Source organism: Cavia porcellus, unplaced genomic scaffold (assembly GCF_034190915.1).
Source record: "Cavia porcellus strain 051 isolate PalLab524CR breed Dunkin Hartley unplaced genomic scaffold, mCavPor4.1 scaffold_22, whole genome shotgun sequence".
NCBI classification, from domain to species: domain Eukaryota; kingdom Metazoa; phylum Chordata; class Mammalia; order Rodentia; family Caviidae; genus Cavia; species Cavia porcellus.
In genome coordinates this window covers 35275-179453 of record NW_026947505.1, presented here as the reverse complement: position 1 = coordinate 179453, position 144179 = coordinate 35275, and positions in this window count along the sequence as shown.

The window sequence follows — 144179 nt, the reverse complement described above, 5'->3', positions numbered from 1 at the left end:
GTCTGAATTAGGATAGGCAGTGAGTGGCAATGTAGGATGGAGAAAAGCACCGCGGGGTGGTCAGCATGGTGAGGTCAGGGAACATGCTGTGGCAATGTAGGATAGGTTTCTGAAAAACATCGCGGGGTGGTGCGCATTGTATGGGTGTGTGTTACATTACATTCACTAGTAGAAGTGAGAAAAACATCACGGGGTGGTGCGCATTGTATGGGTGTGTGTTACATTACATTCACTAGTAGGAGTGAGAAAAACATCACGGGGTGGTGCGCATTGTATGGGTGCGTGTTACATTACATTCACTAGTAGGAGTGAGAAAAACATCACGTGGTGGTGGGAATCGGAGGGTCTGATTTAGGATAGGCAGTGAGTGGCATTGTAGGATGGAGAAAAGCACCGCGAGGTGGGCAGCATTGGGAGGTCAGGGAACATGCAGTGGCAATGTAGCATAGGTTTCTGAAAAACATCGCGGGGTGGTGCCCATTGTATGGGTGTGTGTTACATTACATTCACTAGTAGCAGTGAGAAAAACATCACGGGGTGGTGCGCATTGTATGGGTGTGTGTTACATTACATTCACTAGTAGGAGTGAGAAAAACATCACGGGGTGGTGCCCATTGTATGGGTGTGTGTTACATTACATACACTAGTAGGAGTGAGAAAAACATCACGGGGTGGTGCGCACTGTATGGGTGTGTGTTACATTACATTCACTAGTAGGAGTCAGAAAAACATCACGGGGTGGTGCGCATTGTATGGGTGTGTGTTACATTACATTCAGTAGTAGGAGTGAGAAAAACATCACGGGGTGGTGCGCATTGTATGGGTGTGTGTTACATTACATTCACTAGTAGGAGTGAGAAAAACATCACGGGGTGGTGCGCATTGTATGGGTGCGTGTTACATTACATTCACTAGTAGGAGTGAGAAAAACATCACGGGGTGGTGGGAATCGGAGGGTCTGATTTAGGATAGGCAGTGAGTGGCATTGTAGGATGGAGAAAAGCACCGCGGGGTGGGCAGCATTGGGAGGTCAGGGAACATGCAGTGGCAATGTAGCATAGGTTTCTGAAAAACATCGCGGGGTGGTGACCATTGTATGGGTGTGTGTTACATTACATTCACTAGTAGCAGTGAGAAAAACATCACGGGGTGGTGCGCATTGTATGGGTGTGTGTTACATTACATTCACTAGTAGGAGTGAGAAAAACATCACGGGGTGGTGCGCATTGTATGGGTGTGTGTTACATTACATTCAGTAGTAGGAGTGAGAAAAACATCACGGGGTGGTGCACATTGTATGGGTGTGTGTTACATTACATTCACTAGTAGGAGTGAGAAAAACATCACGGGGTGGTGTGAATCGGAGGGTCTGAATTAGGATACGCAGTGAGTGGCTATGTAGGATGGAGAAAAGCACCGCGGGGTGGTAAGCATGTTGAGGTCAGCGAACATGTAGTGACAATGTAGGATAGGTTTCTGAAAAACATCACGGGGTGGAGCGCATTGTATGGGTGTGTGTTACATTACATTCACTAGTAGGAGTGAGAAAAATATCACGGGGTGGTGCGCATTGTATGGGTGTGTGTTACATTACATTCACTAGTAGGAGTGAGAAAAACATCACGGGGTGGTGCACATTGTATGGGTGTGTGTTACATTACATTCACTAGTAGGAGTGAGAAAAACATCACGGGGTGGTGCGCATTGTATGGGTGTGTGTTACATTACATTCACTAGTAGGAATGAGAAAAACATCACGGGGTGGTGCGCATTGTATGGGTGTGTGTTACATTACATTCACTAGTAGGAGTGAGAAAAACATCACGGTGTGGTGCGCATTGTATGGGTGTGTGTTACATTACATTCACTAGTAGGAGTGAGAAAAACATCACGGGGTGGTGCGCATTGTATGGGTGTGTGTTACATTACATTCACTAGTAGGAGTGAGAAAAACATCACGGGGTCGTGCGCAGTGTATTGGTGTGTGTTACATTACATTCACTAGTAGGAGTGAGAAAAAAATCACGGGGTGGTGCGCATTGTATGGGTGTGTGTTACATTACATTCACTAGTAGGAGTGAGAAAAACATCACGGGGTGGTGTGCATTGTATGAGTGTGTGTTACGTTACATTCACTAGTAGGAGGGAGAAAAACATCAGGGGGTGGTGCGCATTGTATGGGTGTGTGTTACATTACATTCACTAGTAGGAGTGAGAAAAACATCACGGGGTGGTGTGAATCGGAGGGTCTGAATTAGGATAGGCAGTGAGTGGCAATGTAGGATGGAGAAAAGCACCGCGGGGTGGTCAGCATGGTGAGGTCAGGGAACATGCTGTGGCAATGTAGGATAGGTTTCTGAAAAACATCGCGGGGTGGTGCGCATTGTATGGGTGTGTGTTACATTACATTCACTAGTAGGAGTGAGAAAAACATCACGGGGTGGTGCGCATTGTATGGGTGTGTGTTACATTACATTCACTAGTAGGAGTGAGAAAAACATCACGGGGTGGTGCGCATTGTATGGGTGTGTGTTACATTACATTCACTAGTAGGAGTGAGAAAAACATCACGGGGTGGTGCGCATTGTATGGGTGTGTGTTACATTACATTCACTAGTAGGAGTGAGAAAAACATCACGGGGTGGTGCGCATTGTATGGGTGCGTGTTACATTACATTCACTAGTAGGAGTGAGAAAAACATCACGGGGTGGTGCGCATTGTATGGGTGTGTGTTACATTACATTCACTAGTAGGAGTGAGAAAAACATCACGGGTTGGTGGGAATCGGAGGGTCTGAATTAGGATAGGCAGTGAGTGGCAATGTAGGATGGAGAAAAGCACCGCGGGGTGGTCAGCATGGGGAGGTCAGGGAACATGCAGTGGCAATGTAGGATAGTTTTCTGAAAAACATCGCGGGGTGGTGCGCATTGTATGGCTGTGTGTTACATTACAATCTCTAGTAGGTGTCAGAAAAACATCACGGTGTGGTGCGCATTGTATGGGTGTGTGTTACATTACATTCACTAGTAGGATTGAGAAAAACATCACGGGGTGGTGCGCATAGTATGGGTGTGTGTTACATTACATTCACTAGTAGGAGTGAGAAAAACATCACGGGGTGGTGCGCATTGTATGGGTGTGTGTTACATTTCATTCACTAGTAGGAGTGAGAAAAACATCACGGGGTGGTGCGCATTGTATGGGTGTGTGTTACATTTCATTCACTAGTAGGAGTGAGAAAAACATCACAGGGAGGTGCGCATTTTATGGGTGTGTGTTACATGACATTCACTAGTAGGAGTGAGAAAAACATCACGGGGTGGTGTGCATTGTATGGGTGTGTGTTACATTACATTCACTAGTAGGAGTGAGAGAAACATCACGGGGTGGTACGCATTGTATGGGTGTGTGTTACATTACATTCACTAGTAGGAGTGAGAAAAACATCACGGGGTGGAGTGAATCGGAGGGTCTGAATTAGGATAGGCAGTGAGTGGCAATGTAGGATGGAGAAAAGCACCGCGGGGTGGTCAGCATGCGGAGGTCAGGGAACATGCAGTGGCAATGTAGGATAGGTTTCTGAAAAACATCGCGGGGTGGTGCGCATTGTATGGGTGTGTGTTACATTACATTCACTAGTAGTTGTCCGAAAAACATCACGGGGTGGTGCGCATTGTATGGGTGTGTGTTACATTACATTCACTAGTAGGAGTGAGAAAAACATCACGGGGTGGTGCGCATTGTATGGGTGTGTGTTACATTACATTCACTAGTAGGAGTGAGAAAAACATCACGGGGTGGTGTGAATCGGAGGGTCTGAATTAGGATAGGCAGTGAGTGGCAATGTAGGATGGAGAAAAGCACCGCGGGGTGGTCAGCATGGTGAGGTCAGGGAACATGCTGTGGCAATGTAGGATAGGTTTCTGAAAAACATCGCGGGGTGGTGCGCATTGTATGGGTGTGTGTTACATTACATTCACTAGTAGGAGTGAGAAAAACATCACGGGTTGGTGCGCATTGTATGGATGTGTGTTACATTACATTCACTAGTAGGAGTGAGAAAAACATCACGGGGTGGTGCGCATTGTATGGGTGTGTGTTACATTACATTCAATAGTAGGAGGGAGAAAAACATCACGGGGTGGTGCGCATTGTATGGGTGTGTGTTACATTACATTCACTAGTAGGTGTGAGAAAAACATCACGGGGTGGTGCGCATTGTATGGGTGTGTGTTACATTACATTCACTAGTAGGAGTGAGAAAAACATCACGTGGTGGTGGGAATCGGAGGGTCTGATTTAGGATAGGCAGTGAGTGGCAATGTAGGATGGAGAAAAGCACCGCGGGGTGGGCAGCATTGGGAGGTCAGGGAACATGCAGTGGCAATGTAGCATAGGTTTCTGAAAAACATCGCGAGGTGGTGCGCCTTGTATGGGTGTGTGTTACATTACATTCACTAGTAGGAGTGAGAAAAACATCACGGGGTGGTGTGAATCGGAGGGTCTGAATTAGGATAGGCAGTGAGTTGCTATGTAGGATGGAGAAAAGCACTGCGGGGTGGTCAGCATGTTGAGGTCAGCAAACATGTAGTGGCAATGTAGGATAGGTTTCTGAAAAACATCGCGGGATGGTGCGCATTGTATGGGTGTGTGTTACATTACATTCACTAGTAGGAGTGAGAAAAACATCACGGGGTGGTGCGCATTGTATGGGTGTGTGTTACATTACATTCACTAGTAGGAGTGAGAAAAACATCACGGGATGGTGCGCATTGTATGGGTGTGTGTTACATTACATTCACTAGTAGGAGTAAGAAAAACATCACGGGGTGGTGCGCATTGTATGGGTGTGTGTTACATTACATTCACTAGTAGGAGTGAGAAAAACATCACGGAGTGGTGCGCATTGTATGGGTATGTGTTACATTACATTCACTAGTAGGAGTGAGAAAAACATCACGGGGTGGTGCGCATTGTATGGGTGTGTGTTACATTACATTCACTAGTAGGAGTGAGAAAAACATCACGGGGTGGTGCGCATTGTATGGGTGTGTGTTACATTACATTCACTAGTAGGAGTGACAAAAACATCACGGGGTGGTGGGAATCGGAGAGTCTGAATTAGGCTAGGCAGTGAGTGGCAATGTAGGATGGAGAAAAGCACCACGGGGTGGTCAGCATTGGGAGGTCAGGGAACATGCAGTGGCAATGTAGGATAGGTTTCTGAAAAATATCGCGGGGTGGTGCGCCTTGTATGGGTGTGTGTTACATTACATTCACTACTAGGAGTGAGAAAGACATCACGGGGTGGTGCGCATTGTATGGGTGTGTGTTACATTACATTCACTAGTAGGAGTGAGAAAAACATCACGGGTTGGTGGGAATCGGAGGGTCTGCATTAGGATAGGCAGTGAGTGGCAATGTAGGATGGAGAAAAGCACTGCGGGGTGGTCAGCATGGGGAGGTCAGGGAACATGCAGTGGCAATGTAGGATAGGTTTCTGAAAAACATCGCGGGGTGGTGCGCATTGTATGGGTGTGTGTTACATTACATTCACTAGTAGTTGTCCGAAAAACATCACGGGGTGGTGCGCATTGTATGGGTGTGTGTTACATTACATTCACTAGTAGGAGTGAGAAAAACATCACGGGGTGATGCGCATTGTATGGGTGTGTGTTACATTTCATTCACTAGTAGGAGTGAAAAAAACATCACGGGGTGGTGCGCATTGTATGGGTGTGTGTTACATTTCATTCACTAGTAGGAGTGAGAAAAGCATCACGGGGTGGTGTGAATCGGAGGGTCTGAATTAGGATAGGCAGTGAGTGGCAATGTAGGATGGAGAAAAGCACCGCGGGCTGGTCAGCATTGGGAGGTCAGGGAACATGCAGTGGCAATGTAGGATAGGTTTCTGAAAAACATCGCGGGTTTGGTGTGCATTGTATGTGTGTGTGTTATATTACATTCACTAGTAGGAGTGAGAAATACATCACGGGGTGGTGTGAATCGCAGGGTCTGAATTAGGATAGGCAGTGAGTGGCAATGTAGGATGGAGAAAAGCACCGCGGGGTGGTCAGAATGGGGAGGTCAGGGAACATGCAGTGGCAATGCAGGATAGGTTTCTGAAAAACATCGCGGGGTGGTGCGCATTGTATGGGTGTGTGTTACATTACATTCACTAGTAGGAGTGAGAAAAACATCACCGGGAGGTGTGAATTGGAGGGTCTGAATTAGGATAGACAGTGAGTGGCAATGTACGATGGAGAAAAGCACCGCGGGCTGGTCAGCATGGTGAGGTCAGCGAACATGCAGTGGCAAAGTCGGATAGGTTTCTGTAAAACATCACGGGGTGGTGCGCATTGTATGGGTGTGTGTTATATTACATTCACTAGTAGGAGTGAGAAAAACATCACGGGGTGGTGCGCATTGTATGGGTGTGTGTTACATTACATTCACTAGTAGGAGTGAGAAAAACATCACGGGGTGGTGCGCATTGTATGGGTGTGTGTTACATTTCATTCCCTAGTAGGAGTGAGAAGAACATCACGGGGTGGTGCGCATTGTATGGGTGTGTGTAACATTACATTCACTAGTAGGAGTGAGAAAAACATCACGGGGTGGTGCGCATTGTATGGGTGTGTGTTACATTACATTCACTAGTAGGAGTGAGAAAAACATCACGGGGTGGTGGGAATCGGAGGGTCTGAATTAGCATAGGCAGTGAGTGGCAATGTAGGATGGAGAAAAGCACCGCGGGGTGGTCAGCATGCGGAGGTCAGGGAACATGCAGTGGCAATGTAGGATAGGTTTCTGAAAAACATCGCGGGGTGGTGCGCATTGTATGGGTGTGTGTTACATTTCATTCACTAGTAGGAGTGAGAAAAACATCACGGGGTGGTGCGCATTGTATTGGTGTGTGTTACATTTCATTCACTAGTAGGAGTGAGAAAAACATCACGGGGAGGTGCGCATTGTATGGGTGTGTGTTACATGACATTCACTAGTAGGAGTGAAAAAAACATCACGGGGTGGTGCGCATTGTATGGGTGTGTGTTACATTACATTCACTAGTAGGAGTGAGAAAAACATCACGGGGTGGTACGCATTGTATGGGTGTGTGTTACATTACATTCACTAGTAGGAGTGAGAAAAACATCACGGGGTGGTGTGAATCGGAGGGTCTGAATTAGGATAGGCAGTGAGTGGCAATGTAGTATGGAGAAAAGCACTGCGGGGTGGTCAGCATGGGGAGGTCAGGGAACATGCAGTGGCAATGTAGGATAGGTTTCTGAAAAACATCGCGGGGTGGTGCGCATTGTATGGGTGTGTGTTACATTACATTCACTAGGAGGAGTGAGAAAAACATCACGGGGTGGTGCGCATTGTATGGGTGTGTGTTACATTACATTCACTAGTAGGAGTGAGAAAAACATCACGGGGTGGTACGCATTGTATGGGTGTGTGTTACATTACATTCACTAGTAGGAGTGAGAAATACATCACGGGGTGGTGTGAATCGGAGGGTCTGAATTAGGATAGGCAGTGAATGGCAATGTAGGATGGAGGAAAGCACCGCGGGGTGGTCAGCATGGGGTGGTCAGGGAACATGCAGTGGCAATGTAGGATAGGTTTCTTAAAAACATCGCGGGGTGGTGCGCATTGTATGGGTGTGTGTTACATTTCATTCACTAGTAGGAGTGAGAAAAACATCACGGGGTGGTGCGCATTGTATTGGTGTGTGTTACATTTCATTCACTAGTAGGAGTGAGAAAAACATCACGGGGAGGTGCGCATTGTATGGGTCTGTGTTACATGACATTCACTAGTAGGAGTGAGAAAAACATCACGGGGTGGTGCGCATTGTATGGGTGTGTGTTACATTACATTCACTAGTAGGAGTGAGAAAAACATCACGGGGTGGTGCGCATTGTATGGGTGTGTGTTACATTACATTCACTAGTAGGATTGAGAAAAACATCACGGGGTGGTGCGCATTGTATGGGTGTGTGTTACATTACATTCACTAGTAGGAGTGAGAAAAACATCACGGGGTGGTGCGCATTGTATGGGTGTGTGTTACATTTCATTCACTAGTAGAAGTGAGAAAAACATCACGGGGTGGTGCGCATTGTATGGGTGTGTGTTACATTTCATTCACTAGTAGGAGTGAGAAAAACATCACGGGGAGGTGCGCATTGTATGGGTGTGTGTTACATGACATTCACTAGTAGGAGTGAAAAAAACATCACGGGGTGGTGCGCATTGTATGGGTGTGTGTTACCTTACATTCACTAGTAGGAGTGAGAAAAACATCACGGGGTGGTACGCATTGTATGGGTGTGTGTTACATTACATTCACTAGTAGGAGTGAGAAAAACATCACGGGGTGGTGTGAATCGGAGGGTCTGAATTAGGATAGGCAGTGAGTGGCAATGTAGTATGGAGAAAAGCACTGCGGGGTGGTCAGCATGGGGAGGTCAGGGAACATGCAGTGGCAATGTAGGATAGGTTTCTGAAAAACATCGCGGGGTGGTGCGCATTGTATGGGTGTGTGTTACATTACATTCACTAGGAGGAGTGAGAAAAACATCACGGGGTGGTGCGCATTGTATGGGTGTGTGTTACATTACATTCACTAGTAGGATTGAGAAAAACATCACGGGGTGGTGCGCATTGTATGGGTGTGTGTTACATTACATTCACTAGTAGGAGTGAGAAAAACATCACGGGTTGCTGCTCATTGTATGGGTGTGTGTTACATTTCATTCACTAGTAGGAGTGAGAAAAACATCACGGGGTGGTGCGCATTGTATTGGTGTGTGTTACATTTCATTCACTAGTAGGAGTGAGAAAAACATCACGGCGAGGTGCGCATTGTATGGGTGTGTGTTACATGACATTAACTAGTAGGAGTGAGAAAAACATCACGGGGTGGTGCGCATTGTATGGGTGTGTGTTACATTACATTCACTAGTAGGAGTGAGAAAAACATCACGGGGTGGTACGCATTGTATGGGTGTGTGTTACATTACATTCACTAGTAGGAGTGAGAAAAACATCACGGGGTGGTGTGAATCGGAGGGTCTGAATAAGGATAGGCAGTGAATGGCAATGTATGATGGAGAAAAGCACCGCGGGGTGGTCAGCATGGGGAGGTCAGGGAACATGCAGTGGCAATGTAGGATAGGTTTCTGAAAAACATCGCGGGGTGGTGCGCATTGTATGGGTGTGTGTTATATAACATTCACTATTAGGAGTGAGAAATACATCACGGGGTGGTGTGAATCGCAGGGTCTGAATTAGGACAGGCAGTGAGTGGCAATGTAGGATGGAGAAAAGCACCGCGGGGTGGTCAGCATGGGGAGGTCACGGAACATGCAGTGGCAATGTAGGACAGGTTTCTGAAAAACATTGCGGGGTGGTGCGCATTGTATGGATGTGTGTTACATTACATTCACTAGTAGGAGTGAGAAAAACGTCACGGGGTGGTGTGAATCGGAGGGTCTGAATTAGGATAGGCAGTGAGTGGCAATGTACGATGGAGAAAAGCACCGCGGGGTGGTCAGCATGGTGAGGTCAGCGAACATGCAGTGGCAAAGTAGGATAGATTTCTGTAAAACATCACGGGGTGGTGCGCATTGTATGGGTGTGTGTTATATTACATTCACTAGTAGGAGTGAGAAAAACATCACGGGGTGGTGCGCAATGTATGGGTGTGTGTTACATTTCATTCACTAGTAGGAGTGAGAAAAACATCACGGGGAGGTGCGCATTGTATGGGTGTGTGTTACATGACATTCACTAGTAGGAGTGAGAAAAACATCACGGAGTGGTGCGCATTGTATGGGTGTGTGTTACATTACATTCACTAGTAGGAGTGAGAAAAACATCACGGGGTGGTGTGCATTGTATGGGTGTGTGTTACATTACATTCACTAGGAGGAGTGAGAAAAACATCACGGGGTGGTGGGAATTGGAGGGTCTGAATTAGGATAGGCAGTGAGTGGCAATGTAGGATGGAGAAAAGCACCGCGGGGTGGTCAGCATTGGGAGGTCAGGGAACATGCAGGGGCAATGTACGATAGGTTTCTGAAAAACATCGCGGGGTGGTGCGCATTGTATGGTTGTGTGTTACATTACATTCACTAGTAGGTGTCAGAAAAACATCACGGTGTGGTGCGCATTGTATGGGTGTGTGTTGCATTACATTCACTAGTAGGATTGAGAAAAACATCACGGGGTGGTGCGCATTGTACGGGTGTGTGTTACATTACATTCACTAGTAGGAGTGAGAAAAACATCACGGGGTGGTGCGCATTGTATGGGTGTGTGTTACATTTCATTCACTCGTAGGAGTGAGAAAAACATCACGGGGTGGTGCGCATTGTATGGGTGTGTGTTACATTTCATTCACTAGTAGGAGTGAGAAAAGCATCACGGGGTGGTGTGAATCGGAGGGTCTGAATTAGGATAGGCAGTGAGTGGCAATGTAGGATGGAGAAAAGCACCGCGGGGTGGTCAGCATTGGGAGGTCAGGGAACATGCAGTGGCAATGTAGGATAGGTTTCTGAAAAACATCGCGGGGTGGTGCGCATTGTATGGGTGTGTGTTATATTACATTCACTAGTAGGAGTGAGAAATACATCACGGGGTGGTGTGAATCGCAGGGTCTGAATTAGGACAGGCAGTGAGTGGCAATGTAGGATGGAGAAAAGCATCGCGGGGTGGTCAGCATGGGGAGGTCAGGGAACATGCAGTGGCAATGTAGGATAGGTTTCTGAAAAACATCGCGGGGTGGTGCGCATTGTATGGATGTGTGTTACATTACATTCACTAGTAGGAGTGAGAAAAACGTCATGGGGTGGTGTGAATCGGAGGGTCTGAATTAGGATAGGCAGTGAGTGGCAATGTACGATGGAGAAAAGCACCGCGGGGTGGTCAGCATGGTGAGGTCAGCGAACATGCAGTGGCAAAGTAGGATAGATTTCTGTAAAACATCACGGGGTGGTGCGCATTGTATGGGTGTGTGTTATATTACATTCACTAGTAGGAGTGAGAAAAACATCACGGGGTGGTGCGCAATGTATGGGTGTGTGTTACATTTCATTCACTAGTAGGAGTGAGAAAAACATCACGGGGAGGTGCGCATTGTATGGGTGTGTGTTACATGACATTCACTAGTAGGAGTGAGAAAAACATCACGGAGTGGTGCGCATTGTATGGGTGTGTGTTACATTACATTCACTAGTAGGAGTGAGAAAAACATCACGGGGTGGTACGCATTGTATGGGTGTGTGTTACATTACATTCACTAGGAGGAGTGAGAAAAACATCACGGGGTGGTACGCATTGTATGGGTGTGTGTTACATTACATTCACTAGGAGGAGTGAGAAAAACATCACGGGGTGGTGGGAATCGGAGGGTCTGAATTAGGATAGGCAGTGAGTGGCAATGTAGGATGGAGAAAAGCACCGCGGGGTGGTCAGCATTGGGAGGTCAGGGAACATGCAGTGGCAATGTAGGATAGGTTTCTGAAAAACATCTCGGGGTGGTGCGCATTGTATGGGTGTGTTTTACATTACATTCACTAGTAGGAGTGAGAAAAACATCACGGGGTAGTGCGCATTGTATGGGTGTGTGTTACATTACATTCACTAGTAGGAGTGAGAAAAACATCACGGGGTGGTGCGCATTGTATGGGTGTGTGTTACATTTCATTCACTAGTAGGAATGAGAAAAGCATCACGGGGTGGTGTGTTCGGAGGGTCTGAATTAGGATAGGCAGTGAGTGGCAATGTAGGATGGAGAAAACCACCGCGTGGTGGTCAGCATTGGGAGGTCAGGGAACATGCAGTGGCAATGTAGGATAGGTATCTGAAAAACATCGCGGGGTGGTGCGCATTGTATGGGTGTGTGTTACATTACATTCACTAGTACGAGTGAGAAAAACATCACGGGGTGGTGCGCATTGTATGGGTGTGTGTTACATTACATTCACTAGTAGGAGTGAGAAAAACATCACGGGGTGGTGGGAATCGGAGGGTCTGGATTAGGATAGGCAGTGAGTGGCAATGTAGGATGGAGAAAAGCACCGCGGGGTGGTCAGCATGGTGAGGTCAGCGAACATGCAGTGGCAAAGGAGGATAGGTTTCTGTAAAACATCACGGGGTGGTGCGCATTGTATGGGTGTGTGTTACATTACATTCACTAGTAGGAGTGAGAAAAACATCACGGGGTGGTACGCATTGTATGGGTGTGTGTTACATTACATTCACTAGTAGGAGTGAGAAAAACATCACGGGGTGGTGCGCAATGTATGGGTGTGTGTTACATTTCATTCACTAGTAGGAGTGAGAAAAACATCACGGGGAGGTGCGCATTGTATGGGTGTGTGTTACATGACATTCACTAGTAGGAGTGAGAAAAACATCACGGAGTGGTGCGCATTGTATGGGTGTGTGTTACATTACATTCACTAGTAGGAGTGAGAAAAACATCACGGGGTGGTGTGCATTGTATGGGTGTGTGTTACATTACATTCACTAGGAGGAGTGAGAAAAACATCACGGGGTGGTGGGAATTGGAGGGTCTGAATTAGGATAGGCAGTGAGTGGCAATGTAGGATGGAGAAAAGCACCGCGGGGTGGTCAGCATTGGGAGGTCAGGGAACATGCAGGGGCAATGTACGATAGGTTTCTGAAAAACATCGCGGGGTGGTGCGCATTGTATGGTTGTGTGTTACATTACATTCACTAGTAGGTGTCAGAAAAACATCACGGTGTGGTGCGCATTGTATGGGTGTGTGTTGCATTACATTCACTAGTAGGATTGAGAAAAACATCACCGGGTGGTGCGCATTGTACGGGTGTGTGTTACATTACATTCACTAGTAGGAGTGAGAAAAACATCACGGGGTGGTGCGCATTGTATGGGTGTGTGTTACATTTCATTCACTCGTAGGAGTGAGAAAAACATCACGGGGTGGTGCGCATTGTATGGGTGTGTGTTACATTTCATTCACTAGTAGGAGTGAGAAAAGCATCACGGGGTGGTGTGAATCGGAGGGTCTGAATTAGGATAGGCAGTGAGTGGCAATGTAGGATGGAGAAAAGCACCGCGGGGTGGTCAGCATTGGGAGGTCAGGGAACATGCAGTGGCAATGTAGGATAGGTTTCTGAAAAACATCGCGGGGTGGTGCGCATTGTATGGGTGTGTGTTATATTACATTCACTAGTAGGAGTGAGAAATACATCACGGGGTGGTGTGAATCGCAGGGTCTGAATTAGGACAGGCAGTGAGTGGCAATGTAGGATGGAGAAAAGCACCGCGGGGTGGTCAGCATGGGGAGGTCAGGGAACATGCAGTGGCAATGTAGGATAGGTTTCTGAAAAACATCGCGGGGTGGTGCGCATTGTATGGATGTGTGTTACATTACATTCACTAGTAGGAGTGAGAAAAACGTCACGGGGTGGTGTGAATCGGAGGGTCTGAATTAGGATAGGCAGTGAGTGGCAATGTACGATGGAGAAAAGCACCGCGGGGTGGTCAGCATGGTGAGGTCAGCGAACATGCAGTGGCAAAGTAGGATAGATTTCTGTAAAACATCACGGGGTGGTGCGCATTGTATGGGTGTGTGTTATATTACATTCACTAGTAGGAGTGAGAAAAACATCACGGGGTGGTGCGCAATGTATGGGTGTGTGTTACATTTCATTCACTAGTAGGAGTGAGAAAAACATCACGGGGATGTGCGCATTGTATGGGTGTGTGTTACATGACATTCACTAGTAGGAGTGAGAAAAACATCACGGAGTGGTGCGCATTGTATGGGTGTGTGTTACATTACATTCACTAGTAGGAGTGAGAAAAACATCACGGGGTGGTACGCATTGTATGGGTGTGTGTTACATTACATTCACTAGGAGGAGTGAGAAAAACATCACGGGGTGGTACGCATTGTATGGGTGTGTGTTACATTACATTCACTAGGAGGAGTGAGAAAAACATCACGGGGTGGTGGGAATCGGAGGGTCTGAATTAGGATAGGCAGTGAGTGGCAATGTAGGATGGAGAAAAGCACCGCGGGGTGGTCAGCATTGGGAGGTCAGGGAACATGCAGTGGCAATGTAGGATAGGTTTCTGAAAAACATCTCGGGGTGGTGCGCATTGTATGGGTGTGTTTTACATTACATTCACTAGTAGGAGTGAGAAAAACATCACGGGGTAGTGCGCATTGTATGGGTGTGTGTTACATTACATTCACTAGTAGGAGTGAGAAAAACATCACGGGGTGGTGCGCATTGTATGGGTGTGTGTTACATTTCATTCACTAGTAGGAATGAGAAAAGCATCACGGGGTGGTGTGTTCGGAGGGTCTGAATTAGGATAGGCAGTGAGTGGCAATGTAGGATGGAGAAAACCACCGCGTGGTGGTCAGCATTGGGAGGTCAGGGAACATGCAGTGGCAATGTAGGATAGGTATCTGAAAAACATCGCGGGGTGGTGCGCATTGTATGGGTGTGTGTTACATTACATTCACTAGTACGAGTGAGAAAAACATCACGGGGTGGTGCGCATTGTATGGGTGTGTGTTACATTACATTCACTAGTAGGAGTGAGAAAAACATCACGGGGTGGTGGGAATCGGAGGGTCTGGATTAGGATAGGCAGTGAGTGGCAATGTAGGATGGAGAAAAGCACCGCGGGGTGATCAGCATGGTGAGGTCAGCGAACATGCAGTGGCAAAGGAGGATAGGTTTCTGTAAAACATCACGGGGTGGTGCGCATTGTATGGGTGTGTGTTACATTACATTCACTAGTAGGAGTGAGAAAAACATCACGGGGTGGTACGCATTGTATGGGTGTGTGTTACATTACATTCACTAGTAGGAGTGAGAAAAACATCACGGGGTGGTGTGAATCGGAGGGTCTGAATTAGGATAGGCAGTGAATGGCAATGTAGGATGGAGAAAAGCACCGCGGGGTGGTCAGCATGGGGAGGTCAGGGAACATGCAGTGGCAATGTAGGATAGGTTTCTTAAAAACATCGCGGGGTGGTGCGCATTGTATGGGTGTGTGTTACATTTCATTCACTAGTAGGAGTGAGAAAAACATCACGGGGTGGTGCGCATTGTATTGGTGTGTGTTACATTTCATTCACTAGTAGGAGTGAGAAAAACATCACGGGGAGGTGCGCATTGTATGGGTCTGTGTTACATGACATTCACTAGTAAGAGTGAGAAAAACATCACGGGGTGGTGCGCATTGTATGGGTGTGTGTTACATTACATTCACTAGTAGGAGTGAGAAAAACATCACGGGGTGGTGTGAATCGGAGGGTCTGAATTAGGATAGGCAGTGAGTGGCAATGTAGGATGGAGAAAAGCACCGCGGGGTGGTCAGCATGGGGAGGTCAGGGAACATGCAGTGGCAATGTAGGATAGGTTCCTGAAAAACATCGCGGGGTGGTGCGCATTGTATGGGTGTGTGTTACATTACATTCACTAGGAGGAGTGAGAAAAACATCACGGGGTGGTGCGCATTGTATGGGTGTGTGTTACATTACATTCACTAGGAGGAGTGAGAAAAACATCACGGGGTGGTGGGAATCGGAGGGTCTGAATTAGGATAGGCAGTGAGTGGCAATGTAGGATGGAGAAAAGCACCGCGGGGTGGTCAGCATTGGGAGGTCACGGAACATGCAGTGGCAATGTAGGATAGGTTTCTGAAAAACATCTTGGGGTGGTGCGCATTGTATGGGTGTGTGTTATATTACATTCACTAGTAGGAGTGAGAAAAACATCGCGGGGTGGTGCGCATTGTATTGGGTGTGTGTTACATTACATTCACCAATACGAGTGAGAAAAACATCTCGGGGTGGTGCGCATTGTATGGGTGCGTGTTACATTACATTCACTAGTAGGAGTGAGAAAAACATCACGGGGTGGTGTGAATAGGAGGGTCTGAATTAGGATAGGCAGTGAGTGGCTATGTAGGATGGAGAAAAGCACCGCGGGGTGGTCAGCATGTTGAGGTCAGCGAACATGTAGTGGCAATGTAGGATAGGTTTCTTAAAAGCATCGCGGCGTGGTGCGCATTGTATGGGTGTGTGTTACATTACATTCACTAGTAGGAGTGATAAAAACATCACAGGGTGGTGCGCATTATATGGGTGTGTGTTCCATTACATTCACTAGTAGGAGTGAGAAAAACATCACGGGGTGGTGCGCATAGTATGGGTGTGTGTTACATTACATTCACTAGGAGGAGTGAGAAAAACATCACGGGGTGGTGGGAATCGGAGGGTCTGTATTAGGATAGGCAGTGAGTTGCAATGTAGGATGGAGAAAAGCACCGCGGGGTGGTCAGCATGGGGAGGTCAGGGAACATGCAGTGGCAATGTAGGATAGGTTTCTGAAAAACATCGTGGGGTGGTGCGCATTGTATGGTTGTGTGTTATATTACATTCACTAGTAGGTGTCAGAAAAACATCACGGTGTGGCGCGCATTGTATGGGTGTGTGTTACATTACATTCAATAGTAGGAGTGAGAAAAACATCACGGGGTGGTGCGCATTGTATGGGTGTGTGTTACATTTCATTCACTAGTAGGAGTGAGAAAAACATCAAGGGGTGGTGCGCATTGTATGGGTGTGTGTTACATTTCATTCACTAGTAGGAGTGAGAAAAACATCACGGGGTGGTGTGGATCGGAGGGTCTGAATTAGGATAGGCAGTGAGTGGCAATGTACGATGGAGAAAAGCACCGCGGGGTGGTCAGCATGGTGAGGTCAGCGAACATGCAGTGGCAAAGGAGGATAGGTTTCTGTAAAACATCACGGGGTGGTGCGCATTGTATGGGTGTGTGTTATATTACATTCACTAGTAGGAGTGAGAAAAACATCACGGGGTGGTGCGCAATGTATGGGTGTGTGTTACATTACATTCACTAGTAGGAGTGAGAAAAACATCACGGAGTGGTGCGCATTGTATGGGTGTGTGTTACATTTCATTCACTAGTAGGAGTGAGAAAAACATCACGGGGAGGTGCGCATTGTATGGGTGTGTGTTACATGACATTCACTAGTAGGAGTGAGAAAAACATCACGTGGTGGTGCGCATTGTATGGGTGTGTGTTACATTACATTCACTAGTAGGAGTGAGAAAAACATCACGGGGTGGTTTGAATCGGACGGTCTGAATTATGATAGGCAGTGAGTGGCAATGTAGCATGGAGAAAAGCACCGCCGGGTGGTCAGTATGGGGAGGTCAGGGAACATGCAGTGGCAATGTAGGATAGGTTTCTGAAAAACATCGTGGGGTGGTGCGCATTGTATGGGTGTGTGTTACATTACATTCACTAGGAGGAGTGAGAAAAACGTCACGGGGTGGTGTGAATCGGAGGGTCTGAATTAGGATAGGCAGTGAGTGGCAATGTACGATGGAGAAAAGCACCGCGGGGTGGTCAGCATGGTGAGGTCAGCGAACATGCAGTGGCAAAGTAGGATAGGTTTCTGTAAAACATCACGGGGTGGTGCGCATTGTATGGGTGTGTGTTACATTACATTCACTAGTAGGAGTGAGAAAAACATCACGGGGTGGTGCGCATTGTATGGGTGTGTGTTACATTTCACTCACTAGTAGGAGTGAGAAAAACATCACGGGGAGGTGCGCATTGTATGGGTGTGTGTTACATGACATTCACTAGTAGGAGTGAGAAAAACATCACGGGGTGGTGTGCATTGTATGGGTGTGTGTTACATTACATTCACTAGTAGGAGTGAAAAAAACATCACGGGGTGGTACGCATTTTATGGGTGTGTGTTACATTACATTCACTTGTAGGAGTGAGAAAAACATCACGGGGTGGTGCGCATTATATGGGTGTGTGTTACATTACATTCACTAGTAGGAGTGAGAAAAACATCACGGGGTGGTGCGCATTGTATGGGTGTGTGTTACATTACATTCATTAGGAGGAGTGAGAAAAACATCACGGGGTGGTCGGAATCGAAGGGTCTGAATTAGGATAGGCAGTGAGTGGCAATGTAGGATGGAGAAAAGCCCCGCGGGGTGGTCAGCATGGGGAGGTCAGGGAACATGCAGTGGCAATGTAGGATAAGTTTCTGAAAAACATCGCGGGGTGGTGCGCATTGTATGAGTGTGTGTTACATTACATTCACTAGTAGGAGTGAGAAAAACATCACGGGGTGGTGCGCTTTATATGGGTGTGTGTTACATTACATTCACTAGTAGGAGTGAGAAAAACATCACGGGGTGGTGCGCATAGTATGGGTGTGTGTTACATTTCATTCACTAGGAGGAGTGAGAAAAACATCACGGGGTGGTGGGAATCGGAGTGTCTGAATTAGGATAGGCAGTGAGTGGCAATGTAGGATGGAGAAAAGCACCGCGGGGTGGTCAGCATTGGGAGGTCACGGAACATGCAGTGGCAATGTAGGATAGGTTTTTGAAAAACATCTCGGCGTGGTGCGCATTGTATGGGTGTGTTTTACATTACATTCACTAGTAGGAGTGAGAAAAACATCACGGGGTGGTGCGCATTGTATTGGTGTGTGTTACATTTCATTCACTAGTAGGAATGAGAAAAGCATCACGGGGTGGTGTGTTCGGAGGGTCTGAATTAGGATAGGCAGTGAGTGGCAATGTAGGATGGAGAAAACCACCGCGGTGTGGTCAGCATTGGGAGGTCAGGGAACATGCAGTGGCAATGTTGGATAGGTATCTGAAAAACATCGCGGGGTGGTGCGCATTGTATGGGTGTGTGTTACATTACATTCACTAGTAGGAGTGAGAAAAACATCACGGGGTGGTGCGCATTGTATGGGTGTTTGTTACATTACATTCACTAGTAGGAGTGAGAAAAACATCACGGGGTGGTGGGAATCGGAGGGTCTGAATTAGGATAGGCAGTGAGTGGCAATGTAGGATGGAGAAAAGCACCGTGGGGTGGTCAGCATGGGGAGGTCAGGGAACATGCAGTGGCAATGTAGGATAGGTTTCTGAAAAACATCTCGGGGTGGTGCGCATTGTATGGTTGTGTGTTACATTACATTCACTAGTAGGTGTCAGAAAAACATCACGGTGTGGTGCGCATTGTATGGGTGTGTGTTGCATTACATTCACTAGTAGGATTGAGAAAAACATCACGGGCTGGTGCGCATTGTATGGGTGTGTGTTACATTACATTCACTAGTAGGAATGAGAAAAACATCACGGGGTGGTGCGCATTGTATGGGTGTGTGTTACATTTCATTCACTAGTAGGAGTGAGAAACACATCACGGGGTGGTGCGCATTGTATGGGTGTGTGTTACATTTCATTCACTAGTAGGAGTGAGAAAAGCATCACGGGGTGGTGTGAATCGGAGGGTCCGAATTAGGATAGGCAGTGAGTGGCAATGTAGGATGGAGAAAAGCACCGCGGGGTGGTCAGCATTGGGAGGTTAGGGAACATGCAGTGGCAATGTAGGATAGGTTTCTGAAAAACATCGCGGGGTGGTGCGCATTGTATGGGTGTGTGTTATATAACATTCACTAGTAGGAGTGAGAAATACATCACGGGGTGGTGTGAATCGCAGGGTCTGAATTAGGACAGGCAGTGAGTGGCAATGTAGGATGGAGAAAAGCACCGCGGGGTGGTCAGCATGGGGAGGTCACGGAACATGCAGTGGCAATGTAGGACAGGTTTCTGAAAAACATTGCGGGGTGGTGCGCATTGTATGGATGTGTGTTACATTACATTCACTAGTAGGAGTGAGAAAAACGTCACGGGGTGGTGTGAATCGGAGGGTCTGAATTAGGATAGCCAGTGAGTGGCAATGTACGATGGAGAAAAGCACCGCGGGGTGGTCAGCATGGTGAGGTCAGCGAACATGCAGTGGCAAAGTAGGATAGATTTCTGTAAAACATCACGGGGTGGTGCGCATTGTATGGGTGTGTGTTATATTACATTCACTAGTAGGAGTGAGAAAAACATCACGGGGTGGTGCGCAATGTATGGGTGTGTGTTACATTTCATTCACCAGTAGGAGTGAGAAAAACATCACGGGGAGGTGCGCATTGTATGGGTGTGTGTTACATGACATTCACTAGTAGGAGTGAGAAAAACATCACGGAGTGGTGCGCATTGTATGGGTGTGTGTTACATTACATTCACTAGTAGGAGTGAGAAAAACATCACGGGGTGGTGTGCATTGTATGGGTGTGTGTTACATTACATTCACTAGGAGGAGTGAGAAAAACATCACGGGGTGGTGGGAATTGGAGGGTCTGAATTAGGATAGGCAGTGAGTGGCAATGTAGGATGGAGAAAAGCACCGCGGGGTGGTCAGCATTGGGAGGTCAGGGAACATGCAGTGGCAATGTACGATAGGTTTCTGAAAAACATCGCGGGGTGTTGCGCATTGTATGGTTGTGTGTTACATTACATTCACTAGTAGGTGTCAGAAAAACATCACGGTGTGGTGCGCATTGTATGGGTGTGTGTTGCATTACATTCACTAGTAGGATTGAGAAAAACATCACGGGGTGGTGCGCATTGTACGGGTGTGTGTTACATTACATTCACTAGTAGGAGTGAGAAAAACATCACGGGGTGGTGCGCATTGTATGGGTGTGTGTTACATTTCATTCACTCGTAGGAGTGAGAAAAACATCACGGGGTGGTGCGCATTGTATGGGTGTGTGTTACATTTCATTCACTAGTAGGAGTGAGAAAAGCATCACGGGGTGGTGTGAATCGGAGGTTCTGAATTAGGATAGGCAGTGAGTGGCAATGTAGGATGGAGAAAAGCACCGCGGGGTGGTCAGCATTGGGAGGTCAGGGAACATGCAGTGGCAATGTAGGATAGGTTTCTGAAAAACATCGCGGGGTGGTGCGCATTGTATGGGTGTGTGTTATATTACATTCACTAGTAGGAGTGAGAAATACATCACGGGGTGGTGTGAATCGCAGGGTCTGAATTAGGACAGGCAGTGAGTGGCAATGTAGGATGGAGAAAAGCACCGCGGGGTGGTCAGCATGGGGAGGTCAGGGAACATGCAGTGGCAATGTAGGATAGGTTTCTGAAAAACATCGCGGGGTGGTGCGCATTGTATGGATGTGTGTTACATTACATTCACTAGTAGGAGTGAGAAAAACGTCACGGGGTGGTGTGAATCGGAGGGTCTGAATTAGGATATGCAGTGAGTGGCAATGTACGATGGAGAAAAGCACCGCGGGGTGGTCAGCATGGTGAGGTCAGCGAACATGCAGTGGCAAAGTAGGATAGATTTCTGTAAAACATCACGGGGTGGTGCGCATTGTATGGGTGTGTGTTATATTACATTCACTAGTAGGAGTGAGAAAAACATCACGGGGTGGTGCGCAATGTATGGGTGTGTGTTACATTTCATTCACTAGTAGGAGTGAGAAAAACATCACGGGGAGGTGCGCATTGTATGGGTGTGTGTTACATGACATTCACTAGTAGGAGTGAGAAAAACATCACGGAGTGGTGCGCATTGTATGGGTGTGTGTTACATTACATTCACTAGTAGGAGTGAGAAAAACATCACGGGGTGGTGTGCATTGTATGGGTGTGTGTTACATTACATTCACTAGTAGGAGTGAGAAAAACATCACGGGGTGGTGCGCATTGTATTGGTGTGTGTTACATTTCATTCACTAGTAGGAATGAGAAAAGCATCACGGGGTGGTGTGTTCGGAGGGTCTGAATTAGGATAGGCAGTGAGTGGCAATGTAGGATGGAGAAAACCACCGCGGTGTGGTCAGCATTGGGAGGTCAGGGAACATGCAGTGGCAATGTTGGATAGGTATCTGAAAAACATCGCGGGGTGGTGCGCATTGTATGGGTGTGTGTTACATTACATTCACTAGTAGGAGTGAGAAAAACATCACGGGGTGGTGCGCATTGTATGGGTGTTTGTTACATTACATTCACTAGTAGGAGTGAGAAAAACATCACGGGGTGGTGGGAATCGGAGGGTCTGAATTAGGATAGGCAGTGAGTGGCAATGTAGGATGGAGAAAAGCACCGTGGGGTGGTCAGCATGGGGAGGTCAGGGAACATGCAGTGGCAATGTAGGATAGGTTTCTGAAAAACATCTCGGGGTGGTGCGCATTGTATGGTTGTGTGTTACATTACATTCACTAGTAGGTGTCAGAAAAACATCACGGTGTGGTGCGCATTGTATGGGTGTGTGTTGCATTACATTCACTAGTAGGATTGAGAAAAACATCACGGGCTGGTGCGCATTGTATGGGTGTGTGTTACATTACATTCACTAGTAGGAATGAGAAAAACATCACGGGGTGGTGCGCATTGTATGGGTGTGTGTTACATTTCATTCACTAGTAGGAGTGAGAAACACATCACGGGGTGGTGCGCATTGTATGGGTGTGTGTTACATTTCATTCACTAGTAGGAGTGAGAAAAGCATCACGGGGTGGTGTGAATCGGAGGGTCCGAATTAGGATAGGCAGTGAGTGGCAATGTAGGATGGAGAAAAGCACCGCGGGGTGGTCAGCATTGGGAGGTTAGGGAACATGCAGTGGCAATGTAGGATAGGTTTCTGAAAAACATCGCGGGGTGGTGCGCATTGTATGGGTGTGTGTTATATAACATTCACTAGTAGGAGTGAGAAATACATCACGGGGTGGTGTGAATCGCAGGGTCTGAATTAGGACAGGCAGTGAGTGGCAATGTAGGATGGAGAAAAGCACCGCGGGGTGGTCAGCATGGGGAGGTCACGGAACATGCAGTGGCAATGTAGGACAGGTTTCTGAAAAACATTGCGGGGTGGTGCGCATTGTATGGATGTGTGTTACATTACATTCACTAGTAGGAGTGAGAAAAACGTCACGGGGTGGTGTGAATCGGAGGGTCTGAATTAGGATAGCCAGTGAGTGGCAATGTACGATGGAGAAAAGCACCGCGGGGTGGTCAGCATGGTGAGGTCAGCGAACATGCAGTGGCAAAGTAGGATAGATTTCTGTAAAACATCACGGGGTGGTGCGCATTGTATGGGTGTGTGTTATATTACATTCACTAGTAGGAGTGAGAAAAACATCACGGGGTGGTGCGCAATGTATGGGTGTGTGTTACATTTCATTCACCAGTAGGAGTGAGAAAAACATCACGGGGAGGTGCGCATTGTATGGGTGTGTGTTACATGACATTCACTAGTAGGAGTGAGAAAAACATCACGGAGTGGTGCGCATTGTATGGGTGTGTGTTACATTACATTCACTAGTAGGAGTGAGAAAAACATCACGGGGTGGTGTGCATTGTATGGGTGTGTGTTACATTACATTCACTAGGAGGAGTGAGAAAAACATCACGGGGTGGTGGGAATTGGAGGGTCTGAATTAGGATAGGCAGTGAGTGGCAATGTAGGATGGAGAAAAGCACCGCGGGGTGGTCAGCATTGGGAGGTCAGGGAACATGCAGTGGCAATGTACGATAGGTTTCTGAAAAACATCGCGGGGTGTTGCGCATTGTATGGTTGTGTGTTACATTACATTCACTAGTAGGTGTCAGAAAAACATCACGGTGTGGTGCGCATTGTATGGGTGTGTGTTGCATTACATTCACTAGTAGGATTGAGAAAAACATCACGGGGTGGTGCGCATTGTACGGGTGTGTGTTACATTACATTCACTAGTAGGAGTGAGAAAAACATCACGGGGTGGTGCGCATTGTATGGGTGTGTGTTACATTTCATTCACTCGTAGGAGTGAGAAAAACATCACGGGGTGGTGCGCATTGTATGGGTGTGTGTTACATTTCATTCACTAGTAGGAGTGAGAAAAGCATCACGGGGTGGTGTGAATCGGAGGTTCTGAATTAGGATAGGCAGTGAGTGGCAATGTAGGATGGAGAAAAGCACCGCGGGGTGGTCAGCATTGGGAGGTCAGGGAACATGCAGTGGCAATGTAGGATAGGTTTCTGAAAAACATCGCGGGGTGGTGCGCATTGTATGGGTGTGTGTTATATTACATTCACTAGTAGGAGTGAGAAATACATCACGGGGTGGTGTGAATCGCAGGGTCTGAATTAGGACAGGCAGTGAGTGGCAATGTAGGATGGAGAAAAGCACCGCGGGGTGGTCAGCATGGGGAGGTCAGGGAACATGCAGTGGCAATGTAGGATAGGTTTCTGAAAAACATCGCGGGGTGGTGCGCATTGTATGGATGTGTGTTACATTACATTCACTAGTAGGAGTGAGAAAAACGTCACGGGGTGGTGTGAATCGGAGGGTCTGAATTAGGATATGCAGTGAGTGGCAATGTACGATGGAGAAAAGCACCGCGGGGTGGTCAGCATGGTGAGGTCAGCGAACATGCAGTGGCAAAGTAGGATAGATTTCTGTAAAACATCACGGGGTGGTGCGCATTGTATGGGTGTGTGTTATATTACATTCACTAGTAGGAGTGAGAAAAACATCACGGGGTGGTGCGCAATGTATGGGTGTGTGTTACATTTCATTCACTAGTAGGAGTGAGAAAAACATCACGGGGAGGTGCGCATTGTATGGGTGTGTGTTACATGACATTCACTAGTAGGAGTGAGAAAAACATCACGGAGTGGTGCGCATTGTATGGGTGTGTGTTACATTACATTCACTAGTAGGAGTGAGAAAAACATCACGGGGTGGTGTGCATTGTATGGGTGTGTGTTACATTACATTCACTAGGAGGAGTGAGAAAAACATCACGGGGTGGTGGGAATCGGAGGGTCTGAATTAGGATAGGCAGTGAGTGGCAATGCAGGATGGAGAAAAGCACCGCGGGGTGGTCAGCATTGGGAGGTCAGGGAACATGCAGTGGCAATGTAGGATAGGTTTCTGAAAAACATCTCGGGGTGGTTCGCATTGTATGGGTGTGTTTTACATTACATTCACTAGTAGGAGTGAGAAAAACATCACGGGGTAGTGCGCATTGTATGGGTGTGTGTTACATTACATTCACTAGTAGGAGTGAGAAAAACATCACGGGGTGGTGCGCATTGTATGGGTGTGTGTTACATTTCATTCACTAGTAGGAATGAGAAAAGCATCACGGGGTGGTGTGTTCGGAGGGTCTGAATTAGGATAGGCAGTGAGTGGCAATGTAGGATGGAGAAAACCACCGCGGGGTGGTCAGCATTGGGAGGTCAGGGAACATGCAGTGGCAATGTAGGATAGGTATCTGAAAAACATCGCGGGGTGGTGCGCATTGTATGGGTGTGTGTTACATTACATTCACTAGTACGAGTGAGAAAAACATCACGGGGTGGTGCGCATTGTATGGGTGTGTGTTACATTACATTCACTAGTAGGAGTGAGAAAAACATCACGGGGTGGTGGGAATCGGAGGGTCTGGATTAGGATAGGCAGTGAGTGGCAATGTAGGATGGAGAAAAGCACCGCGGGGTGGTCAGCATGGGGAGGTCAGGGAACATGCAGTGGCAATGTAGGATAGGTTTCTGAAAAACATCGCGGGGTGGTGCGCATTGTATGGGTGTGTGTTACATTACATTCACTAGTAGGAGTGAGAAAAACATCACGGGGTGGTGCGCATTGTATGGGTGTGTGTTACATTTCATTCACTAGTAGGAGTGAGAAAAACATCACGGGGTGGTGCGCATTGTATGGGTGTGTGTTGCATTACATTCACTAGTAGGATTGAGAAAAACATCACGGGGTGGTGCGCATTGTATGGGTGTGTGTTTCATTACATTCACTAGTAGGAGTGAGAAAAACATCACGGAGTGGTGCGCATTGTATGGGTGTGTGTTACATGACATTAACTAGTAGGAGTGAGAAAAACATCACGGTGTGGTGCGCATTGTATGGGTGTGTGTTACATTACATTCACTAGGAGGAGTGAGAAAAACATCACGGGGTGGTGTGCATTGTATGGGTGTGTGTTACATTACATTCACTAGGAGGAGTGAGAAAAACATCACGGGGTGGTGGGAATCGGAGGGTCTGAATTAGGATAGGCAGTGAGTGGCAATGTACGATGGAGAAAAGCACCGCGGGGTGGTCAGCATGGTGAGGTCAGCGAACATGCAGTGGCAAAGTAGGATAGATTTCTGTAAAACATCACGGGGTGGTGCGCATTGTATGGGTGTGTGTTATATTACATTCACTAGTAGGAGTGAGAAAAACATCACGGGGTGGTGCGCAATGTATGGGTGTGTGTTACATTTCATTCACTAGTAGGAGTGAGAAAAACATCACAGGGAGGTGCGCACTGTATGGGTGTGTGTTACATGACATTCACTAGTAGGAGTGAGAAAAACATCACGGAGTGGTGCGCATTGTATGGGTGTGTGTTACATTACATTCACTAGTAGGAGTGAGAAAAACATCACGGGGTGGTGTGCATTGTATGGGTGTGTGTTACATTACATTCACTAGGAGGAGTGAGAAAAACATCACGGGGTGGTGGGAATCGGAGGGTCTGAATTAGGATAGGCAGTGAGTGGCAATGTAGGATGGAGAAAAGCACCGCGGGGTGGTCAGCATTGGGAGGTCAGGGAACATGCAGTGGCAATGTAGGATAGGTTTCTGAAAAACATCGCGGGGTGGTGCGCATTGTATGGGTGTGTGTTATATTACATTCACTAGTAGGAGTGAGAAATACATCACGGGGTGGTGTGAATCGCAGGTTCTGAATTAGGACAGGCAGTGAGTGGCAATGTAGGATGGAGAAAAGCACCGCGGGGTCGTCAGCATGGGGAGGTCAGGGAACATGCAGTGGCAATGTAGGATAGGTTTCTGAAAAACATCTCGGGGTGGTGCGCATTGTATGGTTGTGTGTTACATTACATTCACTAGTAGGTGTCAGAAAAACATCACGGTGTGGTGCGCATTGTATGGGTGTGTGTTGCATTACATTCACTAGTAGGATTGAGAAAAACATCACGGGCTGGTGCGCATTGTATGGGTGTGTGTTACATTACATTCACTAGTAGGAATGAGAAAAACATCACGGGGTGGTGCGCATTGTATGGGTGTGTGTTACATTTCATTCACTAGTAGGAGTGAGAAACACATCACGGGGTGGTGCGCATTGTATGGGTGTGTGTTACATTTCATTCACTAGTAGGAGTGAGAAAAGCATCACGGGGTGGTGTGAATCAGAGGGTCCGAATTAGGATAGGCAGTGAGTGGCAATGTAGGATGGAGAAAAGCACCGCGGGGTGGTCAGCATTGGGAGGTTAGGGAACATGCAGTGGCAATGTAGGATAGGTTTCTGAAAAACATCGCGGGGTGGTGCGCATTGTATGGGTGTGTGTTATATAACATTCACTAGTAGGAGTGAGAAATACATCACGGGGTGGTGTGAATCGCAGGGTCTGAATTAGGACAGGCAGTGAGTGGCAATGTAGGATGGAGAAAAGCACCGCGGGGTGGTCAGCATGGGGAGGTCACGGAACATGCAGTGGCAATGTAGGACAGGTTTCTGAAAAACATTGCGGGGTGGTGCGCATTGTATGGATGTGTGTTACATTACATTCACTAGTAGGAGTGAGAAAAACGTCACGGGGTGGTGTGAATCGGAGGGTCTGAATTAGGATAGCCAGTGAGTGGCAATGTACGATGGAGAAAAGCACCGCGGGGTGGTCAGCATGGTGAGGTCAGCGAACATGCAGTGGCAAAGTAGGATAGATTTCTGTAAAACATCACGGGGTGGTGCGCATTGTATGGGTGTGTGTTATATTACATTCACTAGTAGGAGTGAGAAAAACATCACGGGGTGGTGCGCAATGTATGGGTGTGTGTTACATTTCATTCACCAGTAGGAGTGAGAAAAACATCACGGGGAGGTGCGCATTGTATGGGTGTGTGTTACATGACATTCACTAGTAGGAGTGAGAAAAACATCACGGAGTGGTGCGCATTGTATGGGTGTGTGTTACATTACATTCACTAGTAGGAGTGAGAAAAACATCACGGGGTGGTGTGCATTGTATGGGTGTGTGTTACATTACATTCACTAGGAGGAGTGAGAAAAACATCACGGGGTGGTGGGAATTGGAGGGTCTGAATTAGGATAGGCAGTGAGTGGCAATGTAGGATGGAGAAAAGCACCGCGGGGTGGTCAGCATTGGGAGGTCAGGGAACATGCAGTGGCAATGTACGATAGGTTTCTGAAAAACATCGCGGGGTGTTGCGCATTGTATGGTTGTGTGTTACATTACATTCACTAGTAGGTGTCAGAAAAACATCACGGTGTGGTGCGCATTGTATGGGTGTGTGTTGCATTACATTCACTAGTAGGATTGAGAAAAACATCACGGGGTGGTGCGCATTGTACGGGTGTGTGTTACATTACATTCACTAGTAGGAGTGAGAAAAACATCACGGGGTGGTGCGCATTGTATGGGTGTGTGTTACATTTCATTCACTCGTAGGAGTGAGAAAAACATCACGGGGTGGTGCGCATTGTATGGGTGTGTGTTACATTTCATTCACTAGTAGGAGTGAGAAAAGCATCACGGGGTGGTGTGAATCGGAGGTTCTGAATTAGGATAGGCAGTGAGTGGCAATGTAGGATGGAGAAAAGCACCGCGGGGTGGTCAGCATTGGGAGGTCAGGGAACATGCAGTGGCAATGTAGGATAGGTTTCTGAAAAACATCGCGGGGTGGTGCGCATTGTATGGGTGTGTGTTATATTACATTCACTAGTAGGAGTGAGAAATACATCACGGGGTGGTGTGAATCGCAGGGTCTGAATTAGGACAGGCAGTGAGTGGCAATGTAGGATGGAGAAAAGCACCGCGGGGTGGTCAGCATGGGGAGGTCAGGGAACATGCAGTGGCAATGTAGGATAGGTTTCTGAAAAACATCGCGGGGTGGTGCGCATTGTATGGATGTGTGTTACATTACATTCACTAGTAGGAGTGAGAAAAACGTCACGGGGTGGTGTGAATCGGAGGGTCTGAATTAGGATATGCAGTGAGTGGCAATGTACGATGGAGAAAAGCACCGCGGGGTGGTCAGCATGGTGAGGTCAGCGAACATGCAGTGGCAAAGTAGGATAGATTTCTGTAAAACATCACGGGGTGGTGCGCATTGTATGGGTGTGTGTTATATTACATTCACTAGTAGGAGTGAGAAAAACATCACGGGGTGGTGCGCAATGTATGGGTGTGTGTTACATTTCATTCACTAGTAGGAGTGAGAAAAACATCACGGGGAGGTGCGCATTGTATGGGTGTGTGTTACATGACATTCACTAGTAGGAGTGAGAAAAACATCACGGAGTGGTGCGCATTGTATGGGTGTGTGTTACATTACATTCACTAGTAGGAGTGAGAAAAACATCACGGGGTGGTGTGCATTGTATGGGTGTGTGTTACATTACATTCACTAGGAGGAGTGAGAAAAACATCACGGGGTGGTGGGAATCGGAGGGTCTGAATTAGGATAGGCAGTGAGTGGCAATGCAGGATGGAGAAAAGCACCGCGGGGTGGTCAGCATTGGGAGGTCAGGGAACATGCAGTGGCAATGTAGGATAGGTTTCTGAAAAACATCTCGGGGTGGTTCGCATTGTATGGGTGTGTTTTACATTACATTCACTAGTAGGAGTGAGAAAAACATCACGGGGTAGTGCGCATTGTATGGGTGTGTGTTACATTACATTCACTAGTAGGAGTGAGAAAAACATCACGGGGTGGTGCGCATTGTATGGGTGTGTGTTACATTTCATTCACTAGTAGGAATGAGAAAAGCATCACGGGGTGGTGTGTTCGGAGGGTCTGAATTAGGATAGGCAGTGAGTGGCAATGTAGGATGGAGAAAACCACCGCGGGGTGGTCAGCATTGGGAGGTCAGGGAACATGCAGTGGCAATGTAGGATAGGTATCTGAAAAACATCGCGGGGTGGTGCGCATTGTATGGGTGTGTGTTACATTACATTCACTAGTACGAGTGAGAAAAACATCACGGGGTGGTGCGCATTGTATGGGTGTGTGTTACATTACATTCACTAGTAGGAGTGAGAAAAACATCACGGGGTGGTGGGAATCGGAGGGTCTGGATTAGGATAGGCAGTGAGTGGCAATGTAGGATGGAGAAAAGCACCGCGGGGTGGTCAGCATGGGGAGGTCAGGGAACATGCAGTGGCAATGTAGGATAGGTTTCTGAAAAACATCGCGGGGTGGTGCGCATTGTATGGGTGTGTGTTACATTACATTCACTAGTAGGAGTGAGAAAAACATCACGGGGTGGTGCGCATTGTATGGGTGTGTGTTACATTTCATTCACTAGTAGGAGTGAGAAAAACATCACGGGGTGGTGCGCATTGTATGGGTGTGTGTTGCATTACATTCACTAGTAGGATTGAGAAAAACATCACGGGGTGGTGCGCATTGTATGGGTGTGTGTTTCATTACATTCACTAGTAGGAGTGAGAAAAACATCACGGAGTGGTGCGCATTGTATGGGTGTGTGTTACATGACATTAACTAGTAGGAGTGAGAAAAACATCACGGAGTGGTGCGCATTGTATGGGTGTGTGTTACATTACATTCACTAGGAGGAGTGAGAAAAACATCACGGGGTGGTGTGCATTGTATGGGTGTGTGTTACATTACATTCACTAGGAGGAGTGAGAAAAACATCACGGGGTGGTGGGAATCGGAGGGTCTGAATTAGGATAGGCAGTGAGTGGCAATGTACGATGGAGAAAAGCACCGCGGGGTGGTCAGCATGGTGAGGTCAGCGAACATGCAGTGGCAAAGTAGGATAGATTTCTGTAAAACATCACGGGGTGGTGCGCATTGTATGGGTGTGTGTTATATTACATTCACTAGTAGGAGTGAGAAAAACATCACGGGGTGGTGCGCAATGTATGGGTGTGTGTTACATTTCATTCACTAGTAGGAGTGAGAAAAACATCACAGGGAGGTGCGCACTGTATGGGTGTGTGTTACATGACATTCACTAGTAGGAGTGAGAAAAACATCACGGAGTGGTGCGCATTGTATGGGTGTGTGTTACATTACATTCACTAGTAGGAGTGAGAAAAACATCACGGGGTGGTGTGCATTGTATGGGTGTGTGTTACATTACATTCACTAGGAGGAGTGAGAAAAACATCACGGGGTGGTGGGAATCGGAGGGTCTGAATTAGGATAGGCAGTGAGTGGCAATGTAGGATGGAGAAAAGCACCGCGGGGTGGTCAGCATTGGGAGGTCAGGGAACATGCAGTGGCAATGTAGGATAGGTTTCTGAAAAACATCGCGGGGTGGTGCGCATTGTATGGGTGTGTGTTATATTACATTCACTAGTAGGAGTGAGAAATACATCACGGGGTGGTGTGAATCGCAGGTTCTGAATTAGGACAGGCAGTGAGTGGCAATGTAGGATGGAGAAAAGCACCGCGGGGTCGTCAGCATGGGGAGGTCAGGGAACATGCATGGCAATGTAGGATAGGTTTCTGAAAAACATCGCGGGGTGGTGCACATTGTATGGATGTGTGTTACATTACATTCACTAGTAGGAGTGAGAAAAACGTCACGGGGTGGTGTGAATCGGAGGGTCTGAATTAGGATAGGCAGTGAGTGGCAATGTACGATGGAGAAAAGCACCGCGGGGTGGTCAGCATGGTGAGGTCAGCGAACATGCAGTGGCAAAGTAGGATAGATTTCTGTAAAACATCACGGGGTGGTGCGCATTGTATGGGTGTGTGTTATATTACATTCACTAGTAGGAGTGAGAAAAACATCACGGGGTGGTGCGCATTGTATGGGTGTGTGTTACATTTCATTCACTAGTAGGAGTGAGAAAAACATCACGGGGAGGTGCGCATTGTATGGGTGTGTGTTACATGACATTCACTAGTAGGAGTGAGAAAAACATCACGGAGTGGTGCCCATTGTATGGGTGTGTGTTACATTACATTCACTAGTAGGAGTGAGAAAAACATCACGGGGTGGTGTGCATTGTATGGGTGTGTGTTACATTACATTCACTAGGAGGAGTGAGAAAAACATCACGGGGTGGTGGGAATCGGAGGGTCTGAATTAGGATAGGCAGTGAGTGGCAATGTAGGATGGAGAAAAGCACCGCGGGGTGGTCAGCATTGGGAGGTCAGGGAACATGCAGTGGCAATGTAGGATAGGTTTCTGAAAAACATCTCGGGGTGGTGCGCATTGTATGGGTGTGTTTTACATTACATTCACTAGTAGGAGTGAGAAAAACATCACGGGGTAGTGCGCATTGTATGGGTGTGTGTTACATTACATTCACTAGTAGGAGTGAGAAAAACATCACGGGGTGGTGCGCATTGTATCGGTGTGTGTTACATTTCATTCACTAGTAGGAATGAGAAAAGCATCACGGGGTGTTGTGTTCCGAGGGTCTGAATTAGGATAGGCAGTGAGTGGCAATGTAGGATGGAGAAAAGCACCGCGGGGTGGTCAGCATTGGGAGGTCAGGGAACATGCAGTGGCAATGTAGGATAGGTTTCTGAAAAACATCGCGGGGTGGTGTGCATTGTATGGGTGTGTGTTACATTACATTCACTAGTAGGAGTGAGAAAAACATCACGGGGTGGTGCGCATTGTATCGGTGTGTGTTACATTTCATTCACTAGTAGGAATGAGAAAAGCATCACGGGGTGTTGTGTTCCGAGGGTCTGAATTAGGATAGGCAGTGAGTGGCAATGTAGGATGGAGAAAAGCACCGCGGGGTGGTCAGCATTGGGAGGTCAGGGAACATGCAGTGGCAATGTAGGATAGGTTTCTGAAAAACATCGCGGGGTGGTGTGCATTGTATGGGTGTGTGTTACATTACATTCACTAGTAGGATTGAGAAAAACATCACAGGGTGGTGTGCATTGTATGGGTGTGTGTTACATTACATTCACTAGTAGAAGTGAGAAAAACATCACGGGGTGGTGGGAATCGCAGGGTCTGAATTAGGACAGGCAGTGAGTGGCAATGTAGGATGGAGAAAAGCAGCGCGGGGTGGTCAGCAAGGGGAGGTCAGGGAACATGCAGTGGCAATGTAGGATACGTTTCTGAAAAACATCGCGGGGTGGTGCGCATTGTATGGATGTGTGTTACATTACATTCACTAGTAGGAGTGAGAAAAACGTCACGGGGTGGTGTGAATCGGAGGGTCTGAATTGGGATAGGCAGTGAGTGGCAATGTACGATGGAGAAAAGCACCGCGGGGTGGTCAGCATGGTGAGGTCTGCGAACATGCAGTGGCAAAGTAGGATAGATTTCTGTAAAACATCAAGGGGTGGTGCGCATTGTATGGGTGTGTGTTATATTACATTCACTAGTAGGAGTGAGAAAAACATCACGGGGTGGTGCGCAATGTATGGGTGTGTGTTACATTTCATTCACTAGTAGGAGTGAGAAAAACATCACGGGGAGGTGCGCATTTTATGGGTGTGTGTTACATTACATTCACTAGTAGGAGTGAGAAAAACATCACGGGGTGGTGCGCATTGTATGGGTGTGTGTTACATTTCATTCACTAGTAGGAGTGAGAAAAACGTCACGGGGTGGTGTGAATCGGAGGGTCTGAATTAGGATAGCCAGTGAGTGGCAATGTACGATGGAGAAAAGCACCGCGGGGTGGTCAGCATGGTGAGGTCTGCGAACATGCAGTGGCAAAGTAGGATAGATTTCTGTAAAACATCACGGGGTGGTGCGCATTGTATGGGTGTGTGTTATATTACATTCACTAGTAGGAGTGAGAAAAACATCACGGGGTGGTGCGCATTGTATGGGTGTGTGTTACATTTCATTCACTAGTAGGAGTGAGAAAAACATCACGGGGAGGTGCGCATTGTATGGGTGTGTGTTACATGACATTCACTAGTAGGAGTGAGAAAAACATCACGGGGTGGTGCGCATTGTATGGGTGTGTGTTACATTACATTCACTAGTAGGAGTGATAAAAACATCACGGGGTGGTGCGCATTATATGGGTGTGTGTTCCATTACATTCACTAGTAAGAGTGAGAAAAACATCACGGGGTGGTGCGCATAGTATGGGTGTGTGTTACATTACATTCACTAGGAGGAGTGAGAAAAACATCACGGGGTGGTGGGAATCGGAGGGTCTGAATTAGGATAGGCAGTGAGTGGCAATGTAGGATGGAGAAAAGCACCGCGGGGTGGTCAGCATTGGGAGGTCAGAAACATGCAGTGGCAATGTAGGATAGGTTTCTGAAAAACATCGCGGGGTGGTGCGCATTGTATGGGTGTGTTTTACATTACATTCACTAGTAGGAGTGAGAAAAACATCACGGGGTAGTGCGCATTGTATGGGTGTGTGTTACATTACATTCACTAGTAGGAGTGAGAAAAACATCACGGGGTGGTGCGCATTGTATCTGTGTGTGTTACATTTCATTCACTAGTCGGAATGAGAAAAGCATCATGGGGTGGTGTGTTCGGAGGGTCTGAATTAGGATAGGCAGTGAGTGGCAATGTAGGATGGAGAAAAACACCGCGGTGTGGTCAGCATTGGGAGGTCAGGGAACATGCAGTGGCAATGTATGATAGGTTTCTGAAAAACATCGCGGGGTGGTGCGCATTGTATGGGTGTGTGTTACATTACATTCACTAGTAGGAGTGAGAAAAACATCACGGTGTGGTGCGCATAGTATGCGTGTGTGTTACATTACATTCACTAGGAGGAGTGAGAAAAGCATCACGGGGTGGTTTGAATCGGAGGGTCTGAATTAGGATAGGCAGTGAGTGGCAATGTAGGATGGAGAAAAGCACCGCCGGGTGGTCAGCATTGGGAGGTCAGGGAACATGCAGTGGCAATGTAGGATAGGTTTCTGAAAAACATCGCGGGGTGGTGCGCATTGTATGGGTGTGTGTTATATTACATTCACTAGTAGGAGTGAGAAATACATCACGGGGTGGTGTGAATCGCAGGGTCTGAATTAGGATAGGCAGTGAGTGGCAATGTACGATGGAGAAAAGCACCGCGGGGTGGTCAGCATGGTGAGGTCAGCGAACATGCAGTGGCAAAGTAGGATAGGTTTCTGTAAAACATCACGGGGTGGTGCGCATTGTATGGGTATGTGTTATATTACATTCACTAGTAGGAGTGAGAAAAACATCACGGGGTGGTGCGCAATGTATGGGTGTGTGTTACATTACATTCACTAGTAGGAGTGAGAAAAAAATCACGGGGTGATGCGCATTGTATGGGTGTGTGTTACATTTCACTCACTAGTAGGAGTGAGAAAAACATCACGGGGAGGTGCGCATTGTATGGGTGTGTGTTACGTGACATTCACTAGTAGGAGTGAGAAAAACATCACGGGGTGGTGCGCATTGTATGGGTGTGTGTTACATTACATTCACTAGTAGGAGTGAAAAAAACATCACGGGGTGGTACGCATTGTATGGGTGTGTGTTACATTACATTCACTTGTAGGAGTGAGAAAAACATCACGGGGTGGTGCGCATTGTATGGGTGTGTGTTACATTACATTCACTAGTAGGAGTGAGAAAAACATCACGGGGTGGTGGGAATCGGAGGGTCTGAATTAGGATAGGCAGTGAGTGGCAATGTAGGATGGAGAAAAGCACCGCGGGGTGGTCAGCATGGGGAGGTCAGGGAACATGCAGTGGCAATGTAGGATAAGTTTCTGAAAAACATCGCGGGGTGGTGCGCATTGTATGAGTGTGTGTTACATTACATTCACTAGTAGGAGTGAGAAAAACATCACGGGGTGGTGCGCATTATATGGGTGTGTGTTACATTACATTCACTAGTAGGAGTGAGAAAAACATCACGGGGTGGTGGGAATCGGAGAGTCTGAATTAGGATAGGCAGTGAGTGGCAATGTAGGATGGAGAAAAGCACCGCGGGGTGGTCAGCATTGGGAGGTCAGGGAACATGCAGTGGCAATGTAGGATAGGTTTTTGAAAAACATCTCGGGGTGGTGCGCATTGTATGGGTGTGTTTTACATTACATTCACTAGTAGGAGTGAGAAAAACATCATGGGGTGGTGCGCATTGTATGGGTGTGTGTTATATTTCATTCACTAGTAGGAATGAGAAAAGCATCAGGGGTGGTGTGTTCGGAGGGTCTGAATTAGGATAGGCAGTGAGTGGCAATGTAGGATGGAGAAAAGCACCGCGGGGTGGTCAGCATTGGGAGGTCAGGGAACATGCAGTGGCAATGTAGGATAGGTATCTGAAAAACATCGCGGGGTGGTGCGCATTGTATGGGTGTGTGTTACATTACATTAACTAGTACGAGTGAGAAAAACATCACGGGGTGGTGCGCATTGTATGGGTGTGTGTTACATTACATTCACTAGTAGGAGTGAGAAAAACATCACGGGGTGGTGGGAATCGGAGGGTCTGAATTAGGATAGGCAGTGAGTGGCAATGTAGGATGGAGAAAAGCACCGCGTGGTGGTCAGCATGGGGAGGTCAGGGAACATGCAGTGGCACTGTAGGATAGGTTTCTGAAAAACATCGCGGGGTGGTGCGCATTGTATGGTTCTGTGTTACATTACATTCACTAGTAGGTGTCAGAAAAACATCACGGTGTGGTGCGCATTGTATGGGTGTGTGTTGCATTACATTCACTAGTAGGATTGAGAAAAACATCACGGGGTGGTCCGCATTGTATGGGTGTGTGTTACATTACATTCACTAGTAGGAGTGAGAAAAACATCACGGTGTGGTGCGCATTGTATGGGTGTGTGTTACATTTCATTCACTAGTAGGAGTGAGAAAAGCATCACGGGGTGATGTGAATCGGAGGGTCTGAATTAGGATAGGCAGTGAGTGGCAATGTAGGATGGAGAAAAGCACCGCGGGGTGGTCAGCATTGGGAGGTCAGGGAACATGCAGTGGCAATGTAGGATAGGTTTCTGAAAAACTTCGCGGGGTGGTGCGGATTGTATGGGTGTGTGTGTTATATTACATTCACTAGTAGGAGTGAGAAATACATCACGGAGTGGTGTGAATCGCAGGGTCTGAATTAGGATAGGCAGTGAGTGGCAATGTAGGATGGAGAAAAGCACCGCGGGGTGGTCAGCATGGGGAGGTCAGGGAACATGCAGTGGCAATGTAGGATAGGTTTCTGAAAACATCGCGGGGTGGTGCGCATTGTATGGGTGTGTGTTACATTACATTCACTAGTAGGAGTGAGAAAAACGTCACGGGGTGGTGTGAATCGGAGGGTCTGAATTAGGATAGGCAGTGAGTGGCAATGTACGATGGAGAAAAGCACCGCGGGGTGGTCAGCATGGTGAGGTCAGCGAACATGCAGTGGCAAAGTAGGATAGATTTCTGTAAAACATCACGGGGTGGTGCGCATTGTATGGGGGTGTGTTATATTACATTCACTAGTAGGAGTGAGAAAAACATCACGGGGTGGTGCGCAATGTATGGGTGTGTGTTACATTACATTCACTAATAGGAGTGAGAAAAACATCACGGGGTGGTGCGCATTGTATGGGTGTGTGTTACATTTCATTCACTAGTAGGAATGAGAAAAGCATCACGGGGTGGTGTGTTCGGAGGGTCTGAATTAGGATAGGCAGTGAGTGGCAATGTAGGATGGAGAAAAGCACCGCGGGGTGGTCAGCATTGGGAGGTCAGGGAACATGCAGTGGCAATGTAGGATAGGTATCTGAAAAACATCGCGGGGTGGTGCGCATTGTATGGGTGTGTGTTACATTACATTCACTAGTACGAGTGAGAAAAACATCACTGGGTTGTGCGCATTGTATGGGTGTGTGTTACATTACATTCACTAGTAGGAGTGAGAAAAACATCACGGGGTGGTGGGAATGGGAGGGTCTGAATTAGGATAGGCAGTGAGTGGCAATGTAGGATGGAGAAAAGCACCGCGGGGTGGTCAGCATGGGGAGGTCAGGGAACATGCAGTGGCAATGTAGAATAGGTTTCTGAAAAACATCGCGGGGTGGTGCGCATTGTATGGTTCTGTGTTACATTACATTCACTTGTAGGTGTCAGAAAACTTCACGGTGTGGTGCGCATTGTATGGGTGTGTGTTGCATTACATTCACTAGTAGGATTGAGAAAAACATCACGGGGTGGTGCGCATTGTATGGGTGTGTGTTACATTACATTCACTAGTAGGAGTGAGAAAAACATCACGGGGTGGTGCGCATTGTATGGGTGTGTGTTACATTTCATTCACTAGTAGGAGTGAGAAAAGCATCACGGGGTGGTGTGAATCGGAGGGTCTGAATTAGGATAGGCAGTGAGTGGCAATGTAGGATGGAGAAAAGCACCGCGGGGTGGTCAGCATTGGGAGGTCAGGGAACATGCAGTGGCAATGTAGGATAGGTTTCTGAAAAACTTCGCAGGGTGGTGCGCATTGTATGGGTGTGTGTTATATTACATTCACTAGTTGGAGTGAGAAATACATCACGGGGTGGTGTGAATCGCAGGGTCTGAATTAGGATAGGCAGTGAGTGGCAATGTAGGATGGAGAAAAGCACCGCGGGGTGGTCAGCATGGTGAGGTCAGGGAACATGCAGTGGCAATGTAGGATAGGTTTCTGAAAAACATCGCGGGGTGGTGCGCATTGTATGGGTGTGTGTTACATTACATTCACTAGTAGGAGTGAGAAAAACATCACGGGGTGGTGTGCATTGTATGGGTGTGTGTTACATTACATTCACTAGGAGGAGTGAGAAAAACATCACGGGGTGGTGGGAATCGGAGGGTCTGAATTAGGATAGGCAGTGAGTGGCAATGTAGGATGGAGAAAAGCACCGCGGGGTGGTCAGCATTGGGAGGTCAGGGAACATGCAGTGGCAATGTAGGATAGGTTTCTGAAAAACTTCGCAGGGTGGTGCGCATTGTATGGGTGTGTGTTATATTACATTCACTAGTAGGAGTGAGAAATACATCACGGGGTGGTGTGAATCGCAGGGTCTGAATTAGGATAGGCAGTGAGTGGCAATGTAGGATGGAGAAAAGCACCGCGGGGTGGTCAGCATGGTGAGGTCAGGGAACATGCAGTGGCAATGTAGGATAGGTTTCTGAAAAACATCGCGGGGTGGTGCGCATTGTATGGGTGTGTGTTACATTACATTCACTAGTAGGAGTGAGAAAAACATCACGGGGTGGTGTGCATTGTATGGGTGTGTGTTACATTACATTCACTAGGAGGAGTGAGAAAAACATCACGGGGTGGTGGGAATCGGAGGGTCTGAATTAGGATAGCAGTGAGTGGCAATGTAGGATGGAGAAAAGCACCGCGGGGTGGTCAGCATTGGGAGGTCAGGGAACATGCAGTGGCAATGTAGGATAGGTTTCTGAAAAACATCGCGGGGTGGTGCGCATTGTATGGGTGTGTGTTACATTACATTCACTAGTACGAGTGAGAAAAACATCACAGGGTGGTGTGCATTGTATGGGTGTGTGTTACATTACATTCACTATTAGGAGTGAGAAAAACATCACGGGGTGGTGGGAATCGGAGTGTCTGAATTAGGATAGGCAGTGAGTGGCAATGTAGGATGGAGAAAAGCACCGCGGGGTGGTCAGCATTGGGAGGTCAGGGAACATGCAGTGGCAATGTAGGATAGGTTTCTGAAAAACATCGCGGGGTGGTGCGCATTGTATGGGTGTGTGTTACATTACATTCACTAGTAGGAGTGAGAAAAACATCACGGGGTGGTGCGCATTGTATGGGTGTGTGTTACATTACATTCACTAGTAGGAGTGAGAAAAACATCACGGGGTGGTGCGCATTGTATGGGTGTGTGTTACATTACATTCACTAGTAGGAGTGAGAAAAACATCACGGGGTGGTGTGCATTGTATGGGTGTGTGTTACATTACATTCACTAGTAGGAGTGAGAAAAACATCACGGGGTGGTGCGCATTGTATGGGTGTGTGTTACATTACATTCACTAGTAGGAGTGAGAAAAACATCACGGTGTGGTGCGCATTGTATGGGTGTGTGTTACATTACATTCACTGCTAGGTGTGAGAAAAACATCACGGAGTGGTGCGCATTGTATGGGTGTGTGTTACATTACATTCACTAGTATGAGTGAGAAAAACATCACGGGGTGGTGGGAATCGGAGGGTCTGATTTAGGATAGGCAGTGAGTGGCATTGTAGGATGGAGAAAAGCACCGCGGAGTGGGCAGCATTGGGAGGTCAGGTAACATGCAGTGGCAATGTAGCATAGGTTTCTGAAAAACATTGCGGGGTGGTGCCCGTTGTATGGGTGTGTGTTACATTACATTCACTAGTAGCAGTGAGAAAAACATCACGGGGTGGTGCGCATTGTATGGGTGTGTGTTACATTACATTCACTAGTAGGAGTGAGAAAAACATCACGGGGTGGTGCGCATTGTATGGGTGTGTGTTACATTACATACACTAGTAGGAGTGAGAAAAACATCACGGGGTGGTGCGCACTGTATGGGTGTGTGTTACATTACATTCACTAGTAGGAGTCAGAAAAACATCACGGGGTGGTGCGCATTGTATGGGTGTGTGTTACATTACATTCAGTAGTAGGAGTGAGAAAAACATCAAGGGGTGGTGCGCATTGTATGTGTGTGTGTTACATTACATTCACTAGTAGGAGTGAGAAAAACATCACGGGGTGGTGCACATTGTATGGGTGTGTGTTACATTACATTCACTAGTAGGAGTGAGAAAAACATCACGGGGTGGTGTGAATCGGAGGGTCTGAATTAGGATACGCAGTGAGTGGCTATGTAGGATGGAGAAAAGCACCGCGGGGTGGTAAGCATGTTGAGGTCAGCGAACATGTAGTGGCAATATAGGATAGGTTTCTGAAAAACATCGCGGGGTGGTGCGCATTGTATGGGTGTGTGTTACATTACATTCACTAGTAGGAGTGAGAAAAATATCACGGGGTGGTGGGCATTGTATGGGTGTGTGTTACATTACATTCACTAGTAGGAGTGAGAAAAACATCACGGGGTGGTGCACATTGTATGGGTGTGTGTTACATTACATTCACTAGTAGGAGTGAGAAAAACATCACGGGGTGGTGCGCATTGTATGGGTGTGTGTTACATTACATTCACTAGTAGGAGTGAGAAAAACATCACGGGGTGGTGCGCATTGTATGGGTGTGTGTTACATTACATTCACTAGTAGGAGTGAGAAAAACATCACGGGGTGGTGCGCATTGTATGGGTGTGTGTTACATTACATTCACTAGTAGGAGTGAGAAAAACATCACGGGGTCGTGCGCATTGTGTTGGTGTGTGTTACATTACATTCACAAGTAGGAGTGAGAAAAACATCACGGAGTGGTGCGCATTGTATGGGTGTGTGTTACATTACATTCACTAGTAGGAGTGAGAAAAACATCACGGGGTGGTGTGCATTGTATGAGTGTGTGTTACGTTACATTCACTAGTAGGAGTGAGAAAAACATCAGGGGGTGGTGCGCATTGTATGGGTGTGTGTTACATTACATTCACTAGTAGGAGTGAGAAAAACATCACGGGGTGGTGTGAATCGGAGGGTCTGAATTAGGATAGGCAGTGAGTGGCAATGTAGGATGGAGAAAAGCACCGCGGGGTGGTCAGCATGGTGAGGTCAGGGAACATGCAGTGGCAATGTAGGATAGGTTTCTGAAAAACATCGCGGGGTGGTGCGCATTGTATGGGTGTGTGTTACATTACATTCACTAGTAGGAGTGAGAAAAACGTCACGGGGTGGTGTGAATCGGAGGGTCTGAATTCGGATAGGCAGTGAGTGGCAATGTACGATGGAGAAAAGCACCGCGGGGTGGTCAGCATGGTGAGGTCAGCAAACATGCAGTGGCAAAGTAGGATAGATTTCTGTAAAACATCACGGGGTGGTGCGCATTGTATGGGTGTGTGTTATATTACATTCACTAGTAGGAGTGAGAAAAACATCACGGGGTGGTGCGCAATGTATGGGTGTGTGTTACATTACATTCACTAGTAGGAGTGAGAAAAACATCACGGGGTGGTGCGCATTGTATGGGTGTGTGTTACATTTCATTCACTAGTAGGAGTGAGAAAAACATCACGGGGAGGTGCGCATTGTATGGGTGTGTGTTACATGACATTCACTAGTAGGAGTGAGAAAAACATCACGGAGTGGTGCGCATTATATGGGTGTGTGTTACATTACATTCACTAGTAGGAGTGAGAAAAACATCACGGGGTGGTGTGCATTGTATGGGTGTGTGTTACATTACATTCACTAGGAGGAGTGAGAAAAACATCACGGGGTGGTGGGAATCGGAGGGTCTGAATTAGGATAGGCAGTGAGTGGCAATGTAGGATGGAGAAAAGCACCGCGGGGTGGTCAGCATTGGGAGGTCAGGGAACATGCAGTGGCAATGTAGGATAGGTTTCTGAAAAACATCGCGGGGTGGTGCGCATTGTATGGGTGTGTGTTACATTACTTTCACTAGTACGAGTGAGAAAAACATCACAGGGTGGTGTGCATTGTATAGGTGTGTGTTACATTACATTCACTAGTAGGAGTGAGAAAAACATCACGGGGTTGTGGGAATCGGAGGGTCTGAATTAGGATAGGCAGTGAGTGGCATTGTAGGATGGAGAAAAGCACCGCGGGGTGGTCAGCATTGGGAGGTCAGGGAACATGCAGTGGCAATGTAGGATAGGTTTCTGAAAAACATCGCGGGGTGGTGCGCATTGTATGGGTGTGTGTTACATTACATTCACTAGTAGGAGTGAGAAAAACATCACGGGGTTGTGCGCATTGTATGGGTGTGTGTTACATTACATTCACTAGTAGGAGTGAGAAAAACATCACGGGGTGGTGCGCATTGTATGGGTGTGTGTTACATTACATTCACTAGTAGGAGTGAGAAAAACATCACGGGGTGGTGTGCATTGTATGGGTGTGTGTTACATTACATTCACTAGTAGGAGTGAGAAAAACATCACGGGGTGGTGCGCATTGTATGGGTGTGTGTTACATTACATTCACTAGTAGGAGTGAGAAAAACATCACGGTGTGGTGCGCATTGTATGGGTGTGTGTTACATTACATTCACTACTAGGTGTGAGAAAAACATCACGGAGTGGTGCGCATTGTATGGGTGTGTGTTACATTACATTCACTACTAGGAGTGAGAAAAACATCACGGGGTGGTGTGCATTGTATGGGTGTGTGTTACATTACATTCACTAGGAGGAGTGAGAAAAACATCACGGGGTGGTGGGAATCGGAGGGTCTGAATTAGGATAGGCAGTGAGTGGCAATGCAGGATGGAGAAAAGCAGCGCGGGGTGGTCAGCATGGGGAGGTCAGGGAACATGCAGTGGCAATGTAGGATACGTTTCTGAAAAACATCGCGGGGTGGTGCGCATTGTATGGATGTGTGTTACATTACATTCACTAGTAGGAGTGAGAAAAACATCACGGGGTAGTGCGCATTGTATGGGTGTGTGTTACATTACATTCACTAGTAGGAGTGAGAAAAACATCACGGGGTGGTGCGCATTGTATGGGTGTGTGTTACATTTCATTCACTAGTAGGAATGAGAAAAGCATCACGGGGTGGTGTGTTCGGAGGGTCTGAATTAGGATAGGCAGTGAGTGGCAATGTAGGATGGAGAAAACCACCGCGGGGTGGTCAGCATTGGGAGGTCAGGGAACATGCAGTGGCAATGTAGGATAGGTATCTGAAAAACATCGCGGGGTGGTGCGCATTGTATGGGTGTGTGTTACATTACATTCACTAGTACGAGTGAGAAAAACATCACGGGGTGGTGCGCATTGTATGGGTGTGTGTTACATTACATTCACTAGTAGGAGTGAGAAAAACATCACGGGGTGGTGGGAATCGGAGGGTCTGGATTAGGATAGGCAGTGAGTGGCAATGTAGGATGGAGAAAAGCACCGCGGGGTGGTCAGCATGGGGAGGTCAGGGAACATGCAGTGGCAATGTAGGATAGGTTTCTGAAAAACATCGCGGGGTGGTGCGCATTGTATGGGTGTGTGTTACATTACATTCACTAGTAGGAGTGAGAAAAACATCACGGGGTGGTGCGCATTGTATGGGTGTGTGTTACATTTCATTCACTAGTAGGAGTGAGAAAAACATCACGGGGTGGTGCGCATTGTATGGGTGTGTGTTGCATTACATTCACTAGTAGGATTGAGAAAAACATCACGGGGTGGTGCGCATTGTATGGGTGTGTGTTTCATTACATTCACTAGTAGGAGTGAGAAAAACATCACGGAGTGGTGCGCATTGTATGGGTGTGTGTTACATGACATTAACTAGTAGGAGTGAGAAAAACATCACGGAGTGGTGCGCATTGTATGGGTGTGTGTTACATTACATTCACTAGGAGGAGTGAGAAAAACATCACGGGGTGGTGTGCATTGTATGGGTGTGTGTTACATTACATTCACTAGGAGGAGTGAGAAAAACATCACGGGGTGGTGGGAATCGGAGGGTCTGAATTAGGATAGGCAGTGAGTGGCAATGTACGATGGAGAAAAGCACCGCGGGGTGGTCAGCATGGTGAGGTCAGCGAACATGCAGTGGCAAAGTAGGATAGATTTCTGTAAAACATCACGGGGTGGTGCGCATTGTATGGGTGTGTGTTATATTACATTCACTAGTAGGAGTGAGAAAAACATCACGGGGTGGTGCGCAATGTATGGGTGTGTGTTACATTTCATTCACTAGTAGGAGTGAGAAAAACATCACAGGGAGGTGCGCACTGTATGGGTGTGTGTTACATGACATTCACTAGTAGGAGTGAGAAAAACATCACGGAGTGGTGCGCATTGTATGGGTGTGTGTTACATTACATTCACTAGTAGGAGTGAGAAAAACATCACGGGGTGGTGTGCATTGTATGGGTGTGTGTTACATTACATTCACTAGGAGGAGTGAGAAAAACATCACGGGGTGGTGGGAATCGGAGGGTCTGAATTAGGATAGGCAGTGAGTGGCAATGTAGGATGGAGAAAAGCACCGCGGGGTGGTCAGCATTGGGAGGTCAGGGAACATGCAGTGGCAATGTAGGATAGGTTTCTGAAAAACATCGCGGGGTGGTGCGCATTGTATGGGTGTGTGTTATATTACATTCACTAGTAGGAGTGAGAAATACATCACGGGGTGGTGTGAATCGCAGGTTCTGAATTAGGACAGGCAGTGAGTGGCAATGTAGGATGGAGAAAAGCACCGCGGGGTCGTCAGCATGGGGAGGTCAGGGAACATGCAGTGGCAATGTAGGATAGGTTTCTGAAAAACATCTCGGGGTGGTGCGCATTGTATGGTTGTGTGTTACATTACATTCACTAGTAGGTGTCAGAAAAACATCACGGTGTGGTGCGCATTGTATGGGTGTGTGTTGCATTACATTCACTAGTAGGATTGAGAAAAACATCACGGGCTGGTGCGCATTGTATGGGTGTGTGTTACATTACATTCACTAGTAGGAATGAGAAAAACATCACGGGGTGGTGCGCATTGTATGGGTGTGTGTTACATTTCATTCACTAGTAGGAGTGAGAAACACATCACGGGGTGGTGCGCATTGTATGGGTGTGTGTTACATTTCATTCACTAGTAGGAGTGAGAAAAGCATCACGGGGTGGTGTGAATCGGAGGGTCCGAATTAGGATAGGCAGTGAGTGGCAATGTAGGATGGAGAAAAGCACCGCGGGGTGGTCAGCATTGGGAGGTTAGGGAACATGCAGTGGCAATGTAGGATAGGTTTCTGAAAAACATCGCGGGGTGGTGCGCATTGTATGGGTGTGTGTTATATAACATTCACTAGTAGGAGTGAGAAATACATCACGGGGTGGTGTGAATCGCAGGGTCTGAATTAGGACAGGCAGTGAGTGGCAATGTAGGATGGAGAAAAGCACCGCGGGGTGGTCAGCATGGGGAGGTCTCGGAACATGCAGTGGCAATGTAGGACAGGTTTCTGAAAAACATTGCGGGGTGGTGCGCATTGTATGGATGTGTGTTACATTACATTCACTAGTAGGAGTGAGAAAAACGTCACGGGGTGGTGTGAATCGGAGGGTCTGAATTAGGATAGCCAGTGAGTGGCAATGTACGATGGAGAAAAGCACCGCGGGGTGGTCAGCATGGTGAGGTCAGCGAACATGCAGTGGCAAAGTAGGATAGATTTCTGTAAAACATCACGGGGTGGTGCGCATTGTATGGGTGTGTGTTATATTACATTCACTAGTAGGAGTGAGAAAAACATCACGGGGTGGTGCGCAATGTATGGGTGTGTGTTACATTTCATTCACCAGTAGGAGTGAGAAAAACATCACGGGGAGGTGCGCATTGTATGGGTGTGTGTTACATGACATTCACTAGTAGGAGTGAGAAAAACATCACGGAGTGGTGCGCATTGTATGGGTGTGTGTTACATTACATTCACTAGTAGGAGTGAGAAAAACATCACGGGGTGGTGTGCATTGTATGGGTGTGTGTTACATTACATTCACTAGGAGGAGTGAGAAAAACATCACGGGGTGGTGGGAATTGGAGGGTCTGAATTAGGATAGGCAGTGAGTGGCAATGTAGGATGGAGAAAAGCACCGCGGGGTGGTCAGCATTGGGAGGTCAGGGAACATGCAGTGGCAATGTACGATAGGTTTCTGAAAAACATCGCGGGGTGTTGCGCATTGTATGGTTGTGTGTTACATTACATTCACTAGTAGGTGTCAGAAAAACATCACGGTGTGGTGCGCATTGTATGGGTGTGTGTTGCATTACATTCACTAGTAGGATTGAGAAAAACATCACGGGGTGGTGCGCATTGTACGGGTGTGTGTTACATTACATTCACTAGTAGGAGTGAGAAAAACATCACGGGGTGGTGCGCATTGTATGGGTGTGTGTTACATTTCATTCACTCGTAGGAGTGAGAAAAACATCACGGGGTGGTGCGCATTGTATGGGTGTGTGTTACATTTCATTCACTAGTAGGAGTGAGAAAAGCATCACGGGGTGGTGTGAATCGGAGGTTCTGAATTAGGATAGGCAGTGAGTGGCAATGTAGGATGGAGAAAAGCACCGCGGGGTGGTCAGCATTGGGAGGTCAGGGAACATGCAGTGGCAATGTAGGATAGGTTTCTGAAAAACATCGCGGGGTGGTGCGCATTGTATGGGTGTGTGTTATATTACATTCACTAGTAGGAGTGAGAAATACATCACGGGGTGGTGTGAATCGCAGGGTCTGAATTAGGACAGGCAGTGAGTGGCAATGTAGGATGGAGAAAAGCACCGCGGGGTGGTCAGCATGGGGAGGTCAGGGAACATGCAGTGGCAATGTAGGATAGGTTTCTGAAAAACATCGCGGGGTGGTGCGCATTGTATGGATGTGTGTTACATTACATTCACTAGTAGGAGTGAGAAAAACGTCACGGGGTGGTGTGAATCGGAGGGTCTGAATTAGGATATGCAGTGAGTGGCAATGTACGATGGAGAAAAGCACCGCGGGGTGGTCAGCATGGTGAGGTCAGCGAACATGCAGTGGCAAAGTAGGATAGATTTCTGTAAAACATCACGGGGTGGTGCGCATTGTATGGGTGTGTGTTATATTACATTCACTAGTAGGAGTGAGAAAAACATCACGGGGTGGTGCGCAATGTATGGGTGTGTGTTACATTTCATTCACTAGTAGGAGTGAGAAAAACATCACGGGGAGGTGCGCATTGTATGGGTGTGTGTTACATGACATTCACTAGTAGGAGTGAGAAAAACATCACGGAGTGGTGCGCATTGTATGGGTGTGTGTTACATTACATTCACTAGTAGGAGTGAGAAAAACATCACGGGGTGGTGTGCATTGTATGGGTGTGTGTTACATTACATTCACTAGGAGGAGTGAGAAAAACATCACGGGGTGGTGGGAATCGGAGGGTCTGAATTAGGATAGGCAGTGAGTGGCAATGCAGGATGGAGAAAAGCACCGCGGGGTGGTCAGCATTGGGAGGTCAGGGAACATGCAGTGGCAATGTAGGATAGGTTTCTGAAAAACATCTCGGGGTGGTTCGCATTGTATGGGTGTGTTTTACATTACATTCACTAGTAGGAGTGAGAAAAACATCACGGGGTAGTGCGCATTGTATGGGTGTGTGTTACATTACATTCACTAGTAGGAGTGAGAAAAACATCACGGGGTGGTGCGCATTGTATGGGTGTGTGTTACATTTCATTCACTAGTAGGAATGAGAAAAGCATCACGGGGTGGTGTGTTCGGAGGGTCTGAATTAGGATAGGCAGTGAGTGGCAATGTAGGATGGAGAAAACCACCGCGGGGTGGTCAGCATTGGGAGGTCAGGGAACATGCAGTGGCAATGTAGGATAGGTATCTGAAAAACATCGCGGGGTGGTGCGCATTGTATGGGTGTGTGTTACATTACATTCACTAGTACGAGTGAGAAAAACATCACGGGGTGGTGCGCATTGTATGGGTGTGTGTTACATTACATTCACTAGTAGGAGTGAGAAAAACATCACGGGGTGGTGGGAATCGGAGGGTCTGGATTAGGATAGGCAGTGAGTGGCAATGTAGGATGGAGAAAAGCACCGCGGGGTGGTCAGCATGGGGAGGTCAGGGAACATGCAGTGGCAATGTAGGATAGGTTTCTGAAAAACATCGCGGGGTGGTGCGCATTGTATGGGTGTGTGTTACATTACATTCACTAGTAGGAGTGAGAAAAACATCACGGGGTGGTGCGCATTGTATGGGTGTGTGTTACATTTCATTCACTAGTAGGAGTGAGAAAAACATCACGGGGTGGTGCGCATTGTATGGGTGTGTGTTGCATTACATTCACTAGTAGGATTGAGAAAAACATCACGGGGTGGTGCGCATTGTATGGGTGTGTGTTTCATTACATTCACTAGTAGGAGTGAGAAAAACATCACGGAGTGGTGCGCATTGTATGGGTGTGTGTTACATGACATTAACTAGTAGGAGTGAGAAAAACATCACGGAGTGGTGCGCATTGTATGGGTGTGTGTTACATTACATTCACTAGGAGGAGTGAGAAAAACATCACGGGGTGGTGTGCATTGTATGGGTGTGTGTTACATTATATTCACTAGGAGGAGTGAGAAAAACATCACGGGGTGGTGGGAATCGGAGGGTCTGAATTAGGATAGGCAGTGAGTGGCAATGTACGATGGAGAAAAGCACCGCGGGGTGGTCAGCATGGTGAGGTCAGCGAACATGCAGTGGCAAAGTAGGATAGATTTCTGTAAAACATCACGGGGTGGTGCGCATTGTATGGGTGTGTGTTATATTACATTCACTAGTAGGAGTGAGAAAAACATCACGGGGTGGTGCGCAATGTATGGGTGTGTGTTACATTTCATTCACTAGTAGGAGTGAGAAAAACATCACAGGGAGGTGCGCACTGTATGGGTGTGTGTTACATGACATTCACTAGTAGGAGTGAGAAAAACATCACGGAGTGGTGCGCATTGTATGGGTGTGTGTTACATTACATTCACTAGTAGGAGTGAGAAAAACATCACGGGGTGGTGTGCATTGTATGGGTGTGTGTTACATTACATTCACTAGGAGGAGTGAGAAAAACATCACGGGGTGGTGGGAATCGGAGGGTCTGAATTAGGATAGGCAGTGAGTGGCAATGTAGGATGGAGAAAAGCACCGCGGGGTGGTCAGCATTGGGAGGTCAGGGAACATGCAGTGGCAATGTAGGATAGGTTTCTGAAAAACATCGCGGGGTGGTGCGCATTGTATGGGTGTGTGTTATATTACATTCACTAGTAGGAGTGAGAAATACATCACGGGGTGGTGTGAATCGCAGGTTCTGAATTAGGACAGGCAGTGAGTGGCAATGTAGGATGGAGAAAAGCACCGCGGGGTCGTCAGCATGGGGAGGTCAGGGAACATGCAGTGGCAATGTAGGATAGGTTTCTGAAAAACATCGCGGGGTGGTGCACATTGTATGGATGTGTGTTACATTACATTCACTAGTAGGAGTGAGAAAAACGTCACGGGGTGGTGTGAATCGGAGGGTCTGAATTAGGATAGGCAGTGAGTGGCAATGTACGATGGAGAAAAGCACCGCGGGGTGGTCAGCATGGTGAGGTCAGCGAACATGCAGTGGCAAAGTAGGATAGATTTCTGTAAAACATCACGGGGTGGTGCGCATTGTATGGGTGTGTGTTATATTACATTCACTAGTAGGAGTGAGAAAAACATCACGGGGTGGTGCGCATTGTATGGGTGTGTGTTACATTTCATTCACTAGTAGGAGTGAGAAAAACATCACGGGGAGGTGCGCATTGTATGGGTGTGTGTTACATGACATTCACTAGTAGGAGTGAGAAAAACATCACGGAGTGGTGCCCATTGTATGGGTGTGTGTTACATTACATTCACTAGTAGGAGTGAGAAAAACATCACGGGGTGGTGTGCATTGTATGGGTGTGTGTTACATTACATTCACTAGGAGGAGTGAGAAAAACATCACGGGGTGGTGGGAATCGGAGGGTCTGAATTAGGATAGGCAGTGAGTGGCAATGTAGGATGGAGAAAAGCACCGCGGGGTGGTCAGCATTGGGAGGTCAGGGAACATGCAGTGGCAATGTAGGATAGGTTTCTGAAAAACATCTCGGGGTGGTGCGCATTGTATGGGTGTGTTTTACATTACATTCACTAGTAGGAGTGAGAAAAACATCACGGGGTAGTGCGCATTGTATGGGTGTGTGTTACATTACATTCACTAGTAGGAGTGAGAAAAACATCACGGGGTGGTGCGCATTGTATCGGTGTGTGTTACATTTCATTCACTAGTAGGAATGAGAAAAGCATCACGGGGTGTTGTGTTCCGAGGGTCTGAATTAGGATAGGCAGTGAGTGGCAATGTAGGATGGAGAAAAGCACCGCGGGGTGGTCAGCATTGGGAGGTCAGGGAACATGCAGTGGCAATGTAGGATAGGTTTCTGAAAAACATCGCGGGGTGGTGTGCATTGTATGGGTGTGTGTTACATTACATTCACTAGTAGGAGTGAGAAAAACATCACGGGGTGGTGCGCATTGTATCGGTGTGTGTTACATTTCATTCACTAGTAGGAATGAGAAAAGCATCACGGGGTGTTGTGTTCCGAGGGTCTGAATTAGGATAGGCAGTGAGTGGCAATGTAGGATGGAGAAAAGCACCGCGGGGTGGTCAGCATTGGGAGGTCAGGGAACATGCAGTGGCAATGTAGGATAGGTTTCTGAAAAACATCGCGGGGTGGTGTGCATTGTATGGGTGTGTGTTACATTACATTCACTAGTAGGATTGAGAAAAACATCACAGGGTGGTGTGCATTGTATGGGTGTGTGTTACATTACATTCACTAGTAGAAGTGAGAAAAACATCACGGGGTGGTGGGAATCGCAGGGTCTGAATTAGGACAGGCAGTGAGTGGCAATGTAGGATGGAGAAAAGCAGCGCGTGGTGGTCAGCATGGGGAGGTCAGGGAACATGCAGTGGCAATGTAGGATACGTTTCTGAAAAACATCTCGGGGTGGTGCGCATTGTATGGATGTGTGTTACATTACATTCACTAGTAGGAGTGAGAAAAACGTCACGGGGTGGTGTGAATCGGAGGGTCTGAATTGGGATAGGCAGTGAGTGGCAATGTACGATGGAGAAAAGCACCGCGGGGTGGTCAGCATGGTGAGGTCTGCGAACATGCAGTGGCAAAGTAGGATAGATTTCTGTAAAACATCAAGGGGTGGTGCGCATTGTATGGGTGTGTGTTATATTACATTCACTAGTAGGAGTGAGAAAAACATCACGGGGTGGTGCGCAATGTATGGGTGTGTGTTACATTTCATTCACTAGTAGGAGTGAGAAAAACATCACGGGGAGGTGCGCATTTTATGGGTGTGTGTTACATTACATTCACTAGTAGGAGTGAGAAAAACATCACGGGGTGGTGCGCATTGTATGGGTGTGTGTTACATTTCATTCACTAGTAGGAGTGAGAAAAACGTCACGGGGTGGTGTGAATCGGAGGGTCTGAATTAGGATAGCCAGTGAGTGGCAATGTACGATGGAGAAAAGCACCGCGGGGTGGTCAGCATGGTGAGGTCTGCGAACATGCAGTGGCAAAGTAGGATAGATTTCTGTAAAACATCACGGGGTGGTGCGCATTGTATGGGTGTGTGTTATATTACATTCACTAGTAGGAGTGAGAAAAACATCACGGGGTGGTGCGCATTGTATGGGTGTGTGTTACATTTCATTCACTAGTAGGAGTGAGAAAAACATCACGGGGAGGTGCGCATTGTATGGGTGTGTGTTACATGACATTCACTAGTAGGAGTGAGAAAAACATCACGGGGTGGTGCGCATTGTATGGGTGTGTGTTACATTACATTCACTAGTAGGAGTGAGAAAAACATCACGGGGTGGTACGCATTGTATGGGTGTGTGTTACATTACATTCACTAGTAGGAGTGAGAAAAACATCACGGGGTGTTGTGAATCGGAGGGTCTGAATTAGGATAGGCAGTGAGTGGCAATGTAGGATGGAGAAAAGCACCGCGGGGTGGTCAGCATGGGGAGTTCAGGGAACATGCAGTGGCAATGTAGGATAGGTTTCTGAAAAACATCGCGGGGTGGTGCGCATTGTATGGGTGTGTGTTACATTACATTCACTCGGAGGAGTGAGAAAAACATCACGGGGTGGTGCGCATTGTATGGGTGTGTGTTACATTACATTCACTAGGAGGAGTGAGAAAAACATCACGGGGTGGTGGGAATCGGAGGGTCTGAATTAGGATAGGCAGTGAGTGGCAATGTAGGATGGAGAAAAGCACCGCGGGGTGGTCAGCATTGGGAGGTCAGGGAACATGCAGTGGCAATGTAGGATAGGTTTCTGAAAAACATCTCGGGGTGGTGCGCATTGTATGGGTGTGTGTTATATTACATTCACTAGTAGGAGTGAGAAAAACATCACGGGGTGGTGCGCATTGTATGGGTGTGTGTTACATTACATTCACTAGTAGGAGTGATAAAAACATCACGGGGTGGTGCGCATTATATGGGTGTGTGTTCCATTACATTCACTAGTAAGAGTGAGAAAAACATCACGGGGTGGTGCGCATAGTATGGGTGTGTGTTACATTACATTCACTAGGAGGAGTGAGAAAAACATCACGGGGTGGTGGGAATCGGAGGGTCTGAATTAGGATAGGCAGTGAGTGGCAATGTAGGATGGAGAAAAGCACCGCGGGGTGGTCAGCATTGGGAGGTCAGAAACATGCAGTGGCAATGTAGGATAGGTTTCTGAAAAACATCGCGGGGTGGTGCGCATTGTATGGGTGTGTTTTACATTACATTCACTAGTAGGAGTGAGAAAAACATCACGGGGTAGTGCGCATTGTATGGGTGTGTGTTACATTACATTCACTAGTAGGAGTGAGAAAAACATCACGGGGTGGTGCGCATTGTATCTGTGTGTGTTACATTTCATTCACTAGTCGGAATGAGAAAAGCATCATGGGGTGGTGTGTTCGGAGGGTCTGAATTAGGATAGGCAGTGAGTGGCAATGTAGGATGGAGAAAAACACCGCGGTGTGGTCAGCATTGGGAGGTCAGGGAACATGCAGTGGCAATGTATGATAGGTTTCTGAAAAACATCGCGGGGTGGTGCGCATTGTATGGGTGTGTGTTACGTTACATTCACTAGTAGGAGTGAGAAAAACATCACGGTGTGGTGCGCATAGTATGCGTGTGTGTTACATTACATTCACTAGGAGGAGTGAGAAAAGCATCACGGGGTGGTTTGAATCGGAGGGTCTGAATTAGGATAGGCAGTGAGTGGCAATGTAGGATGGAGAAAAGCACCGCCGGGTGGTCAGCATTGGGAGGTCAGGGAACATGCAGTGGCAATGTAGGATAGGTTTCTGAAAAACATCGCGGGGTGGTGCGCATTGTATGGGTGTGTGTTATATTACATTCACTAGTAGGAGTGAGAAATACATCACGGGGTGGTGTGAATCGCAGGGTCTGAATTAGGATAGGCAGTGAGTGGCAATGTACGATGGAGAAAAGCACCGCGGGGTGGTCAGCATGGTGAGGTCAGCGAACATGCAGTGGCAAAGTAGGATAGGTTTCTGTAAAACATCACGGGGTGGTGCGCATTGTATGGGTATGTGTTATATTACATTCACTAGTAGGAGTGAGAAAAACATCACGGGGTGGTGCGCAATGTATGGGTGTGTGTTACATTACATTCACTAGTAGGAGTGAGAAAAAAATCACGGGGTGATGCGCATTGTATGGGTGTGTGTTACATTTCACTCACTAGTAGGAGTGAGAAAAACATCACGGGGAGGTGCGCATTGTATGGGTGTGTGTTACGTGACATTCACTAGTAGGAGTGAGAAAAACATCACGGGGTGGTGCGCATTGTATGGGTGTGTGTTACATTACATTCACTAGTAGGAGTGAAAAAAACATCACGGGGTGGTGCGCATTGTATGGGTGTGTGTTACATTACATTCACTTGTAGGAGTGAGAAAAACATCACGGGGTGGTGCGCATTGTATGGGTGTGTGTTACATTACATTCACTAGTAGGAGTGAGAAAAACATCACGGGGTGGTGGGAATCGGAGGGTCTGAATTAGGATAGGCAGTGAGTGGCAATGTAGGATGGAGAAAAGCACCGCGGGGTGGTCAGCATGGGGAGGTCAGGGAACATGCAGTGGCAATGTAGGATAAGTTTCTGAAAAACATCGCGGGGTGGTGCGCATTGTATGAGTGTGTGTTACATTACATTCACTAGTAGGAGTGAGAAAAACATCACGGGGTGGTGCGCATTATATGGGTGTGTGTTACATTACATTCACTAGTAGGAGTGAGAAAAACATCACGGGGTGGTGGGAATCGGAGAGTCTGAATTAGGATAGGCAGTGAGTGGCAATGTAGGATGGAGAAAAGCACCGCGGGGTGGTCAGCATTGGGAGGTCAGGGAACATGCAGTGGCAATGTAGGATAGGTTTTTGAAAAACATCTCGGGGTGGTGCGCATTGTATGGGTGTGTTTTACATTACATTCACTAGTAGGAGTGAGAAAAACATCATGGGGTGGTGCGCATTGTATGGGTGTGTGTTATATTTCATTCACTAGTAGAAATGAGAAAAGCATCAGGGGTGGTGTGTTCGGAGGGTCTGAATTAGGATAGGCAGTGAGTGGCAATGTAGGATGGAGAAAAGCACCGCGGGGTGGTCAGCATTGGGAGGTCAGGGAACATGCAGTGGCAATGTAGGATAGGTATCTGAAAAACATCGCGGGGTGGTGCGCATTGTATGGGTGTGTGTTACATTACATTAACTAGTACGAGTGAGAAAAACATCACGGGGTGGTGCGCATTGTATGGGTGTGTGTTACATTACATTCACTAGTAGGAGTGAGAAAAACATCACGGGGTGGTGGGAATCGGAGGGTCTGAATTAGGATAGGCAGTGAGTGGCAATGTAGGATGGAGAAAAGCACCGCGTGGTGGTCAGCATGGGGAGGTCAGGGAACATGCAGTGGCACTGTAGGATAGGTTTCTGAAAAACATCGCGGGGTGGTGCGCATTGTATGGTTCTGTGTTACATTACATTCACTAGTAGGTGTCAGAAAAACATCACGGTGTGGTGCGCATTGTATGGGTGTGTGTTGCATTACATTCACTAGTAGGATTGAGAAAAACATCACGGGGTGGTCCGCATTGTATGGGTGTGTGTTACATTACATTCACTAGTAGGAGTGAGAAAAACATCACGGTGTGGTGCGCATTGTATGGGTGTGTGTTACATTTCATTCACTAGTAGGAGTGAGAAAAGCATCACGGGCTGATGTGAATCGGAGGGTCTGAATTAGGATAGGCAGTGAGTGGCAATGTAGGATGGAGAAAAGCACCGCGGGGTGGTCAGCATTGGGAGGTCAGGGAACATGCAGTGGCAATGTAGGATAGGTTTCTGAAAAACTTCGCGGGGTGGTGCGGATTGTATGGGTGTGTGTGTTATATTACATTCACTAGTAGGAGTGAGAAATACATCACGGAGTGGTGTGAATCGCAGGGTCTGAATTAGGATAGGCAGTGAGTGGCAATGTAGGATGGAGAAAAGCACCGCGGGGTGGTCAGCATGGGGAGGTCAGGGAACATGCAGTGGCAATGTAGGATAGGTTTCTGAAAAACATCGCGGGGTGGTGCGCATTGTATGGGTGTGTGTTACATTACATTCACTAGTAGGAGTGAGAAAAACGTCACGGGGTGGTGTGAATCGGAGGGTCTGAATTAGGATAGGCAGTGAGTGGCAATGTACGATGGAGAAAAGCACCGCGGGGTGGTCAGCATGGTGAGGTCAGCGAACATGCAGTGGCAAAGTAGGATAGATTTCTGTAAAACATCACGGGGTGGTGCGCATTGTATGAGGGTGTGTTATATTACATTCACTAGTAGGAGTGAGAAAAACATCACGGGGTGGTGCGCAATGTATGGGTGTGTGTTACATTACATTCACTAATAGGAGTGAGAAAAACATCACGGGGTGGTGCGCATTGTATGGGTGTGTGTTACATTTCATTCACTAGTAGGAATGAGAAAAGCATCACGGGGTGGTGTGTTCGGAGGGTCTGAATTAGGATAGGCAGTGAGTGGCAATGTAGAATGGAGAAAAGCACCGCGGGGTGGTCAGCATTGGGAGGTCAGGGAACATGCAGTGGCAATGTAGGATAGGTATCTGAAAAACATCGCGGGGTGGTGCGCATTGTATGGGTGTGTGTTACATTACATTCACTAGTACGAGTGAGAAAAACATCACTGGGTTGTGCGCATTGTATGGGTGTGTGTTACATTACATTCACTAGTAGGAGTGAGAAAAACATCACGGGGTGGTGGGAATGGGAGGGTCTGAATTAGGATAGGCAGTGAGTGGCAATGTAGGATGGAGAAAAGCACCGCGGGGTGGTCAGCATGGGGAGGTCAGGGAACATGCAGTGGCAATGTAGAATAGGTTTCTGAAAAACATCGCGGGGTGGTGCGCATTGTATGGTTCTGTGTTACATTACATTCACTTGTAGGTGTCAGAAAACTTCACGGTGTGGTGCGCATTGTATGGGTGTGTGTTGCATTACATTCACTAGTAGGATTGAGAAAAACATCACGGGGTGGTGCGCATTGTATGGGTGTGTGTTACATTACATTCACTAGTAGGAGTGAGAAAAACATCACGGGGTGGTGCGCATTGTATGGGTGTGTGTTACATTTCATTCACTAGTAGGAGTGAGAAAAGCATCACGGGGTGGTGTGAATCGGAGGGTCTGAATTAGGATAGGCAGTGAGTGGCAATGTAGGATGGAGAAAAGCACCGCGGGGTGGTCAGCATTGGGAGGTCAGGGAACATGCAGTGGCAATGTAGGATAGGTTTCTGAAAAACTTCGCAGGGTGGTGCGCATTGTATGGGTGTGTGTTATATTACATTCACTAGTAGGAGTGAGAAATACATCACGGGGTGGTGTGAATCGCAGGGTCTGAATTAGGATAGGCAGTGAGTGGCAATGTAGGATGGAGAAAAGCACCGCGGGGTGGTCAGCATGGTGAGGTCAGGGAACATGCAGTGGCAATGTAGGATAGGTTTCTGAAAAACATCGCGGGGTGGTGCGCATTGTATGGGTGTGTGTTACATTACATTCACTAGTAGGAGTGAGAAAAACATCACGGGGTGGTGTGCATTGTATGGGTGTGTGTTACATTACATTCACTAGGAGGAGTGAGAAAAACATCACGGGGTGGTGGGAATCGGAGGGTCTGAATTAGGATAGGCAGTGAGTGGCAATGTAGGATGGAGAAAAGCACCGCGGGGTGGTCAGCATTGGGAGGTCAGGGAACATGCAGTGGCAATGTAGGATAGGTTTCTGAAAAACTTCGCAGGGTGGTGCGCATTGTATGGGTGTGTGTTATATTACATTCACTAGTAGGAGTGAGAAATACATCACGGGGTGGTGTGAATCGCAGGGTCTGAATTAGGATAGGCAGTGAGTGGCAATGTAGGATGGAGAAAAGCACCGCGGGGTGGTCAGCATGGTGAGGTCAGGGAACATGCAGTGGCAATGTAGGATAGGTTTCTGAAAAACATCGCGGGGTGGTGCGCATTGTATGGGTGTGTGTTACATTACATTCACTAGTAGGAGTGAGAAAAACATCACGGGGTGGTGTGCATTGTATGGGTGTGTGTTACATTACATTCACTAGGAGGAGTGAGAAAAACATCACGGGGTGGTGGGAATCGGAGGGTCTGAATTAGGATAGGCAGTGAGTGGCAATGTAGGATGGAGAAAAGCACCGCGGGGTGGTCAGCATTGGGAGGTCAGGGAACATGCAGTGGCAATGTAGGATAGGTTTCTGAAAAACATCGCGGGGTGGTGCGCATTGTATGGGTGTGTGTTACATTACATTCACTAGTACGAGTGAGAAAAACATCACAGGGTGGTGTGCATTGTATGGGTGTGTGTTACATTACATTCACTATTAGGAGTGAGAAAAACATCACGGGGTGGTGGGAATCGGAGTGTCTGAATTAGGATAGGCAGTGAGTGGCAATGTAGGATGGAGAAAAGCACCGCGGGGTGGTCAGCATTGGGAGGTCAGGGAACTTGCAGTGGCAATGTAGGATAGGTTTCTGAAAAACATCGCGGGGTGGTGCGCATTGTATGGGTGTGTGTTACATTACATTCACTAGTAGGAGTGAGAAAAACATCACGGGGTGGTGCGCATTGTATGGGTGTGTGTTACATTACATTCACTAGTAGGAGTGAGAAAAACATCACGGGGTGGTGCGCATTGTATGGGTGTGTGTTACATTACATTCACTAGTAGGAGTGAGAAAAACATCACGGGGTGGTGTGCATTGTATGGGTGTGTGTTACATTACATTCACTAGTAGGAGTGAGAAAAACATCACGGGGTGGTGCGCATTGTATGGGTGTGTGTTACATTACATTCACTAGTAGGAGTGAGAAAAACATCACGGTGTGGTGCGCATTGTATGGGTGTGTGTTACATTACATTCACTGCTAGGTGTGAGAAAAACATCACGGAGTGGTGCGCATTGTATGGGTGTGTGTTACATTACATTCACTAGTATGAGTGAGAAAAACATCACGGGGTGGTGGGAATCGGAGGGTCTGATTTAGGATAGGCAGTGAGTGGCATTGTAGGATGGAGAAAAGCACCGCGGAGTGGGCAGCATTGGGAGGTCAGGTAACATGCAGTGGCAATGTAGCATAGGTTTCTGAAAAACATTGCGGGGTGGTGCCCGTTGTATGGGTGTGTGTTACATTACATTCACTAGTAGCAGTGAGAAAAACATCACGGGGTGGTGCGCATTGTATGGGTGTGTGTTACATTACATTCACTAGTAGGAGTGAGAAAAACATCACGGGGTGGTGCGCATTGTATGGGTGTGTGTTACATTACATACACTAGTAGGAGTGAGAAAAACATCACGGGGTGGTGCGCACTGTATGGGTGTGTGTTACATTACATTCACTAGTAGGAGTCAGAAAAACATCACGGGGTGGTGCGCATTGTATGGGTGTGTGTTACATTACATTCAGTAGTAGGAGTGAGAAAAACATCAAGGGGTGGTGCGCATTGTATGTGTGTGTGTTACATTACATTCACTAGTAGGAGTGAGAAAAACATCACGGGGTGGTGCACATTGTATGGGTGTGTGTTACATTACATTCACTAGTAGGAGTGAGAAAAACATCACGGGGTGGTGTGAATCGGAGGGTCTGAATTAGGATACGCAGTGAGTGGCTATGTAGGATGGAGAAAAGCACCGCGGGGTGGTAAGCATGTTGAGGTCAGCGAACATGTAGTGGCAATATAGGATAGGTTTCTGAAAAACATCGCGGGGTGGTGCGCATTGTATGGGTGTGTGTTACATTACATTCACTAGTAGGAGTGAGAAAAATATCACGGGGTGGTGGGCATTGTATGGGTGTGTGTTACATTACATTCACTAGTAGGAGTGAGAAAAACATCACGGGGTGGTGCACATTGTATGGGTGTGTGTTACATTACATTCACTAGTAGGAGTGAGAAAAACATCACGGGGTGGTGCGCATTGTATGGGTGTGTGTTACATTACATTCACTAGTAGGAGTGAGAAAAACATCACGGGGTGGTGCGCATTGTATGGGTGTGTGTTACATTACATTCACTAGTAGGAGTGAGAAAAACATCACGGGGTGGTGCGCATTGTATGGGTGTGTGTTACATTACATTCACTAGTAGGAGTGAGAAAAACATCACGGGGTCGTGCGCATTGTGTTGGTGTGTGTTACATTACATTCACAAGTAGGAGTGAGAAAAACATCACGGAGTGGTGCGCATTGTATGGGTGTGTGTTACATTACATTCACTAGTAGGAGTGAGAAAAACATCACGGGGTGGTGGGCATTGTATGAGTGTGTGTTACGTTACATTCACTAGTAGGAGTGAGAAAAACATCAGGGGGTGGTGCGCATTGTATGGGTGTGTGTTACATTACATTCACTAGTAGGAGTGAGAAAAACATCACGGGGTGGTGTGAATCGGAGGGTCTGAATTAGGATAGGCAGTGAGTGGCAATGTAGGATGGAGAAAAGCACCGCGGGGTGGTCAGCATGGTGAGGTCAGGGAACATGCAGTGGCAATGTAGGATAGGTTTCTGAAAAACATCGCGGGGTGGTGCGCATTGTATGGGTGTGTGTTACATTACATTCACTAGTAGGAGTGAGAAAAACGTCACGGGGTGGTGTGAATCGGAGGGTCTGAATTCGGATAGGCAGTGAGTGGCAATGTACGATGGAGAAAAGCACCGCGGGGTGGTCAGCATGGTGAGGTCAGCAAACATGCAGTGGCAAAGTAGGATAGATTTCTGTAAAACATCACGGGGTGGTGCGCATTGTATGGGTGTGTGTTATATTACATTCACTAGTAGGAGTGAGAAAAACATCACGGGGTGGTGCGCAATGTATGGGTGTGTGTTACATTACATTCACTAGTAGGAGTGAGAAAAACATCACGGGGTGGTGCGCATTGTATGGGTGTGTGTTACATTTCATTCACTAGTAGGAGTGAGAAAAACATCACGGGGAGGTGCGCATTGTATGGGTGTGTGTTACATGACATTCACTAGTAGGAGTGAGAAAAACATCACGGAGTGGTGCGCATTATATGGGTGTGTGTTACATTACATTCACTAGTAGGAGTGAGAAAAACATCACGGGGTGGTGTGCATTGTATGGGTGTGTGTTACATTACATTCACTAGGAGGAGTGAGAAAAACATCACGGGGTGGTGGGAATCGGAGGGTCTGAATTAGGATAGGCAGTGAGTGGCAATGTAGGATGGAGAAAAGCACCGCGGGGTGGTCAGCATTGGGAGGTCAGGGAACATGCAGTGGCAATGTAGGATAGGTTTCTGAAAAACATCGCGGGGTGGTGCGCATTGTATGGGTGTGTGTTACATTACTTTCACTAGTACGAGTGAGAAAAACATCACAGGGTGGTGTGCATTGTATAGGTGTGTGTTACATTACATTCACTAGTAGGAGTGAGAAAAACATCACGGGGTTGTGGGAATCGGAGGGTCTGAATTAGGATAGGCAGTGAGTGGCATTGTAGGATGGAGAAAAGCACCGCGGGGTGGTCAGCATTGGGAGGTCAGGGAACATGCAGTGGCAATGTAGGATAGGTTTCTGAAAAACATCGCGGGGTGGTGCGCATTGTATGGGTGTGTGTTACATTACATTCACTAGTAGGAGTGAGAAAAACATCACGGGGTTGTGCGCATTGTATGGGTGTGTGTTACATTACATTCACTAGTAGGAGTGAGAAAAACATCACGGGGTGGTGCGCATTGTATGGGTGTGTGTTACATTACATTCACTAGTAGGAGTGAGAAAAACATCACGGGGTGGTGTGCATTGTATGGGTGTGTGTTACATTACATTCACTAGTAGGAGTGAGAAAAACATCACGGGGTGGTGCGCATTGTATGGGTGTGTGTTACATTACATTCACTAGTAGGAGTGAGAAAAACATCACGGTGTGGTGCGCATTGTATGGGTGTGTGTTACATTACATTCACTACTAGGTGTGAGAAAAACATCACGGAGTGGTGCGCATTGTATGGGTGTGTGTTACATTACATTCACTAGTATGAGTGAGAAAAACATCACGGGGTGGTGGGAATCGGAGGGTCTGATTTAGGATAGGCAGTGAGTGGCATTGTAGGATGGAGAAAAGCACCGCGGAGTGGGCAGCATTGGGAGGTCAGGGAACATGCAGTGGCAATGTAGCATAGGTTGCTGAAAAACATCGCGGGGTGGTGCCCATTGTATGGGTGTGTGTTACATTACATTCACTAGTAGCAGTGAGAAAAACATCACGGGGTGGTGCGCATTGTATGGGTGTGTGTTACATTACATTCACTAGTAGGAGTGAGAAAAACATCACGGGGTGGTGCGCATTGTATGGGTGTGTGTTACATTACATACACTAGTAGGAGTGAGAAAAACATCACGGGGTGGTGCGCACTGTATGGGTGTGTGTTACATTACATTCACTAGTAGGAGTCACAAAAACATCACGGGGTGGTGCGCATTGTATGGGTGTTTGTTACATTACATTCAGTAGTAGGAGTGAGAAAAACATCACGGGGTGGTGCGCATTGTATGTGTGTGTGTTACATTACATTCACTAGTAGGAGTGAGAAAAACATCACGGGGTGGTGCACATTGTATGGGTGTGTGTTACATTACATTCACTAGTAGGAGTGAGAAAAACATCACGGGGTGGTGTGAATCGGAGGGTCTGAATTAGGATACGCAGTGAGTGGCTATGTAGGATGGAGAAAAGCACCGCGGGGTGGTAAGCATGTTGAGGTCAGCGAACATGTAGTGGCAATGTAGGATAGGTTTCTGAAAAACATCGCGGGGTGGTGCGCATTGTATGGGTGTGTGTTACATTACATTCACTAGTAGGAGTGAGAAAAATATCACGGGGTGGTGGGCATTGTATGGGTGTGTGTTACATTACATTCACTAGTAGGAGTGAGAAAAACATCACGGGGTGGTGCACATTGTATGGGTGTGTGTTACATTACATTCACTAGTAGGAGTGAGAAAAACATCACGGGGTGGTGCGCATTGTATGGGTTTGTGTTACATTACATTCACTAGTAGGAGTGAGAAAAACATCACGGGGTGGTGCGCATTGTATGGGTGTGTGTTACATTACATTCACTAGTAGGAGTGAGAAAAACATCACGGTGTGGTGCGCATTGTATGGGTGTGTGTTACATTACATTCACTGGTAGGAGTGAGAAAAACATCACGGGGTCGTGCGCATTGTGTTGGTGTGTGTTACATTACATTCACTAGTAGGAGTGAGAAAAACATCACGGAGTGGTGCGCATTGTATGGGTGTGTGTTACATTACATTCACTAGTAGGAGTGAGAAAAACATCACGGGGTGGTGTGCATTGTATGAGTGTGTGTTACGTTACATTCACTAGTAGGAGTGAGAAAAACATCAGGGGGTGGTGCGCATTGTATGGGTGTGTGTTACATTACATTCACTAGTAGGAGTGAGAAAAACATCACGGGGTGGTGTGAATCGGAGGGTCTGAATTAGGATAGGCAGTGAGTGGCAATGTAGGATGGAGAAAAGCACCGCGGGGTGGTCAGCATGGTGAGGTCAGGGAACATGCAGTGGCAATGTAGGATAGGTTTCTGAAAAACATCGCGGGGTGGTGCGCATGGTATGGGTGTGTGTTGCATTACATTCACTAGTAGGATTGAGAAAAACATCACGGGGTGGTGCGCATTGTATGGGTGTGTGTTACATTACATTCACTAGTAGGAGTGAGAAAAACGTCACGGGGTGGTGTGAATCGGAGGGTCTGAATTCGGATAGGCAGTGAGTGGCAATGTACGATGGAGAAAAGCACCGCGGGGTGGTCAGCATGGTGAGGTCAGCAAACATGCAGTGGCAAAGTAGGATAGATTTCTGTAAAACATCACGGGGTGGTGCGCATTGTATGGGTGTGTGTTATATTACATTCACTAGTAGGAGTGAGAAAAACATCACGGGGTGGTGCGCAATGTATGGGTGTGTGTTACATTACATTCACTAGTAGGAGTGAGAAAAACATCACGGGGTGGTGCGCATTGTATGGGTGTGTGTTACATTTCATTCACTAGTAGGAGTGAGAAAAACATCACGGGGAGGTGCGCATTGTATGGGTGTGTGTTACATGACATTCACTAGTAGGAGTGAGAAAAACATCACGGAGTGGTGCGCATTATATGGGTGTGTGTTACATTACATTCACTAGTAGGAGTGAGAAAAACATCACGGGGTGGTGTGCATTGTATGGGTGTGTGTTACATTACATTCACTAGGAGGAGTGAGAAAAACATCACGGGGTGGTGGGAATCGGAGGGTCTGAATTAGGATAGGCAGTGAGTGGCAATGTAGGATGGAGAAAAGCACCGCGGGGTGGTCAGCATTGGGAGGTCAGGGAACATGCAGTGGCAATGTAGGATAGGTTTCTGAAAAACATCGCGGGGTGGTGCGCATTGTATGGGTGTGTGTTACATTACATTCACTAGTACGAGTGAGAAAAACATCACAGGGTGGTGTGCATTGTATGGGTGTGTGTTACAATACATTCACTAGTAGGAGTGAGAAAAACATCACGGGGTGGTGGGAATCGGAGGGTCTGAATTAGGATAGGCAGTGAGTGGCAATGTAGGATGGAGAAAAGCACCGCGGGGTGGTCAGCATTGGGAGGTCAGGGAACATGCAGTGGCAATGTAGGATAGGTTTCTGAAAAACATTGCGGGGTGGTGCGCATTGTATGGGTGTGTGTTACATTACATTCACTAGTAGGAGTGAGAAAAACATCACGGGGTGGTGCGCATTGTATGGGTGTGTGTTACATTACATTCACTAGTTGGAGTGAGAAAAACATCACGGGGTGGTGCGCATTGTATGGGTGTGTGTTACATTACATTCACTAGTAGGAGTGAGAAAAACATCACGGGGTGGTGCGCATTGTATGGGTGTGTGTTACATTACATTCACTAGTAGGAGTGAGAAAAACATCACGGGGTGGTGCGCATTGTATGGGTGTGTGTTACATTACATTCACTAGTAGGAGTGAGAAAAACATCACGGTGTGGTGCGCATTGTATGGGTGTGTGTTACATTACATTCACTAGTAGGAGTGAGAAAAACATCACGGAGTGGTGCGCATTGTATGGGTGTGTGTTACATTACATTCACTAGTATGAGTGAGAAAAACATCACGGGGTGGTGGGAATCGGAGGGTCTGATTTAGGATAGGCAGTGAGTGGCATTGTAGGATGGAGAAAAGCACCGCGGAGTGGGCAGCATTGGGAGGTCAGGGAACATGCAGTGGCAATGTAGCATAGGTTTCTGAAAAACATCGCGGGGTGCTGCCCATTGTATGGGTGTGTGTTACATTACATTCACTAGTAGCAGTGAGAAAAACATCACGGGGTGGTGCGCATTGTATGGGTGTGTGTTACATTACATTCACTAGTAGGAGTGAGAAAAACATCACGGGGTGGTGCGCATTGTATGGGTGTGTGTTACATTACATACACTAGTAGGAGTGAGAAAAACATCACGGGGTGGTGCGCACTGTATGGGTGTGTGTTACATTACATTCACTAGTAGGAGTCAGAAAAACATCACGGGGTGGTGCGCAATGTATGGGTGTGTGTTACATTACATTCAGTAGTAGGAGTGAGAAAAACATCACGGGGTGGTGCGCATTGTATGTGTGTGTGTTACATTACATTCACTAGTAGGAGTGAGAAAAACATCACGGGGTGGTGCACATTGTATGGGTGTGTGTTACATTACATTCACTAGTAGGAGTGAGAAAAACATCACGGGGTGGTGTGAATCGGAGGGTCTGAATTAGGATACGCAGTGAGTGGCTATGTAGGATGGAGAAAAGCACCGCAGGGTGGTAAGCATGTTGAGGTCAGCGAACATGTAGTGGCAATGTAGGATAGGTTTCTGAAAAACATCGCGGGGTGGTGCGCATTGTATCGGTGTGTGTTACATTACATTCACTAGTAGGAGTGAGAAAAATATCACGGGGTGGTGGGCATTGTATGGGTGTGTGTTACATTACATTCACTAGTAGGAGTGAGAAAAACATCACGGGGTGGTGCACATTGTATGGGTGTGTGTTACATTACATTCACTAGTAGGAGTGAGAAAAACATCACGGGGTGGTGCGCATTGTATGGGTGTGTGTTACATTACATTCACTAGTAGGAGTGAGAAAAACATCACGGGGTGGTGCGCATTGTATGGGTGTGTGTTACATTACATTCACTAGTAGGAGTGAGAAAAACATCACGGTGTGGTGCGCATTGTATGGGTGTGTGTTACATTACATTCACTAGTAGGAGTGAGAAAAACATCACGGGGTCGTGCGCATTGTGTTGATGTGTGTTACATTACATTCACTAGTAGGAGTGAGAAAAACATCACGGAGTGGTGTGCATTGTATGAGTGTGTGTTACGTTACATTCACTAGTAGGAGTGAGAAAAACATCAGGGGGTGGTGCGCATTGTATGGGTGTGTGTTACATTACATTCACTAGTAGGAGTGAGAAAAACATCACGGGGTGGTGTGCATTGTATGAGTGTGTGTTACGTTACATTCACTAGTAGGAGTGAGAAAAACATCAGGGGGTGGTGCGCATTGTATGGGTGTGTGTTACATTACATTCACTAGTAGGAGTGAGAAAAACATCACGGGGTGGTGTGAATCGGAGGGTCTGAATTAGGATAGGCAGTGAGTGGCAATGTAGGATGGAGAAAAGCACCGCGGGGTGGTCAGCATGGTGAGGTCAGGGAACATGCTGTGGCAATGTAGGATAGGTTTCTGAAAAACATCGCGGGGTGGTGCGCATTGTATGGGTGTGTGTTACATTACATTCACTAGTAGGAGTGAGAAAAACATCACGGGTTGGTGCGCATTGTATGGGTGTGTGTTACATTACATTCACTAGTAGGAGTGAGAAAAACATCACGGGGTGGTGCGCATTGTATGGGTGTGTGTTACATTACATTCACTAGTAGGAGTGAGAAAAACATCACGGGGTGGTGCGCATTGTATGGGTGTGTGTTACATTACATTCACTAGTAGGTGTGAGAACAACATCACGGGGTGGTGCGCATTGTATGGGTGTGTGTTACATTACATTCACTAGTAGGAGTGAGAAAAACATCACGGGGTGGTGGGAATCGGAGGCTCTGATTTAGGATAGGCAGTGAGTGGCAATGTAGGATGGAGACAAGCACCGCGGAGTGGGCAGCATTGGGAGGTCAGGGAACATGCAGTGACAATGTAGCATAGGTTTCTGAAAAACATCGCGAGGTGGTGCGCCTTGTATGGGTGTGTGTTACATTACATTCACTATAAGGTGTGAGAAAAACATCACGGGGTGGTGCGCAATGTATGGGTGTGTGTTACATTAAATTCCCTAGTAGGAGTGAGAAAAACATCACGGGGTGGTGCGCATTGTATGGGTGTGTGTTACATTACATTCACTAGTAGGAGTGAGAAAAACATCACGGGGTGGTGCGCATTGTATGGGTGTGTGTTACATTACATTCACTAGTAGGAGTGAGAAAAACATCACGTGGTGGTGCACATTGTATGGGTGTGTGTTACATAACATTCACTAGTGGGAGTGAGAAAAACATCACGGGGTGGTGTGAATCGGAGGGTCTGAATTAGGATAGGCAGTGAGTGGCTATGTAGGATGGAGAAAAGCACCGCGGGGTGGTCAGCATGTTGAGGTCAGCGAACATGTAGTGGCAATGTAGGATAGGTTTCTTAAAAACATCGCGGGGTGGTGCGCATTGCATGGGTGTGTGTTACATTACATTCACTAGTAGGAGTGAGAAAAACATCACGGGGTGGTGCGCATTGTATGGGTGTGTGTTACATTACATTCACTAGTAGGAGTGAGAAAAACATCACGGGATGGTTCGCATTGTATGGGTGTGTGTTACATTACATTCACTAGTAGGATTGAGAAAAACATCACGGGGTGGTGCGCATTGTATGGGTGTGTGTTACATTACATTCACTAGTAGGAGTGAGAAAAACATGACGGGGTGGTGCGCATTGTATGGGTATGTGTTACATTACATTCACAAGTAGGGGTGAGAAAAACATCACGGGGTGGTGTGCATTGTATGGGTGTGTGTTACATTACATTCACTAGTAGGAGTGAGAAAAACATCACGGGGTGGTGCGCATTGTATGGGTGTGTGTTACATTACATTCACTAGTAGGAGTGACAAAAACATCACGGGGTGGTGGGAATCGGAGGGTCTGAATTAGGATAGGCAGTGAGTGGCAATGTAGGATGGAGAAAAGCACCGCGGGGTGGTCAGCATGGGGAGGTCAGGGAACATGCAGTGGCAATGTAGGATAGGTTTCTGAAAAACATCGCGGGATGGTGCGCATTGTATGAGTGTGTGTTACATTACATTCACTAGTAGGAGTGAGAAAAACATCACGGGGTGGTGCGCATTATATGGGTGTGTGTTACATTACATTCACTAGTAGGAGTGAGAAAAACATCACGGGGAGTGCGCATAGTATGGGTGTGTTACATTTCATTCACTAGGAGGAGTGAGAAAAACATCACGGGGTGGTGGGAATTGGAGAGTCTGAATTAGGATAGGCAGTGAGTGGCAATGTAGGATGGAGAAAAGCACCGCGGGGTGGTCAGCATTGGGAGGTCAGGGAACATGCAGTGGCAATGTAGGATAGGTTTTTGAAAAACATCTCGGGGTGGTGCGCATTGTATGGGTGTGTGTTACATTACATTCACTAGTAGGAGTGAGAAAAACATCATGGGGTGGTGCGCATTGTATGGGTGTGTGTTACATTTCATTCACTAGTAGGAATGAGAAAAGCATCAGGGGTGGTGTGTTCGGAGGGTCTGAATTAGGATAGGCAGTGAGTGGCAATGTAGGATGGAGAAAAGCACTGCGGGTGGTCAGCATTGGGAAGTCAGGGAACATGCAGTGGCAATGTAGGATAGGTATCTGAAAAACATCGCGGGGTGGTGCGCATTGTATGGGCGTGTGTTACATTACATTAACTAGTACGAGTGAGAAAAACATCACGGGGTGGTGGGAATCGGAGGGTCTGAATTAGGATAGGCAGTGAGTGGCAATGTAGGATGGAGAAAAGCACCGCGGGGTGGTCAGCATGGGGAGGTCAGGGAACATGCAGTGGCAATGTAGGATAGGTTTCTGAAAAACATCGCGGGGTGGTGCGCATTGTATGGTTCTGTGTTACATTACATTCACTAGTAGGTGTCAGAAAAACATCACGGTGTGGTGCGCATTGTATGGGTGTGTGTTGCATTACATTCACTAGTAGGATTGAGAAAAACATCACGGGGTGGTGCGCATTGTATGGGTGTGTGTTACATTACATTCACTAGTAGGAGTGAGAAAAACATCACGGGGTGGTGCGCATTGTATGGGTGTGTGTTACATTTCATTCACTAGTAGGAGTGAGGAAAGCATCACGGGGTGGTGTGAATCGGAGGGTCTGAATTAGGATAGGCAGTGAGTGGCAATGTAGGATGGAGAAAAGCACCGCGGGGTGGTCAGCATGGGGAGGTCTGGGAACATGCAGTGGCAATGTAGGATAGGTTTCTGAAAAACATCGCGGGGTGGTGCGCATTGTATGGGTGTGTGTTACATTACATTCACTAGTAGGAGTGAGAAAAACGTCACGGGGTGGTGTGAATCGGAGGGTCTGAATTAGGATAGGCAGTGAGTGGCCATTTATGATGGAGAAAAGCACCGCGGGGTGGTCAGCATGGTGAGGTCAGCGAACATGCAGTGGCAAAGTAGGATAGATTTCTGTAAAACATCACGGGGTGGTGCGCATTTTATGGGGGTGTGTTATATTACATTCACTAGTAGGAGTGAGAAAAACATCACGGGGTGGTGCGCAATGTATGGGTGTGTGTTACATTACATTCACTAGTAGGAGTGAGAAAAACATCACGGGGTGGTGGACATTGTATGGGTGTGTGTTACATTTCATTCACTAGTAGGAATGAGAAAAGCATCACGGGGTGGTGTGTTCGGAGGGTCTGAATTAGGATAGGCAGTGAGTGGCAATGTAGGATGGAGAAAAGCACCGCGGGGTGGTCAGCATTGGGAGGTCAGGGAACATGCAGTGGCAATGTAGGATAGGTATCTGAAAAACATCGCGGGGTCGTGCGCATTGTATGGGTGTGTGTTACATTACATTCACTAGTACGAGTGAGAAAAACATCACGGGGTGGTGCGCATTGTATGGGTGTGTGTTACATTACATTCACTAGTAGGAGTGAGAAAAACATCACGGGGTGGTGGGAATGGGAGGGTCTGAATTAGGATAGGCAGTGAGTGGCAATGTAGGATGGAGAAAAGCACCGCGGGGTGGTCAGCATGGGGAGGTCAGGGAACATGCAGTGGCAATGTAGGATAGGTTTCTGAAAAACATCGCGGGGTGGTGCGCATTGTATGGTTCTGTGTTACATTACATTCACTTGTAGGTGTCAGAAAAACATCACGGTGTGGTGCGCATTGTATGGGTGTGTGTTGCATTACATTCACTAGTAGGATTGAGAAAAACATCACGGGGTGGTGCGCATTGTATGGGTGTGTGTTACATTACATTCACTAGTAGGAGTGAGAAAAACATCACGGGGTGGTGCGCATTGTATGGGTGTGTGTTACATTTCATTCACTAGTAGGAGTGAGAAAAGCATCACGGGGTGGTGTGAATCGGAGGGTCTGAATTAGGATAGGCAGTGAGTGGCAATGTAGGATGGAGAAAAGCACCGCGGGGTGGTCAACATTGGGAGGTCAGGGAACATGCAGTGGCAATGTAGGATAGGTTTCTGAAAAACTTCGCGGGGTGGTGAGCATTGTATGGGTGTGTGTTATATTACATTCACTAGTAGGAGTGAGAAATACATCACGGGGTGGTGTGAATCGCAGGGTCTGAATTAGGATAGGCAGTGAGTGGCAATGTAGGATGGAGAAAAGCACCGCGGGGTGGTCAGCATGGTGAGGTAAGGGAACATGCAGTGGCAATGTAGGATAGGTTTCTGAAAAACAGCGCGGGGTGGTGCGCATTGTATGGGTGTGTGTTACATTACATTCACTAGTAGGAGTGAGAAAAACGTCACGGGGTGGTGTGAATCGGAGGGTCTGAATTCGGATAGGCAGTGAGTGGCAATGTACGATGGAGAAAAGCACCGCGGGGTGGTCAGCATGGTGAGGTCAGCAAACATGCAGTGGCAAAGTAGGATAGATTTCTGTAAAACATCACGGGGTGGTGCGCATTGTATGGGTGTGTGTTACATTACATTCACTAGTAGGAGTGAGAAAAACATCACGGGGTGGTGGGAATCGGAGGGTCTGAATTAGGATAGGCAGTGAGTGGCAATGTAGGATGGAGAAAAGCACCGCGGGGTGGCCAGCATTGGGAGGTCAGGGAACATGCAGTGGCAATGTAGGATAGGTTTCTGAAAAACATCGCGGGGTGGTGCGCATTGTATGGGTGTGTGTTACATTACATTCACTAGTAGGAGTGAGAAAAACATCACGGGGTGGTGCGCATTGTATGGGTGTGTGTTACATTACATTCACTAGTAGGAGTGAGAAAAACATCACGGGGTGGTGCGCAATGTATGGGTGTGTCTTACATTACATTCACTAGTAGGAGTGAGAAAAACATCACGGGGTGGTGCGCATTGTATGGGTGTGTGTTACATTACATTCACTAGTAGGAGTGAGAAAAACATCACGGGGTGGTGCGCATTGTATGGGTGTGTGTTACATTACATTCACTAGTAGGAGTGAGAAAAACATCACGGGGTGGTGCGCATTGTATGGGTGTGTGTTACATTACATTCACTAGTAGGAGTGAGAAAAACATCACGGGGTGGTGCGCATTGTATGGGTGTGTGTTACATTACATTCACTAGTAGGAGTGAGATAAACATCACGGGGTGTTGTGAATCGGAGGGTCTGAATTAGGATAGGCAGTGAGTGGCAATGTGGGATGGAGAAAAGCACCGCGTGGTGGTCAGCATGGGGAGGTCAGGGAACATGTAGTGGGAATGTAGGATAGGTTTCTGAAAAACATCGCGGGGTGGTGCGCATTGTATGGGTGTGTGTTACATTAGATACACTAGTAGGAGTGAGAAAAACATCACGGGGTGGTGCGCATTGTATGGGTGTGTGTTACATTACATTCACTAGTAGGAGTGAGAAAAACATCACGGGGTGGTGCGCATTGTATGGGTGTGTGTTACATTACATTCACTACTAGGAGTGAGAAAAACATCACGGGCTGGTGCGCATTGTATGGGTGTGTGTTACATTACATTCACTAGTAGGAGTGAGAAAAACATCACGGGGTGATGCGCATTGTATGGGTGTGTGTTACATTACATTCACTAGAAGGAGTGAGAAAAACATCACGGGGTGTTGTGAATCGGAGGGTCTGAATTAGGATAGGCAGTGAGTGGCAATGTAGGATGGAGAAAAGCACCGCGCGGTGGTCAGCATGGGGAGGTCAGGGAACATGTAGTGGGAATGTAGGATAGGTTTCTGAAAAACATCGCGGGGTGGTGCGCATTGTATGGGTGTGTGTTACATTAGATACACTAGTAGGAGTGAGAAAAACATCACGGGGTGGTGCGCATTGTATGGGTGTGTGTTACATTACATTCACTAATAGGAGTGAGAAAAACATCACGGGGTGGTGCGCATTGTATGGGTGTGTGTTACATTACATCCACTAATAGGAGTGAGAAAAACATCACGTGGTGGTGCGCATTGTATGGGTGTGTGTTACATTACATTCACTAGTAGGAGTGAGAAAAACATCACGGGGTGGTGCGCATTGTATGGGTGTGTGTTACATTACATTCACTAGTAGGAGTGAGAAAAACATCACGGGGTGGTGCGCATTGTATGGGTGTGTGTTACATTACATTCACTAGTAGGAGTGAGAAAAACATCACGGGGTGGTGCGCATTGTATGGGTGTGTGTTACATTACATTCACTAGTAGGAGTGAGATAAACATCACGGGGTGTTGTGAATCGGAGGGTCTGAATTAGGATAGGCAATGAGTGGCAATGTGGGATGGAGAAAAGCACCGCGCGGTGGTCAGCATGGGGAGGTCAGGGAACATGTAGTGGGAATGTAGGATAGGTTTCTGAAAAACATCGGGGGTGGTGCGTATTGTATGGGTGTGTGTTACATTAGATACACTAGTAGGATTGAGAAAAACATCACGGGGTGGTGCGCATTGTATGGGTGTGTGTTACATTACATTCACTAACAGGAGTGAGAAAAACATCACGGGGTGGTGCGCATTGTATGGGTGTGTGTTACATTATATTCACTAGTAGGAGTGAGAAAAACATCACGGGGTGGAGCGCATTGTATGGGTGTGTGTTACATTACATTCACTAGTAGGAGTGAGAAAAACATCACGGGGTGGTGCGCATTGTATGGGTGTGTGTTACATTACATTCACTTGTAGGAGTGAGAAAAACATCACGGGGTGGTGCGCATTGAATGGGTGTGTGTTACATTACATTCACTAGTAGGAGTGAGAAAAACATCACGGGGTGGTGCGCATTGTATGGGTGTGTGTTACATTACATTCACTAGTAGGAGTGAGAAAAACATCACGGGGTGGTGAGCATTGTATGGGTGTGTGTTACATTACATTCACTAGTAGGAGTGAGAAAAACATCACGGGGTGGTGCGCATTTTATGGGTGTGTAATACATTACATTCACTAGTAGGAGTGAGAAAAACATCACGGGGTGGTGCGCATTGTATGGGTGTGTGTTACATTACATTCACTAATAGGAGTGAGAAAAACATCACGGGGTGGTGCGCATTGTATGGGTATGTGTTACATTACATTCACTAGTAGGAATGAGAAAACCATCACGGGGTGGTGCGCAATGTATGGGTTTGTGTTACATCACATTCACTAGTAGGAGTGAGAAAAACGTCACGGGGCGGTGCGCATTGTATGGGTGTGTGTTACATTACATTCACTAATAGGAGTGAGAAAAACATCACGGGGTGGTGTGAATCGGAGGGTCTGAATTAGGATAGGCAGTGAGTGGCAATGTAGGATGGAGAAAAGCACCGCGCGGTGGTCAGCGTGGGGAGGTCAGGGAACATGCAGTGGCAATGTAGGATAGGTTTCTGAAAAACATCGCGGGGTGGTGCGCATTGTATGGGTGTGTGTTACATTACATTCACTAGTAGGAGTGAGAAAAACATCACGGGGTGGTGTGCATTGTAAGGGTGTGTGTTACATTACATTCACTAGTCAGAATGAGAAAAACATCACGGGGTGGTGCGCATTGTATGGGTGTGTGTTACATTACATTCACTAGTAGGAGTGAGAAAAACATCACGGGGTGGTGCGCATTGTATGGGTGTGTGTTACATTACATTCACTAGTAGGAGTGAGAAAAACATCACGGAGTGGTGCGCATTGTATGGGTGTGTGTTACATTACATTCACTAGTAGGAGTGAGAAAAATATCACGGGGTGGTGCGCATTGTATGGGTGTGTGTTACATTACATTCACTAGTAGGAGTGAGATAAACATCACGGGGTGTTGTGAATCGGAGGGTCTGAATTAGGATAGGCAGTGAGTGGCAATGTGGGATGGAGAAAAGCACCGCGCGGTGGTCAGCATGGGGAGGTCAGGGAACATGTAGTGGGAATGTAGGATAGGTTTCTGAAAAACATCGCGGGGTGGTGCGCATTGTATGGGTGTGTGTTACATTAGATACACTAGTAGGAGTGAGAAAAACATCACGGGGTGGTGCGCATTGTATGGGTGTGTGTTACATTACATTCACTAATAGGAGTGAGAAAAACATCACGGGGTGGTGCGCATTGTACGGGTGTGTGTTACATTACATTCACTAGTAGGAGTGAGAAAAACATCACGGGGTGGAGCGCATTGTATGGGTGTGTGTTACATTACATTCACTAGTAGGAGTGAGAAAAACATCACGGGGTGGTGCGCATTGTATGGGTGTGTGTTACATTACATTCACTTGTAGGAGTGAGAAAAACATCACGGGGTGGTGCGCATTGAATGGGTGTGTGTTACATTACATTCACTAGTAGGAGTGAGAAAAACATCACGGGGTGGTGCGCATTGTATGGGTGTGTGTTACATTACATTCACTAGTAGGAGTGAGAAAAACATCACGGGGTGGTGAGCATTGTATGGGTGTGTGTTACATTACATTCACTAGTAGGAGTGAGAAAAACATCACGGGGTGGTGCGCATTGTATGGGTGTGTGTTACATTACATTCACTAGTAGGAGTGAGAAAAACATCACAGGGTGGTGCGCATTGTATGGGTGTGTGTTACATTACATTCACTAGTAGGAGTGAGAAAAACATCACGGGGTGGTGTGAATCGGAGGGTCTGAATTAGGATAGGCAGTGAGTGGCAATGTAGGATGGAGAAAAGCACCGCGGGGTGGTCAGCATGGGGAGGTCAGGGAACATGCAGTGGGAATGTAGGATAGGTTTCTGAAAAACATCCCGGGGTGGTGCGCATTGTATGGGTGTGTGTTACATTAGATTCACTAGTAGGAGTGAGAAAAACATCACGGGGTGGTGCGCATTGTATGGGTGTGTGTTACATTACATTCACTAATAGGAGTAAGAAAAACATCACGGGGTGGTGCGCATTGTATGGGTGTGTGTTACATTACATTCACTAGTAGGAGTGAGAAAAACATCACGGGGTGGTGCGCATTGTATGGTTGTGTGTTACATTACATTCACTAATAGGAGTGAGAAAAACATCACGGGGTGGTGCGCATTGTATGGGTGTGTGTTACATTAGATTCACTAGTAGGAGTGAGAAAAACATCATGGGGTGGTGCGCATTGTATGGGTGTGTGTTACATTACATTCACTACTAGGAGTGAGAAAAACATCACAGGGTGGTGTGAATCGGAGGGTCTGAATTAGGATAGGCAGTGAGTGGCAATGTAGAATGGAGAAAAGCACCGCGGGGTGGTCAGCATGGGGAGGTCAGGGAACATGCAGTGGCAATGTAGGATAGGTTTCTGAAAAACATCGCGGGGTGGTGCGCATTGTATGGGTGTGTGTTACATTACATTCACTAGTAGGAGTGAGAAAAACATCACGGGGTGGTGTGCATTGTATGGGTGTGTGTTACACTACATTCACTAGTAGGAATGAGAAAAACATCACGGGATGGTTCGCATTGTATGGGTGTGTGTTACATTACATTCACTAGTAGGAGTGAGAAAAACATCACGGGGTGGTGCGCATTGTATGGGTGTGTGTTACATTACATTCACCAGTAGGAGTGAGAAAAACATCACGGGGTGGTGCGCATTGTATGGGTGTGTGTTACATTACATTCACTAGTAAGAGTGAGAAAAACATCACGGGGTGGTGCGCATTGTATGGGTGTGTGATACATTACATTCACTAGTAGGAGTGAGAAAAACATCAAGGTGTGGTGCGCATTGTATGGGTGTGTGTTCCATTACATTCACTAGTAGGAGTGAGAAAAACATCACGGGGTGGTGATCATTGAATGGGTGTGTGTTACATTACATTCACTAGTAGGAGTGAGAAAAACATCACGGGGTGGTGTGAATCGGAGGGTCTGAATTAGGATAGGCAGTGAGTGGCAATGTAGGATGGAGAAAAGCACCGCGGGGTGGTCAGCATGGGGAGGTCAGGGAACATGCAGTGGCAATGTAGGATAGGTTTCTGAAAAACATCGCGGGGTAGTGCGCATTGTATGGGTGTGTGTTACATTAGATTCACTAGTAGCAGTGAGAAAAACATCACGGGGTGTTGCGCCTTTTATGGGTGTGTATTACATTACATTCACTAGTAGGAGTGAGAAAAACATCACGGGGTGGTGCGCATTGTATGGGTGTGTGTTACATTACATTCACTAGTAGGAGTGAGAAAAACATCACGGGGTGTTGCGCCTTTTATGGGTGTGTATTACATTACATTCACTAGTAGGAGTGAGAAAAACATCGCGGGGTGGTGCGCATTGTATGGGTGTGTGTTACATTACATTCACTAGTAGGAGTGAGAAAAACGTCACGGGGTGGTGTGAATCGGAGGGTCTGAATTCGGATAGGCAGTGAGTGGCAATGTACGATGGAGAAAAGCACCGCGGGGTGGCCAGCATTGGGAGGTCAGGGAACATGCAGTGGCAATGTAGGATAGGTTTCTGAAAAACATCGCGGGGTGGTGCGCATTGTATGGGTGTGTGTTACATTACATTCACTAGTAGGAGTGAGAAAAACATCACGGGGTGGTGCGCATTGTATGGGTGTGTGTTACATTACATTCACTAGTAGGAGTGAGAAAAACATCACGGGGTGGTGCGCATTGTATGGGTGTGTCTTACATTACATTCACTAGTAGGAGTGAGAAAAACATCACGGGGTGGTGCGCATTGTATGGGTGTGTGTTACATTACATTCACTAGTAGGAGTGAGAAAAACATCACGGGGTGGTGCGCATTGTATGGGTGTGTGTTACATTACATTCACTAGTAGGAGTGAGAAAAACATCACGGGGTGGTGCGCATTGTATGGGTGTGTGTTACATTACATTCACTAGTAGGAGTGAGAAAAACATCACGGGGTGGTGCGCATTGTATGGGTGTGTGTTACATTACATTCACTAGTAGGAGTGAGATAAACATCACGGGGTGTTGTGAATCGGAGGGTCTGAATTAGGATAGGCAGTGAGTGGCAATGTGGGATGGAGAAAAGCACCGCGTGGTGGTCAGCATGGGGAGGTCAGGGAACATGTAGTGGGAATGTAGGATAATTTTCTGAAAAACATCGCGGGGTGGTGCGCATTGTATGGGTGTGTGTTACATTAGATACACTAGTAGCAGTGAGAAAAACATCACGGGGTGGTGCGCATTGTATGGGTGTGTGTTACATTACATTCACTAGTAGGAGTGAGAAAATCATCACGGCGTGGTGCGCATTGTATGGGTGTGTGTTACATTACATTCACTAGTAGGAGTGAGAAAAACATCACGGGGTGGTGCGCATTGTATGGGTGTGTGTTACATTACATTCACTACTAGGAGTGAGAAAAACATCACGGGCTGGTGCGCATTGTATGGGTGTGTGTTACATTACATTCACTAGTAGGAGTGAGAAAAACATCACGGGGTGATGCGCATTGTATGGGTGTGTGTTACATTACATTCACTAGAAGGAGTGAGAAAAACATCACGGGGTGTTGTGAATCGGAGGGTCTGAATTAGGATAGGCAGTGAGTGGCAATGTAGGATGGAGAAAAGCACCGCGCGGTGGTCAGCATGGGGAGGTCAGGGAACATGTAGTGGGAATGTAGGATAGGTTTCTGAAAAACATCGCGGGGTGGTGCGCATTGTATGGGTGTGTGTTACATTAGATACACTAGTAGGAGTGAGAAAAACATCACGGGGTGGTGCGCATTGTATGGGTGTGTGTTACATTACATTCACTAATAGGAGTGAGAAAAACATCACGGGGTGGTGCGCATTGTATGGGTGTGTGTTACATTACATTCACTAATAGGAGTGAGAAAAACATCACGGGGTGGTGCGCATTGTATGGGTGTGTGTTACATTACATTCACTAGTAGGAGTGAGAAAAACATCACGGGGTGGTGCGCATTGTATGGGTGTGTGTTACATTACATTCACTAGTAGGAGTGAGAAAAACATCACGGGGTGGTGCGCATTGTATGGGTGTGTGTTACATTACATTCACTAGTAGGAGTGAGAAAAACATCACGGGGTGGTGCGCATTGTATGGGTGTGTGTTACATTACATTCACTAGTAGGAGTGAGATAAACATCACGGGGTGTTGTGAATCGGAGGGTCTGAATTAGGATAGGCAATGAGTGGCAATGTGGGATGGAGAAAAGCACCGCGCGGTGGTCAGCATGGGGAGGTCAGGGAACATGTAGTGGGAATGTAGGATAGGTTTCTGAAAAACATCGCGGGGTGGTGCGCATTGTATGGGTGTGTGTTACATTAGATACACTAGTAGGATTGAGAAAAACATCACGGGGTGGTGCGCATTGTATGGGTGTGTGTTACATTACATTCACTAACAGGAGTGAGAAAAACATCACGGGGTGGAGCGCATTGTATGGGTGTGTGTTACATTACATTCACTAGTAGGAGTGAGAAAAACATCACGGGGTGGTGCGCATTGTATGGGTGTGTGTTACATTACATTCACTTGTAGGAGTGAGAAAAACATCACGGGGTGGTGCGCATTGAATGGGTGTGTGTTACATTACATTCACTAGTAGGAGTGAGAAAAACATCACGGGGTGGTGCGCATTGTATGGGTGTGTGTTACATTACATTCACTAGTAGGAGTGAGAAAAACATCACGGGGTGGTGAGCATTGTATGGGTGTGTGTTACATTACATTCACTAGTAGGAGTGAGAAAAACATCACGGGGTGGTGCGCATTTTATGGGTGTGTAATACATTACATTCACTAGTAGGAGTGAGAAAAACATCACGGGGTGGTGCGCATTGTATGGGTGTGTGTTACATTACATTCACTAATAGGAGTGAGAAAAACATCACGGGGTGGTGCGCATTGTATGGGTATGTGTTACATTACATTCACTAGTAGGAATGAGAAAACCATCACGGGGTGGTGCGCAATGTATGGGTTTCTGTTACATCACATTCACTAGTAGGAGTGAGAAAAACGTCACGGGGCGGTGCGCATTGTATGGGTGTGTGTTACATTACATTCACTAATAGGAGTGAGAAAAACATCACGGGGTGGTGTGAATCGGAGGGTCTGAATTAGGATAGGCAGTGAGTGGCAATGTAGGATGGAGAAAAGCACCGCGCGGTGGTCAGCATGGGGAGGTCAGGGAACATGCAGTGGCAATGTAGGATAGGTTTCTGAAAAACATCGCAGGGTGGTGCGCATTGTATGGGTGTGTGTTAAATTACATTCACTAGTAGGAGTGAGAAAAACATCACGGGGTGGTGTGCATTGTATGGGTGTGTGTTACATTACATTCACTAGTAGGAGTGAGAAAAACATCACGGGGTGGTGCGCATTGTATGGGTGTGTGTTACATTACATTCACTAGTAGGAGTGAGAAAAACATCACGGGGTGGTGCGCATTGTATGGGTGTGTGTTACATTACATTCACTAGTAGGAGTGAGAAAAATATCACAGGGTGGTGCGCATTGTATGGGTGTGTGTTACATTACATTCACTAATAGGAGTGAGAAAAACATCACGAGGTGGTGCGCATTGTATGGGTGTGTGTTACATTACATTCACTAGTAGGAGTGAGAAAACCATCACGGGGTGCTGCGCAATGAATGGGTTTGTGTTACATTACATTCACTAGTAGGAGTGAGAAAAACATCACGGGGTGGTGGGCATTGTATGGGTGTGTGTTACATTACATTCACTAATAGGAGTGAGAAAAACATCACGGGGTGGTGCGCATTGTATGGGTGTGTGTTACATTACATTCACTAGTAGGAGTGAGAAAAACATCACGGGGTGGTGTGCATTGTAAGGGTGTGTGTTACATTACATTCACTAGTAGGAATGAGAAAAACATCACGGGGTGGTGCGCATTGTATGGGTGTGTGTTACATTACATTCACTAGTAGGAGTGAGAAAAACATCACGGGGTGGTGCGCATTGTATGGGTGTGTGTTACATTACATTCATTAGTAGGAGTGAGAAAAACATCACGGGGTTGTGCGCATTGTATGGGTGTGTGTTACATTACATTCACTAGTAGGAGTGAGAAAAATATCACAGGGTGGTGCGCATTGTATGGGTGTGTGTTACATTACATTCACTAATAGGAGTGAGAAAAACATCACGAGGTGGTGCGCATTGTATGGGTGTGTGTTACATTACATTCACTAGTAGGAGTGAGAAAACCATCACGGGGTGCTGCGCAATGAATGGGTTTGTGTTACATTACATTCACTAGTAGGAGTGAGAAAAACATCACGGGGTGGTGCGCATTGTATGGGTGTGTGTTACATTACATTCACTAATAGGAGTGAGAAAAACATCACGGGGTGGTGCGCATTGTATGGGTGTGTGTTACATTACATTCACTAGTAGGAGTGAGAAAAATATCACGGGGTCGTGCGCATTGTATGGGTGTGTGTTACATTACATTCACTAGTAGGAGTGAGAAAAACATCACGGGGTGGTGCGCATTGTATGGGTGTGTGTTACATTACATTCACTAGTAGGAGTGAGAAAAACATCACGGGGTGGTGCGCATTGTATGGGTGTGTGTTACATTACATTCACTAGTAGGAGTGAGATAAACATCACGGGGTGTTGTGAATCGGAGGGTCTGAATTAGGATAGGCAGTGAGTGGCAATGTGGGATGGAGAAAAGCACCGCGCGGTGGTCAGCATGGGGAGGTCAGGGAACATGTAGTGGGAATGTAGGATAGGTTTCTGAAAAACATCGCGGGGTGGTGCGCATTGTATGGGTGTGTGTTACATTAGATACACTAGTAGGAGTGAGAAAAACATCACGGGGTGGTGCGCATTGTATGGGTGTGTGTTACATTACATTCACTAATAGGAGTGAGAAAAACATCACGGGGTTGTGCGCATTGTACGGGTGTGTGTTACATTACATTCACTAGTAGGAGTGAGAAAAACATCACGGGGTGGAGCGCATTGTATGGGTGTGTGTTACATTACATTCACTAGTAGGAGTGAGAAAAACATCACGGGGTGGTGCGCATTGTATGGGTGTGTGTTACATTACATTCACTTGTAGGAGTGAGAAAAACATCACGGGGTGGTGCGCATTGAATGGGTGTGTGTTACATTACATTCACTAGTAGGAGTGAGAAAAACATCACGGGGTGGTGCGCATTGTATGGGTGTGTGTTACATTACATTCACTAGTAGGAGTGAGAAAAACATCACGGGGTGGTGAGCATTGTATGGGTGTGTGTTACATTACATTCACTAGTAGGAGTGAGAAAAACATCACGGGGTGGTGTGCATTGTATGGGTGTGTGTTACATTACATTCACTAGTAGGAGTGAGAAAAACATCACAGGGTGGTGCGCATTGTATGGGTGTGTGTTACATTACATTCACTAGTAGGAGTGAGAAAAACATCACGGGGTGGTGTGAATCGGAGGGTCTGAATTAGGATAGGCAGTGAGTGGCAATTTAGGATGGAGAAAAGCACCGCGGGGTGGTCAGCATGGGGAGGTCAGGGAACATGCAGTGGGAATGTAGGATAGGTTTCTGAAAAACATCCCGGGGTGGTGCGCATTGTATGGGTGTGTGTTACATTAGATTCACTAGTAGGAGTGAGAAAAACATCACGGGGTGGTGCGCATTGTATGGGTGTGTGTTACATTACATTCACTAATAGGAGTAAGAAAAACATCACGGGGTGGTGCGCATTGTATGGGTGTGTGTTACATTACATTCACTAGTAGGAGTGAGAAAAACATCACGGGGTGGTGCGCATTGTATGGTTGTGTGTTACATTACATTCACTAATAGGAGTGAGAAAAACATCACGGGGTGGTGCGCATTGTATGGGTGTGTGTTACATTAGATTCACTAGTAGGAGTGAGAAAAACATCATGGGGTGGTGCGCATTGTATGGGTGTGTGTTACATTACATTCACTACTAGGAGTGAGAAAAACATCACAGGGTGGTGTGAATCGGAGGGTCTGAATTAGGATAGGCAGTGAGTGGCAATGTAGAATGGAGAAAAGCACCGCGGGGTGGTCAGCATGGGGAGGTCAGGGAACATGCAGTGGCAATGTAGGATAGGTTTCTGAAAAACATCGCGGGGTGGTGCGCATTGTATGGGTGTGTGTTACATTACATTCACTAGTAGGAGTGAGAAAAACATCACGGGGTGGTGTGCATTGTATGGTTGTGTGTTACACTACATTCACTAGTAGGAATGAGAAAAACATCACGGGATGGTTCGCATTGTATGGGTGTGTGTTCCATTACATTCACTAGTAGGAGTGAGAAAAACATCACGGGGTGGTGAGCATTGTATGGGTGTGTGTTACATTACATTCACTAGTAGGAGTGAGAAAAACATCACGGGGTGGTGCGCATTTTATGGGTGTGTAATACATTACATTCACTAGTAGGAGTGAGAAAAACATCACGGGGTGGTGCGCATTGTATGGGTGTGTGTTACATTACATTCACTAATAGGAGTGAGAAAAACATCACGGGGTGGTGCGCATTGTATGGGTGTGTGTTACATTACATTCACTAGTAGGAATGAGAAAACCATCACGGGGTGGTGCGCAATGTATGGGTTTGTGTTACATCACATTCACTAGTAGGAGTGAGAAAAACGTCACGGGGCGGTGCGCATTGTATGGGTGTGTGTTACATTACATTCACTAATAGGAGTGAGAAAAACATCACGGGGTGGTGTGAATCGGAGGGTCTGAATTAGGATAGGCAGTGAGTGGCAATGTAGGATGGAGAAAAGCACCGTGCGGTGGTCAGCGTGGGGAGGTCAGGGAACATGCAGTGGCAATGTAGGATAGGTTTCTGAAAAACATCGCGGGGTGGTGCGCATTGTATGGGTGTGTGTTACATTACATTCACTAGTAGGAGTGAGAAAAACATCACGGGGTGGTGTGCATTGTAAGGGTGTGTGTTACACTACATTCACTAGTAGGAATGAGAAAAACATCACGGGATGGTTCGCATTGTATGGGTGTTTGTTACATTACATTCACTAGTAGGAGTGAGAAAAACATCACGGGGTGGTGCGCATTGTATGGTTGTGTGTTACATTACATTCACCAGTAGGAGTGAGAAAAACATCACGGGGTGGTGCGCATTGTATGGGTGTGTGTTACATTACATTCACTAGTAAGAGTGAGAAAAACATCACGGGGTGGTGCGCATTGTATGGGTGTGTGATACATTACATTCACTAGTAGGAGTGAGAAAAACATCAAGGTGTGGTGCGCATTGTATGGGTGTGTGTTCCATTACATTCACTAGTAGGAGTGAGAAAAACATCACGAGGTGGTGATCATTGAATGGGTGTGTGTTACATTAAATTCACTAGTAGGAGTGAGAAAAACATCACGGGGTGGTGTGAATCGGAGGGTCTGAATTAGGATAGGCAGTGAGTGGCAATGTAGGATGGAGAAAAGCACCGCGGGGTGGTCAGCATGGGGAGGTCAGGGAACATGCAGTGGCAATGTAGGATAGGTTTCTGAAAAACATCGCGGGGTGGTGCGCATTGTATGGGTGTGTGTTACATTAGATTCACTAGTAGCAGTGAGAAAAACATCACGGGGTGTTGCGCCTTTTATGGGTGTGTATTACATTACATTCACTAGTAGGAGTGAGAAAAACATCACGGGGTGGTGCGCATTGTATGGGTGTGTGTTACATTACATTCACTAGTAGGAGTGAGAAAAACATCACGGGGTGTTGCGCCTTTTATGGGTGTGTATTACATTACATTCACTAGTAGGAGTGAGAAAAACATCGCGGGGTGGTGCGCATTGTATGGGTGTGTGTTACATTACATTCACTAGTAGGAGTGAGAAAAACGTCACGGGGTGGTGTGAATCGGAGGGTCTGAATTCGGATAGGCAGTGAGTGGCAATGTACGATGGAGAAAAGCACCGCGGGGTGGCCAGCATTGGGAGGTCAGGGAACATGCAGAGGCAATGTAGGATAGGTTTCTGAAAAACATCGCGGGGTGGTGCGCATTGTATGGGTGTGTGTTACATTACATTCACTAATAGGAGTGAGAAAAACATCACGGGGTGGTGCGCATTGTATGGGTGTGTGTTACATTACATTCACTAGTAGGAGTGAGAAAAACATCACGGGGTGGTGCGCATTGTATGGGTGTGTCTTACATTACATTCACTAGTAGGAGTGAGAAAAACATCACGGGGTGGTGCGCATTGTATGGGTGTGTGTTACATTACATTCACTAGTAGGAGTGAGAAAAACATCACGGGGTGGTGCGCATTGTATGGGTGTGTGTTACATTACATTCACTAGTAGGAGTGAGAAAAACATCACGGGGTGGTGCGCATTGTATGGGTGTGTGTTACATTACATTCACTAGTAGGAGTGAGATAAACATCACGGGGTGTTGTGAATCTGAGGGTCTGAATTAGGATAGGCAGTGAGTGGCAATGTGGGATGGAGAAAAGCACCGCGTGGTGGTCAGCATGGGGAGGTCAGGGAACATGTAGTGGGAATGTAGGATAGGTTTCTGAAAAACATCGCGGGGTGGTGCGCATTGTATGGGTGTGTGTTACATTAGATACACTAGTAGGAGTGAGAAAAACATCACGGGGTGGTGCGCATTGTATGGGTGTGTGTTACATTACATTCACTAGTAGGAGTGAGAAAATCATCACGGCGTGGTGCGCATTGTATGGGTGTGTGTTACATTACATTCACTAGTAGGAGTGAGAAAAACATCACGGGGTGGTGCGCATTGTATGGGTGTGTGTTACATTACATTCACTACTAGGAGTGAGAAAAACATCACGGGCTGGTGCGCATTGTATGGGTGTGTGTTACATTACATTCACTAGTAGGAGTGAGAAAAACATCACGGGGTGATGCGCATTGTATGGGTGTGTGTTACATTACATTCACTAGAAGGAGTGAGAAAAACATCACGGGGTGTTGTGAATCGGAGGGTCTGAATTAGGATAGGCAGTGAGTGGCAATGTAGGATGGAGAAAAGCACCGCGCGGTGGTCAGCATGGGGAGGTCAGGGAACATGTAGTGGGAATGTAGGATAGGTTTCTGAAAAACATCGCGGGGTGGTGCGCATTGTATGGGTGTGTGTTACATTAGATACACTAGTAGGAGTGAGAAAAACATCACGGGGTGGTGCGCATTGTATGGGTGTGTGTTACATTACATTCACTAATAGGAGTGAGAAAAACATCACGGGGTGGTGCGCATTGTATGGGTGTGTGTTACATTACATTCACTAATAGGAGTGAGAAAAACATCACGGGGTGGTACGCATTGTATGGGTGTGTGTTACATTACATTCACTAGTAGGAGTGAGAAAAACATCACGGGGTGGTGCGCATTGTATGGGTGTGTGTTACATTACATTCACTAGTAGGAGTGAGAAAAATATCACGGGGTGGTGCGCATTGTATGGGTGTGTGTTACATTACATTCACTAGTAGGAGTGAGAAAAACATCACGGGGTGGTGCGCATTGTATGGGTGTGTGTTACATTACATTCACTAGTAGGAGTGAGATAAACATCACGGGGTGTTGTGAATCGGAGGGTCTGAATTAGGATAGGCAATGAGTGGCAATGTGGGATGGAGAAAAGCACCGCGCGGTGGTCAGCATGGGGAGGTCAGGGAACATGTAGTGGGAATGTAGGATAGGTTTCTGAAAAACATCGCGGGGTGGTGCGCATTGTATGGGTGTGTGTTACATTAGATACACTAGTAGGATTGAGAAAAACATCACGGGGTGGTGCGCATTGTATGGGTGTGTGTTACATTACATTCACTAACAGGAGTGAGAAAAACATCACGGGGTGGTGCGCATTGTATGGGTGTGTGTTACATTATATTCACTAGTAGGAGTGAGAAAAACATCACGGGGTGGAGCGCATTGTATGGGTGTGTGTTACATTACATTCACTAGTAGGAGTGAGAAAAACATCACGGGGTGGTGCGCATTGTATGGGTGTGTGTTACATTACATTCACTTGTAGGAGTGAGAAAAACATCACGGGGTGGTGCGCATTGAATGGGTGTGTGTTACATTACATTCACTAGTAGGAGTGAGAAAAACATCACGGGGTGGTGCGCATTGTATGGGTGTGTGTTACATTACATTCACTAGTAGGAGTGAGAAAAACATCACGGGGTGGTGAGCATTGTATGGGTGTGTGTTACATTACATTCACTAGTAGGAGTGAGAAAAACATCACGGGGTGGTGCGCATTTTATGGGTGTGTAATACATTACATTCACTAGTAGGAGTGAGAAAAACATCACGGGGTGGTGCGCATTGTATGGGTGTGTGTTACATTACATTCACTAATAGGAGTGAGAAAAACATCACGGGGTGGTGCGCATTGTATGGGTATGTGTTACATTACATTCACTAGTAGGAATGAGAAAACCATCACGGGGTGGTTCGCAATGTATGGGTTTCTGTTACATCACATTCACTAGTAGGAGTGAGAAAAACGTCACGGGGCGGTGCGCATTGTATGGGTGTGTGTTACATTACATTCACTAATAGGAGTGAGAAAAACATCACGGGGTGGTGTGAATCGGAGGGTCTGAATTAGGATAGGCAGTGAGTGGCAATGTAGGATGGAGAAAAGCACCGCGCGGTGGTCAGCATGGGGAGGTCAGGGAACATGCAGTGGCAATGTAGGATAGGTTTCTGAAAAACATCGCGGGGTGGTGCGCATTGTATGGGTGTGTGTTACATTACATTCACTAGTAGGAGTGAGAAAAACATCACGGGGTGGTGTGCATTGTAAGGGTGTGTGTTACATTACATTCACTAGTAGGAATGAGAAAAACATCACGGGGTGGTGCGCATTGTATGGGTGTGTGTTACATTACATTCACTAGTAGGAGTGAGAAAAACATCACGGGGTGGTGCGCATTGTATGGGTGTGTGTTACATTACATTCACTAGTAGGAGTGAGAAAAACATCACGGGGTGGTGCGCATTGTATGGGTGTGTGTTACATTACATTCACTAGTAGGAGTGAGAAAAATATCACAGGGTGGTAAGCATTGTATGGGTGTGTGTTACATTACATTCACTAATAGGAGTGAGAAAAACATCACGAGGTGGTGCGCATTGTATGGGTGTGTGTTACATTACATTCACTAGTAGGAGTGAGAAAACCATCACGGGGTGCTGCGCAATGAATGGGTTTGTGTTACATTACATTCACTAGTAGGCGTGAGAAAAACATCACGGGGTGGTGCGCATTGTATGGGTGTGTGTTACATTACATTCACTAATAGGAGTGAGAAAAACATCACGGGGTGGTGCGCATTGTATGGGTGTGTGTTACATTACATTCACTAGTAGGAGTGAGAAAAACATCACGGGGTGGTGTGCATTGTAAGGGTGTGTGTTACATTACATTCACTAGTAGGAATGAGAAAAACATCACGGGGTGGTGCGCATTGTATGGGTGTGTGTTACATTACATTCACTAGTAGGAGTGAGAAAAACATCACGGGGTGGTGCGCATTGTATGGGTGTGTGTTACATTACATTCACTAGTAGGAGTGAGAAAAACATCACGGGGTGGTGCGCATTGTATGGGTGTGTGTTACATTACATTCACTAGTAGGAGTGAGAAAAATATCACAGGGTGGTGCGCATTGTATGGGTGTGTGTTACATTACATTCACTAATAGGAGTGAGAAAAACATCACGAGGTGGTGCGCATTGTATGGGTGTGTGTTACATTACATTCACTAGTAGGAGTGAGAAAACCATCACGGGGTGCTGCGCAATGAATGGGTTTGTGTTACATTACATTCACTAGTAGGAGTGAGAAAAACATCACGGGGTGGTGCGCATTGTATGGGTGTGTGTTACATTACATTCACTAATAGGAGTGAGAAAAACATCACGGGGTGGTGCGCATTGTATGGGTGTGTGTTACATTACATTCACTAGTAGGAGTGAGAAAAACATCACGGGGTGGTGCGCATTGTATGGGTGTGTGTTACATTACATTCACTAGTAGGAGTGAGAAAAACATCACGGGGTGGTGCGCATTGTATGGGTGTGTGTTACATTACATTCACTAATAGGAGTGAGAAAAACATCACGGGGTGGTGCGCATTGTACGGGTGTGTGTTACATTACATTCACTAGTAGGAGTGAGAAAAACATCACGGGGTGGAGCGCATTGTATGGGTGTGTGTTACATTACATTCACTAGTAGGAGTGAGAAAAACATCACGGGGTGGTGCGCATTGTATGGGTGTGTGTTACATTACATTCACTTGTAGGAGTGAGAAAAACATCACGGGGTGGTGCGCATTGTATGGGTGTGTGTTACATTACATTCACTAGTAGGAGTGAGAAAAACATCACGGGGTGGTGCGCATTGTATGGGTGTGTGTTACATTACATTCACTAGTAGGAGTGAGAAAAACATCACGGGGTGGTGAGCATTGTATGGGTGTGTGTTACATTACATTCACTAGTAGGAGTGAGAAAAACATCACGGGGTGGTGCGCATTGTATGGGTGTGTGTTACATTACATTCACTAGTAGGAGTGAGAAAAACATCACAGGGTGGTGCGCATTGTATGGGTGTGTGTTACATTACATTCACTAGTAGGAGTGAGAAAAACATCACGGGGTGGTGTGAATCGGAGGGTCTGAATTAGGATAGGCAGTGAGTGGCAATGTAGGATGGAGAAAAGCACCGCGGGGTGGTCAGCATGGGGAGGTCAGGGAACATGCAGTGGGAATGTAGGATAGGTTTCTGAAAAACATCCCGGGGTGGTGCGCATTGTATGGGTGTGTGTTACATTAGATTCACTAGTAGGAGTGAGAAAAACATCACGGGGTGGTGCGCATTGTATGGGTGTGTGTTACATTACATTCACTAATAGGAGTAAGAAAAACATCACGGGGTGGTGCGCATTGTATGGGTGTGTGTTACATTACATTCACTAGTAGGAGTGAGAAAAACATCACGGGGTGGTGCGCATTGTATGGTTGTGTGTTACATTACATTCACTAATAGGAGTGAGAAAAACATCACGGGGTTGTGCGCATTGTATGGGTGTGTGTTACATTAGATTCACTAGTAGGAGTGAGAATAACATCATGGGGTGGTGCGCATTGTATGGGTGTGTGTTACATTACATTCACTACTAGGAGTGAGAAAAACATCACAGGGTGGTGTGAATCGGAGGGTCTGAATTAGGATAGGCAGTGAGTGGCAATGTAGAATGGAGAAAAGCACCGCGGGGTGGTCAGCATGGGGAGGTCAGGGAACATGCAGTGGCAATGTAGGATAGGTTTCTGAAAAACATCGCGGGGTGGTGCGCATTGTATGGGTGTGTGTTACATTACATTCACTAGTAGGAGTGAGAAAAACATCACGGGGTGGTGTGCATTGTATGGTTGTGTGTTACACTACATTCACTAGTAGGAATGAAAAAAACATCACGGGATGGTTCGCATTGTATGGGTGTGTGTTACATTACATTCACTAGTAGGAGTGAGAAAAACATCACTGGGTGGTGCGCATTGTATGGTTGTGTGTTACATTACATTCACCAATAGGAGTGAGAAAAACATCACGGGGTGGTGCGCATTGTATGGGTGTGTGTTACATTACATTCACTAGTAGGAGTGAGAAAAACATCACGGGGTGGTGCGCATTGTATGGGTGTGTGATACATTACATTCACTAGTAGGAGTGAGAAAAACATCAAGGTGTGGTGCGCATTGTATGGGTGTGTGTTCCATTACATTCACTAGTAGGAGTGAGAAAAACATCACGGGGTGGTGATCATTGTATGGGTGTGTGTTACATTACATTCACTAGTAGGAGTGAGAAAAACATCACGGGGTGGTGTGAATCGGAGGGTCTGAATTAGGATAGGCAGTGAGTGGCAATGTAGGATGGAGAAAAGCACCGCGGGGTGGTCAGCATGGGGAGGTCAGGGAACATGCAGTGGCAATGTAGGATAGGTTTCTGAAAAACATCGCGGGGTGGTGCGCATTGTATGGGTGTGTGTTACATTAGATTCACTAGTAGCAGTGAGAAAAACATCACGGGGTGTTGCGCCTTTTATGGGTGTGTATTACATTACATTCACTAGTAGGAGTGAGAAAAACATCACGGGGTGGTGCGCATTGTATGGGTGTGTGTTACATTACATTCACTAGTAGGAGTGAGAAAAACATCACGGGGTGTTGCGCCTTTTATGGGTGTGTATTACATTACATTCACTAGTAGGAGTGAGAAAAACATCGCGGGGTGGTGCGCATTGTATGGGTGTGTGTTACATTACATTCACTAGTAGGAGTGAGAAAAACGTCACGGGGTGGTGTGAATCGGAGGGTCTGAATTCGGATAGGCAGTGAGTGGCAATGTACGATGGAGAAAAGCACCGCGGGGTGGTCAGCATGGTGAGGTCAGCAAACATGCAGTGGCAAAGTAGGATAGATTTCTGTAAAACATCACGGGGTGGTGCGCATTGTATGGGTGTGTGTTATATTACATTCACTAGTAGGAGTGAGAAAAACATCACGGGGTGGTGCGCAATGTATGGGTGTGTGTTACATTACATTCACTAGTAGGAGTGAGAAAAACATCACGGGGTGGTGGGAATCGGAGGGTCTGAATTAGGATAGGCAGTGAGTGGCAATGTAGGATGGAGAAAAGCACCGCGGGGTGGCCAGCATTGGGAGGTCAGGGAACATGCAGTGGCAATGTAGGATAGGTTTCTGAAAAACATCGCGGGGTGGTGCGCATTGTATGGGTGTGTGTTACATTACATTCACTAGTAGGAGTGAGAAAAACATCACGGGGTGGTGCGCATTGTATGGGTGTGTGTTACATTACATTCACTAGTAGGAGTGAGAAAAACATCACGGGGTGGTGCGCATTGTATGGGTGTGTCTTACATTACATTCACTAGTAGGAGTGAGAAAAACTTCACGGGGTGGTGTGCATTGTATGGGTGTGTGTTACATTACATTCACTAGTAGGAGTGAGAAAAACATCACGGGGTGGTGCGCAATGTATGGGTGAGTGTTACATTACATTCACTAGTAGGAGTGAGAAAAACATCACGGGGTGGTGGGAATCGGAGGGTCTGAATTAGGATAGGCAGTGAGTGGCAATGTAGGATGGAGAAAAGCACCGCGTGGTGTTCAGCATGGGAAGGTCAGGGAACATGCAGTGGCAATGTAGGATAGGTTTCTGAAAAACATCGCGGGGTGGTGCGCATTGTATGGGTGTGTGTTACATTACATTCACTAGTAGGAGTGAGAAAAACATCACGGGGTGGTGCGCATTGTATGGTTGTGTGTTACATTACATTCCCCAGTAGGAGTGAGAAAAACATCACGGGGTGGTGCGCATTGTATGGGTGTGTGTTACATTACATTCACTAGTAGGAGTGAGAAAAACATCACGGGGTGGTGCGCATTGTATGGGTGTGTGATACATTACATTCACTAGTAGGAGTGAGAAAAACATCAAGGTGTGGTGCGCATTGTATGGGTGTGTGTTCCATTACATTCACTAGTAGGAGTGAGAAAAACATCACGGGGTGGTGATCATTGTATGGGTGTGTGTTACATTACATTCACTAGTAGGAGTGAGAAAAACATCACGGGGTGGTGTGAATCGGAGGGTCTGAATTAGGATAGGCAGTGAGTGGCAATGTAGGATGGAGAAAAGCACCGCGGGGTGGTCAGCATGGGGAGGTCAGGGAACATGCAGTGGCAATGTAGGATAGGTTTCGGAAAAACATCGCGGGGTGGTGCGCATTGTATGGGTGTGTGTTACATTAGATTCACTAGTAGCAGTGAGAAAAACATCACGGGGTGTTGCGCCTTTTATGGGTGTGTATTACATTACATTCACTAGTAGGAGTGAGAAAAACATCACGGGGTGGTGCGCATTGTATGGGTGTGTGTTACATTACATTCACTAGTAGGAGTGAGAAAAACATCACGGGGTGGTGCGCATTGTATGGTTGTGTGTTACATTACATTCACTAATAGGAGTGAGAAAAACATCACGGGGTGGTGCGCATTGTATGGGTGTGTGTTACATTAGATTCACTAGTAGGAGTGAGAAAAACATCATGGGGTGGTTCGCATTGTATGGGTGTGTGTTACATTACATTCACTACTAGGAGTGAGAAAAACATCACAGGGTGGTGTGAATCGGAGGGTCTGAATTAGGATAGGCAGTGAGTGGCAATGTAGAATGGAGAAAAGCACCGCGGGGTGGTCAGCATGGGGAGGTCAGGGAACATGCAGTGGCAATGTAGGATAGGTTTCTGAAAAACATCGCGGGGTGGTGCGCATTGTATGGGTGTGTGTTACATTACATTCACTAATAGGAGTGAGAAAAACATCACGGGGTGATGCGCATTGTACGGGTGTGTGTTACATTACATTCACTAGTAGGAGTGAGAAAAACATCACGGGGTGGAGCGCATTGTATGGGTGTGTGTTACATTACATTCACTAGTAGGAGTGAGAAAAACATCACGGGGTGGTGCGCATTGTATGGGTGTGTGTTACATTACATTCACTTGTAGGAGTGAGAAAAACATCACGGGGTGGTGCGCATTGAATGGGTGTGTGTTACATTACATTCACTAGTAGGAGTGAGAAAAACATCACGGGGTGGTGCGCATTGTATGGGTGTGTGTTACATTACATTCACTAGTAGGAGTGAGAAAAACATCACGGGGTGGTGAGCATTGTATGGGTGTGTGTTACATTACATTCACTAGTAGGAGTGAGAAAAACATCACGGGGTGGTGCGCATTGTATGGGTGTGTGTTACATTACATTCACTAGTAGGAGTGAGAAAAACATCACAGGGTGGTGCGCATTGTATGGGTGTGTGTTACATTACATTCACTAGTAGGAGTGAGAAAAACATCACGGGGTGGTGTGAATCGGAGGGTCTGAATTAGGATAGGCAGTGAGTGGCAATGTAGGATGGAGAAAAGCACCGCGGGGTGGTCAGCATGGGGAGGTCAGGGAACATGCAGTGGGAATGTAGGATAGGTTTCTGAAAAACATCCCGGGGTGGTGCGCATTGTATGGGTGTGTGTTACATTAGATTCACTAGTAGCAGTGAGAAAAACATCACGGGGTGGTGCGCATTGTATGGGTGTGTATTACATTACATTCACTAGTAGGAGTGAGAAAAACATCACGGGGTGGTGCGCATTGTATGGGTGTGTGTTACATTACATTCACTGGTAGGAGTGAGAAAAACATCACGGGGTGGTGCGCATTGTATGGGTGTGTGTTACATTACATTCACTAGTAGGAGTGAGATAAACATCACGGGGTGTTGTGAATCGGAGGGTCTGAATTAGGATAGGCAATGAGTGGCAATGTGGGATGGAGAAAAGCACCGCGCGGTGGTCAGCATGGGGAGGTCAGGGAACATGTAGTGGGAATGTAGGATAGGTTTCTGAAAAACATCGCGGGGTGGTGCGCATTGTATGGGTGTGTGTTACATTAGATACACTAGTAGGATTGAGAAAAACATCACGGGGTGGTGCGCATTGTATGGGTGTGTGTTACATTACATTCACTAACAGGAGTGAGAAAAACATCACGGGGTGGTGCGCATTGTATGGGTGTGTGTTACATTATATTCACTAGTAGGAGTGAGAAAAACATCACGGGGTGGAGCGCATTGTATGGGTGTGTGTTACATTACATTCACTAGTAGGAATGAGAAAAACATCACGGGGTGGTGCGCATTGTATGGGTGTGTGTTACATTACATTCACTTTTAGGAGTGAGAAAAACATCACGGGGTGGTGCGCATTGAATGGGTGTGTGTTACATTACATTCACTAGTAGGAGTGAGAAAAACATCACGGGGTGGTGCGCATTGTATGGGTGTGTGTTACATTACATTCACTAGTAGGAGTGAGAAAAACATCACGGGGTGGTGAGCATTGTATGGGTGTGTGTTACATTACATTCACTAGTAGGAGTGAGAAAAACATCACGGGGTGGTGCGCATTTTATGGGTGTGTAATACATTACATTCACTAGTAGGAGTGAGAAAAACATCACGGGGTGGTGCGCATTGTATGGGTGTGTGTTACATTACATTCACTAATAGGAGTGAGAAAAACATCACGGGGTGGTGCGCATTGTATGGGTATGTGTTACATTACATTCACTAGTAGGAATGAGAAAACCATCACGGGGTGGTGCGCAATGTATGGGTTTCTGTTACATCACATTCACTAGTAGGAGTGAGAAAAACGTCACGGGGCGGTGCCCATTGTATGGGTGTGTGTTACATTACATTCACTAATAGGAGTGAGAAAAACATCACGGGGTGGTGTGAATCGGAGGGTCTGAATTAGGATAGGCAGTGAGTGGCAATGTAGGATGGAGAAAAGCACCGCGCGGTGGTCAGCATGGGGAGGTCAGGGAACATGCAGTGGCAATGTAGGATAGGTTTCTGAAAAACATCGCGGGGTGGTGCGCATTTTATGGGTGTGTGTTACATTACATTCACTAGTAGGAGTGAGAAAAACATCACGGGGTGGTGTGCATTGTAAGGGTGTGTGTTACATTACATTCACTAGTAGGAATGAGAAAAACATCACGGGGTGGTGCGCATTGTATGGGTGTGTGTTACATTACATTCACTAGTAGGAGTGAGAAAAACATCACGGGGTGGTGCGCATTGTATGGGTGTGTGTTACATTACATTCACTAGTAGGAGTGAGAAAAACATCACGGGGTGGTGCGCATTGTATGGGTGTGTGTTACATTACATTCACTAGTAGGAGTGAGAAAAATATCACAGGGTGGTGCGCATTGTATGGGTGTGTGTTACATTACATTCACTAATAGGAGTGAGAAAAACATCACGAGGTGGTGCGCATTGTATGGGTGTGTGTTACATTACATTCACTAGTAGGAGTGAGAAAACCATCACGGGGTGCTGCGCAATGAATGGGTTTGTGTTACATTACATTCACTAGTAGGAGTGAGAAAAACATCACGGGGTGGTGCGCATTGTATGGGTGTGTGTTACATTACATTCACTAATAGGAGTGAGAAAAACATCACGGGGTGGTGCGCATTGTATGGGTGTGTGTTACATTACATTCACTAGTAGGAGTGAGAAAAACATCACGGGGTGGTGTGCATTGTAAGGGTGTGTGTTACATTACATTCACTAGTAGGAATGAGAAAAACATCACGGGGTGGTGCGCATTGTATGGGTGTGTGTTACATTACATTCACTAGTAGGAGTGAGAAAAACATCACGGGGTGTTGCGCCTTTTATGGGTGTGTATTACATTACATTCACTAGTAGGAGTGAGAAAAACATCACGGGGTGGTGCGCATTGTATGGGTGTGTGTTACATTACATTCACTAGTAGGAGTGAGAAAAACATCACGGGGTGGTGCGCATTGTATGGTTGTGTGTTACATTACATTCACTAATAGGAGTGAGAAAAACATCACGGGGTGGTGCGCATTGTATGGGTGTGTGTTACATTAGATTCACTAGTAGGAGTGAGAAAAACATCATGGGGTGGTGCGCATTGTATGGGTGTGTGTTACATTACATTCACTACTAGGAGTGAGAAAAACATCACAGGGTGGTGTGAATCGGAGGGTCTGAATTAGGATAGGCAGTGAGTGGCAATGTAGAATGGAGAAAAGCACCGCGGGGTGGTCAGCATGGGGAGGTCAGGGAACATGCAGTGGGAATGTAGGATAGGTTTCTGAAAAACATCGCGGGGTGGTGCGCATTGTATGGGTGTGTGTTACATTACATTCACTAATAGGAGTGAGAAAAACATCACGGGGTGATGCGCATTGTACGGGTGTGTGTTACATTACATTCACTAGTAGGAGTGAGAAAAACATCACGGGGTGGAGCGCATTGTATGGGTGTGTGTTACATTACATTCACTAGTAGGAGTGAGAAAAACATCACGGGGTGGTGCGCATTGTATGGGTGTGTGTTACATTACATTCACTAGTAGGAGTGAGAAAAACATCACGGGGTGGTGTGCATTGTAAGGGTGTGTGTTACATTACATTCACTAGTAGGAATGAGAAAAACATCACGGGGTGGTGCGCATTGTATGGGTGTGTGTTACATTACATTCACTAGTAGGAGTGAGAAAAACATCACGGGGTGTTGCGCCTTTTATGGGTGTGTATTACATTACATTCACTAGTAGGAGTGAGAAAAACATCACGGGGTGGTGCGCATTGTATGGGTGTGTGTTACATTACATTCACTAGTAGGAGTGAGAAAAACATCACGGGGTGGTGCGCATTGTATGGTTGTGTGTTACATTACATTCACTAATAGGAGTGAGAAAAACATCACGGGGTGGTGCGCATTGTATGGGTGTGTGTTACATTAGATTCACTAGTAGGAGTGAGAAAAACATCATGGGGTGGTGCGCATTGTATGGGTGTGTGTTACATTACATTCACTACTAGGAGTGAGAAAAACATCACAGGGTGGTGTGAATCGGAGGGTCTGAATTAGGATAGGCAGTGAGTGGCAATGTAGAATGGAGAAAAGCACCGCGGGGTGGTCAGCATGGGGAGGTCAGGGAACATGCAGTGGGAATGTAGGATAGGTTTCTGAAAAACATCGCGGGGTGGTGCGCATTGTATGGGTGTGTGTTACATTACATTCACTAATAGGAGTGAGAAAAACATCACGGGGTGATGCGCATTGTACGGGTGTGTGTTACATTACATTCACTAGTAGGAGTGAGAAAAACATCACGGGGTGGAGCGCATTGTATGGGTGTGTGTTACATTACATTCACTAGTAGGAGTGAGAAAAACATCACGGGGTGGTGCGCATTGTATGGGTGTGTGTTACATTACATTCACTTGTAGGAGTGAGAAAAACATCACAGGGTGGTGCGCATTGAATGGGTGTGTGTTACATTACATTCACTAGTAGGAGTGAGAAAAACATCACGGGGTGGTGAGCATTGTATGGGTGTGTGTTACATTACATTCACTAGTAGGAGTGAGAAAAACATCACGGGGTGGTGCGCATTGAATGGGTGTGTGTTACATTACATTCACTAGTAGGAGTGAGAAAAACATCACGGGGTGGTGCGCATTGTATGGGTGTGTGTTACATTACATTCACTAGTAGGAGTGAGAAAAACATCACGGGGTGGTGAGCATTGTATGGGTGTGTGTTACATTACATTCACTAGTAGGAGTGAGAAAAACATCACGGGGTGGTGCGCATTGTATGGGTGTGTGTTACATTACATTCACTAGTAGGAGTGAGAAAAACATCACAGGGTGGTGCGCATTGTATGGGTGTGTGTTACATTACATTCACTAGTAGGAGTGAGAAAAACATCACGGGGTGGTGTGAATCGGAGGGTCTGAATTAGGATAGGCAGTGAGTGGCAATGTAGGATGGAGAAAAGCACCGCGGGGTGGTCAGCATGGGGAGGTCAGGGAACATGCAGTGGGAATGTAGGATAGGTTTCTGAAAAACATCCCGGGGTGGTGCGCATTGTATGGGTGTGTGTTACATTAGATTCACTAGTAGGAGTGAGAAAAACATCACGGGGTGGTGCGCATTGTATGGGTGTGTGTTACATTACATTCACTAATAGGAGTAAGAAAAACATCACGGGGTGGTGCGCATTGTATGGGTGTGTGTTACATTACATTCACTAGTAGGAGTGAGAAAAACATCACGGGGTGGTGCGCATTGTATGGTTGTGTGTTACATTACATTCACTAATAGGAGTGAGAAAAACATCACGGGGTGGTGCGCATTGTATGGGTGTGTGTTACATTACATTCACTACTAGGAGTGAGAAAAACATCATGGGGTGGTGCGCATTGTATGGGTGTGTGTTACATTTCATTCACTACTAGGAGTGAGAAAAACATCACAGGGTGGTGTGAATCGGAGGGTCTGAATTAGGATAGGCAGTGAGTGGCAATGTAGAATGGAGAAAAGCACCGCGGGGTGGTCAGCATGGGGAGGTCAGGGAACATGCAGTGGCAATGTAGGATAGGTTTCTGAAAAACATCGCGGGGTGGTGCGCATTGTATGGGTGTGTGTTACATTACATTCACTAGTAGGAGTGAGAAAAACATCACTGGGTGGTGCGCATTGTATGGTTGTGTGTTACATTACATTCACCAGTAGGAGTGAGAAAAACATCACGGGGTGGTGCGCATTGTATGGGTGTGTGTTACATTACATTCACTAGTAGGAGTGAGAAAAACATCACGGGGTGGTGCGCATTGTATGGGTGTGTGATACATTACATTCACTAGTAGGAGTGAGAAAAACATCAAGGTGTGGTGCGCATTGTATGGGTGTGTGTTCCATTACATTCACTAGTAGGAGTGAGAAAAACATCACGGGGTGGTGATCATTGTATGGGTGTGTGTTACATTACATTCACTAGTAGGAGTGAGAAAAACATCACGGGGTGGTGTGAATCGGAGGGTCTGAATTAGGATAGGCAGTGAGTGGCAATGTAGGATGGAGAAAAGCACCGCGGGGTGGTCAGCATGGGGAGGTCAGGGAACATGCAGTGGCAATGTAGGATAGGTTTCTGAAAAACATCGCGGGGTGGTGCGCATTGTATGGGTGTGTGTTACATTAGATTCACTAGTAGCAGTGAGAAAAACATCACGGGGTGTTGCGCCTTTTATGGGTGTGTATTACATTACATTCACTAGTAGGAGTGAGAAAAACATCACGGGGTGGTGCGCATTGTATGGGTGTGTGTTACATTACATTCACTAGTAGGAGTGAGAAAAACATCACGGGGTGTTGCGCCTTTTATGGGTGTGTATTACATTACATTCACTAGTAGGAGTGAGAAAAACATCACGGGGTGGTGCGCATTGTATGGGTGTGTGTTACATTACATTCACTACTAGGAGTGAGAAAAACATCACGGGGTGGTGTGAATCGGAGGGTCTGAATTCGGATAGGCAGTGAGTGGCAATGTACGATGGAGAAAAGCACCGCGGGGTGGTCAGCATGGTGAGGTCAGCAAACATGCAGTGGCAAAGTAGGATAGATTTCTGTAAAACATCACGGGGTGGTGCGCATTGTATGGGTGTGTGTTATATTACATTCACTAGTAGGAGTGAGAAAAACATCACGGGGTGGTGCGCAATGTATGGGTGTGTGTTACATTACATTCACTAGTAGTAGTGAGAAAAACATCACGGGGTGGTGGGAATCGGAGGGTCTGAATTAGGATAGGCAGTGAGTGGCAATGTAGGATGGAGAAAAGCACCGCGGGGTGGCCAGCATTGGGAGGTCAGGGAACATGCAGTGGCAATGTAGGATAGGTTTCTGAAAAACATCGCGGGGTGGTGCGCATTGTATGGGTGTGTGTTACATTACATTCACTAGTAGGAGTGAGAAAAACATCACGGGGTGGTGCGCATTGTATGGGTGTGTGTTACATTACATTCACTAGTAGGAGTGAGAAAAACATCACGGGGTGGTGCGCATTGTATGGGTGTTTCTTACATTACATTCACTAGTAGGAGTGAGAAAAACATCACGGGGTGGTGTGCATTGTATGGGTGTGTGTTACATTACATTCACTAGTAGGAGTGAGAAAAACATCACGGGGTGGTGCGCAATGTATGGGTGTGTGTTACATTACATTCACTAGTAGGAGTGAGAAAAACATCACGGGGTGGTGGGAATCGGAGGGTCTGAATTAGGATAGGCAGTGAGTGGCAATGTAGGATGGAGAAAAGCACCGCGGGGTGGTCAGCATGGGAAGGTCAGGGAACATGCAGTGGCAATGTAGGATAGGTTTCTGAAAAACATCGCGGGGTGGTGCGCATTGTATGGGTGTGTGTTACATTACATTCACTAGTAGGAGTGAGAAAAACATCACGGGGTGGTGTGCATTGTATGGTTGTGTGTTACATTACATTCACCAGTAGGAGTGAGAAAAACATCACGGGGTGGTGCGCATTGTATGGGTGTGTGTTACATTACATTCACTAGTAGGAGTGAGAAAAACATCACGGGGTGGTGCGCATTGTATGGGTGTGTGATACATTACATTCACTAGTAGGAGGGAGAAAAACATCAAGGTGTGGTGCGCATTGTATGGGTGTGTGTTCCATTACATTCACTAGTAGGAGTGAGAAAAACATCACGGGGTGGTGCGCATTGTATGGGTGTGTGTTACATTACATTCACTAGTAGGAGTGAGAAAAACATCACAGGGTGGTGCGCATTGTATGGGTGTGTGTTACATTACATTCACTAGTAGGAGTGAGAAAAACATCACGGGGTGGTGTGAATCGGAGGGTCTGAATTAGGATAGGCAGTGAGTGGCAATGTAGGATGGAGAAAAGCACCGCGGGGTGGTCAGCATGGGGAGGTCAGGGAACATGCAGTGGGAATGTAGGATAGGTTTCTGAAAAACATCCCGGGGTGGTGCGCATTGTATGGGTGTGTGTTACATTAGATTCACTAGTAGCAGTGAGAAAAACATCACGGGGTGGTGCGCATTGTATGGGTGTGTATTACATTACATTCACTAGTAGGAGTGAGAAAAACATCACGGGGTGGTGCGCATTGTATGGGTGTGTGTTACATTACATTCACTGGTAGGAGTGAGAAAAACATCACGGGGTGGTGCGCATTGTATGGGTGTGTGTTACATTACATTCACTAGTAGGAGTGAGATAAACATCACGGGGTGTTGTGAATCGGAGGGTCTGAATTAGGATAGGCAATGAGTGGCAATGTGGGATGGAGAAAAGCACCGCGCGGTGGTCAGCATGGGGAGGTCAGGGAACATGTAGTGGGAATGTAGGATAGGTTTCTGAAAAACATCGCGGGGTGGTGCGCATTGTATGGGTGTGTGTTACATTAGATACACTAGTAGGATTGAGAAAAACATCACGGGGTGGTGCGCATTGTATGGGTGTGTGTTACATTACATTCACTAACAGGAGTGAGAAAAACATCACGGGGTGGTGCGCATTGTATGGGTGTGTGTTACATTATATTCACTAGTAGGAGTGAGAAAAACATCACGGGGTGGAGCGCATTGTATGGGTGTGTGTTACATTACATTCACTAGTAGGAATGAGAAAAACATCACGGGGTGGTGCGCATTGTATGGGTGTGTGTTACATTACATTCACTTGTAGGAGTGAGAAAAACATCACAAGTGGTGCGCATTGAATGGGTGTGTGTTACATTACATTCACTAGTAGGAGTGAGAAAAACATCACGGGGTGGTGCGCATTGTATGGGTGTGTGTTACATTACATTCACTAGTAGGAGTGAGAAAAACATCACGGGGTGGTGAGCATTGTATGGGTGTGTGTTACATTACATTCACTAGTAGGAGTGAGAAAAACATCACGGGGTGGTGCGCATTTTATGGGTGTGTAATACATTACATTCACTAGTAGGAGTGAGAAAAACATCACGGGGTGGTGCGCATTGTATGGGTGTGTGTTACATTACATTCACTAATAGGAGTGAGAAAAACATCACGGGGTGGTGCGCATTGTATGGGTATGTGTTACATTACATTCACTAGTAGGAATGAGAAAACCATCACGGGGTGGTGCGCAATGTATGGGTTTCTGTTACATCACATTCACTAGTAGGAGTGAGAAAAACGTCACGGGGCGGTGCGCATTGTATGGGTGTGTGTTACATTACATTCACTAATAGGAGTGAGAAAAACATCACGGGGTGGTGTGAATCGGAGGGTCTGAATTAGGATAGGCAGTGAGTGGCAATGTAGGATGGAGAAAAGCACCGCGCGGTGGTCAGCATGGGGAGGTCAGGGAACATGCAGTGGCAATGTAGGGTAGGTTTCTGAAAAACATCGCGGGGTGGTGCGCATTGTATGGGTGTGTGTTACATTACATTCACTAGTAGGAGTGAGAAAAACATCACGGGGTGGTGTGCATTGTAAGGGTGTGTGTTACATTACATTCACTAGTAGGAATGAGAAAAACATCACGGGGTGGTGCGCATTGTATGGGTGTGTGTTACATTACATTCACTAGTAGGAGTGAGAAAAACATCACGGGGTGGTGTGCATTGTAAGGGTGTGTGTTACATTACATTCACTAGTAGGAATGAGAAAAACATCACGGGGTGGTGCGCATTGTATGGGTGTGTGTTACATTACATTCACTAGTAGGAGTGAGAAAAACATCACGGGGTGTTGCGCCTTTTATGGGTGTGTATTACATTACATTCACTAGTAGGAGTGAGAAAAACATCACGGGGTGGTGCGCATTGTATGGGTGTGTGTTACATTACATTCACTAGTAGGAGTGAGAAAAACATCACGGGGTGGTGCGCATTGTATGGTTGTGTGTTACATTACATTCACTAATAGGAGTGAGAAAAACATCACGGGGTGGTGCGCATTGTATGGGTGTGTGTTACATTAGATGCACTAGTAGGAGTGAGAAAAACATCATGGGGTGGTGCGCATTGTATGGGTGTGTGTTACATTACATTCACTACTAGGAGTGAGAAAAACATCACAGGGTGGTGTGAATCGGAGGGTCTTAATTAGGATAGGCAGTGAGTGGCAATGTAGAATGGAGAAAAGCACCGCGGGGTGGTCAGCATGGGGAGGTCAGGGAACATGCAGTGGCAATGTAGGATAGGTTTCTGAAAAATATCGCGGGGTGGTGCGCATTGTATGGGTGTGTGTTACATTACATTCACTAATAGGAGTGAGAAAAACATCAAGGGGTGATGCGCATTGTACGGGTGTGTGTTACATTACATTCACTAGTAGGAGTGAGAAAAACATCACGGGGTGGAGCGCATTGTATGGGTGTGTGTTACATTACATTCACTAGTAGGAGTGAGAAAAACATCACGGGGTGGTGCGCATTGTATGGGTGTGTGTTACATTACATTCACTTGAGGGAGTGAGAAAAACATCACGGGGTGGTGCGCATTGAATGGGTGTGTGTTACATTACATTCACTAGTAGGAGTGAGAAAAACATCACGGGGTGGTGCGCATTGTATGGGTGTGTGTTACATTACATTCACTAGTAGGAGTGAGAAAAACATCACGGGGTGGTGAGCATTGTATGGGTGTGTGTTACATTACATTCACTAGTAGGAGTGAGAAAAACATCACGGGGTGGTGCGCATTGTATGGGTGTGTGTTACATTACATTCACTAGTAGGAGTGAGAAAAACATCACGGGGTGGTGCGCATTGTATGGGTGTGTGTTACATTACATTCACTAGTAGGAGTGAGAAAAACATCACGGGGTGGTGTGAATCGGAGGGTCTGAATTAGGATAGGCAGTGAGTGGCAATGTAGGATGGAGAAAAGCACCGCGGGGTGGTCAGCATGGGGAGGTCAGGGAACATGCAGTGGGAATGTAGGATAGGTTTCTGAAAAACATCCCGGGGTGGTGCGCATTGTATGGGTGTGTGTTACATTAGATTCACTAGTAGCAGTGAGAAAAACATCACGGGGTGGTGCGCATTGTATGGGTGTGTATTACATTACATTCACTAGTAGGAGTGAGAAAAACATCACGGGGTGGTGCGCATTGTATGGGTGTGTGTTACATTACATTCACTAGTAGGAGTGAGAAAAACATCACGGGGTGGTGCGCATTGTATGGGTGTGTGTTACATTACATTCACTAGTAGGAGTGAGATAAACATCACGGGGTGTTGTGAATCGGAGGGTCTGAATTAGGATAGGCAATGAGTGGCAATGTGGGATGGAGAAAAGCACCGCGCGGTGGTCAGCATGGGGAGGTCAGGGAACATGTAGTGGGAATGTAGGATAGGTTTCTGAAAAACATCGCGGGGTGGTGCGCATTGTATGGGTGTGTGTTACATTAGATACACTAGTAGGATTGAGAAAAACATCACGGGGTGGTGCGCATTGTATGGGTGTGTGTTACATTACATTCACTAACAGGAGTGAGAAAAACATCACGGGGTGGTGCGCATTGTATGGGTGTGTGTTACATTATATTCACTAGTAGGAGTGAGAAAAACATCACGGGGTGGAGCGCATTGTATGGGTGTGTGTTACATTACATTCACTAGTAGGAGTGAGAAAAACATCACGGGGTGGTGCGCATTGTATGGGTGTGTGTTACATTACATTCACTTGTAGGAGTGAGAAAAACATCACGGGGTGGTGCGCATTGAATGGGTGTGTGTTACATTACATTCACTAGTAGGAGTGAGAAAAACATCACGGGGTGGTGCGCATTGTATGGGTGTGTGTTACATTACATTCACTAGTAGGAGTGAGAAAAACATCACGGGGTGGTGAGCATTGTATGGGTGTGTGTTACATTACATTCACTAGTAGGAGTGAGAAAAACATCACGGGGTGGTGCGCATTTTATGGGTGTGTAATACATTACATTCACTAGTAGGAGTGAGAAAAACATCACGGGGTGGTGCGCATTGTATGGGTGTGTGTTACATTACATTCACTAATAGGAGTGAGAAAAACATCACGGGGTGGTGCGCATTGTATGGGTATGTGTTACATTACATTCACTAGTAGGAATGAGAAAACCATCACGGGGTGGTGCGCAATGTATGGGTTTCTGTTACATCACATTCACTAGTAGGAGTGAGAAAAACGTCACGGGGCGGTGCGCATTGTATGGGTGTGTGTTACATTACATTCACTAATAGGAGTGAGAAAAACATCACGGGGTGGTGTGAATCGGAGGGTCTGAATTAGGATAGGCAGTGAGTGGCAATGTAGGATGGAGAAAAGCACCGCGCGGTGGTCAGCATGGGGAGGTCAGGGAACATGCAGTGGCAATGTAGGATAGGTTTCTGAAAAACATCGCGGGGTGGTGCGCATTGTATGGGTGTGTGTTACATTACATTCACTAGTAGGAGTGAGAAAAACATCACGGGGTGGTGTGCATTGTAAGGGTGTGTGTTACATTACATTCACTAGTAGGAATGAGAAAAACATCACGGGGTGGTGCGCATTGTATGGGTGTGTGTTACATTACATTCACTAGTAGGAGTGAGAAAAACATCACGGGGTGGTGCGCATTGTATGGGTGTGTGTTACATTACATTCACTAGTAGGAGTGAGAAAAACATCACGGGGTGGTGCGCATTGTATGGGTGTGTGTTACATTACATTCACTAGTAGGAGTGAGAAAAATATCACAGGGTGGTGCGCATTGTATGGGTGTGTGTTACATTACATTCACTAATAGGAGTGAGAAAAACATCACGAGGTGGTGCGCATTGTATGGGTGTGTGTTACATTACATTCACTAGTAGGAGTGAGAAAACCATCACGGGGTGCTGCGCAATGAATGGGTTTGTGTTACATTACATTCACTAGTAGGAGTGAGAAAAACATCACGGGGTGGTGCGCATTGTATGGGTGTGTGTTACATTACATTCACTAATAGGAGTGAGAAAAACATCACGGGGTGGCGCGCATTGTATGGGTGTGTGTTACATTACATTCACTAGTAGGAGTGAGAAAAACATCACGGGGTGGTGTGCATTGTAAGGGTGTGTGTTACATTACATTCACTAGTAGGAATGAGAAAAACATCACGGGGTGGTGCGCATTGTATGGGTGTGTGTTACATTACATTCACTAGTAGGAGTGAGAAAAACATCACGGGGTGGTGCGCATTGTATGGGTGTGTGTTACATTACATTCACTAGTAGGAGTGAGAAAAACATCACGGGGTGGTGCGCATTGTATGGGTGTGTGTTACATTACATTCACTAGTAGGAGTGAGAAAAATATCACAGGGTGGTGCGCATTGTATGGGTGTGTGTTACATTACATTCACTAATAGGAGTGAGAAAAACATCACGAGGTGGTGCGCATTGTATGGGTGTGTGTTACATTACATTCACTAGTAGGAGTGAGAAAACCATCACGGGGTGCTGCGCAATGAATGGTTTTGTGTTACATTACATTCACTAGTAGGAGTGAGAAAAACATCACGGGGTGGTGCGCATTGTATGGGTGTGTGTTACATTACATTCACTAATAGGAGTGAGAAAAACATCACGGGGTGGTGCGCATTGTATGGGTGTGTGTTACATTACATTCACTAGTAGGAGTGAGAAAAACATCACGGGGTGGTGCGCATTGTATGGGTGTGTGTTACATTACATTCACTAGTAGGAGTGAGAAAAACATCACGGGGTGGTGCGCATTGTATGGGTGTGTGTTACATTACATTCACTAGTAGGAGTGAGAAAAACATCACGGGGTGGTGCGCATTGTATGGGTGTGTGTTACATTACATTCACTAGTAGGAGTGAGAAAAACATCACGGGGTGGTGCGCATTGTATGGGTGTGTGTTACATTACATTCACTAGTAGGAGTGAGATAAACATCACGGGGTGTTGTGAATCGGAGGGTCTGAATTAGGATAGGCAATGAGTGGCAATGTGGGATGGAGAAAAGCACCGCGCGGTGGTCAGCATGGGGAGGTCAGGGAACATGTAGTGGGAATGTAGGATAGGTTTCTGAAAAACATCGCGGGGTGGTGCGCATTGTATGGGTGTGTGTTACATTAGATACACTAGTAGGATTGAGAAAAACATCACGGGGTGGTGCGCATTGTATGGGTGTGTGTTACATTACATTCACTAACAGGAGTGAGAAAAACATCATGGGGTGGTGCGCATTGTATGGGTGTGTGTTACATTATATTCACTAGTAGGAGTGAGAAAAACATCACGGGGTGGAGCGCATTGTATGGGTGTGTGTTACATTACATTCACTAGTAGGAGTGAGAAAAACATCACGGGGTGGTGCGCATTGTATGGGTGTGTGTTACATTACATTCACTTGTAGGAGTGAGAAAAACATCACGGGGTGGTGCGCATTGAATGGGTGTGTTTTACATTACATTCACTAGTAGGAGTGAGAAAAACATCACGGGGTGGTGCGCATTGTATGGGTGTGTGTTACATTACATTCACTAGTAGGAGTGAGAAAAACATCACGGGGTGGTGAGCATTGTATGGGTGTGTGTTACATTACATTCACTAGTAGGAGTGAGAAAAACATCACGGGGTGGTGCGCATTTTATGGGTGTGTAATACATTACATTCACTAGTAGGAGTGAGAAAAACATCACGGGGTGGTGCGCATTGTATGGGTGTGTGTTACATTACATTCAATAATAGGAGTGAGAAAAACATCACGGGGTGGTGCGCATTGTATGGGTATGTGTTACATTACATTCACTAGTAGGAATGAGAAAACCATCACGGGGTGGTGCGCAATGTATGGGTTTCTGTTACATCACATTCACTAGTAGGAGTGAGAAAAACGTCACGGGGCGGTGCGCATTGTATGGGTGTGTGTTACATTACATTCACTAATAGGAGTGAGAAAAACATCACGGGGTGGTGTGAATCGGAGGGTCTGAATTAGGATAGGCAGTGAGTGGCAATGTAGGATGGAGAAAAGCACCGCGCGGTGGTCAGCATGGGGAGGTCAGGGAACATGCAGTGGCAATGTAGGATAGGTTTCTGAAAAACATCGCGGGGTGGTGCGCATTGTATGGGTGTGTGTTACATTACATTCACTAGTAGGAGTGAGAAAAACATCACGAGGTGGTGCGCATTGTATGGGTGTGTGTTACATTACATTCACTAGTAGGAGTGAGAAAACCATCACGGGGTGCTGCGCAATGAATGGGTTTGTGTTACATTACATTCACTAGTAGGAGTGAGAAAAACATCACGGGGTGGTGCGCATTGTATGGGTTTGTGTTACATTACATTCACTAATAGGAGTGAGAAAAACATCACGTGGTGGTGCGCATTGTATGGGTGTGTGTTACATTACATTCACTAGTAGGAGTGAGAAAAACATCACGGGGTGGTGTGCATTGTAAGGGTGTGTGTTACATTACATTCACTAGTAGGAATGAGAAAAACATCACGGGGTGGTGCGCATTGTATGGGTGTGTGTTACATTACATTCACTAGTAGGAGTGAGAAAACCATCACGGGGTGCTGCGCAATGAATGGGTTTGTGTTACATTACATTCACTAGTAGGAGTGAGAAAAACATCACGGGGTGGTGCGCATTGTATGGGTGTGTGTTACATTACATTCACTAATAGGAGTGAGAAAAACATCACGGGGTGGTGCGCATTGTATGGGTGTGTGTTACATTACATTCACTAGTAGGAGTGAGAAAAACATCACGGGGTGGTGCGCATTGTATGGGTGTGTGTTACATTACATTCACTAGTAGGAGTGAGAAAAACATCACGGGGTGGTGCGCATTGTATGGGTGTGTGTTACATTACATTCACTAGTAGGAGTGAGAAAAACATCACGGGGTGGTGCGCATTGTATGGGTGTGTGTTACATTACATTCACTAGTAGGAGTGAGATAAACATCACGGGGTGTTGTGAATCGGAGGGTCTGAATTAGGATAGGCAGTGAGTGGCAATGTGGGATGGAGAAAAGCACCGCGCGGTGGTCAGCATGGGGAGGTCAGGGAACATGTAGTGGGAATGTAGGATAGGTTTCTGAAAAACATCGCGGGGTGGTGCGCATTGTATGGGTGTGTGTTACATTAGATACACTAGTAGGAGTGAGAAAAACATCACGGGGTGGTGCGCATTGTATGGGTGTGTGTTACATTACATTCATTAATAGGAGTGAGAAAAACATCACGGGGTGGTGCGCATTGTACGGGTGTGTGTTACATTACATTCACTAGTAGGAGTGAGAAAAACATCACGGGGTGGAGCGCATTGTATGGGTGTGTGTTACATTACATTCACTAGTAGGAGTGAGAAAAACATCACGGGGTGGTGCGCATTGTATGGGTGTGTGTTACATTACATTCACTTGTAGCAGTGAGAAAAACATCACGGGGTGGTGCGCATTGAATGGGTGTGTGTTACATTACATTCACTAGTAGGAGTGAGAAAAACATCACGGGGTGGTGCGCATTGTATGGGTGTGTGTTACATTACATTCACTAGTAGGAGTGAGAAAAGCATCACGGGGTGGTGAGCATTGTATGGGTGTGTGTTACATTACATTCACTAGTAGGAGTGAGAAAAACATCACGGGGTGGTGCGCATTGTATGGGTGTGTGTTACATTACATTCACTAGTAGGAGTGAGAAAAACATCACAGGGTGGTGCGCATTGTATGGGTGTGTGTTACATTACATTCACTAGTAGGAGTGAGAAAAACATCACGGGGTGGTGTGAATCGGAGGGTCTGAATTAGGATAGGCAGTGAGTGGCAATGTAGGATGGAGAAAAGCACCGCGGGGTGGTCAGCATGGGGAGGTCAGGGAACATGCAGTGGGAATGTAGGATAGGTTTCTGAAAAACATCCCGGGGTGGTGCGCATTGTATGGGTGTGTGTTACATTAGATTCACTAGTAGGAGTGAGAAAAACATCACGGGGTGGTGCGCATTGTATGGGTGTGTGTTACATTACATTCACTAATAGGAGTAAGAAAAACATCACGGGGTGGTGCGCATTGTATGGGTGTGTGTTACATTACATTCACTAGTAGGAGTGAGAAAAACATCACGGGGTGGTGCGCATTGTATGGTTGTGTGTTACATTACATTCACTAATAGGAGTGAGAAAAACATCACGGGGTGGTGCGCATTGTATGGGTGTGTGTTACATTACATTCACTACTAGGAGTGAGAAAAACATCACAGGGTGGTGTGAATCGGAGGGTCTGAATTAGGATAGGCAGTGAGTGGCAATGTAGAATGGAGAAAAGCACCGCGGGGTGGTCAGCATGGGGAGGTCAGGGAACATGCAGTGGCAATGTAGGATAGGTTTCTGAAAAACATCGCGGGGTGGTGCGCATTGTATGGGTGTGTGTTACATTACATTCACTAGTAGGAGTGAGAAAAACATCACGGGGTGGTGTGCATTGTATGGTTGTGTGTTACACTACATTCACTAGTAGGAATGAGAAAAACATCACGGGATGGTTCGCATTGTATGGGTGTGTGTTACATTACATTCACTAGTAGGAGTGAGAAAAACATCACGGGGTGGTGCGCATTGTATGGTTGTGTGTTACATTACATTCACCAGTAGGAGTGAGAAAAACATCATGGGGTGGTGCGCATTGTATGGGTGTGTGTTACATTAGATTCACTAGTAGGAGTGAGAAAAACATCACGGGGTGGTGATCATTGTATGGGTGTGTGTTACATTACATTCACTAGTAGGAGTGAGAAAAACATCACGGGGTGGTGTGAATCGGAGGGTCTGAATTAGGATAGGCAGTGAGTGGCAATGTAGGATGGAGAAAAGCACCGCGGGGTGGTCAGCATGGGGAGGTCAGGGAACATGCAGTGGCAATGTAGGATAGGTTTCTGAAAAACATCGCGGGGTGGTGCGCATTGTATGGGTGTGTGTTACATTAGATTCACTAGTAGCAGTGAGAAAAACATCACGGGGTGTTGCGCCTTTTATGGGTGTGTATTACATTACATTCACTAGTAGGAGTGAGAAAAACATCACGGGGTGGTGCGCATTGTATGGGTGTGTGTTACATTACATTCACTAGTAGGAGTGAGAAAAACATCACGGGGTGTTGCGCCTTTTATGGGTGTGTATTACATTACATTCACTAGTAGGAGTGAGAAAAACATCGCGGGGTGGTGCGCATTGTATGCGTGTGTGTTACATTACATTCACTAGTAGGAGTGAGAAAAACGTCACGGGGTGGTGTGCATCGGAGGGTCTGAATTCGGATAGGCAGTGAGTGGCAATGTACGATGGAGAAAAGCACCGCGGGGTGGTCAGCATGGTGAGGTCAGCAAACATGCAGTGGCAAAGTAGGATAGATTTCTGTAAAACATCACGGGGTGGTGCGCATTGTATGGGTGTGTGTTATATTACATTCACTAGTAGGAGTGAGAAAAACATCACGGGGTGGTGCGCAATGTATGGGTGTGTGTTACATTACATTCACTAGTAGGAGTGAGAAAAACATCACGGGGTGGTGGGAATCGGAGGGTCTGAATTAGGATAGGCAGTGAGTGGCAATGTAGGATGGAGAAAAGCACCGCGGGGTGGCCAGCATTGGGAGGTCAGGGAACATGCAGTGGCAATGTAGGATAGGTTTCTGAAAAACATCGCGGGGTGGTGCGCATTGTATGGGTGTGTGTTACATTACATTCACTAGTAGGAGTGAGAAAAACATCACGGGGTGGTGCGCATTGTATGGGTGTGTGTTACATTACATTCACTAGTAGGAGTGAGAAAAACATCACGGGGTGGTGCGCATTGTATGGGTGTGTCTTACATTACATTCACTAGTAGGAGTGAGAAAAACATCACGGGGTGGTGTGCATTGTATGGGTGTGTGTTACATTACATTCACTAGTAGGAGTGAGAAAAACATCACGGGGTGGTGCGCAATGTATGGGTGTGTGTTACATTACATTCACTAGTAGGAGTGAGAAAAACATCACGGGGTGGTGGGAATCGGAGGGTCTGAATTAGGATAGGCAGTGAGTGGCAATGTAGGATGGAGAAAAGCACCGCGGGGTGGTCAGCATGGGAAGGTCAGGGAACATGCAGTGGCAATGTAGGATAGGTTTCTGAAAAACATCGCGGGGTGGTGCGCATTGTATGGGTGTGTGTTACATTACATTCACTAGTAGGAGTGAGAAAAACATCACGGGGTGGTGCGCATTGTATGGTTGTGTGTTACATTACATTCACCAGTAGGAGTGAGAAAAACATCACGGGGTGGTGCGCATTGTATGGGTGTGTGTTACATTACATTCACTAGTAGGAGTGAGAAAAACATCACGGGGTGGTGCGCATTGTATGGGTGTATGATACATTACATTCACTAGTAGGAGTGAGAAAAACATCAAGGTGTGGTGCGCATTGTATGGGTGTGTGTTCCATTACATTCACTAGTAGGAGTGAGAAAAACATCACGGGGTGGTGATCATTGTATGGGTGTGTGTTACATTACATTCACTAGTAGGAGTGAGAAAAACATCACGGGGTGGTGTGAATCAGAGGGTCTGAATTAGGATAGGCAGTGAGTGGCAATGTAGGATGGAGAAAAGCACCGCGGGGTGGTCAGCATGGGGAGGTCAGGGAACATGCAGTGGCAATGTAGGATAGGTTTCTGAAAAACATCGCGGGGTGGTGCGCATTGTATGGGTTTGTGTTACATTAGATTCACTAGTAGCAGTGAGAAAAACATCACGGGGTGTTGCGCCTTTTATGGGTGTGTATTACATTACATTCACTAGTAGGAGTGAGAAAAACATCACGGGGTGGTGCGCATTGTATGGGTGTGTGTTACATTACATTCACTAGTAGGAGTGAGAAAAACATCACGGGGTGGTGCGCATTGTATGGTTGTGTGTTACATTACATTCACTAATAGGAGTGAGAAAAACATCACGGGGTGGTGCGCATTGTATGGGTGTGTGTTACATTAGATTCACTAGTAGGAGTGAGAAAAACATCATGGGGTGGTGCGCATTGTATGGGTGTGTGTTACATTACTTTCACTACTAGGAGTGAGAAAAACATCACAGGGTGGTGTGAATCGGAGGGTCTGAATTAGGATAGGCAGTGAGTGGCAATGTAGAATGGAGAAAAGCACCGCGGGGTGGTCAGCATGGGGAGGTCAGGGAACATGCAGTGGCAATGTAGGATAGGTTTCTGAAAAACATCGCGGGGTGGTGCGCATTGTATGGGTGTGTGTTACATTACATTCACTAATAGGAGTGAGAAAAACATCACGGGGTGATGCACATTGTACGGGTGTGTGTTACATTACATTCACTAGTAGGAGTGAGAAAAACATCACGGGGTGGAGCGCATTGTATGGGTGTGTGTTACATTACATTCACTAGTAGGAGTGAGAAAAACATCACGGGGTGGTGCGCATTGTATGGGTGTGTGTTACATTACATTCACTTGTAGGAGTGAGAAAAACATCACGGGGTGGTGCGCATTGAATGGGTGTGTGTTACATTACATTCACTAGTAGGAGTGAGAAAAACATCACGGGGTGGTGCGCATTGTATGGGTGTGTGTTACATTACATTCACTAGTAGGAGTGAGAAAAACATCACGGGGTGGTGAGCATTGCATGGGTGTGTGTTACATTACATTCACTAGTAGGAGTGAGAAAAACATCACGGGGTGGTGCGCATTGTATGGGTGTGTGTTACATTACATTCACTAGTAGGAGTGAGAAAAACATCACAGGGTGGTGCGCATTGTATGGGTGTGTGTTACATTACATTCACTAGTAGGAGTGAGAAAAACATCACGGGGTGGTGTGAATCGGAGGGTCTGAATTAGGATAGGCAGTGAGTGGCAATGTAGGATGGAGAAAAGCACCGCGGGGTGGTCAGCATGGGGAGGTCAGGGAACATGCAGTGGGAATGTAGGATAGGTTTCTGAAAAACATCCCGGGGTGGTGCGCATTGTATGGGTGTGTGTTACATTAGATTCACTAGTAAGAGTGAGAAAAACATCACGGGGTGGTGCGCATTGTATGGGTGTGTGTTACATTACATTCACTAATAGGAGTAAGAAAAACATCACGGGGTGGTGCGCATTGTATGGGTGTGTGTTACATTACATTCACTATTAGGAGTGAGAAAAACATCACGGGGTGGTGCGCATTGTATGGTTGTGTGTTACATTACATTCACTAGTAGGAGTGAGAAAAACATCACGGGGTGGTGCGCATTGTATGGGTGTGTGTTACATTAGATTCACTAGTAGGAGTGAGAAAAACATCATGGGGTGGTGCGCATTGTATGGGTGTGTGTTACATTACATTCACTACTAGGAGTGAGAAAAACATCACAGGGTGGTGTGAATCGGAGGGTCTGAATTAGGATAGGCAGTGAGTGGCAATGTAGAATGGAGAAAAGCACCGCGGGGTGGTCAGCATGGGGAGGTCAGGGAACATGCAGTGGCAATGTAGGATAGGTTTCTGAAAAACATCGCGGGGTGGTGCGCATTGTATGGGTGTGTGTTACATTACATTCACTAGTAGGAGTGAGAAAAACATCACGGGGTGGTGTGCATTGTATGGTTGTGTGTTACACTACATTCACTAGTAGGAATGAGAAAAACATCACGGGATGGTTCGCATTGTATGGGTGTGTGTTACATTACATTCACTAGTAGGAGTGAGAAAAACATCACGGGGTGGTGCGCATTGTATGGTTGTGTGTTACATTACATTCACCAGTAGGAGTGAGAAAAACATCACGGGGTGGTGCGCATTGTATGGGTGTGTGTTACATTACATTCACTAGTAGGAGTGAGAAAAACATCACGGGGTGGTGATCATTGTATGGGTGTGTGTTACATTACATTCACTAGTAGGAGTGAGAAAAACATCACGGGGTGGTGTGAATCGGAGGGTCTGAATTAGGATAGGCAGTGAGTGGCAATGTAGGATGGAGAAAAGCACCGCGGGGTGGTCAGCATGGGGAGGTCAGGGAACATGCAGTGGCAATGTAGGATAGGTTTCTGAAAAACATCGCGGGGTGGTGCGCATTGTATGGGTGTGTGTTACATTAGATTCACTAGTAGCAGTGAGAAAAACATCACGGGGTGTTGCGCCTTTTATGGGTGTGTATTACATTACATTCACTAGTAGGAGTGAGAAAAACATCACGGGGTGGTGCGCATTGTATGGGTGTGTGTTACATTACATTCACTAGTAGGAGTGAGAAAAACATCACGGGGTGTTGCGCCTTTTATGGGTGTGTATTACATTACATTCACTAGTAGGAGTGAGAAAAACATCGCGGGGTGGTGCGCATTGTATGGGTGTGTGTTACATTACATTCACTAGTAGGAGTGAGAAAAACGTCACGGGGTGGTGTGAATCGGAGGGTCTGAATTCGGATAGGCAGTGAGTGGCAATGTACGATGGAGAAAAGCACCGCGGGGTGGTCAGCATGGTGAGGTCAGCAAACATGCAGTGGCAAAGTAGGATAGATTTCTGTAAAACATCACGGGGTGGTGCGCATTGTATGGGTGTGTGTTATATTACATTCACTAGTAGGAGTGAGAAAAACATCACGGGGTGGTGCGCAATGTATGGGTGTGTGTTACATTACATTCACTAGTAGGAGTGAGAAAAACATCACGGGGTAGTGGGAATCGGAGGGTCTGAATTAGGATAGGCAGTGAGTGGCAATGTAGGATGGAGAAAAGCACCGCGGGGTGGCCAGCATTGGGAGGTCAGGGAACATGCAGTGGCAATGTAGGATAGGTTTCTGAAAAACATCGCGGGGTGGTGCGCATTGTATGGGTGTGTGTTACATTACATTCACTAGTAGGAGTGAGAAAAACATCACGGGGTGGTGCGCATTGTATGGGTGTGTGTTACATTACATTCACTAGTAGGAGTGAGAAAAACATCACGGGGTGGTGCGCATTGTATGGGTGTGTCTTACATTACATTCACTAGTAGGAGTGAGAAAAACATCACGGGGTGGTGTGCATTGTATGGGTGTGTGTTACATTACATTCACTAGTAGGAGTGAGAAAAACATCACGGGGTGGTGCGCAATGTATGGGTGTGTGTTACATTACATTCACTAGTAGGAGTGAGAAAAACATCACGGGGTGGTGGGAATCGGAGGGTCTGAATTAGGATAGGCAGTGAGTGGCAATGTAGGATGGAGAAAAGCACCGCGGGGTGGTCAGCATGGGAAGGTCAGGGAACATGCAGTGGCAATGTAGGATAGGTTTCTGAAAAACATCGCGGGGTGGTGCGCATTGTATGGGTGTGTGTTACATTACATTCACTAGTAGGAGTGAGAAAAACATCACGGGGTGGTGCGCATTGTATGGTTGTGTGTTACATTACATTCACCAGTAGGAGTGAGAAAAACATCACGGGGTGCTGCGCATTGTATGGGTGTGTGTTACATTACATTCACTAGTAGGAGTGAGAAAAACATCACGGGGTGGTGCGCATTGTATGGGTGTGTGATACATTACATTCACTAGTAGGAGTGAGAAAAACATCAAGGTGTGGTGCGCATTGTATGGGTGTGTGTTCCATTACATTCACTAGTAGGAGTGAGAAAAACATCACGGGGTGGTGATCATTGTATGGGTGTGTGTTACATTACATTCACTAGTAGGAGTGAGAAAAACATCACGGGGTGGTGTGAATCGGAGGGTCTGAATTAGGTTAGGCAGTGAGTGGCAATGTAGGATGGAGAAAAGCACCGCGGGGTGGTCAGCATGGGGAGGTCAGGGAACATGCAGTGGCAATGTAGGATAGGATTCTGAAAAACATCGCGGGGTGGTGCGCATTGTATGGGTTTGTGTTACATTAGATTCACTAGTAGCAGTGAGAAAAACATCACGGGGTGTTGCGCCTTTTATGGGTGTGTATTACATTTCATTCACTAGTAGGAGTGAGAAAAACATCACGGGGTGGTGCGCATTGTATGGGTGTGTGTTACATTACATTCACTAGTAGGAGTGAGAAAAACATCACGGGGTGGTGCGCATTGTATGGTTGTGTGTTACATTACATTCACTAATAGGAGTGAGAAAAACATCACGGGGTGGTGCGCATTGTATGGGTGTGTGTTACATTAGATTCACTAGTAGGAGTGAGAAAAACATCATGGGGTGGTGCGCATTGTATGGGTGTGTGTTACATTACTTTCACTACTAGGAGTGAGAAAAACATCACAGGGTGGTGTGAATCGGAGGGTCTGAATTAGGATAGGCAGTGAGTGGCAATGTAGAATGGAGAAAAGCACCGCGGGGTGGTCAGCATGGGGAGGTCAGGGAACATGCAGTGGCAATGTAGGATAGGTTTCTGAAAAACATCGCGGGGTGGTGCGCATTGTATGGGTGTGTGTTACATTACATTCACTAATAGGAGTGAGAAAAACATCACGGGGTGATGCGCATTGTACGGGTGTGTGTTACATTACATTCACTAGTAGGAGTGAGAAAAACATCACGGGGTGGAGCGCATTGTACGGGTGTGTGTTACATTACATTCACTAGTAGGAGTGAGAAAAACATCACGGGGTGGTGCGCATTGTATGGGTGTGTGTTACATTACATTCACTTGTAGGAGTGAGAAAAACATCACGGGTTGGTGCGCATTGAATGGGTGTGTGTTACATTACATTCACTAGTAGGAGTGAGAAAAACATCACGGGGTGGTGCGCATTGTATGGGTGTGTGTTACATTACATTCACTAGTAGGAGTGAGAAAAACATCACGGGGTGGTGAGCATTGCATGGGTGTGTGTTACATTACATTCACTAGTAGGAGTGAGAAAAACATCACGGGGTGGTGCGCATTGTATGGGTGTGTGTTACATTACATTCACTAGTAGGAGTGAGAAAAACATCACAGGGTGGTGCGCATTGTATGGGTGTGTGTTACATTACATTCACTAGTAGGAGTGAGAAAAACATCACGGGGTGGTGTGAATCGGAGGGTCTGAATTAGGATAGGCAGTGAGTGGCAATGTAGGATGGAGAAAAGCACCGCGGGGTGGTCAGCATGGGGAGGTCAGGGAACATGCAGTGGGAATGTAGGATAGGTTTCTGAAAAACATCCCGGGGTGGTGCGCATTGTATGGGTGTGTGTTACATTAGATTCACTAGTAGGAGTGAGAAAAACATCACGGGGTGGTGCGCATTGTATGGGTGTGTGTTACATTACATTCACTAATAGGAGTAAGAAAAACATCACGGGGTGGTGCGCATTGTATGGGTGTGTGTTACATTACATTCACTATTAGGAGTGAGAAAAACATCACGGGGTGGTGCGCATTGTATGGTTGTGTGTTACATTACATTCACTAGTAGGAGTGAGAAAAACATCACGGGGTGGTGCGCATTGTATGGGTGTGTGTTACATTACATTCACTACTAGGAGTGAGAAAAACATCACAGGGTGGTGTGAATCGGAGTGTCTGAATTAGGATAGGCAGTGAGTGGCAATGTAGAATGGAGAAAAGCACCGCGGGGTGGTCAGCATGGGGAGGTCAGGGAACATGCAGTGGCAATGTAGGATAGGTTTCTGAAAAACATCGCTGGGTGGTGCGCATTGTATGGGTGTGTGTTACATTACATTCACCAGTAGGAGTGAGAAAAACATCACGGGGTGGTGCGCATTGTATGGGTGTGTGTTACATTACATTCACTAGTAGGAGTGAGAAAAACATCACGGGGTGGTGCGCATTGTATGGGTGTGTGATACATTACATTCACTAGTAGGAGTGAGAAAAACATCAAGGTGTGGTGCGCATTGTATGGGTGTGTGTTCCATTACATTCACTAGTAGGAGTGAGAAAAACATCACGGGGTGGTGCGCATTGTATGGGTGTGTGTTACATTACATTCACTAGTAGGAGTGAGAAAAACATCACGGGGTGGTGCGCATTATATGGGTGTGTGTTACATTACATTCACTTGTAGGAGTGAGAAAAACATCACGGGGTGGTGCGCATTGAATGGGTGTGTGTTACATTACATTCACTAGTAGGAGTGAGAAAAACATCACGGGGTGGTGCGCATTGTATGGGTGTGTGTTACATTACATTCACTAGTAGGAGTGAGAAAAACATCACAGGGTGGTGCGCATTGTATGGGTGTGTGTTACATTACATTCACTAGTAGGAGTGAGAAAAACATCACGGGGTGGTGTGAATCGGAGGGTCTGAATTAGGATAGGCAGTGAGTGGCAATGTAGGATGGAGAAAAGCACCGCGGGGTGGTCAGCATGGGGAGGTCAGGGAACATGCAGTGGGAATGTAGGATAGGTTTCTGAAAAACATCCCGTGGTGGTGCGCATTGTATGGGTGTGTGTTACATTAGATTCACTAGTAGGAGTGAGAAAAACATCACGGGGTGGTGCGCATTGTATGGGTGTGTGTTACATTACATTCACTAATAGGAGTAAGAAAAACATCACGGGGTGGTGCGCATTGTATGGGTGTGTGTTACATTACATTCACTAGTAGGAGTGAGAAAAACATCACGGGGTGGTGCGCATTGTATGGTTGTGTGTTACATTACATTCACTAATAGGAGTGAGAAAAACATCACGGGGTGGTGCGCATTGTATGGGTGTGTGTTACATTAGATTCACTAGTAGGAGTGAGAAAAACATCATGGGGTGGTGCGCATTGTATGGGTGTGTGTTACATTACATTCACTACTAGGAGTGAGAAAAACATCACAGGGTGGTGTGAATCGGAGGGTCTGAATTAGGATAGGCAGTGAGTGGCAATGTAGAATGGAGAAAAGCACCGCGGGGTGGTCAGCATGGGGAGGTCAGGGAACATGCAGTGGCAATGTAGGATAGGTTTCTGAAAAACATCGCGGGGTGGTGCGCATTGTATGGGTGTGTGTTACATTACATTCACTAGTAGGAGTGAGAAAAACATCACGGGGTGGTGTGCATTGTATGGTTGTGTGTTACACTACATTCACTAGTAGGAATGAGAAAAACATCACGGGATGGTTCGCATTGTATGGGTGTGTGTTACATTACATTCACTAGTAGGAGTGAGAAAAACATCACGGGGTGGTGCGCATTGTATGGTTGTGTGTTACATTACATTCACCAGTAGGAGTGAGAAAAACATCACGGGGTGGTGCGCATTGTATGGGTGTGTGTTACATTACATTCACTAGTAGGAGTGAGAAAAACATCACGGGGTGGTGCGCATTGTATGGGTGTGTGATACATTACATTCACTAGTAGGAGTGAGAAAAACATCAAGGTGTGGTGCGCATTGTATGGGTGTGTGTTCCATTACATTCACTAGTAGGAGTGAGAAAAACATCACGGGGTGGTGATCATTGTATGGGTGTGTGTTACATTACATTCACTAGTAGGAGTGAGAAAAACATCACGGGGTGGTGTGAATCGGAGGGTCTGAATTAGGATAGGCAGTGAGTGGCAATGTAGGATGGAGAAAAGCACCGCGGGGTGGTCAGCATGGGGAGGTCAGGGAACATGCAGTGGCAATGTAGGATAGGTTTCTGAAAAACATCGCGGGGTGGTGCGCATTGTATGGGTGTGTGTTACATTAGATTCACTAGTAGCAGTGAGAAAAACATCACGGGGTGTTGCGCCTTTTATGGGTGTGTATTACATTACATTCACTAGTAGGAGTGAGAAAAACATCACGGGGTGGTGCGCATTGTATGGGTGTGTGTTACATTACATTCACTAGTAGGAGTGAGAAAAACATCACGGGGTGTTGCGCCTTTTATGGGTGTGTATTACATTACATTCACTAGTAGGAGTGAGAAAAACATCGCGGGGTGGTGCGCATTGTATGGGTGTGTGTTACATTACATTCACTAGTAGGAGTGAGAAAAACGTCACGGGGTGGTGTGAATCGGAGGGTCTGAATTCGGATAGGCAGTGAGTGGCAATGTACGATGGAGAAAAGCACCGCGGGGTGGTCAGCATGGTGAGGTCAGCAAACATGCAGTGGCAAAGTAGGATAGATTTCTGTAAAACATCACGGGGTTGTGCGCATTGTATGGGTGTGTGTTATATTACATTCACTAGTAGGAGTGAGAAAAACATCACGGGGTGGTGCGCAATGTATGGGTGTGTGTTACATTACATTCACTAGTAGGAGTGACAAAAACATCACGGGGTGGTGGGAATCGGAGGGTCTGAATTAGGATAGGCAGTGAGTGGCAATGTAGGATGGAGAAAAGCACCGCGGGGTGGCCAGCATTGGGAGGTCAGGGAACATGCAGTGGCAATGTAGGATAGGTTTCTGAAAAACATCGCGGGGTGGTGCGCATTGTATGGGTGTGTGTTACATTACATTCACTAGTAGGAGTGAGAAAAACATCACGGGGTGGTGCGCATTGTATGGGTGTGTGTTACATTACATTCACTAGTAGGAGTGAGAAAAACATCACGGGGTGGTGCGCATTGTATGGGTGTGTCTTACATTACATTCACTAGTAGGAGTGAGAAAAACATCACGGGGTAGTGTGCATTGTATGGGTGTGTGTTACATTACATTCACTAGTAGGAGTGAGAAAAACATCACGGGGTGGTGCGCAATGTATGGGTGTGTGTTACATTACATTCACTAGTAGGAGTGAGAAAAACATCACGGGGTGGTGGGAATCGGAGGGTCTGAATTAGGATAGGCAGTGAGTGGCAATGTAGGATGGAGAAAAGCACCGCGGGGTGGTCAGCATGGCAAGGTCAGGGAACATGCAGTGGCAATGTAGGATAGGTTTCTGAAAAACATCGCGGGGTGGTGCGCATTGTATGGGTGTGTGTTACATTACATTCACTAGTAGGAGTGAGAAAAACATCACGGGGTGGTGCGCATTGTATGGTTGTGTGTTACATTACATTCACCAGTAGGAGTGAGAAAAACATCAAGGTGTGGTGCGCATTGTATGGGTGTGTGTTCCATTACATTCACTAGTAGGAGTGAGAAAAACATCACGGGGTGGTGATCATTGTATGGGTGTGTGTTACATTACATTCACTAGTAGGAGTGAGAAAAACATCACGGGGTGGTGTGAATCGGAGGGTCTGAATTAGGATAGGCAGTGAGTGGCAATGTAGGATGGAGAAAAGCACCGCGGGGTGGTCAGCATGGGGAGGTCAGGGAACATGCAGTGGCAATGTAGGATAGGTTTCTGAAAAACATCGCGGGGTGGTGCGCATTGTATGGGTGTGTGTTACATTAGATTCACTAGTAGCAGTGAGAAAAACATCACGGGGTGTTGCGCCTTTTATGGGTGTGTATTACATTACATTCACTAGTAGGAGTGAGAAAAACATCACGGGGTGGTGCGCATTGTATGGGTGTGTGTTACATTACATTCACTAGTAGGAGTGAGAAAAACATCACGGGGTGGTGCGCATTGTATGGTTGTGTGTTACATTACATTCACTAATAGGAGTGAGAAAAACATCACGGGGTGGTGCGCATTGTATGGGTGTGTGTTACATTAGATTCACTAGTAGGAGTGAGAAAAACATCATGGGGTGGTGCGCATTGTATGGGTGTGTGTTACATTACTTTCACTACTAGGAGTGAGAAAAACATCACAGGGTGGTGTGAATCGGAGGGTCTGAATTAGGATAGGCAGTGAGTGGCAATGTAGAATGGAGAAAAGCACCGCGGGGTGGTCAGCATGGGGAGGTCAGGGAACATGCAGTGGCAATGTAGGATAGGTTTCTGAAAAACATCGCGGGGTGGTGCGCATTGTATGGGTGTGTGTTACATTACATTCACTAATAGGAGTGAGAAAAACATCACGGGGTGATGCGCATTGTACGGGTGTGTGTTACATTACATTCACTAGTAGGAGTGAGAAAAACATCACGGGGTGGAGCGCATTGTATGGGTGTGTGTTACATTACATTCACTTGTAGGAGTGAGAAAAACATCACGGGGTGGTGCGCATTGAATGGGTGTGTGTTACATTACATTCACTAGTAGGAGTGAGAAAAACATCACGGGGTGGTGCGCATTGTATGGGTGTGTGTTACATTACATTCACTAGTAGGAGTGAGAAAAACATCACGGGGTGGTGAGCATTGTATGGGTGTGTGTTACATTACATTCACTAGTAGGAGTGAGAAAAACATCACGGGGTGGTGCGCATTGTATGGGTGTGTGTTACATTACATTCACTAGTAGGAGTGAGAAAAACATCACGGGGTGGTGTGAATCGGAGGGTCTGAATTAGGATAGGCAGTGAGTGGCAATGTAGGATGGAGAAAAGCACCGCGGGGTGGTCAGCATGGGGAGGTCAGGGAACATGCAGTGGGAATGTAGGATAGGTTTCTGAAAAACATCCCGGGGTGGTGCGCATTGTATGGGTGTGTGTTACATTAGATTCACTAGTAGGAGTGAGAAAAACATCACGGGGTGGTGCGCATTGTATGGGTGTGTGTTACATTACATTCACTAATAGGAGTAAGAAAAACATCACGGGGTGGTGCGCATTGTATGGGTGTGTGTTACATTACATTCACTATTAGGAGTGAGAAAAACATCACGGGGTGGTGCGCATTGTATGGTTGTGTGTTACATTACATTCACTAGTAGGAGTGAGAAAAACATCACGGGGTGGTGCGCATTGTATGGGTGTGTGTTACATTACATTCACTACTAGGAGTGAGAAAAACATCACAGGGTGGTGTGAATCGGAGGGTCTGAATTAGGATAGGCAGTGAGTGGCAATGTAGAATGGAGAAAAGCACCGCGGGGTGGTCAGCATGGGGAGGTCAGGGAACATGCAGTGGCAATGTAGGATAGGTTTCTGAAAAACATCGCGGGGTGGTGCGCATTGTATGGGTGTGTGTTACATTACATTCACCAGTAGGAGTGAGAAAAACATCACGGGGTGGTGCGCATTGTATGGGTGTGTGTTACATTACATTCACTAGTAGGAGTGAGAAAAACATCACGGGGTGGTGCGCATTGTATGGGTGTGTGATACATTACATTCACTAGTAGGAGTGAGAAAAACATCACGGGGTGGTGCGCATTGTATGGGTGTGTGTTCCATTACATTCACTAGTAGGAGTGAGAAAAACATCACGGGGTGGTGATCATTGTATGGGTGTGTGTTACATTACATTCACTAGTAGGAGTGAGAAAAACATCACGGGGTGGTGTGAATCGGAGGGTCTGAATTAGGATAGGCAGTGAGTGGCAATGTAGGATGGAGAAAAGCACCGCGGGGTGGTCAGCATGGGGAGGTCAGGGAACATGCAGTGGCAATGTAGGATAGGTTTCTGAAAAACATCGCGGGGTGGTGCGCATTGTATGGGTGTGTGTTACATTAGATTCACTAGTAGCAGTGAGAAAAACATCACGGGGTGTTGCGCCTTTTATGGGTGTGTATTACATTACATTCACTAGTAGGAGTGAGAAAAACATCACGGGGTGGTGCGCATTGTATGGGTGTGTGTTACATTACATTCACTAGTAGGAGTGAGAAAAACATCACGGGGTGGAGCGCATTGTATGGGTGTGTGTTACATTACATTCACTAGTAGGAGTGAGAAAAACATCACGGGGTGGTGCGCATTGTATGGGTGTGTGTTACATTACATTCTCTTGTAGGAGTGAGAAAAACATCACGGGGTGGTGCGCATTGAATGGGTGTGTGTTACATTACATTCACTAGTAGGAGTGAGAAAAACATCACGGGGTGGTGCGCATTGTATGGGTGTGTGTTACATTACATTCACTAGTAGGAGTGAGAAAAACATCACGGGGTGGTGAGCATTGTATGGGTGTGTGTTACATTACATTCACTAGTAGGAGTGAGAAAAACATCACGGGGTGGTGCGCATTGTATGGGTGTGTGTTACATTACATTCACTAGTAGGAGTGAGAAAAACATCACGGGGTGGTGTGAATCGGAGGGTCTGAATTAGGATAGGCAGTGAGTGGCAATGTAGGATGGAGAAAAGCACCGCGGGGTGGTCAGCATGGGGAGGTCAGGGAACATGCAGTGGGAATGTAGGATAGGTTTCTGAAAAACATCCCGGGGTGGTGCGCATTGTATGGGTGTGTGTTACATTAGATTCACTAGTAGGAGTGAGAAAAACATCACGGGGTGGTGCGCATTGTATGGGTGTGTGTTACATTACATTCACTAATAGGAGTAAGAAAAACATCACGGGGTGGTGCGCATTGTATGGGTGTGTGTTACATTACATTCACTATTAGGAGTGAGAAAAACATCACGGGGTGGTGCGCATTGTATGGTTGTGTGTTACATTACATTCACTAGTAGGAGTGAGAAAAACATCACGGGGTGGTGCGCATTGTATGGGTGTGTGTTACATTACATTCACTACTAGGAGTGAGAAAAACATCACAGGGTGGTGTGAATCGGAGGGTCTGAATTAGGATAGGCAGTGAGTGGCAATGTAGAATGGAGAAAAGCACCGCGGGGTGGTCAGCATGGGGAGGTCAGGGAACATGCAGTGGCAATGTAGGATAGGTTTCTGAAAAACATCGCGGGGTGGTGCGCATTGTATGGGTGTGTGTTACATTACATTCACCAGTAGGAGTGAGAAAAACATCACGGGGTGGTGCGCATTGTATGGGTGTGTGTTACATTACATTCACTAGTAGGAGTGAGAAAAACATCACGGGGTGGTGCGCATTGTATGGGTGTGTGATACATTACATTCACTAGTAGGAGTGAGAAAAACATCAAGGTGTGGTGCGCATTGTATGGGTGTGTGTTCCATTACATTCACTAGTAGGAGTGAGAAAAACATCACGGGGTGGTGATCATTGTATGGGTGTGTGTTACATTACATTCACTAGTAGGAGTGAGAAAAACATCACGGGGTGGTGTGAATCGGAGGGTCTGAATTAGGATAGGCAGTGAGTGGCAATGTAGGATGGAGAAAAGCACCGCGGGGTGGTCAGCATGGGGAGGTCAGGGAACATGCAGTGGCAATGTAGGATAGGTTTCTGAAAAACATCGCGGGGTGGTGCGCATTGTATGGGTGTGTGTTACATTAGATTCACTAGTAGCAGTGAGAAAAACATCACGGGGTGTTGCGCCTTTTATGGGTGTGTATTACATTACATTCACTAGTAGGAGTGAGAAAAACATCACGGGGTGGTGCGCATTGTATGGGTGTGTGTTACATTACATTCACTAGTAGGAGTGAGAAAAACATCACGGGGTGGAGCGCATTGTATGGGTGTGTGTTACATTACATTCACTAGTAGGAGTGAGAAAAACATCACGGGGTGGTGCGCATTGTATGGGTGTGTGTTACATTACATTCTCTTGTAGGAGTGAGAAAAACATCACGGGGTGGTGCGCATTGAATGGGTGTGTGTTACATTACATTCACTAGTAGGAGTGAGAAAAACATCACGGGGTGGTGCGCATTGTATGGGTGTGTGTTACATTACATTCACTAGTAGGAGTGAGAAAAACATCACGGGGTGGTGAGCATTGTATGGGTGTGTGTTACATTACATTCACTAGTAGGAGTGAGAAAAACATCACGGGGTGGTGCGCATTGTATGGGTGTGTGTTACATTACATTCACTAGTAGGAGTGAGAAAAACATCACAGGGTGGTGCGCATTGTATGGGTGTGTGTTACATTACATTCACTAGTAGGAGTGAGAAAAACATTACGGGGTGGTGTGAATCGGAGGGTCTGAATTAGGATAGGCAGTGAGTGGCAATGTAGGATGGAGAAAAGCACCGCGGGGTGGTCAGCATGGGGAGGTCAGGGAACATGCAGTGGGAATGTAGGATAGGTTTCTGAAAAACATCCCGGGGTGGTGCGCATTGTATGGGTGTGTGTTACATTAGATTCACTAGTAGGAGTGAGAAAAACATCACGGGGTGGTGCGCATTGTATGGGTGTGTGTTACATTACATTCACTAATAGGAGTAAGAAAAACATCACGGGGTGGTGCGCAATGTATGGGTGTGTGTTACATTACATTCACTAGTAGGAGTGAGAAAAACATCACGGGGTGGTGCGCATTGTATGGTTGTGTGTTACATTACAATCACTAATAGGAGTGAGAAAAACATCACGGGGTGGTGCGCATTGTATGGGTGTGTGTTACATTAGATTCACTAGTAGGAGTGAGAAAAACATCATGGGGTGGTGCGCATTGTATGGGTGTGTGTTACATTACATTCACTACTAGGAGTGAGAAAAACATCACAGGGTGGTGTGAATCGGAGGGTCTGAATTAGGATAGGCAGTGAGTGGCAATGTAGAATGGAGAAAAGCACCGCGGGGTGGTCAGCATGGGGAGGTCAGGGAACATGCAGTGGCAATGTAGGATAGGTTTCTGAAAAACATCGCGGGGTGGTGCGCATTGTATGGGTGTGTGTTACATTAGATTCACTAGTAGGAGTGAGAAAAACATCACGGGGTGGTGTGCATTGTATGGGTGTGTGTTACACTACATTCACTAGTAGGAATGAGAAAAACATCACGGGATGGTTCGCATTGTATGGGTGTGTGTTACATTACATTCACTAGTAGGAGTGAGAAAAACATCACGGGGTGGTGCGCATTGTATGGTTGTGTGTTACATTACATTCACCAGTAGGAGTGAGAAAAACATCACGGGGTGGTGCGCATTGTATGGGTGTGTGTTACATTACATTCACTAGTAGGAGTGAAAAAAACATCCCGGGGTGGTGCGCATTGTATGGGTGTGTGATACATTACATTCACTAGTAGGAGTGAGAAAATCATCAAGGTGTGGTGCGCATTGTATGGGTGTGTGTTCCATTACATTCACTAGTAGGAGTGAGAAAAACATCACGGGGTGGTGATCATTGTATGGGTGTGTGTTACATTACATTCACTAGTAGGAGTGAGAAAAACATCACGGGGTGGTGTGAATCGGAGGGTCTGAATTAGGATAGGCAGTGAGTGGCAATGTAGGATGGAGAAAAGCACCGCGGGGTGGTCAGCATGGGGATGTCAGGGAACATGCAGTGGCAATGTAGGATAGGTTTCTGAAAAACATCGCGGGGTGGTGCGCATTGTATGGGTGTGTGTTACATTAGATTCACTAGTAGCAGTGAGAAAAACATCACGGGGTGTTGCGCCTTTTATGGGTGTGTATTACATTACATTCACTAGTAGGAGTGAGAAAAACATCACGGGGTGGTGCGCATTTTATGGGTGTGTGATACATTACATTCACTAGTAGGAGTGAGAAAAACATCACGGGGTGGTGCGCATTGTATGGGTGTGTGTTACATTACATTCACTAATAGGAGTGAGAAAAACATCACGGGGTGGTGCGCATTGTATGGGTGTGTGTTACATTACATTCACTAGTAGGAGTGAGAAAACCATCACGGGGTGGTGCGCAATGTATGGGTTTGTGTTACATCACATTCACTAGTAGGAGTGAGAAAAACGTCACGGGGCGGTGCGCATTGTATGGGTGTGTGTTACATTACATTCACTAATAGGAGTGAGAAAAACATCATGGGGTGGTGCGCATTGTATGGGTGTGTGTTACATTACATTCACTAGTAGGATTGAGAAAAACATCACGGGGTGGTGCGCATTGTATGGGTGTGTGTTACATTACATTCACTAGTAGGAGTGAGAAAAACATCACGGGGTGGTGCGCATTGTATGGGTGTGTGTTACATTACATTCACTAGTAGGAGTGAGAAAAACATCACGTGGTGGTGCGCATTGTATGGGTGTGTGTTACATTACATTCACTAGTAGGAGTGAGATAAACATCACGGGGTGGTGTGAATCGGAGGGTCTGAATTAGGATAGGCAGTGAGTGGCAATGTAGGATGGAGAAAAGCACCGCGCGGTGGTCAGCATGGGGAGGTCAGGGAACATGCAGTGGGAATGTAGGATATTTTTCTGAAAAACATCGCGGGGTGGTGCGCATTGTATGGGTGTGTGTTACATTAGATTCACTAGTAGGAGTGAGAAAAACATCACGAGGTGGTGCGCATTGTATGGGTGTGTGTCACATTACATACACTAGTAGCAGTGAGAAAAACATCACGGGGTGGTGCGCATTGTATGGGTGTGTGTTACATTACATTCACTAGTAGCAGTGAGAAAAACATCAAGGGGTGGTGCGCATTGTATGGGTGTGTGTTACATTACATTCACTAGTAGCATTACATTCACTAGTAGGAGTGAGGAAAACATCACGGGGTGGTTCGCATTGTATGGGTGTATGTTACAGTAGATTCACTAGTAGGAGTGAGAAAAACATCACGGGGTGGTGCGCATTGTATGGGTGTGTGTTACATTACATAAACTAGTAGGAGTGAGAAAAACATCACGGGGTGCTGCGCATTGTATGGGTGTGTGTTACATTACATTCACTAGTAGGAGTGAGAAAAACATCACGGGGTGGTGCGCATTGTATGGGTGTGTGATACATTACATTCACTAGTAGGAGTGAGAAAAACATCAAGGTGTGGTGCGCATTGTATGGGTGTGTGTTCCATTACATTCACTAGTAGGAGTGAGAAAAACATCACGGGGTGGTGATCATTGTATGGGTGTTTGTTACATTACATTCACTAGTAGGAGTGAGAAAAACATCACGGGGTGGTGTGAATCGGAGGGTCTGAATTAGGATAGGCAGTGAGTGGCAATGTAGGATGGAGAAAAGCACCGCGGGGTGGTCAGCATGGGGAGGTCAGGGAACATGCAGTGGCAATGTAGGATAGGTTTCTGAAAAACATCGCGGGGTGGTGCGCATTGTATGGGTGTGTGTTACATTAGATTCACTAGTAGCAGTGAGAAAAACATCACGGGGTGTTGCGCCATTTATGGGTGTGTATTACATTACATTCACTAGTAGGAGTGAGAAAAACATCACGGGGTGGTGCGCATTGTATGGGTGTGTGTTACATTACATTCACTAGTAGGAGTGAGAAAAACATCACGGGGTGGAGCGCATTGTATGGGTGTGTGTTACATTACATTCACTAGTAGGAGTGAGAAAAACATCACGGGGTGGTGCGCATTGTATGGGTGTGTGTTACATTACATTCTCTTGTAGGAGTGAGAAAAACATCACGGGGTGGTGCGCATTGAATGGGTGTGTGTTACATTACATTCACTAGTAGGAGTGAGAAAAACATCACGGGGTGGTGCGCATTGTATGGGTGTGTGTTACATTACATTCACTAGTAGGAGTGAGAAAAACATCACGGGGTGGTGAGCATTGTATGGGTGTGTGTTACATTACATTCACTAGTAGGAGTGAGAAAAACATCACGGGGTGGTGCGCATTGTATGGGTGTGTGTTACATTACATTCACTAGTAGGAGTGAGAAAAACATCACAGGGTGGTGCGCATTGTATGGGTGTGTGTTACATTACATTCACTAGTAGGAGTGAGAAAAACATCACGGGGTGGTGGGAATCGGAGGGTCTGAATTAGGATAGGCAGTGAGTGGCAATGTAGGATGGAGAAAAGCACCGCGGGGTGGTCAGCATGTGGAGGTCAGGGAACATGCAGTGGGAATGTAGGATAGGTTTCTGAAAAACATCCCGGGGTGGTGCGCATTGTATGGGTGTGTGTTACATTAGATTCACTAGTAGGAGTGAGAAAAACATCACGGGGTGGTGCGCATTGTATGGGTGTGTGTTACATTACATTCACTAATAGGAGTAAGAAAAACATCACGGGGTGGTGCGCATTGTATGGGTGTGTGTTACATTACATTCACTAGTAGGAGTGAGAAAAACATCACGGGGTGGTGCGCATTGTATGGTTGTGTGTTACATTACATTCACTAATAGGAGTGAGAAAAACATCACGGGGTGGTGCGCATTGTATGGGTGTGTGTTACATTAGATTCACTAGTAGGAGTGAGAAAAACATCATGGGGTGGTGCGCATTGTATGGGTGTGTGTTACATTACATTCACTACTAGGAGTGAGAAAAACATCACAGGGTGGTGTGAATCGGAGGGTCTGAATTAGGATAGGCAGTGAGTGGCAATGTAGAATGGAGAAAAGCACCGCGGGGTGGTCAGCATGGGGAGGTCAGGGAACATGCAGTGGCAATGTAGGATAGGTTTCTGAAAAACATCGCGGGGTGGTGCGCATTGTATGGGTGTGTGTTACATTAGATTCACTAGTAGGAGTGAGAAAAACATCACGGGGTGGTGTGCATTGTATGGGTGTGTGTTACACTACATTCACTAGTAGGAATGAGAAAAACATCACGGGATGGTTCGCATTGTATGGGTGTGTGTTACATTACATTCACTAGTAGGAGTGAGAAAAACATCACGGGGTGGTGCGCATTGTATGGTTGTGTGTTACATTACATTCACCAGTAGGAGTGAGAAAAACATCACGGGGTGGTGCGCAGTGTATGGGTGTGTGTTACATTACATTCACTAGTAGGAGTGAGAAAAACATCACGGGGTGGTGGGCATTGTATGGGTGTGTGATACATTACATTCACTAGTAGGAGTGAGAAAAACATCAAGGTGTGGTGCGCATTGTATGGGTGTGTGTTCCATTACATTCACTAGTAGGAGTGAGAAAAACATCACGGGGTGGTGATCATTGTATGGGTGTGTGTTACATTACATTCACTAGTAGGAGTGAGAAAAACATCACGGGGTGGTGTGAATCGGAGGGTCAGAATTAGGATAGGCAGTGAGTGGCAATGTAGGATGGAGAAAAGCACCGCGGGGTGGTCAGCATGGGGAGGTCAGGGAACATGCAGTGGCAATGTAGGATAGGTTTCTGAAAAACATCGCGGGGTGGTGCGCATTGTATGGGTGTGTGTTACATTAGATTCACTAGTAGCAGTGAGAAAAACATCACGGGGTGTTGCGCCTTTTATGGGTGTGTATTAAATTACATTCACTAGTAGGAGTGAGAAAAACATCACGGGGTGGTGCGCATTTTATGGGTGTGTGATACATTACATTCACTAGTAGGAGTGAGAAAAACATCACGGGGTGGTGCGCATTGTATGGGTGTGTGTTACATTACATTCACTAATAGGAGTGAGAAAAACATCACGGGGTGGTGCGCATTGTATGGGTGTGTGTTACATTACATTCACTAGTAGGAGTGAGAAAACCATCACGGGGTGGTGCGCAATGTATGGGTTTGTGTTACATCACATTCACTAGTAGGAGTGAGAAAAACGTCACGGGGCGGTGCGCATTGTATGGGTGTGTGTTACATTACATTCACTAATAGGAGTGAGAAAAACATCATGGTGTGGTGCGCATTGTATGGGTGTGTGTTACATTACATTCACTAGTAGGATTGAGAAAAACATCACGGGGTGGTGCGCATTGTATGGGTGTGTGTTACATTACATTCACTAGTAGGAGTGAGAAAAACATCACGGGGTGGTGCGCATTGTATGGGTCTGTGTTACATTACATTCACTAGTAGGAGTGAGAAAAACATCACGTGGTGGTGCGCATTGTATGGGTGTGTGTTACATTACATTCACTAGTAGGAGTGAGATAAACATCACGGGGTTGAATTAGGATAGGCATTGAGTGGCAATGTAGGATGGAGAAAAGCACCGCGCGGTGGTCAGCATGGGGAGGTCAGGGAACATGCAGTGGGAATGTAGGATAGGTTTCTGAAAAACATCGCGGGGTGGTGCGCATTGTATGGGTGTGTGTTACATTAGATTCACTAGTAGGAGTGAGAAAAACATCACGAGGTGGTGCGCATTGTATGGGTGTGTGTCACATTACATACACTAGTAGCAGTGAGAAAAACATCACGGGGTGGTGCGCCATTGTATGGGTGTGTGTTACATTACATTCACTAGTAGCAGTGAGAAAAACATCACGGGGTGGTGCGCATTGTATGGGTGTGTGTTACATTACATTCACTAGTAGGAGTGAGAAAAACATCACGGGGTGGAGCGCATTGTATGGGTGTGTGTTACATTACATTCACTAGTAGGAGTGAGAAAAACATCACGGGGTGGTGCGCATTGTATGGGTGTGTGTTACATTACATTCTCTTGTAGGAGTGAGAAAAACATCACGGGGTGGTGCGCATTGAATGGGTGTGTGTTACATTACATTCACTAGTAGGAGTGAGAAAAACATCACGGGGTGGTGCGCATTGTATGGGTGTGTGTTACATTACATTCACTAGTAGGAGTGAGAAAAACATCACGGGGTGGTGAGCATTGTATGGGTGTGTGTTACATTACATTCACTAGTAGGAGTGAGAAAAACATCACGGGGTGGTGCGCATTGTATGGGTGTGTGTTACATTACATTCACTAGTAGGAGTGAGAAAAACATCACAGGGTGGTGCGCATTGTATGGGTGTGTGTTACATTACATTCACTAGTAGGAGTGAGAAAAACATCACGGGGTGGTGGGAATCGGAGGGTCTGAATTAGGATAGGCAGTGAGTGGCAATGTAGGATGGAGAAAAGCACCGCGGGGTGGTCAGCATGTGGAGGTCAGGGAACATGCAGTGGGAATGTAGGATAGGTTTCTGAAAAACATCCCGGGGTGGTGCGCATTGTATGGGTGTGTGTTACATTAGATTCACTAGTAGGAGTGAGAAAAACATCACGGGGTGGTGCGCATTGTATGGGTGTGTGTTACATTACATTCACTAATAGGAGTAAGAAAAACATCACGGGGTGGTGCGCATTGTATGGGTGTGTGTTACATTACATTCACTAGTAGGAGTGAGAAAAACATCACGGGGTGGTGCGCATTGTATGGTTGTGTGTTACATTACATTCACTAATAGGAGTGAGAAAAACATCACGGGGTGGTGCGCATTGTATGGGTGTGTGTTACATTAGATTCACTAGTAGGAGTGAGAAAAACATCATGGGGTGGTGCGCATTGTATGGGTGTGTGTTACATTACATTCACTACTAGGAGTGAGAAAAACATCACAGGGTGGTGTGAATCGGAGGGTCTGAATTAGGATAGGCAGTGAGTGGCAATGTAGAATGGAGAAAAGCACCGCGGGGTGGTCAGCATGGGGAGGTCAGGGAACATGCAGTGGCAATGTAGGATAGGTTTCTGAAAAACATCGCGGGGTGGTGCGCATTGTATGGGTGTGTGTTACATTAGATTCACTAGTAGGAGTGAGAAAAACATCACGGGGTGGTGTGCATTGTATGGGTGTGTGTTACACTACATTCACTAGTAGGAATGAGAAAAACATCACGGGATGGTTCGCATTGTATGGGTGTGTGTTACATTACATTCACTAGTAGGAGTGAGAAAAACATCACGGGGTGGTGCGCATTGTATGGTTGTGTGTTACATTACATTCACCAGTAGGAGTGAGAAAAACATCACGGGGTGGTGCGCAGTGTATGGGTGTGTGTTACATTACATTCACTAGTAGGAGTGAGAAAAACATCACGGGGTGGTGGGCATTGTATGGGTGTGTGATACATTACATTCACTAGTAGGAGTGAGAAAAACATCAAGGTGTGGTGCGCATTGTATGGGTGTGTGTTCCATTACATTCACTAGTAGGAGTGAGAAAAACATCACGGGGTGGTGATCATTGTATGGGTGTGTGTTACATTACATTCACTAGTAGGAGTGAGAAAAACATCACGGGGTGGTGTGAATCGGAGGGTCAGAATTAGGATAGGCAGTGAGTGGCAATGTAGGATGGAGAAAAGCACCGCGGGGTGGTCAGCATGGGGAGGTCAGGGAACATGCAGTGGCAATGTAGGATAGGTTTCTGAAAAACATCGCGGGGTGGTGCGCATTGTATGGGTGTGTGTTACATTAGATTCACTAGTAGCAGTGAGAAAAACATCACGGGGTGTTGCGCCTTTTATGGGTGTGTATTAAATTACATTCACTAGTAGGAGTGAGAAAAACATCACGGGGTGGTGCGCATTTTATGGGTGTGTGATACATTACATTCACTAGTAGGAGTGAGAAAAACATCACGGGGTGGTGCGCATTGTATGGGTGTGTGTTACATTACATTCACTAATAGGAGTGAGAAAAACATCACGGGGTGGTGCGCATTGTATGGGTGTGTGTTACATTACATTCACTAGTAGGAGTGAGAAAACCATCACGGGGTGGTGCGCAATGTATGGGTTTGTGTTACATCACATTCACTAGTAGGAGTGAGAAAAACGTCACGGGGCGGTGCGCATTGTATGGGTGTGTGTTACATTACATTCACTAATAGGAGTGAGAAAAACATCATGGTGTGGTGCGCATTGTATGGGTGTGTGTTACATTACATTCACTAGTAGGATTGAGAAAAACATCACGGGGTGGTGCGCATTGTATGGGTGTGTGTTACATTACATTCACTAGTAGGAGTGAGAAAAACATCACGGGGTGGTGCGCATTGTATGGGTGTGTGTTACATTACATTCACTAGTAGGAGTGAGAAAAACATCACGTGGTGGTGCGCATTGTATGGGTGTGTGTTACATTACATTCACTAGTAGGAGTGAGATAAACATCACGGGGTGGTGTGAATCGGAGGGTCTGAATTAGGATAGGCAGTGAGTGGCAATGTAGGATGGAGAAAAGCACCGCGCGGTGGTCAGCATGGGGAGGTCAGGGAACATGCAGTGGGAATGTAGGATAGGTTTCTGAAAAACATCGCGGGGTGGTGCGCATTGTATGGGTGTGTGTTACATTAGATTCACTAGTAGGAGTGAGAAAAACATCACGAGGTGGTGCGCATTGTATGGGTGTGTGTCACATTACATACACTAGTAGCAGTGAGAAAAACATCACGGGGTGGTGCGCATTGTATGGGTGTGTGTTACATTACATTCACTAGTAGCAGTGAGAAAAACATCAAGGGGTGGTGCGCATTGTATGGGTGTGTGTTACATTACATTCACTAGTAGCATTACATTCACTAGTAGGAGTGAGGAAAACATCACGGGGTGGTTCGCATTGTATGGGTGTATGTTACAGTAGATTCACTAGTAGGAGTGAGAAAAACATCACGGGGTGGTGCGCATTGTATGGGTGTGTGTTACATTACATAAACTAGTAGGAGTGAGAAAAACATCACGGGGTGCTGCGCATTGTATGGGTGTGTGTTACATTACATTCACTAGTAGGAGTGAGAAAAACATCATGGGGTCGTGCGCATTGTATGGGTGTGTGTTACGTTACATTCACTAGTAGGAGTAAGAAAAACATCACGGGGTGGTGCGCATTGTATGGGTGTGTGTTACATTACATTCACTAGTAGGAGTGAGAAAAACATCACGGGGTGGTGCGCATTGTATGGGTGTGTGTTACATTACATTCACTAGTAGGAGTGAGAAAAACATCACAGGGTGGTGCGCATTGTATGGGTGTGTGTTACATTACATTCACTAGTAGGAGTGAGAAAAACATCACGGGGTGGTGTGAATCGGAGGGTCTGAATTAGGATAGGCAGTGAGTTGCAACGTAGGATGGAGAAAAGCACCGCGGGGTGGTCAGCATGGGGAGGTCAGGGAACATGCAGTGGGAATGCAGGATAGGTTTCTGAAAAACATCGCGGGGTGGTGCGCATTGTATGGGTGTGTGTTACATTAGATTCACTAGTAGGAGAGAGAAAAACATCACGGGGTGGTGCGCATTGTATGGGTGTGTGTTACATTACATTCACTAATAGGAGTAAGAAAAACATCACGGGGTGGTGCGCATTGTATGGGTGTGTGTTACATTACATTCACTAGTAGGAGTGAGAAAAACATCACGGGGTGGTGCGCATTGTATGGTTGTGTGTTACATTACATTCACTAGTAGGAGTGAGAAAAACATCACGGGGTGGTGCGCATTGTATGGGTGTGTGTTACATTAGATTCACTAGTAGGAGTGAGAAAAACATCATGGGGTGGTGCGCATTGTATGGGTGTGTGTTACATTACATTCACTACTAGGAGTGAGAAAAACATCACAGGGTGGTGTGAATCGGAGGGTCTGAATTAGGATAGGCAGTGAGTGGCAATGTAGAGTGGCGAAAAGCACCGCGGGGTGGTCAGCATGGGGAGGTCAGGGAACATGCAGTGGCAATGTAGGATAGGTTTCTGAAAAACATCGCGAGGTGGTGCGCATTGTATGGGTGTGTGTTACATTACATTCACTAGTAGGAGTGAGAAAAACATCACGGGGTGGTGTGCATTGTATGGGTGTGTGTTACATTACATTCACTAGTAGGAATGAGAAAAACATCACGGGATGGTTCCCATTGTATGGGTGTGTGTTACATTACATTCACTAGTAGGAGTGAGAAAAACATCACGGGGTGGTGCGCATTGTATGGGTGTGTGTTACATTACATTCACTAGTAGGAGTGAGAAAAATATCACGGGGTGGTGCGCATTGTATGGGTGTGTGTTACATTACATTCACTAGTAGGAGTGAGAAAAACATCACGGGGTGGTGTGAATCGGAGGGTCTGAATTAGGATAGGCAGTGAGTGGCAATGTAGGATGGAGAAAAGCACCGCGGGGTGGTCAGCATGGGGAGGTCAGGGAACATGCAGTGGCAATGTAGGATAGGTTTCTGAAAAACATCGCGGGGTGGTGCGCATTATATGGGTGTGTGTTATATTAGATTCACTAGAAGCAGTGAGAAAAACATCACGGGGTGGTGCGCATTTTATGGGTGTGTATTACATTACATTCACTAGTAGGAGTGAGAAAAACATCACGGGGTGGTGCGCATTTTACGGGTGTGTGATACATTACATTCACTAGTAGGAGTGAGAAAAACATCACGGGGTGGTGCGCATTGTATGGGTGTGTGTTACATTATATTCACTACTAGGAGTGAGAAAAACATCACGGGGTGGTGCGCATTGTATGGGTGTGTGTTACATTACATTCACTAGTAGGAGTGCGAAAAACATCACGGGGTGGTGCGCATTGTATGGGTGTGTGTTACATTACATTCACTAGTAGGAGTGAGAAAAACATCACAGGGTGGTGCGCATTGTATGGGTGTGTGATGCATTACATTCACTAGTAGGAGTGAGAAAAACATCACGGGGTGGTGCGCATTGTATGGGTGTGTGTTCCATTACATTCACTAGTAGGAGTGAGAAAAACATCACGGGGTGGTGCGCATTGTATGGGTGTGTGTTACATTACATTCACTAGTAGGAGTGAGAAAAACATTACGGGGTGGTGTGAATCGGAGGGTCTGAATTAGGATAGGCAGTGAGTGGCAATGTAGGATGGAGAAAAGCACCGCGGGGTGGTCAGCATGGGGAGGTCAGGGAACATGCAGTGGCAATGTAGGATAGGTTTCTGAAAAACATCGCGGGGTGGTGCGCATTGTATGGGTGTGTGTTACATTAGATTCACTAGTAGCAGTGAGAAAAACATCACGGGGTGGTGCGCATTGTATGGGTGTGTGTTACATTACATTCACTAGTAGGAGTGAGAAAAACATCACGGGGTGGTGAGCATTGTATGGGTGTGTGTTACATTACATTCACTAGTAGGAGTGAGAAAAACATCACGGGGTGGTGCGCATTGTATGGGTGTGTGTTACATTACATTCACTAGTAGGAGTGAGAAAAACATCACGGGGTGGTGCGCATTGTATGGGTGTGTGTTACATTACATTCACTAGTAGGAGTGAAAAAAAATATCACGGGGTGGTTTGAATCGGAGGGTCTGAATTAGGATAGGCAGTGAGTGGCAATGTAGGATGGAGAAAAGCACCGCGGGGTGGTCAGCATGGGGAGGTCAGGGAACATGCAGTGGGAATGTAGGATAGGTTTCTGAAAAACATCGAGGGGTGGTGCGCATTGTATGGGTGTGTGTTACATTAGATTCACTAGTAGGAGTGAGAAAAACATCACGGGGTGGTGCGCATTGTATGGGTGTGTGTTACATTACATTCACTAATAAGAGTAAGAAAAACATCATGGGGTGGTGCGCATTGTATGGGTGTGTGTTACATTACATTCACTAGTAGCAGTGAGAAAAACATCACGGGGTGGTGCGCATTGTATGGTTGTGTGTTACATTACATTCACTAATAGGAGTGAGAAAAACATCACGGGGTGGTGCGCATTGTATGGGTGTGTGGTACATTAGATTCAGTAGTAGGAGTGAGAAAAACATCATGGGGTGGTGCGCATTGTATGGGTGTGTGTTACATTACATTCACTACTAGGAGTGAGAAAAACATCACGGGGTGGTGTGAATCGGAGGGACTGAATTAGGATAGGCAGTGAGTGGCAATGTAGGATGGAGAAAAAGCACCGCGGGGTGGTCAGCATGGGGAGGTCAGGGAAAATGCAGTGGCAATGTAGGATAGGTTTCTGAAAAACATCGCGGGGTGGTGCGCATTGTATGGGTGTGTGTTACATTACATTCACTAGTAGGAGTGAGAAAAACATCACGGGGTGGTGTGCATTGTATAGGTGTGTGTTACATTACATTCACTAGTAGGAGTGAGAAAAACATCACGGGATGGTGCGCATTGTATGGGTGTGTGTTACATTACATTCACTAGTAGGAGTGAGAAAAACATGACGGGGTGGTGCGCATTGTATGGGTGTGTGTTACATTACATTCACTAGTAGGAGTGAGAAAAACATCACGGGGTGGTGTGCATTGTATGGGTGTGTGTTACATTACTTTCACTAGTAGGAGTGAGAAAAACATCACGGGGTGGTGCGCATTGTATGGGTGTGTGATACATTACATTCACTAGTAGGAGTGAGAAAAACATCACGAGGTGGTGCGCATTGTATGGGTGTGTGTTCCATTATATTCACCAATAGGAGTGAGAAGAACATCGCGGGGTGGTGCGCATTGTATGTGTGTGTGTAACATTACATTCACTAGTAGGAGTGAGAAAAACATCACGGGGTGGTGTGAATCGGAGGGTCTGAATTAGGATAGGCAGTGAGTGGCAATGTAGGATGGAGAAAAGCACCGCAGTGTGGTCAGCATGGGGAGGTCAGGGAACATGCAATGGGAATGTAGGATAGGTTTCGTAAAAACATCGCGGGGTGATTCGCATTGTATGGGTGTGTGTTACATTAGATTCACTAGTAGCAGTGAGAAAAACATCACGGGGTGGTGCGCATTTTATGTGTGTGTATTACATTACATTCAAGAGTAGGAGTGAGAAAAACATCACGGGGTGGTGCGCATTGTATGGGTGTGTGATACATTACATTCACTAGTAGGAGTGAGAAAAACATCATGGGGTGGTGCGCATTGTATGGGTGTGTGTTCCATTACATTCACTAGTAGGAATGAGAAAAACATCACGGGGTGGTGCGCATTGTATGGGTGTGTGTTACATTACATTCACTAGTACGAGTGAGAAAAACATCATGGGGTGGTGCGCATTGTATGGGTGTGTGTTACGTTACATTCACTAGTAGGATTGAGAAAAACATCACGGGGTGGTGCGCATTGTATGGGTGTGTGTTACGTTACATTCACTAGTAGGAGTGAGAAAAACATCACGGGGTGATGCGCATTGTATGGGTGTGTGTTACATTACATTCACTAGTAGGAGTGAGAAAAACATCACGGGGTGTCGCCCATTTTATGGGTGTGTGTTACATTACATTCACTACTAGGAGTGAGAAAAACATCACGGGGTGGTGCGCATTGTATGAGTGTGTGTTACGTTACATTCACTAGTAGGAGTGAGAAAAACATCACGGGGTGGTGCGCATTGTATGGGTGTGTGTTACGTTACATTCACTAGTAGGAGTGAGAAAAACATCACGGGGTGGTGCGCATTGTATGGGTGTATGTCACATTACATACACTAGTAGCAGTGAGAAAAATATCACGGGGGGGTGCGCATTGTATGGGTGTGTGTTACATTATATTCACTAGTAGGAGTGAGAAAAACATCACGGGGTGGTGCGCATTGTATGGGTGTGTGTTACATTACATTCACTTGTAGGAGTGAGAAATACATCACGGGGTGGTGCGCATTGAATGGGTGTGTGTTACATTACATTCACTAATAAGAGTAAGAAAAACATCATGGGGTGGTGCGCATTGTATGGGTGTGTGTTACATTACATTCACTAGTAGCAGTGAGAAAAACATCACGGGGTGGTGCGCATTGTATGGTTGTGTGTTACATTACATTCACTAATAGGAGTGAGAAAAACATCACGGGGTGGTGCGCATTGTATGGGTGTGTGGTACATTAGATTCAGTAGTAGGAGTGAGAAAAACATCATGGGGTGGTGCGCATTGTATGGGTGTGTGTTACATTACATTCACTACTAGGAGTGAGAAAAACATCACGGGGTGGTGTGAATCGGAGGGACTGAATTAGGATAGGCAGTGAGTGGCAATGTAGGATGGAGAAAAGCACCGCGGGGTGGTCAGCATGGGGAGGTCAGGGAAAATGCAGTGGCAATGTAGGATAGGTTTCTGAAAAACATCGCGGGGTGGTGCGCATTGTATGGGTGTGTGTTACATTACATTCACTAGTAGGAGTGAGAAAAACATCACGGGGTGGTGTGCATTGTATAGGTGTGTGTTACATTACATTCACTAGTAGGAGTGAGAAAAACATCACGGGATGGTGCGCATTGTATGGGTGTGTGTTACATTACATTCACTAGTAGGAGTGAGAAAAACATGACGGGGTGGTGCGCATTGTATGGGTGTGTGTTACATTACATTCACTAGTAGGAGTGAGAAAAACATCACGGGGTGGTGTGCATTGTATGGGTGTGTGTTACATTACTTTCACTAGTAGGAGTGAGAAAAACATCACGGGGTGGTGCGCATTGTATGGGTGTGTGATACATTACATTCACTAGTAGGAGTGAGAAAAACATCACGAGGTGGTGCGCATTGTATGGGTGTGTGTTCCATTATATTCACTAGTAGGAGTGAGAAGAACATCGCGGGGTGGTGCGCATTGTATGTGTGTGTGTAACATTACATTCACTAGTAGGAGTGAGAAAAACATCACGGGGTGGTGTGAATCGGAGGGTCTGAATTAGGATAGGCAGTGAGTGGCAATGTAGGATGGAGAAAAGCACCGCAGTGTGGTCAGCATGGGGAGGTCAGGGAACATGCAATGGGAATGTAGGATAGGTTTCGGAAAAACATCGCGGGGTGATTCGCATTGTATGGGTGTGTGTTACATTAGATTCACTAGTAGCAGTGAGAAAAACATCACGGGGTGGTGCGCATTTTATGTGTGTGTATTACATTACATTCAAGAGTAGGAGTGAGAAAAACATCACGGGGTGGTGCGCATTGTATGGGTGTGTGATACATTACATTCACTAGTAGGAGTGAGAAAAACATCATGGGGTGGTGCGCATTGTATGGGTGTGTGTTCCATTACATTCACTAGTAGGAATGAGAAAAACATCACGGGGTGGTGCGCATTGTATGGGTGTGTGTTACATTACATTCACTAGTAGGAGTGAGAAAAACATCATGGGGTGGTGCGCATTGTATGGGTGTGTGTTACGTTACATTCACTAGTAGGATTGAGAAAAACATCACGGGGTGGTGCGCATTGTATGGGTGTGTGTTACGTTACATTCACTAGTAGGAGTGAGAAAAACATCACGGGGTGATGCGCATTGTATGGGTGTGTGTTACATTACATTCACTAGTAGGAGTGAGAAAAACATCACGGGGTGTCGCCCATTTTATGGGTGTGTGTTACATTACATTCACTACTAGGAGTGAGAAAAACATCACGGGGTGGTGCGCATTGTATGAGTGTGTGTTACGTTACATTCACTAGTAGGAGTGAGAAAAACATCACGGGGTGGTGCGCATTGTATGGGTGTGTGTTACGTTACATTCACTAGTAGGAGTGAGAAAAACATCACGGGGTGGTGCGCATTGTATGGGTGTATGTCACATTACATACACTAGTAGCAGTGAGAAAAATATCACGGGGGGGTGCGCATTGTATGGGTGTGTGTTACATTATATTCACTAGTAGGAGTGAGAAAAACATCACGGGGTGGTGCGCATTGTATGGGTGTGTGTTACATTACATTCACTTGTAGGAGTGAGAAATACATCACGGGGTGGTGCGCATTGAATGGGTGTGTGTTACATTACATTCACTAGTAGGAGTGAGAAAAACATCAAGGGGTGGTGCGCATTGTATGGGTGTGTGTTACATTACATTCACTAGTAGGAGTGAGAAAAACATCACGGGGTGGTGCGCATTGTATGGGTGTGTGTTACATTACATTCACTAGTAGGAGTGAGAAAAACATCACGGGGTGGTGCGCATTTTATGGGTGTGTGTTACATTACATTCACTAGTAGGAGTGAGAAAAACATCACGGGGTGGTGCTCATTGTATGGGTGTGTGTTATATTAGATTCACTAGTAGGAGTGAGAAAAACATCACGGGGTTGTGCGCATTTTATGGGTGTGTGTTACATTACATTCACTAGTAGGAGTGAGAAAAACATCACGGTGTGGTGCGCATTGTATGGGTGTGTGTTACATTTCATTCACTAGTAGGAGTGAGAAAAACATCACGGGGTGGTGCGCATTGTATGGGTGTGTGTTACATTACATTCACTAATAGGAGTGAGAAAAACATCACGGGGTGGTGCGCATTGTATGGGTGTGTGTTA